Here is a 144,179-nt window from a genome sequence, read left to right as displayed (position 1 = left end):
ACAGAATAAGATAGAATCTTGGTGTAGGGACATGGATGAACCTGGAAACCATCATTCTCAGCAAACTGACACAAGAGCAGAAAATCAAACACCGCATGTTCTCACTCATAGGCGGGTGTTGAACAATGAGAACACATGGACACAGGGAGGGGAGCACTACACACTGGGGTCTGTTGAGGGGAGAGAGGGGAGGGACAATGGGGGTGGGGAGTTGGGGAGGGATAGCATGGGGAGAAATGCCAGATATAGGTGAAGGGGAGGGAGGCAGCAAATCACACTGCCATGTGTGTACCTGTGCAACAATCTTGCATGTTCTTCACATGTACCCCAAAACCTAAAGTGCAATTTAAAAAAATTTTTTTAAAAAAAGAATCTTGGTGTATGACTTTTAACTTCTGAGGCTAGATTTTAAAATGTGACATAACTTTTACTTGGTTCTCTGTCTTGAGATGCTTGCTCTTGGAATCTAGCCATGTTGAAAAGAATCTCAGGCTATGCCAGGCACGGTGGCTCAAGCCTGTAATCCCAGCACTTTGGGAGGTCGAGACGGGTGGATCATGAGGTCAAGAGATCGAGACTATCCTGGTCAACATGGTGAAACCCCATCTCTACTAAAAAAAATACAAAAAATTAGCTGGGCATGGTGGTGTGTGCCTGTAATCCCAGCTACTCAGGAGGCTGAGGCAGGAGAATTGTCTGAACCCAGGAGGTGGAGGTTGCGGTGAGCCGAGATCGTGCCATTGCACTCCAGCCTGGGTAACAAGAGTGAAACTCTGCCGGGCACGGTGGCTCAAGCCTGTAATCCCAGCACTTTGGGAGGCCGAGGCGGGTGGATCACGAGGTCAAGAGATCGAGACCATCCTGGTCAACATGGTGAAACCCCGTCTCTACTAAAAAATACAAAAAATTAGCTAGGCATGGTGGCGTGTGCCTGTAATCCCAGCTACTCAGGAGGCTGAGGCAGGAGAATTGCCTGAACCCAGGAGGCGGAGGTTGCGGTGAGCCGAGATCGTGCCATTGCACTCCAGCCTGGGTAACAAGAGCGGAACTCTGTCTCAAAAAAAAAAGAGTGAAACTCCGTCTCAAAAAAAAAAAAAAAAAAATCTCAGGCTATATTCAGAGGCCATGTGCAAGTGTTCAGCGAATAACCCCAGTTATCATCCTAGCTAACAGCTAGCATCAACTACCAGACAAGTGAGTGAATGAGATTTCAGATTAATTCCAGCCCAGCATTCAAGTGGCCTCAGCTAATGCCTAATGGAGCAGAGTTGAGCTGTCCCTCCTAAGGCCATACCAGTTTGCAAGTATGTTGGTAAAATATATGTTGTCATTGTTTTTAAGCCACTATATTTGGAGGTGGGTTGTCACACACAAGATAATTGGAACAAAATGGTAGTTTTAATTTTTACTTTCCTGATTAATGATATTTAATGTCTTTTCATATGACAATTGGCCACTTATATATCTTATTTTACATATCTTCATTTGTTCAAATTTTTGCTCATTTTAAAATTAAGCCATTTATTTTATTATTGGTTATGAGAGTTGTCTTTTATTCTATATACAAGTCTTTTTTGAAGAAATATATATTTGAAGACATGTATTCTCCCAGTCTGTGGCTTGCCTTCGCATTTTCTAATGTTGACTTTAGAAGAGAAGATGTTTTAAATTTTTATAAATTCATCATCTTTTGAGTACCTACAATGTTTTACAGACTTTCTATATATTACCTTTAATCTTCACAACAACTTTCTTAAAACAGGATTATCACTGCCATTTTGCATATGTTGAAACTGAAGGTCAGAGAGAATAACTTGAGAAAAAGAAATGAAGTAACACAGTAAGAAACAGTACCAGGCATCAAACCTAGGTATGCATGATACCAAAGCATTGATGTTTTCCTCCTACCACGCAATAAACTTCAGTAAAACTTACATTTGAAGTATCCCTCTTTGGCTTACTAATTATGACCCTGGAGAAGTCACTAAACTTCTAGGAAGAGGCCTCAGTTTCTTTTTCTGTAAGATTAAGTGAATGATAACCATGTTATAGAAGCCCTATGAGGATGGTTGTGTATGAAAAAGCATCGTAAACTGTCTAGTCCCTATAAATGTCTACTTCTGGATCAAAACTATACTAAAGAATTGGTTTATCCCGATAGTACTTTCCCATAATTTTGGGAGAATTTGATATTTTCTCTTTCCCTTTTTACCCCATAAAAATTCTATAAAGATGTTATTTTGCCTCCCCCTTTATACATCAGATTACTCTTTTTTTTTTTTGAGACGGAGTTTCGCTCTTGTTACCCAGGCTGGAGTGCAATGGCGCGATCTCGGCTCACCGCAACCTCCGCCTCCTGGGTTCAGGCAATTCTCCTGCCTCAGCCTCCTGAGTAGCTGGGATTACAGGCACGCGCCACCATGCCCAGCTAATTTTTTGTATTTTTAGTAGAGACGGGGTTTCACCATGTTGACCAGGATGGTCTCGATCTCTTGACCTCGTGATCCACCCGCCTCGGTCTCCCAATGTGCTGGGATTACAGGCTTGAGCCACCACGCCCGGCCCGTCAGATTACTCTTAAATTTAATATAGGAAAAATGCTATATTTGGCTGGGCGCAGTGGCTCACGCCTGTAATCCCAGCACTTTGGGAGGCCAAGGGGGGTGGATCACCTGAGGTCGGGAATTGGAGACCAGCCTGATCAACGTGGAGAAACCCTGTCTCTGCTGAAACTACAAAATTAGCAGGTGTGGTGGCACATGCCTGTAATCCCAGCTACTTAGGAGGCTGAGGCAGGAGAATCACTTGAACCTGGGAGACAGAGTTGGGATGAGCTGAGATTGTGCCATTGCACTTCAGCCTGGGCAACAAGAGTGAAACTCCGTCTCAAAAAAAAAAAAAAAAAAAAAAAAAGAAAAAGTTGTATTTTTATTCAATATTCTTTCCAAAAGTCTAGCCTACTTTTCCCCTATGTTTACAACTAGAAAATACTCTAAAGAGCTGTTAGTAAACAGACAGCTGGTCTCAAATGACCAAGAAACCACATGTGAGCACTGACAGGTCTAACATGCCAATGGACCCTCCTCAGACAGAGTTCACATCCCACCTGTGCCTGGATGGGCCAGAGCAAGGCTGTCACAGCCAGGTCCAACAACACCTGCTTGCTCACAGAAACCCATTACCTCTCCTGCTGTAGGGTGGCGGTGGACTGCGGGTGCTATCGCAGGTCAAAGTTATACTGTGGGCGAGACTCCACAGCTTGAGGAGGTTCTGTATCACGAGTGCAGGAAGACACTGATCCTCACCAGCATGTGCCCCTTTTCTACAGTTATCTTCCTCTAGATTCTGAAAAATGGAAAATACTGCTTGGTGTTAAATTCCTTTGAGGTGAATAAAAAATGCCTGCTTAACTAGACTTGCTTTCTCTCTAAACCTGCTGTTTCCTCAAATCATCCCTATGCATAGAGAATACTTTGGACCAAAAATCCATAAATATTTAGGATTAATGAGTTGACTCTATCATTAAAAAATAGTTTATTTTGGATTACTGTTTTTCTAGCGTTCTATGTTTAGTAAGCCAAGGGATAATTTTAGAGTGCTTTTTACATGTCTTATACATTTACCTTGTTCCCAATAGTTTCTAGTTTAAATTGAACAATTTTCCATGAACATTTTTTAGGTCAAAGATGGTTGAATATCAGCAACTTCATATAGTTTCACCTAATGACATTGTGAATAGAAAGTGACGTTCTCTCCTTAGATAAATGGATATTGGTATTTGGTTCTGTATTTATACTTACCCTTTGATGCTTTTTCTTTGGTCTTCCCCAACATAATATTTAATTTTTATTAAGATTTCTGCACCCCTTTCCCTGCCTCACCCCATCATAGCTTAACAATTATTTCAGTCTCTCCTAGAAATAGCTTATGAACACATTGGTTTTTAATAGTTTAGAAATGTCACCAAATCACACCACCTTTCAAGCCTAAAAAAGCTGTATCCAGGCTGGGTGTGGTGGCTCATGCCTGCAATCCCAGCACTGTGGGAAGCCGAGGCAGGCAGATTGCCTGACATCAGGAGTTTGAGACCAGCCTGGCCAATATAGTGAAACATCGTCTCTACTAAAAAATAGAAAAATTAGCTGGTCATAGTGGTGCATGCCTGTAGTCTCAGCTACTCGGGAGGCTGAGGCAGGAGAATTGCTGGAACATGGGAGGCAGGGGTTGCAGTGAGCCAAGATCATGCCACTGCACTCCAGCCTGGTGACAGAGCAAGACTCCGTTAAAAAAAAAAAAAAAAAGCTGTATCCACCATTAGAATACAGTTTTTCTTTCATTTCCTCCTTGATCATTGAGCTGAGATGTTTTAGAAGGTATCCTTTATAAACTAAGATGACTTAGAACCAGCATCCACCTTTTAGAGGATATAAATGCTCTTCGGTTCCACACATGGTGCCATCTGGTCGTTCTATACACAAACCATGCCTCTTGGTCTGGCTTCCATTTGTAAAACTTGGCATATGAGAAATACAGAACTGTGCTTCCAGGTCTGGCTCTCCTAGTGTTTAGAAAACACATCTCTATACCTCCACACCCTGGCAGAAGCCAGGCCTTACCACGCATTCAGAATTTGAGGGAAAGGGTTTGCCTTGGAAAACCTCTAGTGAGACAGTCTTTTTTGGGATGTGATCTGACTCTTTCATAGAGCTCCTTACTTCCTAACAGCATTCACTAAAGCACTGCAAGGAATAAATATCTCAGAGGAACACTTACGTTGTCACTACATCACTTCATGTCAAGGAGAGCCACTGCTTCATTGTGTGTCAAATTCAAAATTCATTGGTAACACTGTACTTTGTGAATCAGGAAGATCCATCATCAGTCTCCATTACCAAAGCAGTAAGATTCCCTTAGTAACTCCTTTCATCCATATACAGAGCATACAACTCTAGTTATCAAAAGTATCTTAGCAATTTTTTAGTACCACAGGGTGGATTGAGCTGGGGACTGCAGAAATGAGTCATGAATGATGTTATTCTGAAGTCCTCCTATGTGGCTTCACAATAATATCATTCATGACTCATTCTCCACCATTTTTCTTTTTATATCAGAGGAGAATAAAAATGTGATGCTAAGACGAATGATCAGGAGGCCCTCTGTATGTTATTATTTCTTACTTGGGTAGCTGCAAAGATTGAGATCTTAGTGCTGATTTAACTAAGATCTTTCCTCCTCCTCCTTCCTGCCTTCTTCTACACTGTCATCGTACCAGTGGCTCATGTCAACCAAGTCAGAACCTGCCAATGAATCTAGTTCATTAGCCCACACTGTGTTAGCTCACAGCAATGCAAAATAGCACTGTTAACCCAAAGCAATTAAGAAGATTGGGTCACACTGTCATTAACTGCGTCAGGGAAAAATTCAGTGAAGAAATAAATTTTGAGTATCATCTTGGATGTGCAGTGATATAGTTTGGATATTTGTCCCTGACCAAATCTCATGTTGAAATGTAGTCCCCAACACTGGAGGTGGGGCCTGGTGGGAGGTGTCTGGGTCATGAGGGTGAATTGTGACCCAGCAGGCACCAAGTGACACAGCTGCTCTTGCTTTGCCTTCCATCATGGGAAAAGCTCCCTGAGGCCTCCCCAGAAGTCAGGCAGATGCCGACACCAAGCTTGTACAGCCCACAGAATACAGAACCTATTAAACCTTTATTCCTTATAAATAACCCAGTCTCAGGTATTTCTTTATAGCAGTGCAAGAACATACAGAATGTACATGAAAGTGGTAAAAACTCTGACTTAGAGATGTGTTCATCAACTGTAACTGAGCAGATTATTTGATTATTTACATTAAATAAGTAGCTAAAAAAGAAATCCCATCCAACCAGATAACAGCCTAATAACAAAACTACTAGGACAATGGTGATGTTTTATTCATCCTGGCAGATTCCATTATGCCTCACCACAGATAGCACCTATTACCTACTTATTGAATAAATACAGTACTAATCATTGGTAGAGAAGCTGAGACTGAACAATGTGACCAGTGTTATTCAGCACTGTGTAGTGAGAAGGAAATACATATGTAGTAGTCAGAAGACGAATACTCAAATTCATCATGTGTTTCTAGACATTGGACAGGTGATTTTAACTCTCCTGAGCCTCACTTTCCAGATTTGTAAAATGACTTCTCTGAGGACTGTTGTGAAGATCAGCGAGCAAACATGGCAAGTTCACTGTGAATGGAGATGAAAGCATATTATGAGCACCATTATTAGTTTTGTATGAATACTGGCCATCTTATGATGGGTGTGACTATGTCCTAAGAATCTATTGCTTTCTCTGCTATGGCTTAGGGGAGGTTCCTGCAGTTCCCAAATGGTTTTGTCTTTTAAATACAAAAAACAAATTCGTAAGTAAATGTGAAGGCAGCTAGAGGTTCCAGTTCTTACACAGTATCTGATTTCTAGACAGAAACAACAGCCATTTGGGCATTCTGGCACTGGAGAAATTAATGCCTTTTGTTTCTTTTACATCAAGACTGAAGATAAGAGAGGTAAGTTTCCTGGAGTCACAAAGATACTTGGAGGTCCAAGAATGAAGACAGGAGGTGGGCCATACACTGACATGTTAATTGAACAGTTCTGCTCTTTCAAAAAATTAGCAAGTAAATAATATCCTGGAATTGCTGGGAAATGCTTCTAATTGAGCTTTCATCGAAGTGGTACATAGTATTTCTCAAATGTGTTTTTAAACACCAAAATATTAAAACCCAAACTAGAACTTCCAAATTATTTTATTTTGAAGGTTGGGCTTACTGATCCTAAGAATCAGTTCTTCTGCTGACTAGTCAACTTGTTTTCTGTTTATAGCAACCAGAACATTTAAGGGCCTGGGTGATATACTACAAAGAGCAGTATTATGGGGGAATCTTTTTGCTAAATATTAGTCTCTATGATTTAAAAAACATAGCTCTGAGAAGTCTTGTGTTTGGTTCACTTTTACAGAGTCTGTGACAACATGGGAGAAGTTCTACTTGGTAATGACAACGGTGGCCATCACTGAATGACAGCCAAAGTGATGATTCTGAACTTTGATATTCTACGTATACCTGACATAGGACCACTGATGTGCTGAAGCAATGAGAGGTGAGTGTGTACATTTCTTTCTAACTCTGCTTTTGGTGACATCATTTTGGTAGCTTGCAGTCAGCCACAGAGAGAGCATTTACATCACAGAAACTGGCAAATGCTACACATTAGGTACCTGTGCACATGACCACCCCCAACTCTTGCCTGAAAAACCAGATGTTAAACATTGACTGACACACCACTGCATCAGAATAAATTTTTTTAAATTTTGAGACAGAGTCTGACTCTGTCACCCAGGCTGCAGTGGCACAATCTCAACTCTCTGCCTCCGGATTCAAGAGGTTCTCCTGCCTCAGCCTCCTGAGTAGCTGGGGACTATAGGTGCATGCCACCGTGCCTGGCTAATTTTTGTATTTTTTTTTAGTAGAGACAGGGTTTTGCCATGTTGGTCAGGCTGGTCTCAAACTCCTGGCCTCAAGTGATCTACCCACCTCAACCTTCTAAGTGCTGGGATTACAGGTGTGAGCTTCTGTGCCTGGCCCAGACTAAACTCGACTGCTATTCTTACTGATATTGAATCCATGATTCTTAAAATACAAGAGGGTACAGTTGTTAACATGTTGTTTGAAGTCTTAAAATTTTAATCTAAAATACCACTAATATCTTCCTGCATCTGTATCAGCAGCAGTACTTCAGTCTTAGTCAGGAATCCTAGATCCCTGGAATCCCAGCCTTCAGTGTAATGTATCTGGTGCCGGTCTAATGCCCTAAGGTTCTCAGTCTCTACGACAGCTTGACTTCTGGAAATCAAAGGCTATTCTATAAAAAACAGACAATTCGATTAAAAAACATTCTACTGATGCCAAATGTTTGTTTGAAAATTCTCTCCAGGAGAAGGCTCTTCCAGAAACTGTATACAGATCAGAGATGCCAGTGAGAATTAGACTCATTTCAAAATTGTGTCAACTGACAAAGCTGAAAATGAAGCACTGAGAAAATTTCCAGTTGACTTAGCTAAATGCTGTCATTAGGTTGATACATACACGTTGCTTTCATTTTTGTCATTATGAATTTTTGTGCTTCTATCTTGTTATTTGATGTTTGTATTGATTATTCTCCAGGTTGGGGATTCTTTCTCGTGTTAACTAATCACATTTCTTACTACAGGGCTACCCATGTCAGAGACAGGCAATACATGCTAATGAGTTTTTAGAAGACTTCCACAAGGTAAGATTCATTCAGTAACCCACTTCAATTTACAATATTCCTCATTCCTTGCCCAAATCCCTCACACTGAAGCTTATATCCACCTATTGTTTGGAACTCAGGGGAGACAGAGAACAGCTGATCACCATCTTCCACATAATGGCCCTTCATGTTTGTATCCGGATGGAGCTTACATTCAAGACTGAAGCTTAGGGCCTGTATGAGACTGGCTGAATAGGCTTTGTTCTTTAAAAATGTTAAAACTGCCATTACCAGGCCTACTGCTCTATTAAATAAGTTTTCTTTTTTCCTACACCAATTTCAGTGGCTTTCCAGGGTAGGAAGTCCAAGTGACTAGACATTTGAAAATACAAGCATTCGTATGTTTTATAGTCTTCATTCACCTCACAACCCTTAAATATCATTTGGTTCGACAATTCAGGTCAATTCTTGAAACACAGTATGAGACATGTTATTAATGCCTGGAGCCCTGAAGAAGTCCGGCTTCAGGAGGCTTTCCCAGGAATCTTGTATTGCTTCTTACCTTACCAGTCATATGCTCCATTTCCACTCTGCTGTTTAATCAACAGTTTACATGAAATAAATTGGCAATACAATTTATTAATTTTTTTCTCATATCATTTTGAACTTTTTGCTTTTCATTTATCAGACTATTTTCTTTCCTTTTTGAGTCTGCTGTCTAGGAGGGGTACAGTGGCTCATGCCTGTAATCCCAACACGTTGGGAGGCTGAGGCAGAAGGATTGCTTGAGGCCAGGAGTTTGAGACCAGCCTGGACAACACAGCAAGACCTCCATGTCTACAAAAAATAAATTAAAAGAAAAAAGAAAAGAGTTTGCTATCTAAAGAATATTGCTTAGGCCGGGCACGGTGACTCAAGCCTGTAATCCCAGCACTTTGGGAGGCCAAGGCGGGTGGATCACAAGGTCGAGAGATCGAGACCATCCTGGTCAACATGGTGAAACCCCGTCTCTAACAAAAATACAAAAAATTAGCTGGGCATGGTGGTGCGTGCCTGTAATCCCAGCTACTCAGGAGGCTGAGGCAGGAGAATTGCCTGAACCCAGGAGGCGGAGGTTGCGGTGAGCCGAGATTGCGCCATTGCACTCCAGCCTGGGTAACAAGAGCGAAACTCCGTCTCAAAAAAAAAAAAAAAAAAAAAGAATGTTGCTTATATATTCTCTGTACTAATTGCAGCTCAGTTCTTCAGCAAGGTTTTCTCATTTTATTTCAATAAAGGGTCATAGTTTTATAGAACTTAGTGAAGAAAATGATTATTTTAAATTTCATTCGAATTTCCAAATCATGCTCATTCTTTAGCACCTGTTTTTGTCAGAAAGAGGACCACAGACCACCAAAATTTGTTCTTAGTATTTACAGGGATCAGTACATTTGGGGTGCGTTTGAAATGAGGTATCATCTCCTTCTTGCCCAAGAGCCAACAAAATATTTAACAGTCTGAGGAATGCCAAAGAAGTACTAAAGAAAGAGTATTTTCCATTTAGGCAAATCATACTATTGCTCCTGAAGTGTAAAATGTTTCCAAAATAACACAGGATATAAGAAGCCCAGTAGGTTCTACCTAAGAGAAAGGATGTGATTGCCTTTATTTTGAAACATGCCTGAAATCTCATTTTAAGGTATAAACTAAAAGGTTAAAACCTTAGAAATTTCTCCTGAGTAGTGCCCATTTGACACACTCTTCCCAGAAAGTTCTGACAGAGGACAGACACTCTAGTTTTTGGAACTCTCTGCTCAAACTCCTGTGTTTGGAAGGTCAGATTACCTAGTAAGAAATAGCACTTTAGTTTTACTTAAGTAGAAACAAGGTTATTACTTCTCTATTTTACCACATAAAGGATACATTTTGAAAGATATCTGGCTTCTTAAACTGAAATTTGCAGTATTTTTTTAAATTTAAGTTCTGGCTTCAATAAAGGAAAAAATATCAATGTTTACAGGACTACCCAGAAGACAGTTATTTTAATAATTTCCACAACACAGTTTACAGAATATAAAATTAGGGTCATATTCAGCTTTTGTTATGAGAAGATGATGTGCTCATGGTTAAGCAAATTTGGTGCATCCCACTGGGTTATGTGTCATTCAGTGAGATGCGCTCTTAGTCAGGGACCAGATGGTGGATGCAGAAGTCTTTTGCTAGAATACATCTCTATAGAGGATGATGTCGCATTGGACTTGGTGACCAGGCAGACACTGAATGCAACTCAGTCACGGTATTTAAATCACATTAAGACTCTCTTTTATTTATGGCTCTCCCTGTGATTTTGTCTGGCTTTGTGTCTAATTTGCTAGCCTCCATGTGGCGATACGATGTGCTACCAGTCCTGCTTTTCATCTTGACCAGAATGAACTCTGCATCCCTTTCAGAGGCATGGTTTCCAGAAAACATTCACTGTTGCATAAACCTATCAAAATAAACTTAATTAAAACACCACTTTAGCTTTATATGCTATTTTTCATCATCTTCATACTTTTCAAGCCAACTTTATTAGTGTTAGTGTGGACACTTTTCTGTTGTAATTATATAATTTTAGAGGTGGTAAAACAAGATCAGGTGGTCTTAGTGATAAGGAACTAAATCAACTGTGAATTTAGGGTCTTGTATTGGCTAAAGCAGGGCAAACCCCAGGCCTAGACATCAAGTTTTGATACCTGGATTAGCACTCTTTCCACTACTAATCCCCAGCTTCACTCTGCTAACAATCACTAGACTTCAACGTGGCCTTCATCATCATCATTGTTGTCATCATCTGACCACAGTAGGCATACCATTTGTTTCTTTTTTAAAACATGAAAAAATGTCTTCTACTTGCATAATTTTATTCTTCCTATGGTCAGGGGGAAGTTATATTTATTCAGTAACGGGAAAAACGAACTATGGTTTTATGATTTGGGTGTTTCTCAATGTTGTAATACCAGAGACAGTAGCTGTGTGAAAATCTGTGAAAATGCACATAGAGCTGTTCTCAAAACTGACGCCCCCTTTCTGCCTTCAGCAGTTTTAATGAATGTTTTCTGGAGCACCCCCTTCTCCCTCAGCCCTGGTCCATAGGAAGCAAAATTTGTTTTCCTTTCCCTGGCTGGCACTTCCAGCATGTGCACTGTGTTGAGTCTGAAATTGCTTTCACAGAAGGCTCCTTTCTAACACCCCCCAGTGCTAGTTCTAGAATCTCTGATGTTCTTTTAGATATTAGATTCTCTTTGACCTGTGCAGCTTATCAAATCTCTCATGTTCTCTACAGCTCCTACTCAATATATAATCCCTTTGGTGTTTTTCTTGTTCAACTTATCTTTTGTTCTTATCCACACTATTGGCATGAACCTGAAGGACCTGTTGTAAGATTAACATTTACCTTTTACAGACATAAAAAGCCCTTTCCTGTATCCAACACAGGTACAACTGGATTTATCACAGTAAGACCTTGGGTCACAGATTCTTAAATTACAATCTTGGTCTTCATAATCCTTAATAATACTGATTTTCTTTAAGTCATTAATATGAAAATGCTTTATTTACTAAAATTAATTAGGCCAAAGCACTAGGACAGATTTCTAGTAAAAGGGATCAACTCACTTCAAAGCATATAGGACTTGCAATTCTTAAGTCAAATCTCTCCCGACAAAGTTATACATTTTCTTTAGAACCAAACAGACACATGTTTCAGATAGTTCTCCTAAAGGACCACTGGAGTTTGTTCATTAAGTTTAGGCCAGTTTGATAAAATCACTCAGCTTTATCTTTTTTTAAGAAATAAAACCTCCACAGTAGAAAGGGATCACTTGGGAAACAGTTGGATTTTCATTCCAATATGGCAATTTTATAGGCCAATTCTTTTTTAAAATTATCATTTTAGTAATTTCATATTAGTATCAGTTCCTTTTGTAGAGATTGGACGTTTCATCGTAAACTAGTAACATTTCAACATTTTTCTTACTGGAGTGTATTAAGACCAGTAAGGGTTCAGAAAGGTAGAACTGTAATGGTAAGGGGGATAACAATATGACTGAAAAAAACTTGCCTGCTCTTTATAATGGGAATTTTAAACTATCTCTGACAAGAGGTTAACTTTTAAGAATGGAAAAAAAAATTAATCAAACAAAAACCAATAAACAACAAATACTAACAACTCCTAAGTATGGTGATAAACCCTACAATTTGTTTGACCCAGGAAAGGGTTAAGACAATCATAGTAATCCCTTGTCAGTGACTGTTCAGGAAGGAGCATGTCTGCCAATGACAATGTGGGAGAGGTCAGCCAAAGTTATTTTGATTTTTCCTTGCTCTTAAAACTTAAAAAACCATTTTGAGGATTTATTGTTTAAAATTTTCTAAATCAATAGTTACAAAATATCCAAACTAAATGTTTAACTGAATTTCTTCCTCTCCCAAAGGATAACTATAACAAAGAATATAAGATAAACACAATAAAGGAGTGACAAATAAATAATGGATTACAGGCAATTATTTAAGAACGAAGTTCCCTAGGGATATATCAGATTAGGGTCTATAGAAAACAGCTCCAATTGAAAGGTTTTAAAATTATGTCATTAGTAGGGGGTAACCCTTTGATAGACAGCACAAGTGCCTGATTAAAAAAAAAAAAATCTACCACCTACTGCCACCACAGATTCCAAAGTAGTAGCTGCAGAAAGAGCAATTCAGACAAGGAAGTCTTGTTGCTTACCAATCTGATTTAGCTCCAGGATTCTTTCTTTCTGGACTAGAGATCAATCAGGGAGACCCCACTCTGGTTCTTGCTTGGCCTACTATGTGGTAAGGATAGAATAAGGTAGAGTTTATGCTTTTATCAGAGAGAGGCAGTGTTGAGCTGAACTTACTTAAGAGGTAAGAGAGAAATGCAAAGCACAAAGAAACCAGAAAGTGCTAAGGTTACGAGACAGAAAGAAGGCTCAGCCTAGAAGCAATCACTTTTAACCTTCTGAGCAACCACTTTTAACCTTCTGATAACATGACAAACTCCATCTTATAACAAACGCAATGCCCCACAGCCAAAACCTATTAGCACTACTCCTCATGAGGAATGAGGACTGGGGTAGGGTATACTCACTCTTGGGAACTGGAGTGTACTGCTGGCATGCCTGCAAGAGAACTCACATTTAAAACACATTTTGCTTGAGATCCTGATAGTAAAGGGCATAGGCTCTGATGCCAGACCAACTGTATTTTTTTATTTCAGCTTACTATTGACCAGTTACTGAGAAAGTCAGTCTTTATGCCTGATTTTTCTCATTATAAAATGGTATTTTCTACTTCACTCGACTGCTGTGAGAATAAAGATTAATATATGTAAAACATTTGAAACAATGCCCGACACATAGCAACTTCTTAAGAAAGAAGTTCTCAAGTGATAATATCAGATTAGGGTCTACAGAAAACAACTCCAGTTATTTTCTATAGTATCAGATTAACTTTGGCTGACCTCTCCCACATTGTCACTGGCAGACATGGCAGACATGCCCCTTCCTAAACAGTCACTGGAAAAGGATTACAGTGATTGTCTTAACCCTTTCCTGGGTCAAACAAACTGTAGGGTTTATCACCATACCTAGAGAGGAGTTGTTAGTATTTGTTTATTGGTTTTTGATTGATGTTTTTAGTTGTTCATTCTTAAAAGTTAACCCCGTGTCAGAGAGAGTTTAAAATTCCCATTATATTATAATGATATCTGGCTATAGCAAGAAGTTTTGGTTTAAAAGGAAAAGCAGAAATGACTGATAGTTGGAGAAAGGCAGGGGTAAAAAAAAAGTTTTTTCTTTTAAGATGGAGGAAAATATCTAAGTGTGGAGAATGGTTTAACTGGGGTTGGGATTTTGCCAAGAGAGCACAGAAAGTGAGAGTGACAAGGAAGAGTGATTATAAGAGAGTGATCCCGATGACAGACTGATGACCATAATTTGGGTAAGACAGTAAGGGAAAACACAGAGGTGGTGGATGGCAGCTTAGAGTCAGTGAAAAGGTGCTAAGATCAACAGACTGTTAGGCTCTGGTGAGGCTGAAGAACTACTGGGGTCAGGGTGTAAGAGTAAAATCAGAAGGATAGTTCAGAGAGGAAGAATACTGCAACAGAGAAAAGGCTGCAGTGATGAAAACAGACAAGATTTAGAGCATGATCATGAGAGTATGAGGCCAAGGGTGAAGGCTAAGCTTGTTAGAGACATCTTTCGATCGTACATTTCTCCCAACGACGCAAGGCCCTGTGTGACCAGCTTCACATTACTTCTCTATCTCCCACTTTTCACTTGCTTCTCTCTAGTCACAGTGGCTTTCTTGCTGTCCCTTCCGATCACCAACCATGCTCCTTTGCACTTAACCTTCCTAGAGCCCAATATTTTCCCCCAAGATAATTACACTGCTAACTACCTCACCTTCTTTGGTAACTTGCTTTAATGTCACTTTCTCTTGGATGGTAACATCTCAAGATTTACTCTCTACGGTAGTGCCGTAGAGAGTAATCGGGAGCTAAAAATGTTCCAGGCTTTGGTATACTGGGGAATTGTTAGATAACTGTAAGAAGGAGTAGTGAGTGGTATAGTCTAAAGGCATGAGCTTCAAAGCTGAGGATTTTTAAAGAAGAGGAAGAAGAGTTTAGAAATAAAAATGAAGAATAAATACTACCAGAACTTTCTTCCCTCTCATACAAATTAAATTTGCTGTTGTGTCAGCAATACCAAAATCAAATCACCTTTGATTTTCACAGTAACTATGTAGGAAAGTGATTTCCTTTTTAACACCACACAGCAGACTGTATGCTAGAGATCCCCATCACCAACTCAAATAGCCATGTTAGCTTTAGTCTTAGAGAGACAGGGGCTGGGGCAGTGGCTCATGCCTATAATCCCAGCACTCTGGGAGGCTGAGGAAGGAGGACTGTTTGATGCCAGGAGTTTGAGATCAGCCTGGGCAACACAGTGAGACTCTGTCTCTAAAAAAATTTTTTTTTTTTTTTTTTTTTTTTTGAGACGGAGTTTCACTCTTGTTACCCAGGCTGGAGTGCAATGGCACGATCTCGGCTCACCGCAACCTCCGCCTCCTGGGTTCAGGCAATTCTCCTGCCTCAGCCTCCTGAGTAGCTGGGATTACAGGCACACGCCACCATGCCCAGCTAATGTTTTGTATTTTTAGTAGAGACGGGTTTCACCATGTTGACCAGGATGGTCTCGATCTTTTGACCTCGTGATCCACCCACCTTGGCCTCCCAAACTGCTGGGATTACAGGCGTGAGCCACTGCGCCCGGCCTCTAAAAAATTTTTAAATCAGGCAGGAGTGGTGGCACATGGCTGTAGTCCCAGCTACTCAGGAGGCTGAGGTAGGAGGATCACTTGAGCTCAGGAGTTTGATGCTGCAGTTAGCTATGACCAAGCTGCACACAGCACTCCAACTTGGGTGACAGAGTGAGACTTTGTCAAAAAAAAAAAAAAAAAAAAGAAAGAGGGAAAGGGAAGGAAGGAGGGGAGAGAATGGGGAGGGAAAAGAAAATAGAGAAGGGCAAGAGCATTTGCCTGCTCTGTCAGAAAATATGACACTAACAGATGTTTAACAGAGATAATAGACCTTTAACACTATACATGAGCAAATGTAAGTTCCATCCTCCTAGTGAATGGCCTTAAGTCTTCATTGAGAAGAGGGCTCATGAAGCTATGATCTATGAACTTTAACATATTATATAAAATATTACCAGGGTCTGCAAAAACCACATTTACACAGTATCATTCACCTTTGGTAAGTAATGTTTTAGTTCTGAAATGGTAACGTAACAAGTATTCCAAATTAGCAGCCTGGTTACCACCTTAAGCAAAGAGAAATAGCAATAAATGTCACCTTCTAAAAACAAACAAAAAAAGCAAAATGCAGAATATACAACTTAAATAACGGGGCAAAAAATGTGTTCATTTAAATCACTCTATGTTTTAGGTTAACATCTTACCAAAATACTTTTCTTCCTTATCTTTTTCTATATATCTCATAAAAATACATAATCCAGTGGGTATAGAAAGTAAAAAGACACCATTGTTGTGATACTCTGAAAGGACTTGTAAGTGCAGAAAAAAAAAAAGAGGATTTGAGGCAGCTAAAAAAGAACACTTTTGAAGCATAACTACCATGTCTTATGACGTGACTTTATAGGGGTATAGGGAAATAATGTATCACTTGTATTTACATGAACAGTTCTATCAAAAAAAAAAAAAAAAAAGACTGTTCTGCAGAATCCTCTAATCCTTAAAAACTGACATAAAAAATTTAAATATCTATCAGGGTTGGGGGAAAAATAGCATATTTTGGTTAATCAAAAATTAGCATAACTGAAAAAACAGAAGACAAAGGAAATCTAAAATAGGAAGTTAATCCAAACCATGCATGGGAAGATTGCTACAATAGGTGGTAAGGGCTCAGGAGGCTGGGGCTCTTTTAGTTCAGACATGGCAAGGGCATGAGATTGCTCTACAACACCCCCCACCCCCCGTCAAAAAAAGAAAACAGTCTCCATTTCTAGAAGACTCAATATTTGTGTGTTGTACTCTTTCCCTACAAATCACCAGAAACAGGCTGAATTAACATAACATTTGCAGAAAGGCTAGCATGGAACCTAAAACATAAGATTTCATGCAAACAAGCAAGAATCACTAATATGTGAGGAAAACCTACATCATAAAATAAGGGCATCAAATTCAAAACAAAGAGCTAACCTCAAGAAAACTTAATAGTGCTAAGAGACTTAAGAACGTATATAACTAATTCTTGAGAACCAAGAGGAAATCATATCCATGAAACAAAATGGGTCCTTAAGAACAACTAAATACCTTAGACATAAAAGTGTTGAATACCAATAAACAAACAAATCAAAACATCAAACCCCAAAACAACTCATCAGACAGCTGATTAGTAGAATGCAGATAGCTTTAGAGTCAATGTGTGTTGGAAGACTGAGCTAAGGAATTCTCCCACAGGACAGTGGAATAAAAAACTAAGGGAGACATGGAGGATTGATTTAGAAGTCCTAATATACACCTGAAAGAAGTGCTACAAGGACAGAACAGAAAGAATTAAAGGAAGGAAATAAGCAAAAAATAAGTATCCCATTGGTCCTCAAATTGAGAATGCCTACAAACTATTGATCAGGATGAAGGAAAAATAAAGACAGATCTTGGTGAACTTTCAGAACATTAAGGATAAAAAGATAGGCCGGGCGCGGTGGCTCAAGCCTGTAATCCCAGCACTTTGGGAGGCCGAGGCGGGTGGATCACGAGGTCGAGAGGTCGAGACCATCCTGGTCAACATAGTGAAACCCCGTTCTCTACTAAAAACACAAAAAACTAGCTGGGCGTGGTGGCGCGTGCCTGTAATCCCAGCTACTTAGGAGGCTGAGGCAGGAGAATTGCCTGAACCCAGGAGGCAGAGGTTGCGGTGAGCTGAGATAGCGCCATTGCACTCCAGCCTGGGTAACGAGAGCGAAACTCCGTCTCAAAAAAAAAAAAAAAAAAAAGGATAAAAAGATAATCTTACAATTTTCATGAGTGAGGGTGAGAGACTGACAAAGAAATTAGATCAGATTAGCACCAGACTATGCACAATACTAGATATAAGACAATGGAACAGTCTTAAGAGACCTAGGGGTAAATCTATTCTACCCCCAGTCAAACTGGAAGTACATTTTCAGATATACAAAGATTCAGAGAGCTTACCACCCATAAGCTTACAGCCCTTTGTGAAAAAAGTTTCTTGAGGTCGTATTCTAACAAAAAGATACTCTAAGAGTAAAATGTGTAAAAAACCATGGCGGGTGAATTTAATAATTAAATTACAAGATTTGATTAAAAAATAATATGGAAGTACAATAGGTAAACCCATTGAGCCAAAATGTAGATTGGTGGCTGTCAGTGGTTTCGGGTGGGGGAAAATGGAGAGCAAGTGCTTCCTAGATACAGGGTTTCTTTTTGGGGTAATGGAAACATTTTGGAACTAGGTAGAGGTGGCTGTTGGACAACAGTGTGAATGCAGTAAATGTCACTAGATTTTTTACTTTAAAATGGTTAATTTTGTTACATCAGTTTCACCACAATCTGCAAAGATGTTCCATAAAGATAGTAACTAGTTCAGCTTGCAACTCAAACTGTTTATATTTTTCCTTTGAGGCAACCACTGTACTTCAGTATGCAGCAGACATGCTTTATGAATTTTTCCCCACTTCGTCATACAGAATACTAAGTAATGAAGGGTGAAGACTTAAAATTAATAAATTTAAAAAAATAATATGGAAGCCAAATTTGAGGTGATCAAAAGGGAAAAAAGGTTGCTGAACCCAAAAGAAGTAAAGCATACTAAGGCTCTTGTGTTGTTGGGGGGAAAAGATAAAAAGCATGGGTGATGTCAACACAGGTTCCTTTTCCTCTACTCTTTTTTCTTTCTTTCTTTCTTTCTTTTTTTGAGACGGAGTTTCGCTCGTTACCCAGGCTGGAGCGCAATGGTGCGATCTCAGCTCACCACAACCTCTGCCTCCTGGGTTCAGACAATTCTCCTGCCTCAGCCTCCTGAGTAGCTGGGATTACAGAAACGTGCAACCATTCCCAGCTAATTTTTTGTATTTTTAGTAGAGACGGGGTTTCACCATGTTGACCTCGTGATCCACCCGCCTCGGCCTCCCAAAGTGATGGGATTACAAGCTTGAGCCACCGCACCCGGCTTTTTTTTTTTTTTTTTTTTTTTTTTTTTTTTTTTAAAGATGGGGTTTCACCATGTTAGCCAGGATGGTCTTGATCTCTTGACCTCGTGATCTGCCCACCTCGGCCTCTCAAAGTGCTGGGATTATAGCCATGAGCCACTGCGCCCGGCCTATCCTCTACTCTTCTCTTAAGCTAGATGGCCACTGCGACTTGTAGTAGCTGGTGTAGATGTATATGAGGCTTGGGGCTTTGCTGAGGTCCAGCAAAGAAAAGAGAAAAGAGAACCAATATGCAACTTTCTTCATGTGTTGGAAGCTCAGTTTGGAGGACCAGAAGATGGACCTCGGGAGAGCTTGAATATCAGGAATATGTGGGCTACAGGAAAGGTCAATTCTGGCCCACAAGTAAGTGTACTGTATCTTTTTCCAAGAATAGGTGGACTGAGTCCCCCTTGAGACCCAGAGATTATCTCCCAGAGAGCTCAGGGAGATAAGGGACCAGACACATCCTTCAAATACTTCAGCAGGAAATGCCACTTTACTACTTACTGCTTGGAGGATTGCTAAAGTGTAGGACACACAACAAACAGACCAGAACTCAGTGAGCTGAGAAAGAAAAATAACCTATTTAAGGAGGTCCAGCAATGGGAGGAAAATAAGCAGAGTAATCAGAATACACGTTTAGGAAAATAGAAATGCTAGAGAAGAAAGACGAAAACATGAATAAAAATAAGAGCATTTAAGGTGATTCACGTGCAGCACATACACCATAACTTCCAAAAGTTTAATAACATTATTTTTAAAATAGATTTTTAAATGAATTATGCATGGTGGCTTGATCCCAGCTCCTCAGGAGGCAGAGGTAGAAGCATCACTTGGACCCAGGAGTTCAAGGCAGCAGTGAGCTATGATCCTGCCACTGCACTCCAGCCTGGGTGACAGAGCCATACCCTGTCTCTTAAAAAAAAAAAAAAAATTAAATGATAGTTTTAAAAGGAGGATGGTCTCTAAGCACAAGAAATATCTCAAAGTACAAAGCCAACACTCATAAATGGAAATCATGAGGGAAAAGACTTAAAGAATAGATCAAAGAAATCTAACATACAATGGGAGTTCTAGAAGGAGACAAAGGAATACATGGAAAAATAAAATTATTCAGCAGGTAATACAAAGTTTTACCTGAGTTAGAGAAAGACTAGAATCTGCTCAGTAAGTCCCAAGCTGGACATTTAGACATGCTTGGTAAAGTTCCTGAACCTATACACAGAAGATCATATAAACATCCAGGCAGAGAGAACAAGTTACTTATAAGGAAAAAAGTTAGACTACCCTGAGATAGACAGCATCTATCTATCATAAAGGACTGCCTCCAGCGATTCTTTACCTGGTCAATTAATTATTCATCTTTCAGGGCAAAAGAAAAGTAACTAGAAAAGAGACCTCAAGACGGAATTCAAGAAAAGGAAACACTGGTTACTCATGTAAGTTTAAATTTAACTGGGGAGGGAAAGATTTCTTAGAATTATGACAATAGGGACTCAAAATTTAGAAGAGAATGGTAATAAAATCATTCTGAGGATCCCACTGTGACAGCAGTGAAGGAGGTCAGTATATTCTAAAGGACAGGGAACTTGTTTTGCTATTATTAGAACGTAATAATCAAATAAATATGGTATTGATTTAGAAAAAGACAAAAAGAACAGTTGAACAGAATAGAGCTTTCAGATGCAGCTCCTAGGTTACACAAGAATTTGATATGTGACAAAGTTGTTCAATTCTGTCAGACAAAGAAAAACTATTTAGTAAGTGGTGTTGCTATCCATTTTGGAATAAGCAATTGACTCCTATATAATATTGTAAAAGCAAGTCAATTTCAAATGGATTAAAAACAAACTTTTAAAGGAAATCTAGAAAGCTACATGCTACATGTATTATCTAAGGAAAGAGTTATTTCTCTCTGTCCTACAATATCCTATACAAATATATGAATTTTAAAAGCCTACTAATCTGAACTTGGGTGAAATAGCAAGAAAATCTAGCTCTACATCTAAAATAAAATGACATTAGAAAAGAAGGAAAAAGATATCTCTCTTTTTTGTATTTGAAAAACTTAATCTATCAAGCAGATATAACAGCAAACCTCTGTGTACTTAAAACAATTGTTGAAAATAAACTGAGCTTTAGGAGAAATGGATACAATAACAATCACACTGAGGTCCTAAACTATCTTTCACAGAATCTGACAAAAGATGTAGAAAACATATGAGAAGGCCAGGCACGACGACTCACACTTGTAACCCTAGCACTTCGGGCGGCTAAGGAGGGCAGATCACCAGAGGTTAGGAGTTCAAGACCAGCTTTGCCAACATGGCAAAACTCCGTCTCTACTAAAAAATACCAAATTTAGCTGGGCATGGTGGTGAGCACCTGTAATCCCAGCTAATCAGGAGGGGGAGACAGCAGAATTGCTTGAAACCAGGAGGCAGAGGTTGCAGTGAGCCGAGATTGAACCACTGCACTTACTCCAGCCTGGGTGACAAGAGTGAGACTCTGTCTGAGAAAAAAGAAAAAGAAAATATATGAATAAAATATAGATAATTAAAACAGCATCATTTAAATCTAGATTATATATGTGATCTAAATTATATATTAAAATATATGGATATAAAGCATATATCATGTATATACAAAATTCTATACCAAAAAAACAGATAATATACATTATTTTCAAACACATTAAATATTACCAACAAGTAATTATATATCTGAGACCACAGAAAAAATTTCAACAAATTCCCAAAAGGCAGAAATTGGGTAAAAAGGAAATCAAAGTTGAAATATAGTGTAAAAAGTAAATAACAATAGCTCTACTATACCTACACCTGTGGGATATCAAATTGATATGCACAGAAAAACATGTAGCTTTACATGTAATTACTAAAAAACCAGAAAGGCGAAAAATAAAATTTAGGCTTTGGAGGGTAGAAAAGTTGGGTTAATAAATAAAATACCAAGAGTAAGTCCTTTTTTTTTTTTTTTTTTTTTTTTTTTTTTTGAGATGGAGTTTCTCTTTTGTTACCCAGGCTGGAGTGCAATGGTGCAATCTCGGCTCACCCCAACCTCCATCTCCCGGGTTCAGGCAATTCTCCTGCCTCAACCTCCTGAGTAGCTGGGATTACAGGCACGCACCACCATGCCCAGCTAATTTTTTGTATTTTTGGTAGAGACAGGGTTTCACCATGTTGACCAGGATGGTCTTGATCTCTTGACCTCGTGATCCACCCGCCTCGGCCTCCCAAAGTGCTGGGATTACAGGCTTGAGCCACCAGGCCCGGCCTAAGAGTAAGTTCTTACAAAGACTTAAAAACAAATGCCCCAGAAAAAGCCTTCTAGAAGTTTAGTAAAAGAAAAAGAGAAGAAAACATCAGTAAATAAGGAAATGACAGATACAGAGATTAAACAACTTTTAAGAGGATATTATCTAGAAGTTATTCCAAAATTTTGGAAAATCTAGAATAGATAGATACTCCTCTAGGAAAGTATAACCAAAATTGGCCCAAAAAGAAGAAAAAAAACCCTAACCACCTATGATTATAGAAGACACAATAAAAGCAGTCAAAAGATTGATCTCTCAAGAGGTAGCAGACTCAGATGAGTTTATGGATGAGTACCATCAAATCTTTAAGAAAGCAATATCGCCCATGATACGAAAACCCTTTTAAAGCATAGACAAATTTAAACTTCCTAACTCATTTTCTTAGGCTAGCCCAACTTAGATTCCAGAAAAGTAAAGCAGAAGAAAGGTAAAGGCCAATATTACTAATAAACATGTATGAAAAGAAATCCTCAATAAAATATGGATTGAGTATCCCTTATCTGAAATGCTTAAGAACAGAAGTGTTTCCAATTTTGGATGTCTTCAGGCTTTGAAATATTTGCACATATTAGATATAAGCAAAAATTGTGCAAATATTTCAAAACCTAAAAAAATCATTAGTTTATACACATAATCCTTACATCATTTACATAATATATTGGAGATGTGATCCAAGTGTAAACATAACATTTGTTTCATATACACCTTATACACAGCCTGAAGGTAATTTTATATAGTATTTTAAATAATTTTGTGACTGAAACAAAGTTTTGACTGCTTTAACTGTGACTTGTCAGATGAGGTCAGGTTTGGAATTTTTCATTTGAGGCATTACGTCAGCACTCAAGGACTGACTCAAGGATTTTGGAGCATTTTGGATTTTGAGATTAGGGATACTCAACTTGCAGAAACAAATCAATTGTATAGTATTAACCAACACATCATGACTGAAAAAGGCATTTAAGGATGACTCAACGTTTAAAAGCCTATTAATATATTTTATTAGTATCGGCAGATTAAAAAAAGAAAAAAAATCACATGGCAATTTCAACAGAAGTTAATACTAAAATCAATATTTTGTTTCTTATTTAAAACAAAAACATGCAAAAATTCTTATCCAACAACAAATAAAACTCTTTTCAACTCAATAAACTGTCTACAAGAAACTTTCAGCAAAATTACATTCAGTAATAACAGCAATATCCCTGTTATAATCTGAAGCAAAAGAGAAATGCCTGCTAATATATTGCTAATATTATACTGGGGATCCTTCACAATATAAGAATACAAGAAAAATAATAAGAATAAAATTGGAAAGCAAGAGATAAATGTCATAATTTTGAGATTGGCTACTTAGAAATTTCAAGAGAACTGACTGAAAAAATATTAGAATATGAATTCAGCATGATGACACTACGAATAAAATTGACATACACAGAATGAATTCCTATGTATCAATATTGAATCAGAAAGTTCAGATATAAAGCCCCACTATCACTAGCAACAAAAACTAAGATACATAAAAATAAATTTTAAAAGAAATGTGCAATTATCTATAAAGAAAATTATAGGACTCTCCCATAGGACATAAAAGACAAAGATAAATGGAAAAACATATCATGTTCCTAAAAGGGAAGACTTATATTTTCCCATTTTCCATAAATTATAGTGTAGTTCTAAGCCCAATCTCAGGATGTTCCAAATTTTGACAAATGAATTCTAAAATACAGGTGGAAGAGAAAAATGCAATGCTTTAAAATAGCTCATTCACAGGCCAGGTGCGGTGGCTCACATCTGTAATCCCAGCACTTTGGGAGGCCAAGGCAGGCGGATCACTTGAGGTCAGGAGTTCAAGACCAGCCTGGCCAACATGGTGAAACCGTGTATCCACTAAAAATGCAAAAATTAGCTGGCCATGGTGGTGGGTGCATGTAATCCCAGCTGCTTGGGAGGCTATGTCACAAGAATCAATTGAACCCAGGAGGTTGCAGTGAGCCGAAATCGTGCCACTGCTCTCCATCCTGGATGATAATAGAGCAAGACTCAGCCTCAAGAAAAAAAAAAAAGCTCAGTCATTTAAATCATTCGGAAATATTTTACTGAATGCATGCTATATACCAGTACTTGTCTAGGATAATGGAAGTGAACAAAATATACAAAATCCCCCATCTCAGAAAATTTATAATGATTTATTTAAATGTTAGATTAATAACAACAAAAATGTCATACATGCATCAAAAAACTAACATGACAGTGAAGGATTACTGAGTCAAAAATCCAAAAGATACTTCTCTGCAGAGTTCACAGAAAAAAAAAAAAAATCTTAAAGAAGACAAGAAACCCAATGAGGCCATCCAATAGAGATACCTTTTATTTCTGCCTACGGGAAATGTTCAATCTGAATAGATAGCTATGAAACTAAATTGCATTTTCAATGATCTCATGGGGCAAGAAGAACAAAACTATACCCATAGAGCAAAAGGAGAGCCAGTTGTAAAACCAGTCTTCCCATGAGCTAGCTGACTTTGGGTCATCTGAGTAGGTCAGGTAAATGCAAGACCTGAATATGAACCTCAACTAGTAGCACCCCAGACACCTGGCAGAAGTAAATGAAAATCCTATGGGAGAAGATACTGTCCTAGGCCAGGAAATAGTTCTATAATAGTTTTCAAATACAATGTCCACCATATAGTCAAACATATGGGTATATAAGAAAACAAGATACTACGAACAAGCAGAAAAAAGCAACTACTAACAGAATCTGACCCACAATTTATCTTAGATATCCAGAAGTATCAAATACAGAATATGAAAATAACTATGTGGGCCATATTCAATGAAATAAAAGCCAAACTACAGTACTGAAAACAATAAAAAGTATATCTGAAAAAGAGCCAATGGAAATTCTAGATCTTTATAACAATATAACCAAAGTAACAGTCACTGAGAAAATCAGGGGAAGAAACTAGAATGCAGCAGACAGAGACAAAGAGAAAGAAAACAGAGAAGATTAAAAAACCTAGAAAGCACAGTGCGAAGGATTTAACATATATTTAGAGTCCCAAAAGAACAAGAGAGAGATAATGGGACAGAAAAAACAGCTGAGCAATAATAGCAAAGAAATTTCCAGAATCCCAACAGAGATCTCAAACTTGACAACTACTAAAAATTCCCACATAGACTAATAATAAAGTAAAACTTTAAAAACTCGAGATAAAGATAAATATCTACAAATCCGCCAGAAAATACAGAACAGATTAAGATAAGCAACAACTGAACTTGTAACAAGGCAGAAAATAACGGAATAGGCTCAATATGTGAGGGAAAAATAACTATCAATACAGAATTCCAAACCCAGTAAAAATAGCATCCTAGAATTAAGTGAATATCCACACTAACTAAAAACATCAAATAAACCCTAAACAGTGAAAAAAAGAATTAGCTGAATAAAGGCATCATCAGACAAAAGCTAAGAACGTGGCATAAAATGACTAAGAAATTTCAAAGCGTTCACTAGAAGTCACCATAAAAGCAAGCGAAAAACACAGCCACAAAGAAGAGGGTATCTGCAACACATATAACCTAAAGATTAGTGGAATTCCTAAGAGTCAATATGGGAAAAAAGACAAGACACCTCAATAGAAAAATATGGGCAATTAGCAAAGGCATTTTTCAAAAGAGAAACACAGGTGGCCAATAAACATAAGAATAATCAACCTCATAGTAATCAGGGAAATGTAAATTAAGTTCATAATGAAATATCATTTATATGTGCTAATGAGTAAAAATTTGAAAGTCTGACTATATTAGTGAGGCTATAGAAGAACAAGAAGTATGACACACTCCTGGGAGTAAAAACCTGTACAATCATTTTTTGGAAAACAGTGGCTTATCTAAGACGCATAAACTCTATCATCTATAACTAAAAAATTCTACTCCTTGGCATGTACCTTAAGAGAAATCTGCAGATGTTTATCATGAGACATAATAAAAATGTTCATAGCTCAATAGCTTTTAAAAGCCATAAGCTGAAAATCCAAATATCAAGAACAAAAATGGATAATGAAACATGGCGTATCTATATAATAATATACAGCAATGAAAATGAATAAACTACAGCTACTAACAGAGATGAACTTCAAAGATGGTATTAAGCAAAAGCAACAGGTCACAAAAGAAGACATTTGGTATAATTCCATTTCTATGAAATACAAAAACAGGACAAAGCAGACTGTATACATTCATAAGAGGTCAAACTATTAAGAATGGTAAACAAATGATTATTAGGATCAGAATAATGGTAATGGAAGGAAGAGACTTTAATTGGGGGTGCTGGCAATGTTCTACATCTCATTTTTAGAGTAATTAAGGTTATTTCTTTAAATATTAGAGTAACACATTTATGTATTTTTCTCACAATAAAGCCAATTTGGTAAGGGGTAATTTGTTCATACTTTAAAATTTTTGAGTATTTATAATATTTAAGAATTATCTAGTCTATTAGTCTAACAGTTCAGCCTTCTAAATCCAATCTAAAAATGTACAAATGAGTAATAAACTTGGACTTGTACTAATGATTTTAAAGTAAAAACCTTACTGTTACCTGAGGCATTGAAATAACCAAGATAATCCAAGGTTCTACATATTAAGACTAATTTGTTATGTTTGTAAAAGATATTTATGTACTTGAAAAAGTTTTAAATCAGGGAACAGAGGTGCTTCCAATAGAAACTGAATATACTGAATTTAGATACGCAGTTTTAAATGTTTTTAAAATTCTACTAACGTTGTAAATGTGACTACACATTATCAAAAAACTCCTTACTTCTAAGTATTTGCTGAAATTTGCTAAACTCATCAAAAAAAAAAAAAAAAAAAATCCTGAGTTTGACCTTAAAAACTTAAGAAAGAACTCTTTGGGTTTATAGCCTTAAGAATCATCTTTTTAGAGCAAACTTCTAAGTAAATTTTTCTACCAACTTGTTCAGAAGACACAAAACAATTCACATTTAATGCTATCTCTTTTTCACATAATATAAAAGCAAAGAAACCTATGCCAGAAGAGGTTTTTTTTGTTTGTTTGTTTGTTTTTTTTAAATTCCCACACAACCCCAATTTATATGCCAGAAGATTTTGAGGGTTAATTTTAATTAAAATTTGTCTAGGATTATATTCAAAAACACAAACCACTTGGCAGTTGGTATGACGACACATGCTACTTTCAAAGTAGTTACTGTTTACTTTTTTAGGGGTAGGTGGGGGGTCACAGAGCAATTAAATGCTATGGAGCTCCCAGAAAAATGCATATAGACACACTACACAATACAATAGTCAAAGATCTCTTGAAAACAACTACAGGTTAAGGACACTTAAAACTCTCCATTATACTGGTGGCAAATTATGAAATCAGAGCTTATTTTAGACATATCATCCAGCAAAATATAATTTTATGTATATTATTATATAAATTCATTTAAAATCAGAAAGGTAATTTAAGAAGAAAAGTTCACATATTTTGTTTTCATTTATCACTTAAGAATGACCACAATACCACTCTTTACATACTAAATAAGCAAAGTTTTGTTTTGTTTAGAAGAATATACTGGCAAGGATGAGATGAACTATATACCAGTCTCATACATTGAAATTAGCAGAATACAGTTATATAACTTTTCTGAATAATAATTTGGAAATGTATACATAAAGCCTCAACTGTATGAGGAATATTCAACTCTTCATCTACTAACTCTACTAAGAAAATAATTTTATATGTGCACAATTTACTGCAAGAATGAGCATCAAAAGCATTGTTTTTTTTTTTTTTTTTTTTTTTTAGACTGAGTCTCACTCTGTTGCCCAGGCTGGAGTGCAACGGCATGATCTCAGCTCACTGCAACCTCCACCTTCAAGGTTCAAGAAATTCTGCTGACTCAGCCTCCTGAGTAGCTGGGGTCACAGGTGGCCACCACCATGCCGTTAATTTTTGTATTTTTAGTAGAGATGGGGTTTCATCATGTTGGTCAGGCTGGTCATGAACTCCTAACCTCAGGTGACCTACCCACCTCAGCCTCCCAAAGTGCTGGGATTACAGGCATGAGCCAGCACTGGCCAACAAAAGCATTCTTTATGATGTCCAATCCTGGAGCCAATATAAAATGAGCAACAATGGAGGAGTAAATATACAGGATGATAAAAAAAAAACTGTAAAAAATTTAAGTATATTTAAGATGAATAGTTAGTGGCATGAAAATGCTGATGGATCTACTGCTAAAAGAATAAAGGGACAATTTCTGCACAGCAAGTTTTTTTTTTTTTTTTTTTTTTTAAAGAAAAAAATCTACAAACAGAAAAACAAGACCAGAGGGGCGTATGATAAATTTTTAATGTGGAGAATTCTATGTATTTTTTTCTTTTTATCTAAAATTTTAACAGGAAATAAATCAATAATTTATTAGATTATATGAACTCTTTATTCATCTTGACTTTTGGCCTAATCTAAGAATCATTCAGTATGAGATATCAATTCTGTAAAATTTATTATTACAATTGTTGTTTAAACTATTAAAGGTATTATTCAACAATTTGTCATAAGAAAAGCCAAGGCTGGAGTACGGGTATGGGCTACTGATGAAGGATCTATAATCGAATATGGCTGGCCCTCAAAATCAGAAAAGAAGTTCCCATTGTTGAATATGATAGCTATCTTCTGCAGTGGGGATGAAAAATGATTCTAGTCTGTCATTTGAAATATCACAGACAGGGATTGGCTTTTGTCATATTCTAGGATTAACATAAATTATGTGGTATTTAAAGGTTAGACTACAACGCAGCACCCAAATTTAAAATTAATGATAAAACAAGATACGTTATAATATGTTCTGATTATAATTATATTGAAACAGTGAGACAGTTAAGAAAGAAATCAAGCTGTTTAAAAGTAGGTATCTTTGAATGATGCTATCACAGGTGATTTCCCCACATTTTATTTTTTGTTTTCTAATATTTTTTAAATGGGCATAGATTACATTTTTTTTTTTTTAAGAGACAGGGTCTCTCTCTGTTGCCCATTGTGGAGAGCAGGGGCATTGTTACAGCTCACTGTGTTCAACTTGAACTCCTGGGCTCAAGCAATCCTCCCACCTCAGCCTCCTGAGTAGCTGGGACTACTGGTGCACACCACCATGCCTTAAAATTGTTTTTTCTTTCATAGAGATGGGGTCTTGCTATGTTGCCCAAGCTGGTCTCAAACTCCTGGGCTCAAGTGAACCTTCTATATCAGCCTCCCAAAGTACTGGGATTACAGGCATGAGCTAATGTGCCTACCCTATTGCCCTAGTGAGGAAAAACCCCTCTGTGTTCTAATTGGACAGTCCTTGAGAAGTTGTGTACGTTCTTTAAAAAAGTCTAGTAAATTACTACTGAAAAGCTATTATCTCCCCAACATATAATTAAATACAAGTGAAATCTAAAATACAGATATAAGTAATGCCACAGTTCTAATATATTCTAAAGAAGTATAGTAGAAAATAATATATAGAAGTTAACTTTTTTTGTCTTAAAGCCATTAAATACATCAACACTTCTGACTGGATTTTTTTTTTTGGAGACGGAGTTTTGCTCATTACCCAGGCTGGAGTGCAATGGTGCAATCTCAGCTCATGGCAACCTCCTCCTCCTCCTGGGTTCAGGCAATTCTCCTGCCTCAGCCTCCCGAGTAGCTGGGATTACAGGTATGCACCACCATGCCCAGCTAATGTTTTGTATTTTTAGTAGAGACGGGGTTTCACCATGTTGACCAGGATGGTCTCGATCTCTTGACCTCGTGATCCACCCGCCTCGGCCTCCCAAAGTGCTGGGATTACAGGCTTGAGCCACCGCGCCTGGCCCGGATTTTTTTTTTTTAAGCCCTAATTTAGCATTAGAAGCTCTCATATCTCAGTCAATGGTAAAAGAATTAAAAGAAAATTAGTCAATACTGAATATTCATCAGGCCATATGCTGACATGAAAATCTTATCATGTAATTTGAGACAATATTTTATACTTTTCTTCTAGTGGGAACCAAATGAAAATATATTAACTTTCTAGTTGCCAAATAAAAGATGAATTTTGAACGGTTCCTAAAAAATTCTTTAAAATTTGTAATCTAAATATCTTTACTACCAAAAATGCTCTTTGCTTCATTTACATTTCAGGAGTCACTCTAGTCTACTGCTTCTGATGTGAAATATTCTATTCTGATGAGTAAATTCTTTATATATCTAGAAGGAGTAGTTGTTTAAATATAATTTAACATATTTAAAAATTAAATATAGTTTTGATTCCAAAACTGTAGTCAAATTAATTCTACTTGTATTCACACATGGTGATATTTGGCCTGACAAGACAAAATCATAAGACGTGTAAAAATTAAGGGGCCAGGTGTGGTGGCTCATGCCTGTAATCTCAGCACTTTGGGAGGCTAAGATGAGAGGATCTCTTGAGCCCAAGAGTTAGAGTGCAGCCTGGGCAACATGGCAAAAACAAGCCGAGAGTGATGACGTGTGCTTTTAATTCCTTGGGAGGAATTAAATTAAATTAAATTAAATTCCTTGGATGACGTGTGCTTTTAAATTTCTTTTAATTTACTTGGGAGGCTGAAGTGGGAGGATCACTTGAGTCCTGAGAGGTTAAGTTTGCAGTGAGCCATGATCACACCATTACACTCCAGCCTAGGTGACAGAGTGAAACTCTGCCTTAAAAAAAAAAAAAAAAAAAAAAAACAAAACAGTAATTAGAGTGAAAAGGGGCTCTAGTGATTACTAGCCTTCCCACCAAGACTCCTGTTAGAATTTTTTTTTTTTTCCTTCTGGACTTTACTTGCTATGCAGTATGCCTTCCAATTTAAAAGTATATATTCAAAGACATATAACTATCAATGAAACTTGCTCAATAAGAGATATAGACAAATACAAAGTTTTTATCACGCCTTTTGTAAAATTGAAAATAACTTATAAGTACTTTTCCCTTATCTATTAACCTAAAGGATCAGGAGACCCTTGGTTGGGAATGATCCATCTAGTCCAACCTTCTAATTTTGCATATAAGATGGATCTGAATTTAGAGGTTTGATTAATCATGAAAGGGGGAAAAATGATCCTTCTCACATACATTATATTGACAAGTCACCTGGTAAGTATCAACAATTTAAATCCAATGAAACACAACCTGAAGTGAACTATTTCTACTAATGATAAAAATAAGAAATGTTTCACATTTTAATTTTCTTTAAACCTTTTTTTTATTTAGAGATTTTTCTGGTAAGGAGATATACCATAGGAAAGCAATTTCACTGGCAGTGAGGTATGTATATACTCTACCAAAATACTCCTTATTTTAACTGTTTTTAGCTTTATTTACATACGAAGCAAAGAATCAATGCATATCCTTGGTTCAACTATAGTATTAGCCATACTACATGAAATAAAATGGTGCTTGCATACAAAAACTGTTGTTTGTAAAGAAATCTGATTTCAGATTAAAAGAACTAATTTGTTTTTGGAAAAAAAATTCTAAAAAGAATCACAATTTATCATGACCAAGACACCTGCACCGTATTTTCCATTCCTCACAGCACATTTATTTCAGTAATTCTGTTATGTCGGTTCTTAGCATGAGCATAGTGTTACACGATTTTCGTACATATAATCACATCCAAAACAAGTTCTAAAATTTTAATTGTAAACATTCTCATCATATGGAGAAATATTTTAATTGGTGTATTAAGTTTTGCTAACTGATCAAATTTGGTAAATAATATAAATGAGAACATCTATTCTAAACTGTGTAGTGAGCAGTGTTTATTAATTACATTTCTACAATGTTAAATAAAGTAAGAGGCAAACCTGTCCTGTAAGCATGTCAAATTTTAGGTAAAACATTAAAAAGAAACAAATCTGTTAACAAAAGAATGTCTTGCAATAAAGAACATTAGATTTTTTAAAATCTATTATGATACAAAAATGTAAAGGGTAAATAGCATCTTTGTTGACAAAGTAGGAGGTAGCATGGATGCACCACTTTATTGTCTGAGAAATGCAACTGGAGTAAAGAATATTTCCTTACCACAAATAATTTCCAGAACTATATACATATTTCTTTTAGAAATACTTGTTTAAACAAATCTCCCTCCACTTTTTAGTATAAAAAAACCGTTCCATGTGATTTAAAAAAAAACACTTACACATCTAGATAGAATAGTACTCTGCCCTATTTGAGTGAACAGTCTCAAACTATGAAGTACATGATATTTAATGCCCTAATTTGAGTAAATTTAGTCATCGGTTCTTGGTATTATACAAAACACTAAATACATACAAACAAAATATAATATCTTATTTTTCTATGCAAGTCTTGTGGGGAATAAACAGAGCCTTGATCTGGTAACACTGCAAAAAAACATAATTTTCCAATAAGTCTGTCTCTAAGTATCAATGTGCAACAGTTTATTAATGGCTGCTTACATGTACTGCTCTTTTCTTGAGTGAACACAGTTAACCAACAAAAATTCGTAAACCTTAAAAACACATCTTCCACCCTATATAAAATATAGACTACTTACTGTTTTAAGTATTGGATTTGCTCTGATGTCATTGTAATTCACTTTCCCCCATTTTTCTGCTTTAGTATTTATAAACAGATAATTTAATGTGGCTTTAAAAAAAAAGAATGTCAAATTTACATCCAATTCAAATTTGCTATTTAAAAGGTTTCCTGGTTCTATGAAGCTGCTTCAGCCATTAGTAGAGAAAATGAAGTTTCTGTAATGGAGGCAGGCTTTTTAAGTAGTGACGTGACTTCCACCATGCCAGCTCCAGTCCTTGGAAGATTAGCGTTTACAATATGTCGTTGTAAGTGCTTAATCCAGTCTTCCTGAACAGACAAGGGTCCTCGAAAGACTAGGCCACAAAACCTATAGAAATATAACAATTCTCTTAACATGACCAATTCTCTTTCTTTAAAACCAATTCACATAAAATCCATAAACATAAACTTTCATATTTTAAAGACAGCACGTGATAAAGTTTCTAAAGTCAAATGATTTAATAAAACATCAAAACTCCCAATTCATATATTTATTAACAGCTATAATAAACTCTAGTATAGAGTTTGTATAGGTAGGAACATTATTATTAGGGTAAAATTAACAGTCTTAACACCTACACATCTTAATTCACTTGAAACAGCAATTACTCTAAAATGTGCTGTTCTTTAGAAAAGACCCTTCCCCAATTTATCATTCTTTAAATTGCATTGTGTTTATGTTTGTTCATGTGTCTTGTGTGTGACTGTGAGTATGGAAGAAGGTATGAGCATGAGAGAAGAGAAAATGTGTTCCCAATAAGTGAGAACTCAAGAAAGCAAAAATTCAAACCAAATAAAATTAAACCATACAAACCAAGGAAATGAAATATGAGAAAAGCTACTTTTTCATTTTTATTTTTTTGAGACAGAGCATTGCTCTGTCACTCAGGCCGGAATGCAGTGGCACGATCTCGACTCACTGCAACCTCTGTCTCCCGGGCTCAATCGATTCTCTTGCCTCTGCCTCCTGAGCAGCTGGAATTTCAGGCATCTGCCACAACACCTGGCCTCAAGTGATCCATTCATCTTGGCCACCCAAAGTGCTGGGATTACAGGTATGAGCCACCATGCCTGGCCCAAAAGGTACTTTTATAAGTCACAGTATAATAGATTTACATCACTACTGGCTAATGTAAAAAACTTGACTTACTACTTGTTGAAGTACAGGATACTGTGAGCTGAATTAAGATTTTAACCTATCTCCAGAAGTTCATTTATAACTTGGTTGTTGAGAATGCACACTCTGCTACAAATTAAAAATCTCAAATGAAATAGCTAATATGTCTCAAGCAAAATATGAAGAAACTGATCAGATTTGGCAATATAGGCACATACCTGCATCGGAGAATGTAAACCTCGTCAGCACCATGAGGTAATGTTAGCATTTTCTTCTTGCTTCCAGATCTTGACCTTGATTTCTTTTGCTTACAATCTAAGGCTAAAAAAGGGGAGAGAAAAACTTAACATTCCATATATATTTCAAAATATACATACATACATATTTTTCTAGAAAGGTCTGACAGACCATGTAAATCAGTTAGAAAAAGTCTGCATTCATTTCCCTATTCCCTGAAGCATGCACTCAACTTGCTGATTCTGTAATAGCAGTAATATTATCTGCATCTATTCTTCCTGTACTGCCTTTTCAAATAATGTTTTACCACACCAAACTAGAACTGAGAAAATGTAACTAAGTAACTTGAAACTACTAAATTGGCCAATTATTAAATAATGGTAATCTTTACTCTCATAATCATACATAATTTTAACATCTGGTTAAATCTTATTTCCAGAAAAATAGAACCTTTTATTTGAGATCATTAAATTAAGTTTGCATTTCATTACTGCTCCATTAAGTAGGTCTCATATACTTGGAAAACTTAGAAGGGAACATGGACAATGTAACTAAGCACTCAATGAAAAAATCAATTTTCACAGTGATGCAAGACTTCTATAAATAGCTCTTAAAATTGTATGCTGGCCCTACATTTGAAAGGACAAAAAAAGCTCAACTTTCATTTTTGAACTTAACTTGTATTGCATACAATCATCAATTATGCAATCATATAAGTTTTATTTACTACAAAATAAATATAAATCCATATTATCTCACATAAGTTTACAAATGGATCTATGTTTAATGCTAACTATTCTTTACATATTTTTCATTTTAGATTTCTTCAATAGCTTATTTTAAAATGTGATTTGAAAAGGCAAAAAAAATTATATAAAAAGAGACCAAAATTTGATGTTAACTGTTCTTGAAATTTTTCCATTACTTGACTTTTCCTTTATTTATTCTAAAACAATCTGATTTAATAAAGGAAAAAAGATTTTTTTATAGGTAGAAATAGCACACAACATTTGATAGGTCTTTGAATACAGCTACACCATTTCTTTGGACAAAGGGATGATAGCAATCCAGGGTGCTGCTGGTCAATTAGCAGGAAGAGAAGGTAAGAATTTATCTGCAGGGATTCAAGGTGGGAGGGATACAAATGTAACAGAAGAGTTACCCAAACGGCTTTTCTTCCATTATCCTGCCATGTGAAACATTCCCTGGAATAATTCTAAGTAAGAGAGAAGGAACTGGCTATTCAATGACTCTGTGAAACGAATTGTTCAAAGTCCAGATTCCAAAAGAACAGATGCTACTATTACAAAACCAATAAACATAGTTCCTTACAGCAGTCAAATGGCAATGCTAACAGAAATGTCATATAGAAAATTCAAAACCACAAGAAACCTAAATCTCACTGAAGCCACTGGTTTTTAGCTTCCTGTCATCTGCCTATTCAAAAGTCAAATCTAAGACACAGTCTTTTTCCGTTTATCCTCAGAAGAAGAGTCTAATAAGTAAAGAACTACTAGAAGTCAAGTTAGGTATTAAAGAATGGGTAATTCAAAATTAAACAACCAAACTCTGGAATAGAAAAATCTTATAAGGATCTCATTAGTTATCTCAGTTAAGAGCCTGGCATATAGTAGGAACTCAACAAATACTTCCGGAAGAAAAATAAAGCAAAACCCAGTAATTTAACCATTGATATTTAGACAGCCTATGAATGAAAATGTTTTACTCCTATTTAATACAGGTAATGTTCCTGTACAACACTGTGCATCATTTGTTTAAATATGTTGCTGCAGTCACATGTACTTCCTTATCCTAGATATAAATCACTGACCAGTCCAGCTTATGTACAGAAACTAGGTTATTCACAACAGCTACAAGAGTGAAATATCATATACTTTGTAACCAGTAGGAAAAACCTTTTTCCTAGTCACTTTGGTGAGCAATCTGAATTTAAGTGGGTTATGAGTGATTCATATACTGGAAGTAGAGTTCAGGGAACTCAAAGAGTAAGTGCTAGTAAGTGCTACTAGATGTCAGCTATTCTTTCCATCTGTAAAGATGGATCCTTGTCTGTGTTAGGTAGAACAGAGCAAGCATTTGGTGTATCATAAGATTACAGGTAGAATCTTACTTTGATGAGCTTGCTGGTTGTCAAAATTGCCACACTGTATTCAAACTCCTTTTAAAATGCAAATAAATTATGGTAGGATACAAATAGAATACATTATAACAATCCTTAAAAAATTTGTTCACAGAATGTTAATGTTAGGGGTGTAAAGTAAATTAAGGAAGCAAGGCAGAAGACGGTAGGGAAATACGCAAAAGAACATTTTATCAGTTACAAAGCATTTAAAGTTAAATTTACATATTGTGGTATTTTTAAAACGGGACTGGGCATGTTTATTCTGAAATGCAGAAATATTTTTGGCATTTTTTTTTAATAGGGAAAAAAGAATTATTTTATGGCTTTTGATGCTTTGTGGACTGTGGAAACTCTTAAGTTTAGGCTGTTTTATGAATGAGCAGATCTAAATTTGAAATGAGAATGCCATCCTTTTTGTAGCAATGAGTATGTGAAGTATTACGACCTTGGAAAGCAGGACAACTCTGCTACATAGGACTGACTGGTCATCTCTAGAACCCAGGGCTCCAAGTTAAGGTTACAGAATCTCATGCCCTTCTGAGAATCCCTATAAACTTACCCATAAATTTAAAACATTAAAAATCTGTGATCATGAAATCTAAATGTCTCAGTGGTTTTATATCTTCATCATCAATTCTAAATTTCTTATCTCCTGAAATATTATCTTTTTGAAACATGAACATATTTTACAATAGTTTTTTGTAATGCCAACATCCAACTCCACTCGTGATATTGCCCATACCTTTGAGAAAATCTGTTTAAAACCGATTTAACATATTAATGCTACACAATAAGGAGACATCTATATAGCATCCTCTACATAAAAAGGTAATTTACACAGAAAATTTCAGTGAATGAAAAAGGATGAGGTACAAACACGTCTGTTATAGCAATATTCTCACTTAAGAGATTTTATTATATCTAGAGGGAAAAGCAGCTTTGTTCTGGACTGTACCAGGAGCTGCTAGAACATTAAATACAGATCACTAACACATTCAGTTTTAGTATAATGCAGCTCATCAATATCATTAACAGTCAAAGTTTTAACAAAGTTATTTATATGAATAATCTGCCAAATAAATAACTTTGTTACACAAAGCCGTTTTTTGTAACAGGATTTCATTTGCACTTGTTAGTAACCAAAAAACTCTCAAGAAGCTAATAACAAAAACCTCACACACCCTTTTCTCTTGCCAAAGTATTTTAAATCTAACATTGTTTATATACTTTAAACACATTTTTTAAAATTTTAAAAGTATTAACTTTTTCCCTAGTATAAGTTTCTTTAGAAAGAAACAAATTCAGTCATCCAAACAGTCCTAAGATTCCTATTCAGGGGGCAGAAACAGTTTAAGTGATTAATTTCAAACAAAAGACTGTCAGAAATCTTTCAAGTTACCTGATTTATAAAAGATCTAAATTGCTACTGAGAATATTTTACTTGCGAGGAGAATAAATTGAGCTGTAAGGTCAAATGAGAAAAAAATTAGAATATACCTTTCAGTAAGATATCTGTCTTGGTCAAATACAAATATGAAAGAGAAAACACAATAAACTTCAGTCTTCAAAAAGAACACCATACTGCTATGCTATCAATACGACGACCAACGATCATGACAACAACATGCCAAAACACAAAACCAGATTGGTGCAAAGCAAATAAATAATACAACACATAAAATTCAAGTCTGTTTTCTGAGCCATTAGTTTTATACAAAGAAGATTAAAAATTTACTTTGGACTTTGACATTATTAAATAAAGTCTTTTGCTCTTTCCACCTTTCTGCCCATATATACAGTAACTGCTTCAATGAGTTTCATTTTATTTTCTTTCACTACATAAATGACCCGAGAATGAGAATCTATTTCATAAAAACAGCTGGAACTTCTGTGATAAAGCACATCATGACTAAATTAACACTCGCCACCAAAATATTTTTATTTGTAGTAATTCTCCCCGTCCAATTACTTAAATGCCTTGTTTCATCTGTTTCTTTTCTAACTGGTTGCTGGTGTTCCACCACCTTCGAAAGCTGGTGCTGGAGGTCGTGGTGGCAGTGGTGAGGTGAGAAGAGGATGCACATGTGCCAAGGGGTACACAAGTGTAAGACAGAAAAATAAACTCAGTTCTTTTTTTTATATCTTTATTTTAGGTTCAAGGGTACATGCGCAGGTTTGTTATACAGGTAAATTGTATGTCACGGGGGTTAGGATACAGACTATTCCATCACCCAGGTAGTAAGCACAGTAGCTGATAGGTAGTTTTGCACCATCTCCCTCCTCCTACCCTCCACCCTCGAGGTAGCCCCAGTGTCTGCTGCTCCCTTCTTTGTTTCCATGTGTTCTCGTTGCTTCGTTCCTGCTTGTAAGTGAGAACATTCAGTATTGGTTTTCTGTTCCTGTGTTAGTAATAAACTCAATTCTAACTGTTGTCACTAATCCTTGAAGGTTCATATGTAAATACCATTTTCTTTCCTTCAGCCTCAACTGAAAAAGAATTAGGTTTGTGTGTGTGTGTGTGTGTGTGTGTGTGTGTGTGTGTGTGTGTGTGTTTTTAATAAAACACGTTAGCTTGTCTAAAACAGGAATGGAGTAGAGAAAGCCATTTGTTGAGAAGCCAAAGTTTCATTTCTTCAGCTTACATCTTTGTTTCTGTACAAAGTGCCTAGGAGACCAGCTTCATGGGTATCCAACCTGTGCAGTCACGTACGGAGAACCCCACACTCAGTTTAATGCTCTACTATGACAGCCTTGAAATTATTAATGTTTGGACAAGGGCTACCATACACTCATTTTGCATTGGACCCTGCATATAGCAGTCCTGGTACCTGACTACCTGCTATCATAAATGAGAAAGGCTGCATTCATTCAGTTCCACCCCTCAATTCCTTGGCCCATTAAAAAAAAAAAAACCTATTAAGAGAAAAATTGTTAAATCCCCAATCTTTACATAGTATTAAAATTGAAAACGACTCCCCTACTCCTACCAACATCAGTTCTTTGCTCCTAGCTATACCACCATATTCAAACCAATCATTATTCCCATGATGAGTAGTTTAAATTATAAAAAGCAATGTTGCCCTTACAATCAGCAATTAAGTATAAAGATACACATTTAGTAACCTCAAAAGTATTTAGTTTCATCATCATTTTCCCTTGATATTTTCACTTTAAAATTGGATAATTTTTTTAGTACCCTAAATAACTTTAGTTTTTAGAGTTTCCACTCCCAATGACTGAAAAAAGGGTAAGTAACTCAATCATACAGCAATCAGTGGCAAAGTTAACTAGATCCTGCATATTTTAATTATTTACTTGGAAGAGGATGAAATGCAAAATACCTGGAAAACGGATTTCCTTTGCTTTAAGAATTAGGTTTGTGATTTAACAATTATTAGTCCCCCAAGACTGGTTACTTGAGTTTGTCCTACAAAGTAGGAGGTTATATTAAGGATAGTCAACAGCCTTATAGTTCAGAGAGAGAGTTAAAGGAAGTGAAAGTCACCTTTTATTTAAACTTGAATGGATTCAGTTAAAGAAAAGGTACAATTTGTAGAAGCCCCCACTATTTCAAAGTAGAGGGGATAATTACTAAAGGATATATTGAGCAAGTATTCTCTAGATGTAAAGGGAAAAGACAGACATAAATATGATAACCTCATCACACATTTTAATAAACAGTAATTAGAGGTTTTACCAGCTTGCCCAAAGCTAAAAAAGCTAACAATATCACAGCTACAAGTGGCTTACTGGTCAGTTAAGAGCTGATAGGATAGCAAATGTATTACTTCTTTGTGGTTACAGGTAAGAAAAAATACATTTGAAATTTTCTTTTCAAGTAAGTTGGACTTGTATGCTTTTATTAAGCAAAATAGGCATTAGTTAACATCAACCACTTTTCTAAAACTTTTAAGAAACATCTGAAATTAGAATAAACATTAAAGTACGTAATGACAATCTGCTTTAAGTCACTTTGTTTAGAATTATAAACAAAATAATCAGCCTTGGCCCTTAAAATCTCCGTATTTCTGAAATATCATTTCAGATGTAGTAACAATAATTAAATTGTTCTTGATCATAAAATTATTTAAGAAAACCATCTAACTTTAATATTTCTTTTAAATTATCTTCAATATAATCATATAACTTAAACTAGATAGAATTCACAACAATATATTAGTAAATCTAATGTCACAAATCCATGGTCGCAATGGATCTAATTTGGCTTTCTATAGTTTTCAATTTGGGCACATTCTGCCCAAAATTCAAACTATAACCAAACATAGTATTGATCCGGCATTTTCTGTTTCAACCAACTTTTGGCTAAGCTACAGTTAAATATATACACCTTGAATAACAAGAATTAACCTTATTCTTCAAACCCTAGGCAAACCAAAAAAAAAAAAAAAAGAAAATTCTACTTTTCTACTTTTTTCTACTTCTGCAGTTAAGTGAGAAACTACCAATAAGCCATCCTTTTACCCTAACCTCCAAAAGAGAAAGTCTGGGTGTTATTTTATTATTTCCACAAAGTCAATTAAAACATTACCTGAAATTTAGCTCTGGCCAACCGCATGCCTTGTTATTGTTAAGGGCTAGTTCTATCTGAAAAATCCAGATTACAAACAGCATTCAAGAAATTCATAGGCCGGGCGCAGTGGCTCAAGCCTGTAATCCCAGCACTTTGGGAGGCCGAGGCAGGTGGATCACGAGGTCAAGAGATCGAGACCAACGTGGTCAACATGGTGAAACCCCGTTTCTACTAAAAATGCAAAAAATTAGCTGGGCATGGTGGTGCATGCCTGTAATCCCAGCTACTCAGGAGGCTGAGGCAGGAGAATTGCCTGAACCCAGGAGGCGGAGTTTTGCCTGAACCCAGGACGCGGAGGTTGCAGCGAGCCGAGATCGTGCCATTGCACTCCAGCCTGGGTAACAAGAGTGAAACTCCGTCTCAAAAAAAAAAAAAAGAAATTCATGTTAGAATTGAGAAAAGGAAAACAGTGCCGTGTAGTCAGCTATGCACAACATGCAAGATTTACCAGGCCCAGAAAGACTGGAGTAGGGGACTTTAGTCACTTAACTCCTATGCCCCCATGGGGTTGGGTGGGAGGGCACTCGCGGCGGGGGGGGGGGGGGGGGGGCAGCGCAATTGTTTAAAGGCATTATGTTCCTAACCTAATCCCTTACCCATTATTTCATGTTCCTGAAATTTGTGATACAAAGAACAATGTATAACCAATCGATAGCTTATGTTATTTTAATGTAAATTCTTGATAGGTAAATGTAGGAACAGCTTCTTTTTTCCTTAAAAACTCACTTGCAACTGCTGCTAATCAGAGTGTATATCGAGGGCCAACTTGAACCTATGTTTCCAGGTGGCCATCCTCAAGCTTTGGGCTTGAATAAATTCTATACCTAATGATATTTTCTGAATCTCATTATTTAAGGCCTACAGAATAAAACTCATAGCAAACACAAACATTATCAGAATTAGATACATTTAAAAAGCCCAAATAAATCTTTTTTTAAAAAAAAAAAAAGCAAAACCTAGAAAATTAGTAAATAACAAAACCAACAGCAATGCCAGGAAACTAGACAAGGCTTGCATGAAAATCAAGATGTCAGCCAAAACAGATCATCCTCCTTTTGGAACCAATGAGCAGCAAAAAAACAATCATCACAGAATTTCAGAATTTTATGCTACAATGGTGTCCTCTTAGGCTATATTCTCCTAAAAACAAACCTACTGATTCAACAAGTATGGTTATTTGCTTTGGAGAAATAAAAATAAAATTCTAAGTTCTGGAACACACTAAATGGACACCCTCTTTGCCAAGGGGACCCCAGAGAAACCTTAAAAATTGACTTCCAGCCACAATGGGACAGAAGGTGAAGCATGTCTCATTATATTCCCTCTCTCACTAACCACCATTAAACTTTCTTTCCTAAGAGTTAAAAAGAAACCAGCCTTTTCAAAAGACTCGTTCCACCACTGATTTCAACCAATTGCCTAACTCAGAAGCCAGACTCCCGTTTTTGTGGTTTTGACAAAACTGAACAGGCTTGCTTCCTGATAAGAGATCACAAAATGGTTCTGGCTGGTCCATGGAGTTTGTGCATAGGGTGCCTGTGAATCTGTTTCACCTTTTGGCATGTAAATTCTAATTTTACTATGTTTAAATGTTAGGGCTCCACCTTAACGTGAACATGGGATATATGTAACATGGAATTTACACACCGAGCCGGTGTGCACCACCTCATGAATATTCATAGCTCCTCCTATAACCTGTTGAATATGTATACTTAGCCAACCCATTCGACATAACTTCCTGTCTCACCCTTCCCCCTCTGAAGGACTTGCTTTTGGTCTCTGTCCAAGGATACACTTCCAAGCCTGCAGCCTTCCAGCTTTTTAAGAAATAAAGCTCTCTTTCCAAACTTGTAGATCTGCTTTTAAGATGAAACTCTGTTATAGTGGATAGCTGGATGATGAATTGCTGCTAGTAAATGACAGAGAAGTGATGAAGCCTGCCCTTTTACCAAACAGCATGGTAGCAGACTGGTTAACTGTACTTGTATAACCATCTACCTCCCATTCAGATTTAAAACCTTGAGCCATCTCTATCTCTTTTCTTTTATTCTGTACCTGTAACTAATCTACCATGTCCTGCTTATTTTATTTCCATAATATTACCCATACATCTATTACCCCTCCTTTACATTCTTAATGTCACTAACCTGGTACAGGACTCTTAAAATTATCTACCTTGCAATTTTTCCTCCTCCCAGCCAAATCCTTTATTTAAAAAGCAATTTCAACAGCATTATACAAATTCCTTAAAGTATTCCAATAGTTCCCCATTACAAAGTTAATTCCAACATCTTAGACTGGCATTCCATGTCATCTACTTGACTCTACCAAACTCAATTCTCTTACCTCATACTCCCTAGCATTTCCAATAAATTTCCCACCACCTTACTCCTTCAAGCACCTCCCTTCCCCACCTGACCCCCATTTCCATTTCACTTAGCTATACATCAGGGTCCATTCAAAAGGTAATTTCAAAAGCCTTGTGAAATCCCAGTCTAGATGAAAGTGTCTTCCTCTTTCTCTGAACTTCCACAGTATTTCACACATAAACTACAATGGCACTTACCAACTTGTCTTGTATTACAACAATTATGTATATATGTGCTTCTAATATTGTAAGATCCAATGTATCTCTGCATACTTAGCACACTTAGACGTGAAAAAAAAATGCTTGTCGAATTAGTGAAAAAAATCAGCAATCATCTTTTAGTATGGTGGGAAAGTAGCCTAATTCTTGCTGGCATAATAAAACAATTAGTAGAGTATCTGTAAAAGTTACCCAAAATACTCTATATCATATCCAAGCTACTCAAGGTAAAAATAAGAACAACATTTTAGAACATTAACCATCAAAATGGTTAGGAAAAAATGAAGTTATTAACAGTTAAAGGACCGGTCTTCAGTTAACTAGAAAATTTACTCAACTCAGATAATTCATTACCTTGCTAATCATTTATAAATGATATGTAACTATGCAGATAAATGTAAACACATATATGCCCTTAATGAAGAACAGTACTACAGAAATAAGTTATAGCTAAGACATATATAGACCCATCTTTTCACTGTCTCATAAATAGCTTTTTAATAGGTTTGACCATGCCATTCCCTTATTTTTCTTTTCTTTTCTTTTCTTTTTTTTTTTTTTTTTTGGAGATAGAGTCTTGCTCTGTCACCCAGGCTGGAGTGCAATGGCATGATCTTGGCTCACTGAAACCTCCACCTCCCAGGTTCAAGTGATTCTCCTGCCTCAGCCTCCTGAGTAGCTGGGATTACAGGCGCTTGCCACCATGCCTGGTTATTTTTTTGTATTTTTTAGTAGAGATGGAGTTTCACTATTTTGGCCAGGCTGGTTCTCAAACTCCTGACCTCGGGTGATCCACCCATCTTGGCTTCGCAAAGTGCTCAGATTACAGGAGTGAGCCACCGCACCTGGCCTATTTTTCTTCCATTGTTATTTATTTATTTATTTTTGAGATAGAGTCTCACTCTGTCTCCCAGGCTGGAGTGCAGTAGTGCAATCTTGGCTCATTGCAACCTCTGCCTCCCAGGCTCAAGTAATTCTCCTGCCGAAGCCTCCTGATTATTTTTGAGATAGAGTCTCACTCTGTCTTCCAGGCTGGAGTGCAATAGTGCAATCTTGGCTCATTGCAACCTCCGCCTCCCCGGCTGAAGTAATTCTCTTGCCGAAGCCTCCTGAGTAGCTGGGATTATAGGCATGCACCACTGCATCTGACTTGTATTTTGTTTTTGTTTGCTGAGGAGTTTCATTCTTGTTGCCCAGGCTGGAGTGCAATGGCACAATCTCGGCTCGCTGTAACCTCCAACTTCCGGGTTCAAGCAATCCTCCTGTCTCAACACCTCCCAAGTAGCTGGGATTACAGGTGCATACCACCATGCCAGGCTACTTTTTTGGATTTAGTAGAGATTGGGTTTCACCATGTTGGTCAGACTGGTCTCGAACTCCTGACCTCAGGTGATTCACCTGCTTCAGCCTCCCAAAGTGCTGGGATTACAGGCGTGAGTCATAATTTTTCTTTTTCTTTCTTTCTTTCTTTTTTTTTTTTTTTTGAGACGGAGTTTCACTCTTGTTACCCAGGCTGGAGTGCAATGGCGCGATCTCGGCTCACTGCAACCTCCGCCTCCTGGGTTCAAGCAATTCTCCTGCCTCAGCCTCCTGAGTAGCTGGGATTACAGGCACGTGTCACCATGCCCAGCTAATTTTTTGCATTTTTAGTAGAGATGGGGTTTCACCATGTTGACCAGGATGGTCTCGATCTCTCGGCCTCGTGATCCACCCGCCTCGGCCTCCCAAAGTGCTGGGATTACAGGCTTGAGCCACCGCGCCCGGCTTTTTTTTTTTTTTAGTAGAGACAAGGTTTCACCATGTTGGCAAGGCTGCTCTCAAACTTCTGACCTCAGGTGTCAAACTCCTGACCTCAGGCCATTTGCCTGCTCAGCCTTCCAAAGTGCTGGGATTACAAGTGTGAGCCACCACGGCCGGCCCCCTTATTTTTAAAAAATCCTTTAATGACTTCCTAATTTTTTTTTTTTTTTACCAAGTATTCTAAGCATTACCCCACCTTTCTGGCACTACAATTTCTCAAACATCTGTAACCAAATCTCCTGACACCTGAACTCCAAATTTCATCCCTTTGTGTCCACACTATGTTCTTCTCTGCCTGAAATGTTCTTTGACTTCATCTCCTCTTCCTAAAACTTTACTGGATCCTTCAAGTTCAGGGTCCGGCTGAAACCATATAAACCTTTCTGTAATAACATCCTTGTACTTTTCCCACTGGGTCATGATTATGTTTATGCAGCTGGAATGCAGTATCTTTATCGGCTCAGAGATGAGCACAGTCTTGATATAAGAACTCAAACTTTCGTTGAATGAATAAAAACTCTGTCTGACTGCTAGTTTTGTTCTCTTGCATTTAAAAAATCATGACAAGAAACATACCAGCCTGAACTATTTTTATTATTTCCTTTTCCTCTTTTTTACAGGTTCCAATGAGAAAAACAGTAGAGGCATCAGAAAAAAAAGAAATCCCACTTAATTCCCAGCTTCCCTCAAAAGAAGGTTTAGACTAAAATAACCTAAACCCATACAACACTTAAAGCCAATATGCCATTTAGTTGTATACTACCTTGCACGGTTTTCAAATTTTGATACTTTTATGTATGTTGTCAACAATTCTTCCTTATGTTTTCTGACAGCAGGGACATGTCTCATACTTTTCACATATCCCCCCACAGCCTAGTCTGGAAGAATTATCAAGGTGTTCACTTGAAGTAGAAGCAGGTTCGCTCTTTTGGAGTTTAATCTTAGTAAGATCAAAATTTTCTACTTACACTCTTTCAGGCTGAACAAACTACCATGAAACCATGCAATTTCTCAAACATGCAATACTATATTAGTCTTAAAAGACACTACAGAGACACATATGAATGAACAAGCAATTTAATGCACATTGGGAAGCTTTCACAATACTATTTTTTCTATCACGTCAGAAAGTGCTCCCATAGCACTTTCCACAACATAAGAATGACTTTTATAGTTGGCTTACAAACCCATTCAGCACCTGACACTGTGTTACGTGTTCATTAGTACTTGTTACAGTCCTCTGCAGCCAATTATATCATTAAAGCTGAAAACAGGAAAAAGACCGTACTACTATTTCACTTAAAAGTAGATGGTATAAAAAATAAAACACGAACTTGATTTTTTAATAAATGTTAACATATTGTACTAGTGGTATTGATTAGGATCCAATTTTTTAAACTATTTTCTTTCCTCATCAGAAAAGTCAAATAATTATGATGGATAATCATCTGTTGTAGAATAGCAACAATTGGGCTTTACCTCCAAATTGTATCAAGAAAATGTTCTGAAGATAATGAAGCCCCTCTCAAATATACGTGCATATATAAAAATATTTTTCTTGTGTTAATTTTAAATGAGTAACTAGAAATTTCCAATTACTGTTAAGTCCCAGAGGTCAGCATTTGATCTACAGAGAAAAATTTGGATAAAATGAGCACAATTCACCTGCTGCCACAGAAGAGTTATGACTTCTAAGATATTACTATCCTTGGCTCTAGTCAGTACCAACCCCTAAGAGAAAGAGGCACTTAGGGCAGTGTCTTCAATCTATAATAGTGACTTCTTAGTGGGTAGCAAATGAATTTACTGGCTCATGACCAGCATTAATTTTTCACAAAAAAAGAATACAAAAAAGAAAAAAAAAAAAAAATTAAAGTGCATTTAGGTGAGTGAACAAGGAATTCTGTTTGTATCAATGTAAGTTTGTATACGTGGTCAAGATATAAAATAAAATCCCAATTAAAATGTTGAATGCCACCATCATTCTTTCCTCTTTTCAAAAGATAACAACATACTATCTACCACAGAGAAGCATTGTGGCATTCATCGAAAAGATCTACTTCCTTTAACAACATTCTCTCTACTATGGCTGTATTTCCCTATCCCCACCTGTTGAAATTCACTTTTATTTTGAGCTCAAAATATATATTTTTCCTGAGTGCAGATTAGGTTGATAGAATATGCTTTACCTTAATTTTAAATGCTTTAGCAATTTTAATAATCAGGATGATTAATTTATCATTCAATCTAGGATATTTATGAGAGTAAAAGAGGCACTAGTACTTAGGTTGGACAACAGGCTAAACCAGTATATATAGTCACTTCATTAATAACTTAATAGACTATGTTCTTAATATGGCCAGTATAAAAAGACATTTAATTAAAACATTAGGCACAAAAAAAGCAAATTAGTAAAATAAAAAGTCCAAAAGTAATATAAGCTACATTATAAAATTTCAAAATTTAATGAAAACTATATAATGTTCTTATTACACTGCATAGAAAACCAGAAAAAATTTGTATGAGCACATAAAACATTAAAGATAACAAAATCTCAAAAAGAAACCTGCCATTACTGCAGTCTATAAATAACTTGAATAAACTCTTTTTTTCTTTTTTTGAGATGGAGTCTTGCTCTGTTGCCCAGGCTAGAATGCAGTGGCGTGATCTTGGCTCATTGCAACCTCTGCCTCCCGGGTTCAAGCAATTCTCCTGTGTCAGCCTCCCAAGTAGCTGGGATTACAGGTGCCTGCCACCACGCCCAGCTAATTTTTGTATTTTTAGTAGAGATAAGGGTTTCACCATCTTGGCCAGGCTGTTCTTGAACTCCTGACCTTGTGATCCACCCACCTCAACCTCCAAAAGTGCGGGATTACAGCTGCAAGCCACCACGCCCAGCTGGAACTAACTCTTAAATAAGAAGTCTGCCTTAAATTTACAATATAGGATATGAAATAAACCCTTTGATTCTAGTCTATTTAAAGATTGATCAGGGGAAGGGGGAATAAAACAGTTTCATAAATTATCTACAAGTGAAGACACATAAAAATTATTAAACAATTTATTTGAACCTACCCAACAGAAGATAAACTGGGACAGTTCTGAGCAAAACTTTAATTTGTGAAATTATTCTTTTATGACAATTTAACTGTCCCAAGTATGGTTACCTCTTCCAAATCTTCAATTCTAAACCGTTCCTATTTCTTCCCTTGGTTCCTTTTACAAATACCAGGGAAGATGTATTTTAATTTACATTTATGATCATAGAATTAGTTTTGTTACTATGCAATTCTTGCATTTTAAGCATCTTTTGCTCAAACAAAAACAAAACAAAACAAAAAAAAAACCAAAAACAACAACAAAAAAACCCTTCTTAGGGCTTCTGATTCTTACTTCTATTTCTACTTTCCTTTTATTTTGGCATCTCTCCTTTCTCAATTTGCCACCAGATGTATTGATGATAGCCTTCAGGAGATACGCAAAGCCTATACACAGAAAAATGTTTATCTGAGAATGAATAAGTGCATGTTTCTGGGATGGGGCCCACAACTTTCAAGAAATTCTCAAAGATGTTGGTGACCCCAAAAAAGATTCAGAGCCATCATATTAGAAGTATTTAAGTCATCAGTAAATAGGTATTTTGGGAAGAAGAGGTATATCCTTTTCAGTATATTCAGGACACCTGAAGAAATATAAGTTAGAATATTTTTCTTCCCTCGAAAGGTCACCAGTTCCAACAGAAGAGACCAGGAGCTGGTAGCTTCTAAGAAGGCTTGAAAGTTTATTCTATCACCGGTAACTAAAAGCAGGTCTTTACCATGTCTGGGGGTGTCTCAGCTTTGTATTCAAGAGTGTTCCCACAACTTAAAATCCACATGAATTAAGACTGCTGAAATACACATACTAGACATAGTTACGGAGACTTTATTCCTATTTTCCCTTTACATTGTTCCCATTTTGTGATATACTAAGGTAAAGATTTTATAAAAATGAATTTGCATTTTATTCACTAAAAGATCATCTATTCTTGAAAAATGATGGCTGTTACTCATATGAATTAATTAATCACTTATAATAATGAGATGGAACCTTCTAGGGCCATAGATTATTAGGACCACTGCTTTATAACAGTGATACTGATATGGTGGGTAATAGGTATGTGGAGTTTGGCTGGGCATGGTGGCTCAAGCCTGTAATCCCAGCATTTTGGGAGGCTGAGGCAGGCGGATCACAAGGTTAGGAGGTGGAGACCATCCTGGCCAACATGGTGCAACCCTGTCTCTACTAAAAATAAAAAAATTAGCCAGGCATGGTGGTACATCCTAGTAACCCCAGCTACTCAGGAGGCTGAGACAGGAGAATCACTTAAACCAGGGTGTCGGAGGTTGCAGTGAGCCAAGATCGCACCACTGCACTCCAGCCTGGCAACAGAGTGAGCCACCATCTCAAAAAAGAAAAGGTATATGGAGTTTATAATACAGAATTCTCCATTTGGAAAATAAAAAAAGTTAATAAAGACTTGATGAAAACTTCTTAGTTGGCATAAATAAGCAGCAAAGACATCTGTACAGCTCTACTGATTAAGATTTTTTTTTAATGAGTGAAAAATGTTTCAGAATTTCCAAAAAAAAAAAAAAAAAAAAAAGCAGCATAAGTTTTTAAAGTTTCTCCAAAGTAGCTACTGGGTGTGGAAAATATGACCCTAGACTTTCTTCAGCTTTTCATTTTCCTTTTCTTTGCCTAGGACTGCCAAACATACACTTTCTATTTCCTAGTACTTCTAATGTTTTGGTTAGTACTTAATTAAACATATTTTAAAAATAACATCCTCTTTTATTCTTCAGGACCTAAATATATTTCCATTCATCCTACATTACTTTTCTCTCGATGAAGATTTTTTAGACAATATTTCATAAGTGCATTCTTGGTAAATGGAGGTTTATTACTAGCTATTTATAAGTAATTAACCCTGTGTTTTGCAGAGTTTTCAGATGAAGTAAAAGGATTTTTTTAATGAACTAACAAAATGTGGACTGGAGATATCTTGCCTTGTTAGATATTTGCATGATCTACTTGAATAATCAGAAAGGAACATTAAGTCCTCTAAAGTCTAATCTAGGCCTAAGCACCTCTTGGATCTCTGCTCATACTAATTAGACTCTTATTTATTCAGTCTTCACCAGAATACTGCCCCTATTAAACCCACCTTCAGGCCAGGTGCGGTGGCTCACACTTGTAATCCCAGCACTTTGGGAGGCCAAGGTAGGCGGCTTGCCTGAGGTCAGGAGTTCGAGAAACCCCATCTCTACTAAAAATACAAAAACATTAGCCAGGCATGGTGGTGCGCACCTGTAATCCCAGCTATTTGGGAGGTTGAGGCAGGGAAACTGCTTGAACCAGGGAGGTGGAGGTTGCAGTGAGCCAAGATCATGCCACTGTACTCCAGCCTGGGCGACAGAACGAGACTCTGTCTCAAAAAAAGAAAAACAAATAAAAAATAAACTCACCCTCATTTTAGAATTTTCAATTGCTTATTTTTATTTCAATTTCTTATTTTAAAAATAAGAAATTCAAAAATAGGCCACTTGTATAAGGTAGAGAATAGTGATGAAAAACAAAGATTAGGTAAAATAGTCTTGATGTGAATTTCAACCTTGCTACTTACTAACTGTACAAGTTCAAGCAAATTAAGTTCTCTAAGTCCGAGTTTCCTATAAAATGGAAGAGAATTCCAGTACCTACAACTTGTACAGTTGCTGCAAAGATTAAATGTTACGCATATAAATTGCATAGCACAGTGCCTGACACCCAGTAAATGTTCAATAAAGGTTAGCAAGTATGGTAACAATAACGATTTCCCATTTGCACAGTCTTTTATTTTCATTTTCCCCCAACTCTAGTGCCTGCCATCACCTGCCAAGCCTGATAAAGGTGAGGGTATATAAAAATTATAATCTTAAAGCAGGAGAACCAATATAGTAGACCAAAACTCACCCCGCTCCTCTCCTTTTAATATGAACGGTCAACATTCATCCCTAGTCACTTGTATATCAAGTTAAGGAAGAATGCAAAGAAGCAGAAGAAAGACGCTCGTATAAATGTAAGTGGTTTTTTTTGGCAGCAAGAACATATTGGATGTAAGTTACAGGGCATGAGGAAGAACAAAAAAGCTGGGGAAACAGCTAGAAGAAAGCAGGAGGCGGTGATCTAAAAAAGAGCAAGAGAAATAAAAAGACTGGAAGGAGAATTTTAGGCAAAAGAATTTATGTAGATCTATGTCAAAAAGAGGGTATATTTTAAGATGTGAGGAAAATGAGATTTGCTGAAGCAGGGTAGCTTAAAAGACTACAAATGAAGTGCAAAGCATTTTGCTGGTTATAAGAAGCATATTACATATAAGTAAGCTAACAAAATTTTCACAGATGAGCAGCATTAAAAGGTATCTGCAAGGTTGGGCTAACCAACCAAAAATAACACAGAAATTTGCATGTTAACATTTATGTGCATAGCTAAATTTATTAATCCTTAATATATTTAAGAGGTATTAAAAATCTATTCACTTGTCAATATAAGCCATTATTAAGGCTTGCTCCTTCAAAGATCTAATCTATAGACCAATGAAAATTCATTAGTTTGCTTAGGTTTCTAATCAAGTCTACATTTTAGAATTTCCCTATTATTTCCTTTTCTAATAAAGGATTTCCCTAAGCTAGAACTACAATCTTTTTATGCTATGTTGCCCAGGCTAGGGTACAGTGGCTATTCACAGGCACAATCACAGCACATTACAGCCTCTAACTTTTGAGCTGAAGTGATCCTCCTGCTATCCTCATGAGTAGTTGGGACTATAAAGGCACACCACTGTGCCTGACTAGGACTATAAAGAGAGGTGTTTTTCTGGAATCTAAAATAAATTTAAAAATCAAAAATAGTTTTCTAAAAAAGAAATGGGATTAAGGTAGACTCAAAATTTCACACCTCTTGGGATAATTTTTTTTTCCCCAAATTAAGTTAACAAGAGCCAAAGGAAAAAGATTATCGTGCTTAGAATTATATCTAACAGTTTACAAGTTGCTGAAATTTATTCAGAAATGTATTCAGACTCAACTGCACCTTACCAAAGAAAGTTATAAATATGATCTGAATTAACACCAGTTTGGTGGGGAAAAAAAAGTGTATTGTAGCAAACAGACTTGCTGTGATATCTGTTCAAACATACCTGTACCAGTCAAAAGTCCAGCACTCTTCTTTCGTGCATAAGCGCGTAAGTGGTTGGACAGGCTAACAGCACTTGTAAACGTCGTATTGCAATGCACACATGTTCTAAGCTTCACAGGCATACCTATCATTCAAAAGAAAACTATAATCCAGTTCTCACTTCAAGAAGTGAAATTTTCTTAGCTTAAAGAGTGTAGAAAAGCACCACAATAAAGATGGTTTTAAAAACGTTCAATGAAATAGGTTAACTTAAAATAAGGTGGGGAAATTAACTGTTATTAGTTTGTAGTTAGTATTTAGAGCCATCTCATGCTCTTTGGAAAGGTGGAAGAGGAGTGACTTAAACCTCTGAGCTCCTCTGGATATAACACCTATTATCACTTTCTTGCAGATTTCTGTGTTACGCAGATTATTTCTTAAACCTACTAAAATGCAATCCTGCGATTTGAACACCACGGTTCAGTTGAGAAGTTTCAAAGCTTACAACATTACCAATAAAAAGAATTTAAAAGTCTAGTTGACAAAGTGGTAATTAAAGTGTTTTACCCACAAAACCGTAAAAGTCTCAATACTAAATTAGGCTTTCTGATGAAGGCTGGGAGAAAAGGTGGTAAAACACACCACTGAACAGCTGTTTGACACAACATTTTATTCAGGGTATTTTATGTTCATTACTCTGAATGCGCAATCAATAATGAAAGTTAATGATCTGAAGTTTTTTGCTAAAATCTTTGTGCTAAATAAATGATCAACAAGCTAACATCTTAGTCATCACAGGAAAGACAACATGTTCAAACAATAAGAAACTCATAACTTCTCAGACAATCCTCACTCCCCCAACACGTTTCAATTGATTCCTTCAGCATTACTGTGACAGCCACAAATACGCTTTCCATCTCTGAAGTATACTACGCCTTGGTCAACACAGCTAACACATCATCCCTGCGTTTTATCCTCCTGAAAGAACACTGAAAGCTAATGACTTTCAGAGACTCTTTACTCGAAAGAAATAAACAGAACCTCATATAAGATAAATTGTTTTCCAGACCACTTACAATACAAAGTAATCTTTCCTTAAGTCAAAATTGCATTGCAACTATTTGGGATATGACAGTGTCTGCCCCAAAGCAAATAAACAACATTACAGTCATTTTATTTGTTATTAATCCATTTACTATTACCTCAGACACATTCAACTTACATCTCTAATGAGACCATTTACATAAACCTTCAACATTCTTAATCTTCAAAAAGGAATCTAGAAAAGACACTTAAAATTTTTCTAGTCTAAAAGTATAAACCAGACTTGGCAATAATGAATAAAGTTTGGCTATTTTACCTGCCACATTATTTGCCAATACATACAAAATATTCCTTCCCAAAGGAAAAACTATTGGTGTACAAGCACTAAGCTAAATTATCTGTTCTGTTCCATTAGAGCACTATTTTAAAACCTAAAACCCCAAACAAATATGTTTTATGTTCATAACTGTTCTCCAAAACCAAACTATCCCACAATACAATAAGGAATTGGAGAAGGAGATGCTTCTTTAGGTTAATCACAACAGACACCAATCCATTCAGCTTTAAGAGTCTGTTTTGTTTCAACTAAGCAGTGGAAAAACCAACAGCTAAATCTTGAAAACATGATCACCTTGGAGCACTGGCAAAAATATACGACAGAAGTATGCCTTTTCAGTAACACTGTGCTTTCGAACACCAACCTCCCATTCACAATCATCCTCCAGCCACAGCAAATTTTATTTTTACAGATCAGCTTTTTGTTTGTTGTTTTTGTGTGTGTGTATGTGTGTGGTTTTCTTTTGCTTTTGTTCTCACCTTACATTCAGACCAAGAAAAGAGGCACAGAGAACTCAGTGCTAAGGAACCTCAACTGATGAGTTATACAGAAATGACAGAATAACCAATCTGTGCTCTGTAAAAAAAAAAGCAGCTTAAGCGAGAAGATTCTGAGAAAGAATTTTCCACATATATTCCATTAAAGAAGGCATAATTGAATGCATTTAAACTGTGTATAGTATAGTCATAAACATCTTCTTACCTGAGTGCATAGTCAAATCCATTTTTTGTGGCTGATACATCAACGGACTATCTTCATTTAATGGAAGAACGCATTTCTGAACGAATCTCTTTCTTGCTGTCTGATTATGGATCTTTTGAGGAGAAATGGCAGAATTCCTTTCTTCTCCCATCCTTTTATTTTTAAGAAGTTCTATGAGTGTAAGAGACTGATTCTTTTTTCCACTGGGCAGTTCTGGTTTTGTTTCATCATACTCATTTAAGAAATTCAGCCCTTCTTCTTCTGATGCAGACACTGACAGGGCTTCAGTCTTTAGGCCATTTCGGTATGCTTCAAGAGGTAAAACATTTTGAGATATAAAGTCATCACTTGATGCAAGTTTTTGAGCTACAAATGGTCTGGGAATAATACGACGACTGTTCAATGCCTTTAAGATTTTTTCATATTTTTCTTCATTTTGCATCATCTCATTCAGAACACAGATTGGAGATTTGTGAGCATCCCATTTGGTCTTTCCAAGTCTTTTCAAGTGGCCTCTAACATGATTTGATAATCCAATTTTAGTATCAAACCAACCACCACAGAGCTGACAAGTGTGTTCAGAAGTGGTCTCAGACTTCTCCATAGCTAAAAAAAAAATTTTTAAGAGTAACATCAGAATATCTTAAATAAACTCACCACCCTAAAATGAGTTAATTCTGAAACATAAAATTATATGGTTCTAATAAAGTCCAAATTCAAACAAAACTTTGAAATCCTCTGAATTACAACACAGATCTATTAGCCCAAATCATTCCCATGGAGAACTTACCTTTTCTAACTCGCTTAACAGGTGTTCCTGTGCCAGTTCTCTTGAAATGCTGCATTTTATCACTTGTGGCTATTTGTTCTGGTGATACAACATGACGGGCTTCATAGCTTAATCCTGCTCTGTGAAGATGCCCCCGGACATGATTTGATAACCCAACACCTGTTTCAAATGTTGCTGGACAGTAAGGACATGATTTCTTCTCAAGAGACAAATCAGCCCAATGAAAAACAGAACTATGCTTTGACAATGAAGTTTCTGCATTTTCTAAATGCTGAGGATCATGTATCTCATGCAAAAAGTTGTTACTTCCAGCATCTTCATAATATTCAAAATAAAAGCCATCATTTTGGTCATAACTAAGAGAAGCATTTTCTCCAGGCTCCTGACCTTCCACTTTGCTCTTAAATAGAGGGAATAAATTTACATGTTCTTGATTAATATCACTGTAGGTTTCATCTTCTATGGCCTGTGTAGTGTAGTCTCCTAACTCAACATTATCCCAGGAACTTTCATCTTCTGTTTCATAACTATCCTTCTTTTCAGCAGAATTAAGTTTTTGCAAAACAACAACAGTCATTTTATGCAAAAAATCTGGATAGCTATCCAAGTCTTCCCCTCCAACGGAACTTTCTTTCTTAGATTCCTTAACTACTCTCTTTACAGCTACACGTCTGTGATCTTTGAAGCTTTCAGGCCTTTTGGTGTCAGGCTTATGAGGATCTGAAATAAAATTGTTGTGAGAATTACTTGATGATGAAAACAGGTGTAAAGAATTTAATGAACTAGCTTCTTCTTTTTTGAAATGCACAGGGTATGATTCACCTGATTTTTTGATCATCCTGTAATTTTCATATTTGTGTCTATACAAATAGTTGCTATTTGCCTTGGCATTAGATTTTTCTTTTGCTGCTTGATGGAAATACTTGGGTTTTTGGTCAATGCTGCTTTTAACTGTAACAGTCTTATGGGGAGAGTTGTTTTGATTGCACATGTTTACACCTGACTGGGCAATGCTTTTCCGAGCTTTCTGTATTCTGTGTGGCCGCTTATGGATTTTTGAAAAACTACTTGATTGTGAGGTTGATCCAAATGTTCGCTTCACGTCTTGTTTTAAAGCAGAGTTCTTTGGAAATGTAGTTGACTGTTGTTTACTTAACGGTTTAGTGCTATCACTATCTACAGGTTCTTCAAGGATGTCATTTTTTCTTTTATCAAGTCCAAGAGGACTACCAAATGAATCAACGCATGATGATGAATGCAAGTACTCCATGTGCTTTTTTAAAACACTTCTGGCTGAAGTAGTAAAAGGACACATCTTACATACATAGGTAGCCGATTTTTTGGACGATCCTACTACGGAGTCTTTCATGAAAGTCTTTTTTTGTGTTTTTCTCTGGGCTATATCAGAAGTGACCATAGGGCATTTTACCACTGCCCCATGTGCAACGCCTCGATGGCATTCTAATTCATTTTCTGTCACTGCCATGAAGTTACACTCTTCACAGCAGTAGTACCTTTTATCTTTTTCATGGGTTTTAGCATGTTGCACAAATGTTTTAGGGCAATTGGTACCAAACACACACTGAGGACACTGTAATCGTGCACTTCTTCCTTCATCCTGAAGTTCTTTCAATTCACGAATTTCCTCCATCAACTTCTGTCTTCTCTCTTGGTGAATAATCATATGTTTTAGAAGTGAATTGCGATCTCGAAATGTCCGTCCACATTCTCTACAAGCATATGGCCTTGGGACATTAAGATGGCGAAAATGACTATTCCCATCTAAATGATACATCATATGCCTGTGGAGGTGCTTCTTCTCCCTAAAATTCACATTGCACTTTGTACAGGGGTAGAATGATGGCTCTTCAGTACTGAAAGTAGCAGGTGACTCAGAATCACTCTCTTCACATTTCTTTTTTAAGGTATTCGAAAGAAAAGTGCTAGTATGAACAGGTGAACTCTCTTCTCCACATTTATCTGGAGTATAAATTAGATGTTGAAAAGCATCCACAGATTCTAAGTCTTCATCAGTCGATTCAGGCTTCACTTTTGATAATGCATATTTCTGTGAGTCCACAGCTTGCAGCTCTTCATTCTGTTCTAGAAAGTCTACTTCTTGCATTTTTGATTTATTAGGTACACAATTAGAATCACTAAAGCAATCCTCGGTATAACGAGTTATCTTACTTACATCCATTTTTCGCTTTCTTTTTTTTTCTAGACCTACTTTAGAATGAGGTGGAGCTTTATCTACTGTTTCCTCATTAGTCATAAGAAACTGAATGAACTCTTTTTGGGGATCCCAGTTTGTATCATTTTCTGACCTAAATCCATCTGTACCTGAGGAAATTCCTGTTAATGTATTGACACAATCATCTTTTACCAATACATCTTCACTATCCTCACCCACCTCTACTTGATTTATTAAAGTGCTATCTGACTTTATATTACTCCCTACTGAATTCTGAATGTCACAACCAACCGAAGCAGAGGTAGGTAGTTTTTTATTGGAATGGGTGGGATTCTTAGCATGTGCTACATCTGATAACAAAAATAAAACTTGGTGTTGGCTTGCTTTCTGTGTAGACAGCTGAAGATCAGCTGCTACCTTCAAAGTTGAACAAGATTCCGTTGTTGGCTGATCCACAGGCTGTCCAGTGGTTAATGAAACACTGCCTTTATTCATATTGGAAGTCTTAGTTAAGGAGGAGTGTGAAACTGGTCCATTAACAGCAGCTCCTTTAGGCAAGATAAAGTTTTCACTAGAAACAGTAGGAGAACCAGCATGTATAAACAGACTAGACTGGCCTCCACTTAAGGCGTTTTCAGATTTGTCCTTTGACAGTTCTTCAGGCAGAATCAATGTATTATTTTTCTGAAATGATGTTTGACAATCTTTTGGTTTATGAACTCCGCTCTCTTTGTCTGAGATAAAATTGTTGTCATCTAGGAGTTCTTCTTTAGCACCAGTAATATCGGTGTTTATCTTCAAATCATCCATATTGTTGGCAAGCCCATTTAACACATTTAGTCTAGAAAATGGAAAAAAGAAATTTAGATTTGCATGAAAGAAAAAATACTATTTGAATGTATGGAGAGTTGAAAGTACATATTTTTATTAGTTTAATTTTCTATTCTTTATATTGAGATCCTAATAATTTTCCAAGACTGAAAGAACACAAACAATGAAATATTTAAGAAGCATCTCAAAGGCTAATTCATTCTTCATGCTAGGCAATGACAACAATCCAATACGTCATATGCACAAAATGTCTAGAGAAAAGCAGCATACACACACACACTAGGGAAAAGCAACATACACAGGCACGCGCGCGCGTGCACACACACACACACACACACACAAACACAATGTAAATATGCTACAGACTGAACAAATTTTAAACCTCGTAGAGATGGCTAATACAAAGAAAATTCTTTGACTTAAAAAGCAGTCACTCTACTCTAGAGAATAATTTAAACTATCAATATTGCAGAGAAGTAAAAGATTTGTCACTTAAAAGTTCATTTCTGAAGGAAGGTAACAAAACACTATTTGGTAAACAACTTTATTTGAACGAACATATCTGCTATCACCATCAGTGTTTTATGTATGAAACAGTACTTTTTAAAACACTGCTTTGCTCTCAAGATGCTTAATACTCTCCTAACATTCTATCAATTGTAAATATGCTTTATTCATAGATTGGTTCGCTCCTTATTCAAGTTAACCTTAACCATAATTTTAACTTTAGTAAAGTTAACTAAATTTTAGTAAATTTTAACTTTACTAAAGTTAAAATTAATGAAGTTTCATGTCAAACTTTCATATGTGAGGCTCCAAATTATAGGCATTCTCTAAAAGCAGTTATCACATTTACAACCTGGTAGTCAAATGTAATGGCCTAACACATTTTACAATAAAATAGTGTAAACATATGTTTTAAATTTATTTCACATAAAATGTAGATAAAACTTTTCTAGGCATTTTTGGTAAGGTATTTAATAATTATGAGAAAACAGTACAATATTTTAAAGGAAAGAGTATTTCTGAATGTTTGGGATCCATTCATACCATGACTGTAATGACTGCCCCTACTATGAAAAGTTCCCTTGCACTCTGTTGATCTTTTCCTGTTCTTAGAAATGGCCACAGTGGAAGTGTCTAACTTCTTCAAAGAATGTCAGCTCCTTGAGGGCTAGGAATACAACCTAGTCACTATCATATCTCTAGAACCTAGTACATCACTTGGCATATGTGCTCAGGCAATATTTGTTAAGTAAAAGAAATGAAAAAGTATTGGAATAATAAAAACACAATTTCAAAATCAAAGTAAAAGTTCCTAAAGTGTAAGAAGAGTTTTGATCCTATGAAATTTGGATACCCTGTTCAAATACAAGTTCCATCAGGTTCTGATTTATTAACTCAGTAATTATAATAAAGTCCTCAAAATATCCAGTAACACTCATGTACAACTGAATGAACCTGCTATCTGGTAACCCCAGGTATTAACTAATTGAAGAATTGGCATAAGCTTCCATATTTCTTTTCCTTTTTTGTACTTTATTCATTCTCCAAATATTTACTAAGTACTTAGTTGTGGCATACACTGATCCTGTATTATGGATATAATGGTAAACAAGACAGGTTAGGTTCCTTCTCTCAGATAAAGAATGAAGCCTTTACATTTTTCTTTTATAGTATTTTTAATTTGCATAACAAGTAATACTATTTTAGGGCAATAGGACCTTACAATCTAAAACATTTAGAAATCAAAACCTCTTCAATGAAGTTCAGTATTTCTACCATCCTTTAAGGGTACCAATTTCATGCTTTGTAAAACAGTATATCTAATTCAAGATAATAAAACTGTTCTTACCTTTTCCTTATTTTATAACTTAAAACAAGCACTTATAATCTGATCTTATTCTTTCCACAAAATGTGTTCTTTAATAAAACAAATATCTATTACTGTATCTTTGACATTGTTATTTATACCAACAATCATTTTTCCATCCCTCATAGGTTTTAGAATTCTGTTTTGAGATTGGCAAACTTCTGTGGTAATAAAAATAGACTTCCAATAAGATCACGTTCAATGGTATCACTCCAAAATGGTGCTAATGCATCACCCAGCAGGAGTCTCTACATCACATACACAGAAGTTAAAAATGGGCAGCACATAAACATGTGTTAGGAAATGGTGTGCAAATGTCAAGGGAAAGAAAAGCAAGCCTTAATGCTACACTATTATTCATTCCTGATATTTCTCATTAAATTAGGTAGAAAATGTAAAATGCTTCAATAGCAACAATCTCATAAATCTGAAATGAACGACAAAAAAAACTAGCCTGAAAGACAGTTACTTTCCTTTCCATTTCCACTTATTATAATCACAGAGGTAGACAAATATATGCTCAGTCAATTTGAAAGCCTATATTAGTTTTTCTCAACAGGAAGCAATGTTGCTAACGAAGTGGTAAATTCAGTGTTAATGAGTGGCTTCACTGTTACCACCTCAGAGGTAAAACCTTCCATGTTCTATGTTCCACCCATCTGTCCTGGTGTTAGAGGTTTAGAGATGGAACAGACGCTTCCCATTTAAAGCAACTTCATTGGTACCCCCTGAACAGCAGGGTGACAAACTATGAGAACATCATATCAGCTTGCAGACTGCATCCTCATTACCAGAACAGCTTTATAGAGCTTTTTGTAAGTTTGCATTCTGAAGATATCAAACTGTTCTGCTCAAAAACATAAAAAAAATACATGTGCATAACAGTTATTTTATCTACAAAACACATCTAACAAAAAAAAATCAGATTAAATATTATTAAAATATAAAATGAAGTCTTCAACAATGAAAGTTTTCCTTCACATCCACATAATAGAACACGGCTCACTTACCCCCAAATTAATAATTTTCTCTACCCAAAAATAAAAGACATTATCTTCTGCATCTATAAAAGTTGACTCAGCAAGGAAGCTTTCTAGGTCACTCAGTAATTCAGATTAGATACAATCTTCCTGTCATCAAATCTATACTGTCCACTTTCTGTTCATGAATAATGCTTTACTGGAGAAAATTAGCTTAATTTTGTTCCTTTATGTATATTATTAACTGTATTTACTAAAAGTAGGTTAATGTTGTGTGGGTACCTACTTTAGGAACAATTAAAACATTCAGAATATATTCTAATTACACAATGCCTCAAATATACTTTTTCTTAGTAAAGTACTCAAGACTCATAGCTGTTGTATTGAGATACAAGGCAGAACGATGGATCATCAAAATCTGTTGCATTGAGTAATGGATACAGAATTTTAACATCATCAAAAATTATTGTACTACATTCATGTTGGGTTATGTGGCATCTAGGCAAGAAAGCATTTGACCTGAGTTAATGTACACCATCTCAAATAGTTTTTCAACTACCTTTGTATAGTCAAATGTATATATAAGAGACATCAATACCAGTTTAGGTTACTATAACAAAGCAGGAACATATTTGAAGGTAGGCACTATTCATTAAGCTTTAAAAACAGAAGCTAAAAAATAAATTCAAATAAATAAATGGATGCTTGGACTCCCTAAATTTTAATTCAATGATTCAACGAATTAGCTGTATCAATTAAGATTTTTAAACAATGTTTAGACACCATTACTAAATCTTCCCAATATAATCATAGAATTTTTCTTTTAAGTGAATTTAAAAATGTTCTTCAAAAAAATTCACACACCTTTTTAAAAAGCTGCAAACAGAACTTTAAATCTACATAAAATATATTTCAATTTCTAGAAAATCATAATGAGTTCTACAGCTATAACTGCCTCTAGTTATATACTGTGAGCATTAAAAAACTACACAAAGGTCAGATCTGTCTTCAAGATGACAGATCATCACTTATATGCCTCAAGCTAGACTTATTGTCTCAAAAATCTCAAACATCAGTATTTTTGCAAACTATCAGCACTTGCTATAACACCCTCACTACACTACATCTTGAGGTTATTACAGAAAAAATTAGGTGATAATTGCATATTAACATAATTATTCTGTAATCCCTCTGAGCAAGCTTCCTAGGTCACTCAGTAATTCAGATTAGATAAAACCTTCCTGTCATCAAATCTATGCTGTCCACTTTCTGTTCACGAACAATTCTTTTCTGATAGAAAATTAGCTTAATTTCATCTTTTATGTATATTATTAATTGTATTTACTGCAAGTAGGTTAACATTTTGTGGGTACTTATTACATAATGTCAACCTTTGTTATATAGGATAATTTCATGCAAAAATATAGTACAATTTGTCCTTATTGTGTATTAGTTCATTAATCGCTATGTTACACAGCTATAAATAAATTATAATGCTGCCCACTAGCTGAGTTATAGTTAGGATCTGTCAGGTTTTCAAAAACCCTATGTTCATTTAAATTATCCTTGAGAACACATGACAACTTCAGTTAGTAATGTATGAGATTAGGTCAAGAAGAGAAAACCATTCACAACTGTCAGTCTAACTGCAAAACAAATCTTAATTAACTGAAATAATATTTCTAAAATTACGGCAGCATTTAAACCTATATATACCATACACAATGTACAAACATATATACCTAACTCTCACCCAGTGCACAATTCAAGAGAACACAGAGTATATCATCCAGGTAGTATCTTATTCTGGATGTCACACTGAGAAGAAACACTAAAAAAAAATACAGAACGGTTATAAGGGTATCCAGCATGAGACTGACTCTAAAACTAAGCTAAATAATAAAATGATTCAGAAGGTTAGACTACTTAGTTGTGAAGAACATTACTGAAGGGAATATGGAGTTGGGGATTGAATAAGATGATTTCTAAGGTTCCTTCTAATATGTGCTATAAATGTTTAGTATTTGTTTACATAATTAACATTTAACATTATTTGAAATAATGAGCTAAAAACCAGAGAATTATACTACTGAACCTTAAAAATATTCTCTAAGTTCACAATTAGCTGAAATAATCCTTTAGTTAACTTATGATCTGTCAATAAATTGATTTTTGAACAATGAAAATACGGCATTAAATGACCAACATACAGCCACAGAGCTATCTGTATCATAAAAACTCAGTGTTACAGTCAGAGATTTTATTTTCTTTTTGGCAATACCAAAACAAAACACAACAACAACAAAACAACAACAACAAAAGGCACTGAGTTTGATATACAGACGGCAATAAAAAAATAAAGCAAACAAGTTACATTGAACCTGTTGAAGAGCTTTGTTCCTAATGCCATGTACCATCCTCATTTTTTTTCTTGTTTTCTTTTTTTGAAATGGAGTCTTGCTCTGTTGCCAGGCTGGAACGCAGTGGCGCAAATCTTGGCTCACTGCAACCTCCACCTCCTGGGTTCAAGTGATTCCCCTGACTCAGCCTCCTGAGTAGCTGGGACTACAGCCATGTGCCACCATGCCCAGCTGTTATTTTGTATTTTAGTAGAGTAGGGGTTTACCATGTTGGCCAGGATATTCTTGATCTCCTGACATCGTGATCCACCCACCTCCCAAAGTGCTGGGATTACAGACATGAGCCACCACACCAGGCCCATCCTCACTTTTTAATGGAAAGATGTGACAAAGTCAGGTACCAGACCATACACACCTAGTAACTCACATCATTCTTACTGCAAAGTATACTGAGTACTAAATGTGATCTGACACATCTAAAGAAGCTCCCATATGGGAAACGGAAGCAAGTAACTATGCGGATGAAGGCGAGGGGGGCAGTGAGGCCCGACAAAGACGTAACTTTTAAGACATGGCAAAATTATGTAACTATGAGAATCAACAGTAGTAGAAAATCAAATGGATATTCACTAATCAAACATTAATTTCCTAATGAAGAATTTTGCAACTGGAAGAAGCAAGGCAATACATTACAGCTGCAACCAAAGGTGGGTGGTAAGTCATAGCACCTAATGACTGCTGTGTTGTTTTGTTGTTTATACTGTCATGTAGTTAGAATAAATGGTGGCCTCAGCTTACATGGTAAATGACATGTGTACATGGCTCCAGCAAGACAAATTCAAGCATTTAATCATTTAAAATGAGTGATAACACACACACACACACACACACACACACACACACACATATATATATATATGACCAGTTTGACCACATTTGTGTAATTAACATGGGTCAGTTCACTATAAAACATATCTGTTCAAATCATTAACTTTGAAACTTTCAAAGAAACCAATGTAGCTAAAGTGTGTCAAACCCATACTCCAGAGGCAGTGTATCAACTTTGCCCTCCACAGAGAGTGTTATGCCATAAATTGTCATTTTACTTTGAGCCTTTTGGTATTCTTTAATCTATGATGGGTCTGCTGTTTGTGTTCAGTTTTGAAATGTTACATAAATACTAAACCATCATGTCTAATAAATGCAAGAATAGCAAGAGTGTTAAAAGTCCTAGGAATACAAAACATCCAAATGTTCTTCTACTTATAATGGGATTATGTACCAATAAACCCATCATAAATTGACAACATCATGTTGAAAATGCATTTAATACATCTCATCTAAACTATTCAACATTGTAGCTTAGCCTACTTAAATGAACTTACTTAGATTAACTGACAATTGGGCAAAATCATCTGACACAGTCTATAAAAACTTTATAAAAAATAAAAGATTAAATATAATCTCAACTGAATGCACACTGCTTTTGCACCATCGCAAAACTGAACCACTGTCATTCTAAGTTAGGAACTATATACATGAAAATAGACAATTATACTCAAAGTAGTGAGGTAAATATGCATATATTCCACATATGCATATATGGAATAAACTGCTTCAGAATATAAATAAATTTAAAGGGTAAAGACAATTTCACCATTCAAAAAATTACTATACCTATACATTTCACAACAATTATCAAGACAATTGATAATTATAAATAAATAACAAAAGAATAGTTTTAGAGTATAGAATCAGCATCAAGTCAGATATCTATTTGCTTAATGTTTATTCAGGAAACGCTAGGAATCTGTTGAAGAACTTAAAAGCTAAGAATGTTCAAAGTGTTGTTAATGAAACTTTTGCCCCAACCATGTATATTCCACAGGATCAAGGCAAATTATAGTACGCACATCAAAGTTAGTGGCATGACTGCAAATGAAAACACGGTGGCTTTGAAGGGATTCCTTACAACAGCTGAAAAGATGACTGGTGCCTTAACAGATTGTTAATGCAGATGAAACTACTGTCATCCCTCAGTATCCATGGTGGATTGATTCTAAAACCCTGGTGGTTTCCAAAATCTAAGCATACTTAAGTCCCCCGCACTTGGCACCATCTATGGATAAAATAAGCAGGCCCTCCTTATATGTGGGTTTCACATGCCATTAAGACTGTATTTTTGATATGCATTTGGTTTGGGTGCGGATGCAGAACCCACTGACACAGAAAGTCAACTATATTTATCAAAAAAAATCCACATTTAAGTGGACCTGCACAGTTCAAGCTCATGTTGTTCAAGAGTCAACTGTATTTCCTTTCTGGGAAAAGATGACCGACAGAACACTTACCAGCATGTCTAACCTGATGCTTGGAACGTAACGAATGTATGCTACTTTCCTTCTAATGGCCCAGCAATTTAGTTAAGCTTTTCAAATTCAAAGTTTCACAGATTTTATTTAACAGTATTTAGGTTTCTTAAACTTCTGTAGATTTTAATAATCTGTTATTATAAAAGTTCTATAAATTAATTTGCTTAGTCACATATTTAGAAAATATAAAATTAATTAAAGTCTAATCAAAGTTGACCTTGAATATGACATCCAAGATTGAATTATTTCACTGATTTACAATTTAATTTATTGAAAGGAGGAATTTAAATTGTAAAAAAATTTCTGCGACTCTAATAATCTATAACGAGTATTTAACCTCTCACCTGCATTACATTCAAACTCTACTATGTAAATTCAAATTTATATATTGAATGTATATATTTGAATTTAAACATTTATATATTTGAATACAGTTATTCCAAATATTCACATGGAAAAGTATGACATGGAAAAGTATGACATCTTTGAGGACTAAGAACAAAACTGAAAGTTTTACTTCAAAAAATACTTTATATTAAATGTGAACTCTTGTTAATGTTATTATCCTTGCTCAATTTATTTTTCTGAAATGAAAAAAATCCAATTATAATCTAAGAAAAGTATTTCAAGATAATCACTATTCTACAATTATCTTAATTTAGGATGGTAATCATTCAAATACAAGAAATTTGCTTTTCTTGAAACAAAATGTATTAGCGCGCTTTTCTCTCACATTATTGTCTTAAAATATAGTTGGCCCTCTCTGTGGGTTCTGCATCCTCAGATTCAACCAAACTCAGATCAAAATAAATAAAAAATAAAATTACAAGAATAAAAAATACAAACAAGAAACCAATACAGTATAACAACTATTTGGCATTTACACTGTATTAGGTATTACAAGATATATACTGATGGTTTAACGTACACAGGAGAATGTGCACAGCTTATATGCAAATACAACACCATTTTATATAAAGGTATGGAGCATCACTGGAATTTGGTATTCTTGTGGGGTCATGAAGCCAATCCCACAAGGATTTCCAGGGTTGAATGCATGTTACTGATTTTTAATTAGCAGCTGAATTTGCGTGTTTTCAGCAACAGGATTCCCAGTACGTGGCTAGGGAATATGTTTGCTTATACCACCAAACACAGGTTCCTGAATTCTTGTTCATTTTTTGATTCAAAAAAGTAGAGCTAACAGTCTTTGTTGTTGTCATTGTTAGTAATTTTTAATTTCAAAGTGTTTTGTCAGCCTCCTCCCAAAAGCAGATTGTGCTTCTTTATTTAAAACATACTAGTTTACAGAATCTGAAGATATTAAGTACTAGGCCTGGTAATGATGAACATTATGAATCAGTAAAGCATAATATGTAATCCACCATAAAGAGATATTCATGAATGTCTTGGCACACAACAAAATGGCTATAGAATATAAAAATAATAAACTTTTACAAGTACAAAGAAAAACTGACAAATCAACAGCCACATAGGTTGGCTTTAAACGCTTCTCCCAAAGGTTAACAAATCAAGCAGACTTAAAAAGTAAAGAAAAATATAGAAGATTTTAATAACATAATTACTAAGGTTGATCTGAACAGTGGTGTTCAAACTGGGCTATGTATGCTCCTAAAAGTACAGACATTTTTCTCAAGGAGTATATGCAGGTAAAGTATTAATTTCCAGTTCCTCAACTTCCATATGTACTCTTTCCTTAAAATTGATCTGAATGTTGTATTTGCAATACTCTAGTTCTTCTTACCCATTTCTGTTTTAAAGATCACCCTTCTCTCACTGTACAAAAGAAAGGTTCCCAAACACATATCTAACAGCCTTCCTCATCTTTATCAGTTTTTCAGGCCAATAAACTTGGAGCAACCTTCACTGTTCTTGTTTACTCACACCTTATATCTAAACCATTAGGAACTCCTACCGCCATTATCTTTAAAGTACATCCAGAATCCAGTAACTTCTCACCACTGTTATACCCAGATCCACTATTATCTCTCCCCTGTATGACTTCATCAGCTGACTAATCTGGTCTCAGTACAAGGACAGATCCTTACCCACTTACCATCTATTCTCAACACAGCAATCAGAGTGATCTGTACAGATAATGTTCCTCAAAACCCTAAAATGGCTTCCTGTTTTTCTCAGATAAAAAAAGAAAAGTGCTTACAATGACCTGTAAGGATCTGCAGAGAGATATCCCGTAGTAACTCTTTGACTTCATTTCCTACTCTTCTACCCAACTCATTCACTCTGCTGTAGTCACAACGTCACAACTATTCTTTTTTTTTTTCAGACGGAGTTTCACTCTTGTTACCCAGGCTGGAGTGCAATGGCGCGATCTCGGCTCACCGCAACCTCCGCCTCCTGGGTTCAGGCAATTCTCCTGCCTCAGCCTCCTGAGTAGCTCGGATTACAGGCATGTGCCACCATGCCCAGCTACTTTTTTGTATTTTTAGTAGAGACGGGGTTTCACCATATTGACCAGGATGGTCTCGATCTCTTGACCTCATGATCCACCCGCCTCGGCCTCCCAAAGTGCTGGGATTACAACAACTATTCTTGAATATGTTCTCTACTACCATAAGGCCTTAGCATTGACTATTCCTCAGATGGAATGCTCTTTCTCCCAGACATTCTCATGGCAAACTATCTCATCTTGGTTCAAGCCTTTGCCCAACCATTATCTTTTGAATGATGCCAAACTGAACCACTCTAGTTAAAGTAACACCCCAAACTCCCTTACTTTCTCCACACTTCTGACATTCTCAAATCTACTTATACTAGTTTATCCCTCCCTCCTCATAACACTTAACACCTTCTAACACACTATGCAATATATTTATTTACTCTGGTTGTAGTTTGTGCATCCCTTCTCTAAAACTAAGTTTCAAAGGCACAGATTTCTGTCTGTCTTGCTAACTGAATACCTAGAGGGTCAAGAAGAGAGCTGCTCAAAATCTTAGCATTGTGGAAGTGCTCCAGTGTGTAAAAACCTTTGGGGAACCAAATAAAAGGTTTGAGAATACAGAGCTCCTTAGGCAGAAGGCCAATGCAGCAAAACAGAAAATAGGAAAATTTGGAGGCTACATAGTCTTAGTAAATCAAAAAACAACTCAAGGGAAGATTTCCAGTAGTTGCCTCTCTCTCTTCATACTTCCTCTTTTTCTCTCTCCACTCCTCTCCCTGACTCCGTCTTAGAATTAAAATTCAGAAACGAAAAGGTCATCAACAGTGATGCAGACAAACACATTTATTTGAATTTTAAAAATGAAGCCAGGTTTTTACTGACAAAGGGTCACCTTAATTTAGCTGTGAAGACTGGCTTTGTTAAATGTTACATGGCAGACATTTTCTGTAACCTTAATGAATTAAATCTACAGTGCAAAGATTCTGAAGAAATGAGATATAAATTATGCATACAATATACTGAATAAACATGTAATTCTCACTTGTGACAAAAATGTCAGATGCCAACTTAAAAATGCCATAGTTTTCCAAAATTATTTTAAGATGTGCGTGAGGAGAACCACTGATCAAATACATAGAGAAAGCTCTATGCAACAACTAGACATTCTTTTTTTCAAAACACAAAACATTTATAAAATCTGAGAAACTTCTAGCAGAAACAGAAATCACTGTAGACCATATGCTCTGGCCACTATGTAGCAAAGCAGAAATTTGATACAATTAAAGAGATAATTAGTGAACTCCAAAAAGGTTAAAACAAAGTATATAGAATGAAGCCAGGGGAGACAACAGGATGGAAAACAGAGAAAAGAGGAAGAGCTGAAACTGATTTTAAAAGATCACACATACATTCCAGCATTTAGTCGGAATCCCAAAAGGAAAGAAGAGAGAATACAGGACAGAAGCAATACTTCTGAAATAATGGCTGAGAATTTTTGTGAAACTGACAAAACACATCAACCCAAAGTTTCTGGGAGCACCTAGAACCCTGAGTTGAATATTTAAAAACTATACTTAGATACGTCACAGGAAAACTAATGAAATAAATACAATGAGAAAAATCTTAAAGTAGCCACAGACAAAAAGAATACCTATAAAGAGACAACAATTAAACTGATGGGAAAAAAAAAAAAAAAGGAGCAGCTCCTGATGTTCAACAACTAATCCCATGCAGACTATCTCATGTTCGGTCACAACGTTGCCTTAAGAAAAAATAGTATCTCATAAAACATCCATGCCACACAGGTCATTGTGCAACACGAACTATCAAACATCCCTGCCTCAATAAAATGAGTGACTTGTCACCTTCTTTACCAATTAAAGGAATACCGGACATACTGTGGGTTCAGTTCCAGACCACTGCAATAAAGTGAATATCGAAATAAAATGAGCCACATTTTTTTTTTCTTTCCAAGTACGTACATATAAAAGTTACATCTAATAGACACAGGGAGGGGAATACACTGGGACCTGTGGGTAGGGGTGAAGGGAGAGCATCAGAAACAATAGCTAATGCATGCTGAGCTTAATATGTAGGTGATGGGTTGGTAGCAGCAAACCCCCATGGAACACATTTACCTACATAACAAACCTGCACATCCCACACACATACCCAGGAACTTAAAAAAAAAAAGGATGGGGTGGGGTTATGTTTATACTATACTGTTATTGCCTATTAAGTATGCAAAAGCATTATGTCTAAAAATAATGTTTATATCTTAATTTAAAGTACTTTATTGCTCACGCCTATAATCCTAGCACTTTGGGAGGCTGAGGCAGGTGGATCACCTGAGGTCAAGAGTGGGACCTGCCTGGCCAAAATGGGGAAACCCTGTCTCTACTAAAAATACAAAAAATTAGCTAGGTGTGATGGTGAGAGTATGTAAGCCCAGTTACTTGGGAGCTGGGGCAGGAATTGCTTGAACTCAGGAGGCAGAGGTTGCAGTGAGCCAATATGGCACCACTGCACTCCAGCGTGGGTAACAGAACAAGGCTCTGTCTCAAAATAAAATAATTAATATTTTATTGCTTAAAAAAAAGTAACAGTCATCTGAATATTCAGTGAGTTCTTGCTGAGACTTCTGCCTTATATTAACAATCAGGGTGGTGGATGCTGAAGGTTGGGGTGACTTTGGCAACCTTTTAAAATAAGACAGCAATGAATTTTGACACACTGACTCTTCCTTTCATGAAAGATTTATCTAAACATGCAATGCTGTTTGGATAGCATCTTACCCACAGTAAAACTTCTTTTGATGTTGGAGTCAATCTTCTCAAACTCTGCTACTGCTTTATCAACTAAGTTGACGTAATATTCTAAATCCTATGTTGTCATTTCAACAACATTCACACTACTTTCACCTAGAGTAGATTCCCTCTCAAGAAACCAGTTTCTTTGCTCGAGAAGCAACTTCTCATCTGGTCTGGTTTTACCACGAGATTGTGTCAATTCAGTTACATCTTCAGGTTCCACTTTATTTTTTTTAGACAGCGTCTCATTCTGTTGCCCAGGCTGGAGTACAGTGGTGCCATCTCAGCTCACTGCAATTCAAGCAATTGGCTCAGCTTCCCAAGTAGCTGGGATTGCAGGCTTGCACAAGCATGCACAGCTAATTTTTTACTGGGATTACAGGCTTGCACAACCACACCTGGCTAATTTTTGTACTTTTAGTAGAGAAGGGGTTTCACCATGTTGGCCAGGATGGTCTTGAACTTCTGACCTCAAGTGATCCACATGCCTTGGCCTCCCAAAGTGCTAGGATTATAGGTATGAGCCATGGCACTCGGCCTTCAGGTTCCACTTCTAATTCTAGCTGTCTTGCTATTTCTATATCTACAGTAACTTGCTCCACTGAAGTCTTGCATTCCTCAAAGTTATACATGAGGGTTGAAATCAACTTCTTCCAAACTCCTATTAATGCTGATATTCTGACTTTCTCCCATGAATCACAATTTTTTAAAATGCATCTATAATAGCTAATCCTTTCCAGAAAGTTTTCAATTTACTTTGCTCAGATCCATCAGAGGAATCACTCTAGCTATGGCAGCTGTAGCCTTATGAAATGTACTTAAATAATACAACTTCAAGGTCAAAATTACTCCTTGTTCCATGAGCTACACAGTGGATGCAGTGTTGGCAGGCATGAAAACAACATTCATCTTGCAAATCACCATCAGAGATCTTGGATGACCAGGTGCACTGTCCATGAGCATATTTCGAAAGGAATCTTTTTTTGTAGGTCTCAACTGTAGGCTTAAAATAGTCCATAAACCATGCCATAACAGAGGCACTGTCATCCAGGCTTTGTTGATTCATTTATAGAGCACAGGTAGAGTAGACTTAGCATAATTTTTACAGGTCCTAATGTTTATGGAATTGTCAGTGAGCACTGGGCTTCAACTTAAAAGTTACCAGCTACATTAGCCACTAACAAGAGAGTTCGCCTGTTCTCAGGTTTCAGCTTTGAAGCCAGGCATTTACTTTTCTGTAGCTATGAAAGTGCTAGATGGCATCTCTTTCTAGTAGAACGCTGTTTCATCTACACTGAAAATCTGTTGGTTAGTGTAGCCATTTTCATGAATTGTCATAGCTAGATCTGGGTAATTTGCTGCAGCTTCTGTATCAGCACTTGCTGCATCACTTCACATTTTTATGTTATAACATGGCTTCTTTCCTTAAACCTCATGAATCAACCTCTGTTAGCTTCAAACTTTCCTTCGGAAACTTCCTCACCTCTCTTGGCCTTCACAGAATTGCAGAGAGTTAGTGTTTTGATCTGGATTAAACTTTTGCTTAAGGAAATGTTGTGGTTGATCTGATCTTCTATTTAGACCATTCAAACTTCCTCCACTATTTGTGTTGGAACTAAAAGTTCTATGGAGTAGCACTTTTAATTTCTTTCAAGAGCTTTTCTTTTGCATTCACAAACTTGGCTAAATGTTTGCTGCAAGAGGCCCATCTTTTGGCCTACCTCATCTTGTGACATGACTTCCTCACTAAGCTTAATCATTTCTAGGTTTTGATTTAAGGGGAGAGACATGTGACTCATCCTTTCACTCAAACACTAATAGAGGCCATTGTAGGGATATAAATTGGCCTAATTTCAATACTGTTGTGTCTCAGGAATAGGGAGGCCCAAGGAGAGGGAGAGAGACAGGCAAGGAAAGGCCAGTTGGTGAAGCCATCACAACATACACAGTATCGATCAATTAAGTTCACCATCTTGATTGGGCAGTTTGTGGCACCCTAAAACAATTACAATAGAAACATCGAAGATCACTGATCAAAGATCACAACAAAACAAAAAGTTTGAAACATTGTGAGGATTACCTAAATGTGACACAGAGACATGAATGACCATATGCTGCTGAGAAAATGTGCCTTTGGACTTGCTTGATGCAGGGTTGCTGCAGAATTTCAATTTGTATAAAACACAATGTATGAAAAGCATAATAAATCAACACATAGTAAAACAGGGTATGCCAGTGTAAGTTTATCCCAGCTTCAGCCTGCCATTTCCTACAGATAGAATTTAGTGCGCCATCCAATCTTGAGACAAATGAAAACACAACATACCAATACTTACAGGATACAGTAAAAGTAGCATGAAGAGGAAAATTTACAGCTGTAAATATCTACGTTAAAAAAGATGTCAAATTAGCAACTCACTTTATACCTTAGGGAATTATTACCTGTGGAAAAAGAAGAGCAAACTAAACCCAAAGCTAGCAGAAGGAAGGAAATCATAAATCTTTAGAATAGAGATAAGAGAATATTGGTTCTTTTAGTCACAAATACTCAGGAGGCTAAGGCAGGAGGATCACTTGAGTCCAGGAGTTCAAGTCCAGCCTGGGCAACACAGGGAGGCTCTGTCTCAAAAACAAAAACAAAAAACTCCCACCTGAGCCTCCCTCTAATTAAAGAAAGTAAGTTCGTTCCTTAAAAAGATCAACAGGCTGGGTACAGTAGTTCAAGCCTGTAGTTCCAACACTTTGGGAGGCCAGGGCAGGTGGATCACTTGAGGTCAGGAGTTCAAGACCAACCTGGCCAACATGGTGAAACCCCGTCTCTACTAAAAATACAAAAAAAAAAAATTACCTGGGCATGGTGGTGGGCACCTGTAATCCCAGCTACTCGGGAGGCTGAGGCAGGAGAATCATTTGAACCTGGAGGTGGAGGTTGCAGTGAACTGAGATCGAGCCATTGCCCTCCAGCCTGGGCGACAAAAGCAAAACTCCATCTCAAAAAAAAAAAAAAAAAAAAATCAACAAGATTAACAAAGGAATTGAAAGGAATTGGAATTGACCATTTAAAAAAGAAAGAGAAAAGAATACAAGTGACAAATTAGGAATAAAAGTGAGAACACTGCTAACAACCTTAAAAATTAAAAGAATCATAAGAGAATACTATGAATAACTAAATATCAAAAAACTAATCTAGATGAAATAGAAAAATTCCTAGAAACACAGAAATTACCAAAATGTCAAGAAGAAATAGAAGATCTGAACAGACCTATAACAAGAGATTGAATTAAGAATTAAAAAGTTCACCAAACAGAAAAATCCGGGACTATGTGGTTTCACTGGTAAATTCTATGAAACAAAATTAACACTAATTATTCTCAAACTCTTTCAGAAATGGAAGATGAGACAACACTTCCTAACACATTCTAAGCAGCCAGCATCATCCTAATATCAAAGCCAAAGATACTGAAAGAAAACTACCAACAAATATCCATTATGAAAACAGACACAAAAATCCTCAACAACATACTAGCAAACTGAAACCGACAGCATATTAAAAGTATCATATAACATAACCAAGTGGGCTTTATCCCAGGAATGCCAGGATAGTTCAACATAGGAAATGCAATCAATGTAACACATCACATTAACAGAACAAAAAAAAAAACTACATGATCATCTCAATGGATGCAGAATAAGCATTTGACAAAATTCGACACCATTTCATGATTAAAAACAAAAACAAAAACAAAAACAAACCTCAGCAAATGAGCAATAGAAGGAAAGGTCCTCTACATGATAAAGAACATCTATGAAAAACCCATAGCAAACACCATACTCGATGGTGAGACAAGTTTTCCCGCAATATCAATAAAGAGACAAGGCTACCACTTTTACCACTGCTATTCAACATTGTACTAAAAGTCCGAGTCAGAGCAATTATGTAAGAAGAATAAATAAACGGCATCCAAATTGGAAAGGATTAAGTCAGACTACCTCTATTTGTGGATGACATAATTCTATTCACAGAAAATCCCTTAGTATCCACGAAAAGGAAAAAAAAAAAAAACCTACTAGAGCTAATGAACTAATTAAGCAAATTTGCAAGCCCAACATCAGCATGCAAAAATTGGTTGTGCTTCTATATACCAGCAATGAATGATCCAAAAAGAAAATTAAGAAAATAATCCATGTGCAATAGCATCCAAAAGAATAATTTAAAAAAATAAAATAAAAAAAAAATAATAAGCGTAACCTCATGACTAGCCTGGCCAACATTGTGAAACCCTGCCTCTACTAAAAACACAAAAATTAGCTGGGCATGGTGGTGGCTGCCTGTAATCCCAGCTACTCAAGAAGCTAAGGCAGGAGAATCACTTGAACCCAGGAGGCAGAGGTTGCAGTGAGCTAGGATCGCAGCACTGCACAACCTGGGCGAGAAGAGCAAAACTCCTCCTCCTCCTCAAAAAAAAAAAAAAAGAAGAAGAAGAAGAGAAAGTAAAAGACTTGTGCACTAAAAACTACAAAACATTTTTAGAAAAACTTAAAGGCCTAATTAAATGGAAATACTTCCATGTTCATGGATTTCAATACTTGAGATGGTAAAATTCCCCCAAAGTGATCACAGATTCAACTCAATCCCTATCAAAGTTCTAAAGGCCTTTTTGCTGGATTGTAAAAGCTTATCCTCAGATTCATATGGAACTGAAAGGGTCCCTGAACAACAAAAATGATACTGAGGAAGAAAAAGAAGGAGAACTCACACTCGCTGATTTCAGAACAGTGATTACAGAACTATAGTAACTGTGTGGTAGAAGCAGAAGGGCAGACATATAGACCAATGGAATAGATTTAAGAGTCCAGAAATAAGCCCAATTATCTATGGCTATTTCCAACTAAGTGCCAAGACCATTCAATGGGAAAAAGAACAGTCTTTTCAACAAATGGTACTGAGACAACTGGATAACCACGTGCAAAAGAATGAAGTTGGAAGCCTGTCTCACACCAGTTACAGAAATTAAATCAAACTGGATAAACAGTCTGAATATAAAAGCTAAATTTGTAAAGCTTTCAGAAGGCATGGGTTGGATCTTCATGACTCTGGATTTAGCAATGGATTCTTACCTTTGACATCAAAAGCACAAACAGTAAAAAAATAAATACAGAAATTGAACTTTAACAAAATAAAAATCCTTTGCACATCAACAAATATTACTGAAACACATTTGGTAAATGTTTAATATCCAGAACATATTAAAAAACTCAACAACAAAAAGACAAGTAACTCAATTTTTTAAATGAGCAAAGGACTTGAACAGACTTTCTTGAAAGAAGAAATATAAATGACCAAGTCCATAAAAAGTTGTTTAACATCATGGTCATTAAAGAATTGCAAATCAATACTACAATAATACCACTTCATACCCATCAGAATAACTTTAATAAACAAACAAAAAAATGAAAACTTATTAATAAGTTCTGATACTGATGTAGAGAAACAAAGACCCTCATACACTGCTGGTGGGAACGGTGAATCTACTATGGATAATAAGGTTAGCAGTTCCTAAGTTAAGACAGAATTACCGTATAATCCAGCTATTCAATGCCTAGATACACATCCAGGAGAAATGCAAACTCATGTCCACAGAAAAACTTGTACACATATGTTTATAGCACTGTGTTCATAAATGCCAAATAGTAAAAACAACTCAAATATTCATTAAGGAATAATATGTAAATTATGGCATAGCTATACAGTGAAATATTATTTAGCCATATAAAGAAATGAAGCTCATGCTACAACTTGTATGAACCTTGAAAACATGATGCCAAGTAAAAGAAACTATTTTCATAAACAATACTAACACCTTATCTGCCTTTTGCTGCCGTTCTCTCACAAGTGTACAATGAAATTTTCCAGAAGCTATATAACATACAATATCTGAACAGAAGCAGATATGAAAATCCAAATGCCTTCTATCAAATGAGACATTAAAGAGATTTTTCACACATGTAAAACAATGGTACTCTTCACACTAAATTTTGTTCTGGAATGTATATTTTTCTCAAAATGCTGTTATGTTAACATGTAATGGAATACTATTTTAAAATAAAATAAACATTTAAAATTTAATTTCAAAAGCAGTAAATATTGTTCTCAACTGGAATCAATATACTTGGGAATGTCTAGGACTTGGCTGTCACACTGGGTGAGGACTTCAGGCATCTATTGAGTAGAGGCTAGGCAAAAATCCTCTGACACATAAAGAGTCTCCATGTACACACAGTCTACAGAAAAGAAAATTATCTGGCCCAAAATGTCAACTGTGCCAAGGCTGAGAAGCAACCTTGATATAAGCAATAAATATCCTGATATAATCATATAAATAAAAGCTATCTTAAAAAGTTCAAAGGGATCCTGAGAACAAAGAATTTCAATCTCACTGAGCCAAATAAACAGATAATTTGCCATTCATAAACTATAAGACCTAATATCACAAAGATGTTAACTCTATCTCAATGAATAGATTCAAGTTTTATAAAACTGATATGACTAAAAATTTATGGAAAGCAATGAGACAAAGTAGGAGGACCTGCCTTGGTAGCTATAAAGACTTATCATAATGCCATGTAATTAAAACACCATAGTGTTGGTGCTTTGGATAAACCAAAGTAGACCAATGGCGGAAAAATTTAAAAAAACACAACAACAAAAAACAGAGTCCATAAACAGACCCACAGATATACTATGGTCACTTTTACGTCAAAGGCGATACCGTAGAGCAGTAGGGAAGTGATCTTTTTAATAAACATCATATAAAACGTATATTCACATGTAAGAAAAGGTGATCTCTATGCTTCACATATTATACAAAAATCAGTTCTAGACAAAAGATAGATGTAAATATATAATAAACAACATACAAAACAATAATCAGTTCTAGGTAGATGGTAGAAGGCAAAATAATAAAGATTCTAGAATGATGTTTCTCAATCACTAGTGACACCCTGGCTAGATGTTTGTTTTGTGCATTGTAGTATCCTTAACATTCTGTACAAATTGCAGGACATTTGCCAGTACCACTAGCCCAACTCGCTAGATGACCAGAGTACTCCACTCACTCAGTTATAAAAACTAAACATGTAGTCACACTGCCAAATGTCCCACTGAGATGGTGGGAGATGAGGGAACTGCCTCTGGTTGAGAAGCATAGTTTCAGAGGATAAGAGAGTTTCTTCATGTCCTTGGAGCAAGAAAAGACTTCTTAAATGGGACACAAACAACATTAACAATAAGAGCAAACAATGATAAACTGGACTATACTAAAATTAAGACCTTCCTTTCATCAACAGACAACATTAGGAAGGTGAAAGTCAAGCCAAAGTGGATTATATATATATTTTTTAAATATAATAAAGAGTCCGTATTTAGAGCATATAAAAACTCCTAAAAACAAAAGAAGTACAGAAACCCCAATAGGAAAAAAAGGGCTTGTATGCATAAACCATATAATTCCTATTAACCAGTAAGATAGAAAGAGAAAGCTCAATAGCAATTTTTTTAAGGTGGTAGGGAGAGAAGAAGAGACTTTGCAAAAGAGGATACCCAAACAACCAGTATATTTATGAAAGGGTATTCAGTTTCATTTGGATCCGGGAAATGCATCTTTCAGAAGAATAAAATTAAAGAGGATATTAATATCAAGTGTTGGTGAGGATACAGAGCAACAGGAATCCTCATGCACTTGACGGAATTGATACAATCATTCTGAAAACAATTCTTGCATCATCTTCTAAATTTGAACATACATACACTGGTCATACCAATGACCCAGATTCTATTCTTGGTATACACCTAATATAAATGCTGCACATACACACTAAGAAACATGTACAAGAATGTTCACAGCAGCATTACTGAGCCCAAATGTCTTGTAGTAACACGACAAATTGTGATAAAATTATACAAGTGAACCACAGCTATATCTGACAAAATTCCCAACTCTCAAACATGTTGAACAAAATAAGCTAGAAAAAATAATACTTCTGTATAATTCTATGTTTGTAAAAGTTCAAAAACAAGCCAAAAAAAGGTTATTTTCTTTGAAGTTAGGCAAGTGGTTAATCTGGGAAAGAAAAAAAAGGGAGTGACTGAGAAAAGAAACATTGGGGTTTCTGGGTTGCTGGCAGTAATCTATTTCTAGATCTGTGATGGTCATGGAGTGTTTAATTTTGTGGTGATTCACTGAGCTGTACCCTACACTTCATGCATTTTCCTTTAAGTATTATATTTAAATTTTTAAAATGACACAGAACACTGTATTTTATATGCTTTGTATGTGACCTAGAAAACAATACATTATACAAATACCTTAACAATTATGGTATTAGATGTCAATTGCTTGGGAGTAAAAATTACGTCTGGAACAAAATAACTTTCTTCTTACACTTCAAGATCCTTTGTCTAATTAAATAAAACAATTACAATATCTTTAAAAGGACTGCTTGATTTTTCAATATATTACAAGAAGACATCATTCAATATATCTAATTTTTCTGTTTACCTTTAAGTTTTAATCTTTTGAAAAAATTTCAATTTCTAACTTTATATGAGAGAAAATAAAATATATACCTTGGAAAACATTAATTACTATTAAAGGAAAGTTGAAGATGTTTGTTTCTAATATTAAAAATCTATTTTCTCACATTTAGACAAAGAAGAGGATTAAGACAGAATGATGACACCTGACCGAAAGGAGATTTCTATCAAAAATTTATATACTTCCTTACCCACCAAACTAAGCCTTGGTTTATATATTTACATTCCATGACATTCTAATAAAACTCTGCAATACCAACTATTTTATTTGCAAAAGAATAAAAAATTTACTGTATTAAGTTGCTCAGTATCAAACAGTTGCCCTCTGAATTTAATCATTTACACAAAACAGTACACTTAACTGCGTACAATCTGATTCATTTTTAAGCCACATAGTGCCACCAAGTGGTAACAAATTCTTTTTCCAAAACAGCACACTGAAGCAACAGAAAAAGCTGTACTGGAATATTATACTGGAATGGAAAAATCAATCTTTGAACAAATGTAAATAAGACTGTGAAATATCTTAGTATGAAACTTAAAGAGGTCAATTTTTTTGAAAAAGTGTTATATATATTATCTTGTGATAGGGTTTAGTTTTAAAGTTAAAAATTTTATTGGAAGGCAAGGAACTATGACTATAATCCTGTAGCATTTACTTTTTGTTGCTTGTTTTTAAATTCCCCACATTTCATTAGAAGACATAAATCGCTTTACTAATTAATGAAACATACACACATACACACTAACACAATAAAAGACCTGGAAGGTTTCCTAAGAATCTGTTACCTTTGTTAAGTATGGGGAAGGAGTGAGGAGAGTAAGTTTTGCTCTTTAGTTAATATTTGTATTAATTTGCTATAATAACAGAAAACACTATACTGGATCTGTATAGCTAGAACTGCCTCTTAACAAAGTCCTACAACTGGTGGCTTAAACAAAAATTTACTGGCTCAAAAATCTGGGAACTGGAAGTGCAAGACAGAAGTGTCAGTAGGGTTAGTTCCTTCTGAGGGCTGTGAGGAAAGATCTGTTTCAGATTCCTGCTTGGCTTCTACAGAGCCATCTTTTTCCTTGTTCTCTTCACATCGTATTCCTTTGATTAGTGTCTCAGTATCCAAATTACCCTTTTTTATAAGGATATCAGTCATAACTGGATAAGAGCCCTCCCTAATGACTTCATTCAACTTGATTACCTCTGTAAAAATCCAATCTCCAGGTTAGGCGAGATGGCTCATGAGATCAAGAGATCAAGACCATCCTGGCAAACATGGTGACACCTTGTATCTACTAAAATACAAAAATTAGCTGGGTGTAGTGGCATGCGCCTTTAGTCCCAGCTACTTGGGAGGCTGAGGCAAGAGAACTGCTTGAACCCAGAAGGTGGAGGTTGCAGTGAGCCAAGATCACGCCACTGCACTCCAGCCTGGTGACAGAGCAAGACTCTGTCTCCAAAAAAAAAAAAAAAGATCGTATCTCCAAGTAAGGTTATACTCCGAGGTAGAGGGGGATATAATTCAATCCTTAACACTATTCTTCTTTTCTGAAATTTTTGAATATTTTTCTTATTTAAAAAGAGGACAAAAAATAGTTCCTGAAAGTTGTAAAATAACAGAATGCTATTTTAATTTCATAAAATGTTATCAGCAAAACGGATTACATTTGGATGTAAGTAATAAGAGACGTACAGTTCATATCCAATGCACTTTATCCTAAATCCTATCTCCCACCAACTCTCTTTCTCAATGTACTCATATTGGCCTTGCTATTTCTTGACTACTCTCTGGGTATTTAGCACCTAATATTCTCTGCCTGAAGTTCTTCCTCCAAATACACATATGGATCAGTTCTTTCATATTCGTGTCTGTCTCCTTCTTAGTTCATCATAGGCCATTCAAAACAAAGTTACTAGGAGAGCACTCTCAGTAACTGTCTATGCCACTCTCTGCTGATACTTTTCTTTATAGTACCAACACCTGATACATTATTATTTGATCAGTTGGTTTTTTCTCTCTGCTACAAAGTAAGCTTCTTGAGGACAGAGACATATTTTGTTCACTGAAGTACCCTTGACATCCAAAATAGTGCCTAGAGTGTTAAACACAATTTGTGACTACTTTTTTGTTCATTATCATAAAGTTTCTTAAAGTTAATCCACCTCTGACTTCTAAGTAGAATCTACTGTTCCCTTAACTAATCATTTTCTGTACACAGAGTCATCTTTCCACTTCTCTGTAAAATACATTTTCTCTTCTCCCAAGGCATTATCCCAAATCTTTTTTACAGTTGAAATGGCTTTGCCGTGCCCTGCCTATCTCTTCACTGTAGTCTCAGACTCTTATCCCATCAGTTCCCAGTGATCCAAAGTACTGGCCTTCTCTCAAATTCCCCAAATGTTCCTCTTCAACATAGAGCTTCTGTCCATGCAGTTCCTTGGTCTGGAATCCTCTGCCCTCCATCACACAAATCTAGTTAACTTTAACTCACAATTTCCTTCAGATCACAGCTCTCAAGTTCACTTACTCTGTGAAGCTCTCTTCAATCCACTCTGTGTCAAGTTCCTTTGACATATGCTCTTACAGAACTGTTCCTTTCAGAGCTCTTTCAAATATTCAGTTGATGATTACTGATTAGTATCTCTCTCCTAATGGACCTAAGTTCCCTTTGATTCCAACAGAATGGGAATCAATTCTTCTATTGCATATGCTGTTTTGAGCAACTAAAAGGTAGCAGTCAACCTAATGAAGGAACACAGACAAAACAGGCCAACTATAAGTGAATTAAGACCCTGAAATCAGTCAACTATCAGAATTAAACACAACAAATTTTCCTTTTATTAACTTCAACTTAACTTTCATCAGACACATTGCATATTTCTGGGTAGCCTCCTCCCCCTAGCCACCAGCGAGTACAAAAAAAGATCCAAGCTTATTTTAATATTCAAACATGCAATCAATTTAAAAGTGTATAACAAGTAATAGAAATTGTCATTATATACTTTACCTCAATTAGTGATATACAAGCCATAGCTTTACTCATATCCCTAATCATCAGTCATTTTGGAGTGTTTTATAAATACTTAACATACAAAATATCCTATGTCTGTAAATGTACTGATATGTACTGAAAACTTTAAAGGCTGTGTATGAGATATAATTTACAACAGGGTAATATCAAAATATAGTACTGCATAGGCAACTTTTTGTCCCAAAATTAAAAATTTATCAACTAGCGAATTTCCTTTCAAACTGTATATAAACATTCTAATATATTTCAGTTTTGGGTGAGAGCCTCTCATTTTAATGTGATGTGTGAAAAACAGACTTTTTATAATGGTTCTAATACTAATCACTACTATTTCTCTGAAATAAGAAAATATGGATAACTTAAATCTCTGCCACATTTATTGTTGTATCATTAATTTTCTGGTGCCTAAACAATGACTATCCCCAGATTAAACTGTGTAATTTTAACAGATTGTACAAATTTTCACTGCTTCCTTAAATATCAAGTGGCATTTAAAGTGGACTGAATAAAATATTTAAATAACTTTGAATAATAAATGATATAAATATGTTGTAACTTGCTTTCAGATTTATGATTCTTTTCCTAAATACTTTAAGTATACCTTTCAAGATATACTGATAAATAAATACATTTAATATAAATAAATATATTTATATATTTATATGCATTCAATATATTTATAATTTATTTATATATATTTATATAATATATTCAATATATTTATATTATATTGAATGCATATATGCATACCTAGATGCATTTATCCTATTTACTTGCCATAGCAAACCAAGTCACACATCTGAGTCAGTGCACCACATCTTTTTATTACATTCTAAAAGTATGGTTATAAATTCATTATAAAAATCAAAGTCGTCATTGTTGGCAAATTTTCTTCAGTAAGCAGCATCTGATAATTCCAAATAATTTAATTCCACTCATTAATTCATTAGCTATAAAGGCAACATTTTGAATGCAATGTTACAGATTGAACTGTGTTCCCCCCAAAATTCGTATGTTAAAATTCATAAGTTAAAATGAAGCCACTAGGGTAGGCCCTAATCCAATCTAACTAGTGTCCTTATAAGATTAGGACATACAGAGAGACATCAGGGATGGACATGCACTGAGAAAATGCCGTGTAAGGACACAGCAAGAAAGTAGCCGTAGTGACTTGGTTAGCCACCTGCAAACCATCTTGGCCTCAGGAGAAGCCAAGGCTGCCAATATCTTGATATTGGACTTCTAGCCCCCAGAAATATGAGAAAATAAATTTCTATAGTTTAGGGCTACCCAGTCTGTAGTACAAAATAGTTACCCCTTACCTGCAGTTTCACTTTGAGGTTTCAATTACCCAGTCAATTATGGTCTGAAAATATTAAATAGAAAATTCTAAAAATAAACAATTAAAACCTTTCAAATTGCACACATTTCTGTGTAGTGTGATGGGCAATCTCACAATGTCCTCCCTGATTATGAATGAACCATCCCTTTGTCCTGTGTATCCATGCTGTAGATGCTCCCTATCTATTAGCCGTCCTAGTTATCAGATCGTCTAGTATCATAGTGCTTATGCTAAGTAAACCTTACTTTACTTGTTCTATTATTATTGTTTTAAATCTCTCATTCTGTCTAATTTATACATTAAACTTTATCATAGATATGGATAGATAGGAAAAAAAAACAGTGCACATAGAGTTCTGTACTGAGGTTTTAGCATTCACTGGAGGTACTGGAATGAATATATCTCCCATGGATTAAGTAAGTCTGTAGTTTCTTACGGCAGCCCTAGGAGACTAATATACTCAACCTGGCAAAACAAATAAGATGTTTTAAATCACACTGCATTTAAGTTCTACTGTGATATACATGAATATTTCTATCTTCTGAAAACACAAAACTAACGTCACCTCCAACATGCTTTATGCTAAATGCTGAGATGTGAGAATACCAGTTTAAACATATGAACAACTTTGCCTAAGAAACTACTTGGTTCTACCTATTCATATTATTGCAACCCTACACAGAATGAGATTAGTAACTGGAAAAGTACCTATGTTAACTTCCTTAAGTAAACAACTTAGCTCCTATATAATTGACATATAAAACATGTGGATCTCCATTCAGCCCATACAATAGAAAACTTGTATTCAGGGCCCTTGCAAATGACCTTAATCAAAATAATTTGATAAGCATCCTTTCTTGTGGCTGAGAAAATTCTAGAACTAGTATTAAGAACCTAGCTGTGCTTCAGATAAACTCAGGAAACTTAAAAAAAAATAACAGACTAGGCCAGGCATGGTGGCTCACGCCTGTAATCCCAGCACTTTGGGATACCAAGGTGGGTGGATCACCTGAGGTCGGGAGTTGGGAGACCAGCCTGACCAACATGAAGAAACCCCATCTCTACTAAAATTACCAAATTAGCCAGGCATGATGGCACATGCCTGTAATCCCAGTTACCTGGGAGGCTAAGGCAGGAGACTGGCTTGGACTGGAAGGTGGAGGTTGTGGTGAACTAAGAACACACTACTGTACTCCAGCCTGGGCAACAAGAGTGAAACTACATCTCAAAAAAAATTTAGAAAAAGAGAGACTGTACAACTCCTCCCCTGGAATTTGATTCCACTTCACTAAGGCCTACAGACTTTTTAAAGCACCCCATGCAACTTGGATGTGTAGCCAAAATAATCTAGAGAATTTTTAAGTATTTCTGTACTTGAGGACTTTTTTTTAAAACTACTAATTTTCAGTACCCTTCTGAAAAATTCCAATCTAAGTGACACTGGCAACGGGGAGTGAGTGTGTGTGTGTGCGCGCGCGCATGTGCACATGCACTATCTCCTTTGGCATTGTAATATGCAGCCATAAGTGACTCTGGCAATAGGGTGTGTGTGTGTGTGTGTGTGTGTGTAATACCTCCTTTGTAATTGCAGCCATAATTGAAAACAATGGTCTAAAGTTCAGATATCATATGACTATCATGTGCTGTAATTAGTGTGAGGCATATACAACCAAATACTGGAGTATAGAAGTGATTATCATTAAAAAATATAATATCGCTTACATTACATTGAACTGTAAGTATACACTGTAGTATGGATTCATTATGAAACTTATTTGCATACCTTCATTTATACAGGTAGTAAAGAGAGTAAGAACCTCAAACAAAATAATAGCAAAAATTCAACAGCACATGACAAGGATTATACGCCGTAACCAAGTGAGATTTATTTCTGGAATGCAAGGATAGTTCAACATTAAAAAAAAAAAAATCAATGCACAGCACATTAACAAAAGAATGGACAAAACCCATGACCATCTCAATTGATGCAAAAATAAAGACAAAACTCAATATTCTTTTGTTAATAAACACATTCAACAAACTAGGAATCGAAGGAAACAACTTCAATATAATAAAAGCAATATCTGAATAGCCCATTTTTTTGGTGGTGAATAGAGTCTTGCTATGTCACCCAGGCTTGAGTGCAATGGCACGATCTCAGCTCACTGCAACCTCTGCCTCCCAGGTTCAATTGATTCTCCTGCCTCAGGCTCCTGAGTAGCTGGAATCACAGATGCATGCCACCACACCCAGCTAATTTTTGTATTTTTAGTAGAGATGGGGTTTAACCATGTTGGCCAGGCTGGTCTTGAACTCCCGATCTCATGACCCACCCACCTCAGCCTACAAACTGCTGGGATTACAGGCATGAGTCACCATGCCCAGCCAAGAAAAGCCCATTTCTACATAACGCTGTACTAGAATTCCTAGCCAGAGTACTTAGGAAAGGGATGAGGAGAAGAGGTGGGAGGGAAGTAGGGAGGAAAGTGGGTAAGGAGGGTGGGAGGGAGGGAAAGAGGGTGAGAGGGAAGGAGGGAGGCAGGCATACAATTTAGAAAGGAAGAAGTAAAATTATCTGTTCATAGAAGACAGGATCTTGTATGTAGGAAACCCTAACAACTTCATAACAAAAAAAATATTGGAATAAAATAACTCAGCAAAGTTATAACATACACAATAAAAACACAAAAATCAGCTATGTTTTTATACACTAACAATCACAAAACTGAAAAGGAAATTAAGAAAACAATTAAAATATCACCAAAAAAAAAAAAAAAATCAAATACTTAGTAATACACTTACCCAAGAAATACACTTAACCAAAAGGCTGGTATACTGAAAAACTACAAAACGTTGCTGAAAGAAGTAAAAGACAAAACTAAATGGAAGCAAATCCCCTGTTCACAGACTGTTAAGACTTACCATCAAGATGTCAATACTATACAAAGGAATACACAGATTGAATGCAATCTGACCAGAATCTCAATTCTTTTTCAGAAATGGAAAAACGTAACCTAAAATTCATATGGAATCTTAAGGAACCCCAAATAGCCAAAACAATCTTGAAAAAGAACAAAGTTGCAAGTGTCACACTTCCTCATTTCAAAACTTCAAAGCTACAGCAATCTAAACAATGTGATACCAACACGAAAACAGACATACAGACCAACAGAACAGAATAGAGGGCCTGGAAATACACCTGTGTATGTGGTCAAATCATTTTCAACATCCTGTCAAGACCATTCATGGGGAACAGACAGTTTTTTCAGCAAACTGAAGAAAACTGGATAAATACATGTAAAAGAATAAAGCTGGATTCTTAACTTGCACCATATATAAAAACTCAAATGGGCTAGGTGCAGTAGCTCGTATCTGTAATTGCAACACTTTGTGAGGCCAAAGAGGGTGGAATTGCTTGAGACCAGGAGTTTGAGACCAGCCTGGGCAACAAGGCAAAACCCATCTCCACAAAAAAATACAAAAATTAGCTGGGTGTAGTGGCACACACCTGTAGTCCCAGTTACTAGGGAGGCTGAAGTGGGCATGAGCCCAGGAAGTCAAGGCTGCAGTAAGCTGTGATTGTGCCACTGAGCTCTGGCTTGAGCGACAGGGTCTCACTTTGTCTCAAAAACAAATAACACAGAAGAAAAACATTATGACATTACATTTGGCAATCATTTATTGGATCTGACAACAAAGGCAGAGACAAAAAAAGTAAACAGATAAATCATACTATATCAAACTTAAAAACTATGTCTCAAAGAAAATAAGAAAATAAAAAGGCAACCTTCATAATGGGAGAAAATATTTGCAAATCATCTATTCTGGTAAGACGTTAAAAATCCAGAATACATAAAGAAACCCTACAATTAAACAACAAAAAAACCGAACAAGATTTTTAACATGGGCAAAGGACTTGCATAGTCATTTCTGCAAAAATGAGACACAGATGGCCAAAAAGCATATGAAAAGATGTTCAACATCACTAATTATTAGGAAAATGCAAATCAAAACCACAATGAGATATCACTTCACACCTATTAGGAATAGAGGAAAACTACCTCAACATCATAAAAGCCATATATATATATATATATTTTTTTTTTTTAATTACTTTTTTAAATTCTGGTGTACATGTGCAGGATGTGCAGGTTTGCTGCATAGGTAGTATGTGTCATGGTGGTTTGCTGCACCTATCCAGGTATTAAGCCCAGCATGCATTAGCTCTTCTCCCTAATGCTCTCCTCCACCTCGCCCTCCCCGAACAGGTCTCAGTGTGTGTTCTTCTCCTCTGCATGTCCGTGTGTTCTCATTGTTCAGCTCTCACTTATAAGTGAGAACATATGGTATTTGGTTTTCTGTTCCTGTGTTAAGTTTGCTGAGGATAATGGGTTCCAGCTTCATCCATATCCCTGCAAAGAACATGATCTTGCTCAAAAGCCCCACAGCAAACATCATAATGATGAAAGGCTGAAAGCTTTTCCTCTAAGGTCAGGAATAACACAGGTATCACCAGTTTTGTCACTTCTACTAGACATAGTACTGAAGTTCTAACCACAAAAATTAGGCAAGAAAAAGAAATCAAAGAAATCCAAACTGGAAAGGAGTTAAAACCATCTCTGTTCACAGATGATATGATCTCATATGGAGAAAACCCTAAAGAGTCCACAAAAAACGTACTGCTAACAAATGAATTTGGCAAAGTGGCAGGACACAGTTAACACATAAAAATCTGCTGCATTTCTATACACTAAAAATGACTGATCCAAAAGGAAATTAAGAAAATTCCATTGATAATAAACCAAAAAGAATAAAATACTTAGAAATTAACCAGCCAAGTCAAGACTTACATGATGAAAACTACAAAGCATTACTGAAAGCAATTATAGAATACATGAATAAATGAAAACATTCCATATTCATGGATTGGAAGACAATACCGTTAAGATGCCAATACTACCCACGGCAATCTACAGAGTCAATGCAACCCCTGTTAAAATCTCACTGGTAGTTTTTTTTCCAGAAATAGGAAAACCTATCCTTAAATTCACATGCAATCTCAACGGACCCCAAAGAGCCAAAACAAACTTTAAAAAGAACAACGAAGTTGGAGGCCTTACACTTCCTCATTTCAAAACATACTAAAAATCAACAGTAATCAAGACAATGGTGGTACTGGCATAGAGAGAGACATATAAACCAATGGAACAAAATGGCCAAGAAATAAATCTGTGTATTTATGGTCAAATGATTTTTGACAAAGGTACCAAGACTGCAAAACAGAGAAATGAGTCTTTCCAACATATGGTACAGGGAAAACTGTATATCCACATGCAAAAGGAAAAAGCTACACCCTTATCTAATACAATACATATGAATTAACTCAAAATGGATAAAGACCAAAACATAAGACATAAAACTATAAAACTCCTAGGAGAAAACATATGCCAAAAACTTTGTTACTCTGGATTTGGCAATAATTTCTTAGCAATGGCTCCAAAAGCACAAGTAACAAAAGAAAAAATAGAACCAAGTGTGGTGATTCACACCTGTAATTCCAGCATTTTGGGAGGCCAAGGCAAGTGGATCACTTGAGGTCAGGAGTTCAAGACCAGCTTGGCCAACATGGTGAAACCCCGTCTCTAGTAAATAAACAAAAATTAGCCAAGAGTGGCCTGCACCTGTAGTCCCAGCTACCTGAGAAGCTGAGGAATAACAATTGCTTGAATCCAGAGGCAGAGGTTGCAGTGAGTCAAGATTACACCACTGCCCTCCAACATGGGCAATCCAGAATGAGACTCTAAGAAAACAAACAAAAAAGACTAATTGAACTTTGTGAAGTACAAAAATTTTTGTGGAACAAAAGATATACAAAGTAAAGACAACCAATGGAATGGGAGTCTGCAAATAATACACCTATTAAGGGATTAATATCTAGAACATATACAGAACTCCTACAACAGAAAAAAAAAAAAAACCATGATTAAAAAATGGGCAAAAGACTTGAATAGACATTTCTCCAAGGACATACATATGGCCAACAAGCATATGATAAGATGCTCAACATCACTAATTATTAGACAAATGCAAATCAAAACCATAATGACACATCACTTCATAGCCACTATCAGAAAACAAAAACAAAATATCAAGTGTTGGCAAGGATGTAGAGAAACAGGAACATTTGTGCACTGTTGGTGGGAATGTCAAAAGGTGCAGCCACTACAGAAAACTATGGTGGCTTCTCAAAAAACTAAAAATAGAATTACCATATGATCCAGCAATTCCACTTCTAGGTATATATGCCTGAAAATTGAAAGCGAGGTCTTGAAGAGATATTTGTACACCCATGTTCACTGCAGCATTATTCACAATAGGTGAATGGTGGAAGCAACAAAGGTGTCCATCAATGGACATCTAAACATGTGTCACATACATAGAATGGAATATTACCCAGACTTAAAATAGGAGGAAATTCTGCAAAATACTGTAACATGGATGAACCTTGAAAACATCACACTTGTGAAATAAGCCAGTCACAAAAAGACAAACACTATATGATTCTGCTTATATGAGACACTTAATCAAATTCAGAGACAGAAAAATGGTAATTACCAGGGCCTCAGGAGTGGGAGAAATTGGGGAATTGTTGTTTAATAGGTATAGTTTCAGTTTCTCAAGACAAAAAGTTATGAAGATGGATGGTGGTGATGAGGGCACATTATAAATGTACATAGTAACACTGAACTGTATTTATAAATGGTTAAAATGGCAAATTTCATGTTACATATATTTTATCATAATAAAAAACAGTTCGAAAAGAATTACCAATGGGGATGAGGTGAAGATGAATAAATAACAACCATGTCTGGATTTGCTCCAGAATAACCTGAAGGGGAAGAAAAAATGGGTGAAAGTATAAATAGAGTATACATATATATTTTCCTGTATATTTATTTCACTGAATTATTTTAATATTTACTAAATTATTTTATCACTCTGATGAGAGCAATATAACATAAGCTTTAAAAGCATAGAGGCTCAAGCTAGACTACCCCCTTCAAATCCTAGCTCTTCTATTGTTAAACTCATATCTTAGTTTTGTTACCTGTAAAATGAGAATCCAGTTAATGTTTTAAAAAGTACTTGTAACACTGCCTGGCATATAGTAGCACTATATTCATGTTAAATAAGTCTGTATTTATCATGGTTTTGATTTTTAATCAGACAAAAAAAGTCTGTGTTAAGTATAGAAAAAGTTCATATAAACTTTTGTTAAAAAAATAAATATAAGGTAACCATGGTTTTTGTTTTTAATCAGTTAAAAAAACAGAAGAGCCAGTCAACTACAGAGGGTGCTGCAGAAGATGTCAATATTTAGTACCTCAGTATCTTGTCATAATTTTATGTCATTTAACTAACAGGTGGTTCAGTTTACAATCATAAATATCAAGAGAAAGTGAATTCCTAGTAATGCGCTGCAAGAAATGCTACCCCCAAAATATGGCATCTTGGCATTTAAGAAAACAGCAGAAGCAGGTAGGTGTCTCTGACTTTCTCCTTCTTTTCTCGCCTGAAGCAGGGCATAAAATCTAGGAAAGTCATTCTTTGATTTTCTCTCCCTTTTCTTCTAAAACCTTCCTGGGATAGGTGTCTTGCCTTACATAAAGAGAAGAGGTGTCACATAGAGATGCCAAGAAGAATCTGAACAAACAGGCTTTGCTAAATTTGCTAAGTTCACCCCAGTTTATCAACATTGTATCATACCCTTTTGGCCTCTAATCATACTCCTGCATGACTGTCCATAGTAATACAGCTTTCTGTTGTTTTGCCAAGTCTTCAATATCTGAAATCTCCCATGCCATGCCAAACTTTTATTAAGTAAATTTGTATACACTTCTCTTGTTAATCTGTCTTTGTTAGAGAGATTTCCACCATGAATCTAGGGGTGGGTGAGGAAATATACCAGAATGACATCCCAAATACCCGGGACTATATCATCTGCTGAAGGCAGAGGCAGGATTTAAGCCAAGCTTTCTTGGATGAGTTAGATTTCAAGGATAGAAATAAACTGAGGATAAGACTGGTGAAGAAGGTATGGGTAAGGATGAAAGTGTGAGGATTTTTTCAAATCACAATGAAAATCAATAAGGCTGCAGCAAAATGCTTACTAAAAAATAGGAGACGAAACTGTTTATTAGAACATAAATCTGGACTCTCCTAGGTATAACACCTAAGAATTAAAATTTATCCTTAAGGAGTAATTAATGTTTTTGAACAAGTAATATAATTAAGGTTGTAACTTCCTAAAAAGTTGAATCAAATGGTCTTACCCAAATGAAATGAACACAGACAGATCATTCAAAATGAATGTAACAGACATGCAAACAAAAATAACAAAGAGAATGCAAAGAAAAAGATAAATACATGCTATATTACCAAAGTAAAAGCAAAGACTTAGTAACTGACCAAATTTGTATGACAGAAGGTAAGCAATGTAAATATTCAGAGAGATTTTAAGCTCAATGATGAAAGAATGGTACTCATGTTAGCAAGAATAGGTTTTTGAAAGCAAAGGTGATGAATCACCATTAGACATGGTGATGTCAGAATACACAAGTGAAAATGTCCAAACTATTTTTACTAGAAGACATGTTTCATGTATGTCAGTAAAAATGTTCTGATTAGAAAAAGAAATATGTCTGTTTGTTGGAAGCATATACAAGGAAGCGAGCATAAATATGAACAGTTACAAGGTAATCTAAGGGGAAAAATATTGCCCAAATAAAAATATTCATTCCTTAAGTTGGGGATAAGACTCTTTTTAAGAATTAAACTTAAAAACTCAGTCTACCATTGCTGTAACCTGAAGAAATGCAAAAAGAAAATCTGATATTAAAGCACTGGATGTCAATATTGATTGATTACTCAAAAAATATTTATTGAGGACCTCTGTGCCAAGAACTGCTCTCAACAGTGAGAATACAATGGTTAACAAGGTAGTCAAGATTGTGTTGTTCTGTATACCTTTTATCCTAATAATCTGTTGAATTATGATTAAGCCAACGACTGCAGTATCACTTTAACCTAACCACCGCTATTCAGGGTGGAAAATATTTTCATTATCAAATATTAGGATTCATATTCAGCTACTTAGACACTACTAATATAAATATAAGATTTAAAACATTTGATATACCCTTCACCATTCAATATTTTTGGTAACACTTTTGCCATCAGTAGTATAATTATTCACTAATGGTATTAAATGTTGTTTAACAATAAGCAGAGGCCAGAATCTCTAATAAAAACAGCAGCTGATAAGTCTACATGAAGAAATCTTTAGGTCAATATAACATTTAATGTATTAACATGCTTTGTAATATCTTGCAGAAAGATACTGGAATAAAAAATGAGCTAGGCGCAGTGACTCATGCCTGTAATCGCCGCATTTTGGGAGGCCGAAGTGGGTGGATCACCTGAGGTCAGCAGAATGAGACCAGCCTGGTCAACATGGCAAAACCCCATCTCTACTAAAAATATAAAAATTAGCAGGTGCCTGTAATCCCAGCTACTCAGGAAGCTGAAGCATAAGAATCGTTTGAACCTGGGAGGCAGAGGTTGCAGTGAGCAGAGATTGCACCACTGCACTCCAGCCTGGGGGATACAGCAAGACTCTTGTTTCAAAAAAAAAAAAAAAACAAAAAAAAGAAAGAAAAAATTGAGAGACATTAAGATATAATATTGATGATTCTCACATCTCAAGTTATATATCTAACTGCCACCTGACATTTCTACTCAGAAGTCCTGGGGTACCTAAAGCTTAATATATCTAAAATGTAGCTCTTGTTCTCTTCAAATGTTCTTCACAGTTCCTATCTGTGAATACAGCACTACTGCCCAGCTAGAAACATGAGTCATCCTTAACTCCCTCCTTATTCTCCTACTCCCACTTCTATTACAATTAATCACCAAAGTGGTCTCTTTTGTTGTCTAAATCTCTCTCAAATCCAACCACATCTTTCTATCCCCACTTCTGCCACTCTCAAATCAGGCCAGCATGCTCCCCATACTAACTAGCCATACTGAATCCAATCTAGCTTTCCCTGTGATCTGTTCTCCACATTTTAATTAGGTTCATTTGCTAAAACACAGAATCACATCATTTCCTCACATTTAAACTCCTTCAATAGTTTTAAAAAGCCTCAGTAAAATGACCCAGCCTTCCTCTTCAGTCGTGTCTCTTGACACTAGCCACCCCCCACATCCACACCCTACAGTGAGCTACATTCAAAACTTACACTTCTTTCAGTTTGAGCAATCTTCGCTTTCTTATCTCTCATCCTTTACACTTGCTATTTCTTTTGCTAACAGTCCTTCCCCAATTTTTTATCTACAATAATCACCAACAGTTTCTCCAAGTCTCAGTTTAGGTGTCACTTCTAGGAGGACTTGCCATGTTTCCATCCAGTCATTAAATATTTATTAAATGCCTACTATGAGTAAAGTATTAGCTATATTAAAGTACTAAATATATATATATTAATAAATAAAACAAACATGGCCCCTGCCTTCCGGTAACAAAGACTATCACAATACAAATGATACTTGATTGTAATTACACATTTAGTCATCTTTTCTCCTTAGACTAGTATCAATAGTATCAAATGTGACCTAAAACCAACTTAATTACAATCACCAATTTGTAAAACATCAAATAAATCAATAAAATATTAAACAAAAATGTACTGAGTCCACAGGCTTGAGCCTAGTTAGAAGACCCTAAAAGTTTTAATTATCTACTTTAATGGTCATCTCAAAAGAAAAGTGAGTAAGAGGTCAGAAGACTTAGGTTCCAATTCTGTCTCTGCACTTATCTCTCTGATCTCAAGCCGTTTATTATTTCTGAATCTCTCGCCCTTAAGTGTAATATTTTAATAATCAAAATAATGATCAGTATGAAGGCTTTTACAGTATCATTTATTTCTTAGTGGCTTCAAAAATCAAACTTGTTTAAACAGTTTGAAAAGAAACAGCCCAAGAAAACAGTTTAAATAATGAATTCCTAAGCTGCTAAAATAAGAGCTTTAGTTCATAGCCAATCTGCCCATATTTTCCCAAGGTTAAAATTCTATTTTTTTTTTTCAACTCTAATAAATGACATTTTCCTCTATGAAGCCTTTCCTGACTTATTCCTTAAAAACATCCTCCTCAGGCCTACTACTACACTATACTACTCAGACTTGGCAGTATTGTTTTCATCACTTGTAATATAATGAATTGCATGGTAATCAGAATTCTAATGACTAATGCATCCTTAACATATAGCACAAGGCCAAGAATACTGGATTTCAATAAAGGTGAATGCCTTGTCTTATTTACAGTTTAGACCAATCATAGAAGGCTATAGTATAGCAATGGCAAAATTCTTTGGTCTGAAAGAGTAGTTTTATAGTTTCCTGTTCATATACTGGAATGGTATTTGCCACTGAGCCTTTGCTAGATTTAAAAACATTTCGGATTTGGATAGAAACTTTTATACTAAACACAAGTGTGTCTGAAACTTTTTTTGGAAAAAGTATTGACAGCTCAGCTTCCAAAGAGTACAATATAGCCTCCCTTTAAACAAATTTACCAGCACAGTAAAACCAAGGATGAGTTTTAAGAGACGTAGCTCAAGAGAGACAGATACACAGTTGGCCTTTCATAACTGAAGGGGATTGGTTCCAGGACCCCCAACCCAGATACCGAAATCCAAAAATGCTCAAATCCTTATATAATATGGCACAGTACTACAAACATATCTAGGAATAAAGGCATCACACTAGAAAATACTATTTAAAAAATACCAAAATATGCCAATTCGTAAAAATAACCTGGAGAACACCATTACAATATCATAAAGGATTTTCTCAGCCCTTTTTTTCTGGTTGTAAACTTAAGTTTTCTAGAATTATATAATTCAAAAAAAGGATTTCACACACATTAAAGCTGGAATTAAGACTAATAACTGTAGCTTATCACGCATAATAAGGACAGTAAAACATAACCACAAAGAAGCAAAGTATTCTAATGCTTGAGTTGCAAAAGACAACAGATTTTGAGCAGTCTGCTATTAAGCTAGACTTAATGAACCTAATATTTAGTAATGGCTTTTACTTTCTTTTTACTTACAGGCTATACTGATGTTAGTTTGTGGCAAACTATAAAGAAATTCACTGTAAGGAAACATTTAGCCTAAAAAAACAGTATAAAGGGAAAAAAGAAGGCAAATAATCTGATTATTCAATATTAAATAACTTTGATTGTAATAACCTAAAACACAGAGGTATTTTAACTGATGGGACTGATGGACTTAACAGTAAAAAATAAAAATTTTCATATATGTTCTCCAATGAAATTTAAGTTGTAATGAAGGTGATATTTCAAACCTTTGAGCACTCTCACAACTTAAAAAATGCATAGTAAAATAAATACCACTTTTCATCAATTAGACTAGCAAGGATAAAACAATTATTTAGCAAAATATGGGAAAACATATTCTCATAAACATTAAGAATATTAAGTGGTACAATCTCATTGCAGTTTTATTTTATCAGAAGTTCAAGTGCACATATCCTTGTCCCAGCAATCTACTGCTACAAATTATCCTGACATTCTCACACATTCCCACTGGTATCATCAAATATACTCACTGCAGCAGTACTTATATACAGGCAAAAAAAAAAAAATCCTGAGATTTACCTAAATATTAATAGGGCAAGAGTTATATTAAATGTGGTACATACATGGAAAAATATCCAAAATGTATTGATAAACAGAAAGAGAAAGATGTGGAATACATACCAGCTATTTTTGGTAAAATATACTATGGGGAGTACAGTGCTGGGCGGGAGGGAAGAGTTTTACTTTTTATTTTAACATCGCTGTACTATTTGCTCATACATAGTCACCTGTGACTTTTATTAAAAAATTAATTTTGAAAACACTAAATGTGGCTAGGTGCAGTGGCTCACACATACAATCCCAGCACTTTGGGAGGCTGAGGCAGGTAGATCGCCTGAGGTCTGGAGTTTGAGATCAGCTTGGCCAACATGGTGAAACCCTGTCTTTACTAAAAATATAAAAATCAGCCTGGCATGGTGGCTGAAGTCCCAGCTACTTAGCTACCTACCATGTCCCTGTAGTCCCAGCTACTAGGGAGGCTGAGACAGGCGAATCGTGTAAACCTAAGAGGTTGCAGTGAACGGAAATTGCACTGTTGCACCACTCCAGCATGGGTGACAAAAGCAAAACTTTGTCTGAAATAAAAGGTGAAATACTAAATACTATATGTTACTTGGCAATACTCTGGAAAGAGTCAATCTACATTGTACAATCTCATCTAGAATGAAGAACAAATAATTTTATTTATTAAAAAATTTCTTTTTCATGCTACAATAAAGGACAGCACATCTACAGTGCTACTAAAGAAACAAGCACAGAGAGCTTAAGTTAGAAATTAGAGAAATTAATCTAAGATGAATATCCATAAAGTACTTGAAATCCTTGGATTCAGGGATTTTGCAGTATAAAAAAGCTTAGCAGCAGCTGCCTATGTGAAATACTGAAGCACAAAATAAAGAGGAAGACTCTGCAACTGAGGTACAGCTAGCAGCCTCTGAGAAGAAAAATTAGTCTAAAATCTTTTTGGAGACATGTACATTAGGCAATCTCAAAGTTAAATTTCTCTGGCTCCTCGACTCTAACCAACAATAAGACTAAGCACATCCAGTATTTTAAAAAAAAAAAAAAAAAAAGAACCAAGGTTCTACATCTGGTAAGAGTCTATGTCTAAGAAAATCCTTATGGGAAGACAGAAGGAACAGTATGAGAAAAGGTCAATGTCCAACTCTGTGTTCAAACATTATGGCAGGAGCTGCAGAAAGGAAAAGCAACAAATTGATCCCAGTGGGGAAGAACCTCTTTTTGCTTTGGACTTGCTAGAGGGCAATCAAGTTACAGACATAAAAATCTCCAGATGATAACTATAGCCAACCCAACTAGCCAAATTTCAAACACAGGGGGAAAAAAAAACCCACAGTAGTCAAAATGTTTTAAATTTTAATAAGTGTTTTATTTCTTAAGAAAGTATACTGTTTCAGCCAGGTGCACTGGCTCACACCTGTAATCCCAGCACTTTGGGAAGCCAAAGAGGGTGGATCACCTGAGGTCAAGAGTTCAAGATCAGCCTCATTAACATGGTGAAACCCAGTCTCTAGTTTAAAAAAAAAAAAAAAAAAAAAAATTAGCCAGGTGTGGTGGTGCATGCCTGTAATCCCAGCTACTAGGGAGGCTTAGGCAGAAGAATTGCTTGAACCCAGGAGGCAGAGATTGCAGTGAGCCAAAATCGCGCCACTGCATTCCCGTCTGGGCAATAAGAGTGAGACCTTATCTCAAAATAAAAAAAAAAGTTTAAGGTGTTAATGTTATATTATATATGTACAATAATAAAAAAATTTTTAAATAACTTTCAACAAATAGCAAGCTTCCTAAGCTGTGGGAATAAAAAATGTTATCATAGTTCCAGGTTATGATTCTAGAATTTCTTCCTCCATCCTAACAGTTTTTTAATTTCAGAGAAATGAGGAAAAGTTTTCCTCACTTCTTATACACGTGACCTGTGTTCCCAAACTTCTGCTTGTATTAATATAACTAACCTTTCAAAGTCTTTAAAGAAATAACTAGTACAAATCCACAAAGAAAATACTCTTCATAACAAATACTTCAAAATTCTGCAAAATGGATTAATACCTCCACTTGGAAATACTAATCAAAATCAACAATGACAGTCTTACTTTAGGTGTGAACTAAGAACATTACTAGCCATTTAATTTCAACTGGATTGAAAGAACACTTGGGAAATACTTTATTTCTCTTTCTAAAATGTCTATAATGCTGTCTCTGGATTGTCCTCAGTGGATCCTTCCTATGGTCTAACAGCAACTGAAGTGGCAATGCCCCCAACCCAATCCAGCTAGCATTCTGAATCTCTATTTGCCTGAGAGAAAATAACCTTTTTCATTGATCTATGTTTAACAAACATTTACTGAATGCACACAGTATCCCCTACACTGTGCTAAGATAAACGAGACATGGATGGTATCTACCTTCAAACTCATAGTCTAATAAAGAAGACAAACTATGGTCAGGCCTGGTTTAAACTATGGTCAGGCCTGGTCAGATGCTGCTTCAGATAGGCTATTTCAGAAGATAAGCTGATGACTAGCAGAGAGGGCACTGGCAATTGGGGAGGCATGGGGTTGCGGGAAAATGACAACACGTACCTGGGACTGGACCTAGTAATATGAAACATCACACTTAGTTTATTCATATAATTCTCAGCATTCTGGCATAGCTACAGTGAGATAACTGCATGCCATATTATAGAATTTACTACATTTTATTCCAAAGGTGATGGGGGACAACAACAGAGGTAGGTAGAAGAATGAAAGGAGTATAGAAAAGTTAGCAAGTAGGAACAGAGATGTGAAGAAGCCAATAAACCAAATCACAGAGAAAACATAAATGTTTTGTGGTGTGTTCATACAAGGGAATATTATTAAAAATAAAACAGCAACAAAAAATAATGAATTGCTAATATACTCACAACACAGATGAAACTCAAGAAGATTATGCTGAATGAAAGAAGCCAGATACAAGAGTACATACTACATATAAAATCCAAGAACAGGCAAAACTAAAGTATGCTGACAGAATTCAGAAAGATGATTACTTCACGGGGAAAGCCTACTGGATTGGAAGTGGGGAAAGCACAAGAAACTTTCTGAAATAATGAAATGTTTTATATCTTAATCTAGATGGTGGTTGCATGTATGAATGTGCATGTAAAAAGCCATTCAGCTCTATACCTCAAATTTTATGTTACCACATATATAAATACCATAATAAAAAAGATAAATACATATATAACTGTGGTGGAAAATAAGGTCTGAATAAATTAAACCACTGTCATCCCACAAGCAATAGCAAACATAGAAAATCAGAACAAAAGTTCTAACAGACACTGTATATCCAACTAAAAAACAAATCTCTAATAAGACCTTAAAGTATAAAAGTCTGGCTTCTTCTTCACTTTAAGAAGATATATAGGCAAATGTTATTTCTAATAAATGATACAAAAGTAAATTATTCTTCCTAAAGAAAAACAGCCTACTATAAAGCAAAAACTAAAATTTTTCTATAAAACAAACAGGAGGTACTGTAACGATCAATAAGGTATGACAAGCACTTAATAGAATTTAAAGCACAGTAAGTGCTCTTCAAACTACCACTATATTACATAATAGCAGTAAAAGGAAAATTTTGCTTCAAAGCATGCCCAAACCACTGACTGAGATTTCCTTAAGTGTGTATTACTGAACTACAGCACTTTTCATCCTAGACTTCTTTTTTTCTCTTTAACAAACATTGAGATGAGCAAATTTTTGACAGGTGAAACATCTGGTTAGAGGGAAAACCAAGTTAACTCCAATTTTTTCAGTATTCTTTTTCCCATGTTTCTGTTTTGAAGCCATATTCACTTACCAATAAACAGTAAATATGCCTTTTTTAAACCTGTCAATGGCTTACATTGCTAAAAAGCATTATTTCACATATCAGACAGGAAGTACATAATGCCAATTCAATTTTTTGAAAGCGAACAGCCTTAGAAAGCTAATCAGAATGCTAAATTGGAAAGGTCATTCAGTGGAGACACACACTAGAAAAACATTAAAACAATAATTTACAATTTTGAATACTATGTTAACAGAAAGAAATCACAATTTGGCAAACTCAACCCATTTGGGAAAGTGCTTCCTTAACCATAATAAGAAAGCAAAATTCACAAAAGCAATGACTATTCACATACTTTATCAACAAAGGAAAGAACAGTGAAGTGACACAATAATGTCTTACTGAACTGGTGAGAGTTCAGTTAAGAGTGGATGAACCAAACATCAACTTGATTTTCTAACATGTTATAACAGTCATTGGAAACTTAAATACTTTAGTTAACTTGAACATAAAAGAAGGAAACTAATTTATTTCCACAATTTGATAGCTGTAATTTTACTCCCATCAAATCAATTGGACCAAGTGTGTTTGAAAGTCAGTTATTTGCATCTCAAAATTTTATTTAAAAACTCTTTGGTTCTGGACTCAACAGCATATTTTTAAGACATAAATTTTTTATATTATTCCTACCTTGATAGGTACATTTAACAAAGCAGTCTTCTACTTACCTAGATTTTGTCTTATTAACATCTTGCTGCAAGAACAATCTCATCCAAAATTAAATCAAACCTGAAAGAATACAAAGACCAATGTTTAATTTTTTGTTTCAGGCATGAATAACTACAGAAACAATAATCTATTCAAATGAGAAATCAAAACTTTCTAATTTTTTTAAAAAAATTCTACAATAATTTGTTTTCATTAATTTTAACAGCATGGCAATGGCAGTAATTAAAATATTTATTAACAAAACACATACCTTTCTAAATCAATATTTATCTAATATTACGTACGTATCAAGACATACACCAAAAAGCTGAAGACAAAAATGTTATAGTATTGGAACACATAAAACTATATACTAACAGTAATTATCATAATAGCCAATACTGATCATGTACTTACTAAATGCCAAGCATCATTATTCTAGAGAATACAATAACAGTACTCTCCGGCTTCAATTTAATCCTCAATCTAGTACAAAGTGACTTCGCCAATGATCCACTGAAAATGTATCTGCCAAAAATATACCTACCATTACTAATTTTATATTACAGAAGTTCTGCAAACTGAGTATGCCCCAAATTCTACACATCTCCTCTTCCCCTACCTGAAACTAGCTTGTGATCCTTCTAAATTCTTTATTCTTTAAAAAACAGCACCACCGTACCTACCTCCATTCTCAAGCTAAAATATTTCAACTGTTTTATTTCCAGACTCACTATCATCTCTGATTTGTCTTCCTGGAACCACAGACCTAGAATTATCTGCATAGTATCTAGAAAAGATGAGATGCCATCAACTCCCACCAACCCAGAACTGGACATAAGGGCCTGTTAAAAACTAAACTATAAAATCAAAGCAAGAACATTAAAAGTCTACTATAAACTACTGAGCAGAATAAGCTGAAAAATGGTCCCACAAAAGATATCCACGCCCTAATCCCTGAAATCTGAGAATGTTCCTTTATATGGCCAAAAAAAGTCTTTGAAGATACGATTAAATTAAAAATCTTGAGAGAGGGAAGATTATTCTGAATTACCTGGGTGGGCCATAAAGCAATCACATGTATCCTTATAAGAACGAGACACACACTGAAGGCAGTGAGAAATAGCAGAGAGGCCGGGCAGGGTGGCTCACGCCTGTAATCCCAGCACTTTGGGAGGCCAAGGTGGGCAGATCACCTGAGGTCAGGCGTTTTGAGACCAGCCTAGCCAACATGGTGAAACCCTATCTTTACTAAAAAATTAGCCGAGTGTGGTGGCATGCGCCTATAATCCCAGCTACTCCGGAGGCTGAGGCAGGAGAATCGCCTTAACTCAGGAGGCAGAGGTTGCAGTGAGCCAAGTTTGTACCACTGCACTCCAGCCTGGGCAACAGAGCAACTCTGTCTCCAAAAAAGAAGAAGGCATAGCAGAGAAAGTTTAAAATGCTGGCTTTGAAGACTGGAGGGACATGGGCCACAGCCAGGAAAGCTAGCACCCCAGCACCCACCAGAATCAGGGAAAAGCAAGGAATGGATTCTCCTCTAAAACCTCCCTCAAGAAAAAGCACAGCCCTGCTATCATCTTTATTTTGGCCCAATACTACTCATTTTGAACTTCTGGCCTCCAAAACTGTGAGAGAATAAATTTCTATTGTTTTAAACCACCCAGTTTGTGGTAATTTGTTAGAGCAACCACAGAAAATTAACATACTGAAGATGGCAGCTTCTCAAGGAGATAAACTGGAAGCACCCTTACATAAAAGATGTTATAAACTGAACTGGATCACCTCGAAATTTCTTATATTGAACCCTGATTCCAAATATGACATTACAGCTAGGGTATTTCAGCAATCTAGTTAAATAAGGTAATTTATGAGGCCTTCACTCAATAAGACTGGTGTCAATTTTTTGTTTTTTGTTTTTTGTTTTGTTTTTTGAGATGGAGTCACCCAGGATGGAGTGCAATGGCACAATCTCAGCTCAATGCACTCTCTGCCTCCCGGGTTCAAGTGATTCTTGTGCCTCAGCCTCCCAAGTAGCTAGGACTACAGGTGCACGTCACCATGCCTGGCTAATTTTTGTATTTTTTTTTAAAAGTAGAGATAGGATTTCACCGTATTGACCGGGCTGGTCTCAAACTCCTGACTTCAAGTGACCCACCCACCTTGGCCTCCCAAAGTTCTGGGATTACAGGCGTGAGCCACCGCACCCAGCCCGACTGGTGTCATTCTAAGAAGAGACACCAGGTATGCACACACAGAGGGCAGGCCATCTGCAAAAGGGAGATTCAGGAGAAACAAAATCTGCCAACAACCTAATCTTGAATTTCCAGTCTTTAGAACTGTGAAAAAATAAATTTCTGTTGTGTAAGCCACCCAGTCTGTAGTATTTTATGACAATCCTAGTGGACCAATGCATATTTTAAAACTATACATGGTTACATAACAATATAAACATATTTAAATGCCACAGAACTGTACACTTTAAAATGGTAAATTTTGTTATGCGTATTTTACCAAAATAAAAAATAAAGGCATATACAAACACCATATACATACAAACTTCGACTTAAGCTATTTAATATTATCTTGCTTTGCTCGTAGTTACCATCCAAAATCTGAAAAAAACCTTTTAACTGCATTTGTTCCTCACAAACCAAACCAGCACATTTTAGACACTTTATTGTATTTTATTAATTTTTGACAAATAATTGTATATATTATCTATTCATGGCATACAACGTGATGTTTTGACATATGTTTACATTGTGAAATGATTAATTCATGCTAATCAACAAATCCATCACCTCACATACTTTTTTTTTGTGGTGAAACACTTAAAATCTACATTTAGCAATTTTGAAATATATATACATTATTACTATATTTCTTCATTCTGTGTAATAGATCACTAAAGCTTATTCCTCCTAACTAAAACTTTGTACCATTTGATCAACATCTCTTTCCCCATCCACTCCCCAACCCAGCCTCAGGTAAATACCATCTCACGCTTTACTTCTATGAGTTCAACTTTTTTAGATTCTACATGTAAGTTAGATTCGGTGGTTATTTGTCTTTCTGTGCCTCATTTATTTCACTTAGCATAATGTCCTCCAGGTCCAAGTTCATCCATGTTGTTGTAAATAACAGAATTTTTTCTATCTTAAGGCTGAATAGTATTCTGTTGTGCATATATATCACATTTATCCATTCATCCAATGATGGACACCTAGGTTACTTCCATATTTTAGCGATTGTGAATAATGCTGCAATGAACATGGACTTGCAGATAACTCTTTAGCATACTCATTTCAATTCCTTTAGATATGTGCCCAGAAGTAAGACTGCTGTATCATATGATAATTCTATTTTTAATTTTCTCCGGACCCACCATACTGTTCTTCCATAATGGCTTTTTATTTTACATTCCTAACAAGGTGCACAAGGGTTTCCTTTCTCCACATCCTTGCCAACATTTGTCATCTTTTGTCTTTTTGATAATAGCAAGTAAACATATTTTTTAAAAAGGATTTTACAAAGAATTATGATAGAAAGTACTTTAAAATCTACACCTAAAAAACATAATTGGAATACTACATAAGTAGGAGATGGGTACAAAAAAAAGAGGCTAAAACTTAAAAGTAGTTGGCACCACTTGAAGCAATCCTTTGCTTCAAGCAGGATTCTATGAAAACACCTGAATACTAAAAAGTCAAGTACAACACATCCTTCCAAAAACCCATAACCACCGTCTGATCAAGAGAAAAACATCAGACAAATTGCAACAGAGGATCATACAGTATGTCTGACCAATATTCCTCAAAACTGTTAAGGTATTAAAAAAAAAAAAAAGAAAAAACCAAAAACCTTATAAGGTCATCAAAAACAAAGTCTTAAGAAACTTAGGCAGAAATAACAACTAGACATAATGTATCTTCGAATACCTTGGAACAGGAAAAGAACACTGGGTAAAAACTAAGGAAATATGAATACATCATGATCTTTAGTTAATAATGATGTGTCAATATTGGTTCATTAACTGCAACAAATGTACTGTACTAATGTAAGATATTAATAATAGGGAAAACCGGCCGTTGGAGGGGGTGGTTAGAATATGGAAACACTATCTATCCTGCTCAAATTTTTTACAAATCTAAAACTTCTAAAAGAGAATGTCTATTAATTTTCAAAAGTATTTTAAATATGCTGAAGAGACATGAACATATTTTAGAAAATTAAACACTAAGAATTCAGAAAAGTCTTCAAAATTAAATTATGAAAGTTCAGATACACATTAAAATTATATAAAAGGTAGATTTGTCTGAACAAATTTAAGACTGAAATCATACCAACTATCTTATCACTGTGAAATGAAACTAAAAGCCAGTAACAGAAGAAAAACAGGAAAATCCACACATGTGGAAATTAAACAACTCACTCCCAACCAACCAATGGGTCAAGGAAGAAATTACAAAGAAATTTTTTAAATATGCAGAGACAAAACCAAAAACACAACAAACCATTAATTTATGAGACACAGCAAAAGCAGTACTAAGAGGGAGGCTTATAACAGCAAAAGCTTACATGTTAGTATCCGATTCACAGCACACACACACACACACACACACACACACAAACGAAAAAGAAAAACAAAAAAAAATCACAGCCAGGCACAGTGGCTCACACCTGTAATCCCAGCACTTTGCAAGACTAAGGCTGGCGGATCATGAGGTCAAGAGATCGAGACCATCCTGGCCAACATGGTGAAACCCCATCTCTATACTAAAAAGTACAAAAATTAGCTGGGCGTGATAGCAGGCTCCTGTAATCCCAGCTACTCGGGAGGCTGAGGCAGGAGAATCACTTGAACCCAGGAGGCAGAGGCTGCAGTGAGCCCAGATCATGCCACTGCACTGCAGCTAGTAACAGAGCAAGACTCCACCTCCAAAAAAAAAAAAAACAAAACACACAAATCAACAGCCTAACTTTATATCTGAAGGAACTAGAAAAAGAGGAACAAACTAAACCAACTAGTAGCAGAGAGGAGAAAAATAATACATACATATTAGGGCAGAGATCAACTAAACACCAAACTGAAAACAAGGCAAGAAAAAAACAGAAAACCTAGAGTTAGTTTAAAAAAATAAATAAGATCAACAAAATCAATAAACCCCTTAGCTAGACTAAGAAAAAGGCTTGAAAAATGAAAATCAAAACTGAAAGAGGGGACATTACAACTGATGCCAGAAGGATTATAACAGAGTATTATGAACAATTACATATCAACAATTGAATAACCTAGAACAAGCTGATATATTCTTAAAAATGTACGCCTAGCAAAATGAGGACATGAAAAATAAAAACTCTGAATGACTTATTACTAGTAAACAGAGATTAGATGCAGTTATCAAAAACTTCCCAACTAAGAAAAGTCCAGGACCAGATGGCTTCGCTAAAAAATTCTACCAGTCATTTAAACAAGAATGATCACCAATCTTCCTCAAACTCATAAAGAATTGAAAAGTAGAGAATACTTCAAATTCATTCTATAATGTCAACATTACCCTGACACTAAAACCAGACAAAGACACAACAAGCAAGAAAAAAATTATAGACATAAATCCCTGATTAATACTTATACAAAAATCCACAACAAATAGGAGCAAAACAAATTTAAAAGCACATTAAAAGGATTACACATCATGACCAAGTGGGCTTTACTCCTGGAATGCAAGGATGATTCAACACATGAAAACAAACTAGGAATAAAAGGAAACTTTAACATAATAAAAGCTATACATGAAAAGCCTACAACATCATAATCAACAGTAAAAGACTGAAAGTGTTAAGATCAAGAACTAAGCAAAATGCCCACTGTCACCATTTCTATTCAACACAGTAGTGGAAGTCCTAGCCAGAGCAATTAGAAAAGAAAAAGGAATAAAATGCAATTAAATTGGAAAGGAAAAAGTAAAATTACCCTGGTTCTCAGATGTGACCTTATATGTAGCAAATACTTAAGTTTAAAAAAAAAAGAAGTTAAAAGTAATCATTTCAACAAAGTTGCAGAATACGAAAAATAGAAGCACACAAACAAACATCAGTTATATTTCAACAAGCAATTTGAAAAAGAAATTAACACAACAATTCCATGTACAATAGTATCAAAAAGAAGAAAATATTTAGGAATTAACCAAGGATCCAACAGACTTGTACACTGAAAGTTATAAAACACTGCTGAAAGAAATCACAAAATATACAAATAAATGGAAAGACGCTGTATTCATACACTGAAAGACTGTTAAGATGGCCACACTACCCACAGCAATCTACAGATTCAATGCAACCCCTGTCAAAGTCCCAATTGCATTTTTTGCAGAAATAGGAAAAGGTATCCTTAAATTCATATGGACTCTTGAAGGACCCCATAGAGCCGAAACAAACTTGAAAAAGAACAACAAAGTTGGAGGTCTTACATGTCCTAATTTCAAAACATACTAAATACAAATAGTAATCAAGACAGCAGTGGTATCTGCATAAAACAGATATATAAACCAATGAAACAAAATAGACAGCTCAGAAATAAACCCATGTATTTATAGTCAAATGGTGTTTGACAAGGGTGTCAAGACTATACAGTGAGGAAAGAACAGTCTTTTCAGCAAATGGTACTGGGAAAATCTAACATTCACATGAAAAAGAATCAAGTTGGACCCTTACTTTACACCACATACAAAAATTAATTCGAAGTGGATAAAGACCAAAACATAATACCTAAAACTATAAACTCGTAAAAGGAAACATAGGGGAAAGCTTTGGGACGTTGGCTTTAGCTATGATTTCTTACCATGACACCAAAAGCCCAGGGAACAAAAAATGGAACTACATTAAACTTAAAAACTTCTGTATATCAAAGGAAGTAATCAACAGAGTGAAAAGACAACCTATAAGTGTCTGATAAGAGGTTAGTTTCCAAAATATGTAATATAAGAAACTCAACAACAAAGGAAATGACTGAATTTAAAAATGGGCCAAGTATTTGAATGGACAATTCTCCAGAGACAGCATATAAAACAAGCACATTTTAAAAAGATGCTGCTCGGCCCAGTGTGGTGGCTTATGCCTGTAATCCCAGAACTCTTTGAGAGGCTGAGGTGAGAGGATCACTTGAGCTCAAGAGTTTGAGAACAGCCTGGACAACATAGCAAGACTTTGTCTCTACCAAAAATTTTTAAGAAGTGAAAATAAATAGGTGTGATAGCATGCGCCTGTACCAGCTACTTGAGAGGCTGAGGTGGGAGATGCACTTGAGCCTGGAAGGTCAAGATTGCAGTGAGCCATAATTGTGCCAAAGCATTCCAGCCTGGGCAATATAACAAGACCATCTCAAAAAAAAAGAAAAAAGAAAAGAAAGAAAGAAAAAAGATATTCAATATCATCAATCATCAGAGAATGCAAATCAAAACTACAAGACATCACCTTACACCCACTAGAGGCTGTTATATTTTAAAACCCAGGAAATAACAAGTGTTGGCAAGAACACGGAGAAACTGGAACCCTTGGTGCACTGTTGGGGGGAAAATAAAATGGTGCAGCCATTATGAAAAGCATGACAGTTCCTCAAAAAATTCAAAGTTAAATTACCATATGATCCAGCAATCCCACTTCTGGGCATATACGCAAAGAATTCAAAGCAGTATCTCAAAAAGATATTTATATGTCCATGTTCATAACAGCATTTTTCACAAGATCCAAGAGAAGGAAGAAACCCACTGTCCACCAACATATAAATAAAAGGAATATGTATATACACAATGGAATATTATGCAGCTTTAAAACAGAAAGAAATTGTGTCACAACCTACAACATGGATGAACCGCAAGGGCATTTTGATAACTGAAATAATCCAATCACAAAAGGATAAATATTATATGATTCCATCTATGAGGTATCTAACATAGTCAAAATCACAGAAAGTGGAGTGGTTGTCAAATCTAGGGGAGAGAGGAGGCTAAATTAGTGTTTAACAAATACAGAGTTTGTTTTCCAAAGTCAAAAAGTTCTGGAGACCTGTTACACAATGTGAATACACTTAATACTACTAGACTGTACACTTAAAAACAGTTAAGATGGCAAATTTACTAGTGTGTGTGTGTGTCTGTGTGTGTGTGTTTTAACCAAAATAAAAGACAAATATGAAGAGTAGAAAGTACATACAAGGCCAAAATGGAGTAACAGGAATTGGGTTTTCTTTCCTCCCTGAAAACTCAATAAATCAGAAAATATATGAAACAACAGTTTTCAGGTATTAGACATTAGGCAACCACTGATGGTGAACCCTGAAAGGGAATTAAGGTGAGCGAACTACTGCCTGGAGAAAGCACAGATCCCTGCCCAAGGAAAGAGTTATCTGGTGGTCTCCTTAAGTTGAGGAGACTAAGCTAAAAGTCCAAAGAAGCCATCAGCTAGAAAGCATACATAGGGCAGAGTACTGAAGAGAAGACAACTGCACAAAGAACACCCTCAAGTATCTAACTACATAATGATTAGAGCAACTCTGTGTGGAAACTATCCAAGCAAGGAAAGAGTCACCCAAAAGGATGAAAGGGAATTAATTAACTGCCCTAGTCTCACACAGCACCAGAAATAGTGTTCTCTTCAGAGTGGAAAATCTCATAATTCACATGACACCTGATAAAAAGGAGTCTTGCCTCAGTGGAAAAGGAAAGTAATCCTAAACTTATGCTGTTTAAAAGACATATTCCAAAAAAGGAACGTGGAGGAAAAGGAAGAATTACAAAGTGGCACCAGGAAAACTTTTGGGGGTGAATATATTTGTCATCTTGTTTGTGGCCTCCTGAGTGTACACACAGGTCAAAACTTTTCTAACTGTATATTTTATATGTGTACTTTATTACATGTCAATTATGCCTCAATAAATCTGCTTTTAACACTGTCAATAATAAAACAACCCAATTACAAAATAGGCAGAAGATTTGAAGCAGTGCTTTGGCAACAATATATGAATGACAAGCGTATCAAAAGATGCCCAGTACCATTTGTTACTGTGAAAGTGCAAATTAAAGGCACAATGAGGTATCACACAGCTATAAGAATGGCTAAAATTAGGAAGACCAACCATACCAAGTGTTGGTGAACAAGTGGAGGAACTAAAACTTTCAGACATTCATATGAGACCATAAAATCGTACAACCACTTTGTAAAAGTTTTACCATTTCTTACAATGTCAAACATACACCTACCACAGGATCCAGTCATGGAGTGGAAACTCCAAGGTATTTAACCAAACAAATGAAAGCATATGTCCATACAATGATGTATTAGTCCATTCTCACACTGCTATAAAGAACTACCTGGGACTGGGTAATTTATGCAGAAAAGAGATTTATTGACTCACAGTTCCATCGGCTATACAGGAAGCAAGGCTGGGAGAGGCCTCAGTAAACTTGCAATCATGACAGAAGGTGATGGGAAGCAAGCAAGTCTTTCCATGGTGGAGCAGGAGAGAGAGTAAAGGGGGAAAGTGCTACACACTTTTAAACAAGCAGATCTCGTGAAGACTCACTACCACAAGAACAGTAACGGGTAATCTGTCCTTATGATCCAATCACCTCTCCCCAGGTCCTTTCTCCAACATTGGGAATTACAATTCAACATGAGATTTGGTGAGGACACGGAGCCAAAACATATCAAACAATTTGTATACCACTGTCCATACCATCTTTACTTGTAATATTCAAAACTCTGGAGAAAAATGTCCATCAACATGTGAATCCTTATATTATATCCCTGCAACAGAATACATAGGACTGAACTACTGATATATGCAACATGAATGAATCTCAAAAAAATTATGCTGAATAAAAAAAAAATCCAAACAAAAAGAGTACATACTGCATGGTTTATGTAAAATTCCAGAATATGCAAACTACCTTATAAATGACCTAAAGCAGATCAGTCATTGCCTGGGCAAACGAGACGAGTACCAACAGACACAAAAAAACATTTTGAAACTACAGGGTATGTTCCTTATCTTGAATGTGATGATTTCATAGGTGTATACAGACATCAAATCTGTTCAAATTGTTCACTTTTATTTATTTATTTTCCAAGGTGGAGTCTTACTCTGTCGCCCAGACTGGAGTACACTGGTGTGATCTCAGCTCACTGCAACCTCTGCCTCCCAGGTTCAAGCGATTCTCCTGCCTCAGCCTCCCAAGTAGCTGGGATTACAGGCACATGCCTCCATGCCCAGTTAATTTTTGTATTCTTAGTAGAGATGGGGTTTCACTGCGTTGGCCAGGCTGGTCTCCAACTGGTCTCCCAAAGTGCTGAAATTACAGGCATGAGCCACTGTGCGTGGCCCCAAATTGTTCACTTTAAATGTGATTTTTTAATATGTCAATTATACTTCAATAAGTCTGTTAAAAATTCATACTATGCAAAGAATAGAAAAAAGTCATATCTCAAAGAACTAATAAATGAACACGCACAAAAATTCATTTATAACCGAAAGAAGATATAAATGAATCACCTTTAAACAACTGCTAATTTACCAACATCTACTTAACAACTGGCAATTCAATGTATAAACAATGCTTCCAAAATCTTATCAAACCTGACTTATCAAACAAATATAGAAGAGTAATTTGGACTACTAGACAGACTGATATACAAAACTTGTATCTGCCCTAATTTCTGTATGTAAACAATTCTTACTGAATTACAATGCATTCAGAACTAAATACTGAAAATTAATCTAATTTTACCAATTGAATCACAAAGGCTGATGGTGAAAATAGCCCAATTCTGTATCACCTTACTAGCCATGTATTTGGCAATGAAGTTTTGTAGCTTCTCTCATCAAGAGGTGGTCAGCCAGGTGCAATGGCTCACGCTTGTAATCCCAGCACTCTGGGAGGCCAAGGCAGGAGGATTGCTTGAAGCCCAAAGTTCAAGACCAGCCTGAGTAACATAGGGAAACCCTGCCTCTACAAAAAATATAAAAATTAGCCAGGTGTGGTGGTGCATGTCTGTGGTCCTAGCTACTTAGGAGGCCAAGGCAGAAGGACTGCTTGAGCCCAGGAGTTGGAGGTTACAATGAGCTATGACTGTGACACTGTATTGCAGCCTGGGCAACAGAGCAAGATGCTATCTCTTAAAAAATAAAAATAAAAAAGAGGTAGTGTTCCTTCCCTGAGCTGTCAACTCTGGGATTGACCTTATAAGAAACACCAGTGGAATCCAGCAGATGTCACAGTTTGCCAGTTTAGAGCTTAAGCCTCAAGAGACATTGCACACTTCTGCTCCCTGTCTCTTTCAAAACCTTGCCACCACCATGATAACAAGCCAACTCTCATCTGCTTCAGGATGGGAGGGTATCCCAGATGTCACAGCACATGCTAGACCAAACTATAGCCAGCTCACTACATGCTAGATCAGCCTATGGGCAGTCAATGCCCAAATATATGAGAACCCAGTGAAGAGAAGCAGAGCCACCTTCCTGACCTGCTGCTAAATGCAGACTCATAAATGAGCCCAGTCAAGACCAGAAACACTGCCTGGCTGACTCACAGACTTGATCTAACAATACTGTCGATTTAAACCACTAAGTTTCAAAGTAATTTGTTACACAATAATAGCTCATTGATAGAGCAACTCACAATACCATAATGCATTTTTCTTAGCCCTAGGAGTTATTTTAGATTAACATTTGATTTAGGTCTCTTTACCTTTAGAAGACAACGAGGGGAAAAAGGACTAAATCTATTTTATTCTTTTATCAATAGTAACTCTACAAAACATTCTGTCACAAAATTTTTCAAATTCAGATACATAAACTGAGCAAAATCATTTTTGTAAGTAATGTCACCAATTATAATTTTTTGTGAAATATTGTTCCTAGACAGCCTTACTGAATCCAATCATACAGTGAAATTTTTCAGGACACTCCGAAATCTGTAAAAATTGTTATAGAGCAATCTTCTATCTTTAACATTGCCTCTATTTTTACTAATAGTATCCTGGTTTTCCTTTAGGGACACATTCTTACTCAACTATTACAGTGGCCCCAATCCTAGGCACCTGAATCCTAGGATGATCAGAATACCCTGTTCTAGCACAGTAATTTCTTCATGGATGGGACTATATCCAGGCGTGGGAGACGTAGAATGCTTTTTAATACATTTGCAATAACTATTGGGAAGTGTCAGTTGAATCTTCAGCAGAAACAGCTACAAGAATGATGCAGGTTAAAGCAGCCAGTGGCTACCTTTGCCACACTTCATGGAGAGAACATGTTTAGGAATGAAACTACTACAGAAGAAATATAAGCCAAAAAAAGATACATCATCCTATTGATATCATATGCACCCATCAATCCTTCAGTCCCTAAAATTTAATTAATCACAGAATGCTAGAGACCTCACAGTACAAAAATGACCTCTGGAGAAAGACAGTATCTCCTAAGGCTCAGCATTCAGGCCTGAGAAAATAGCTGGAAATTGAAATGGGAAAAGCATGGCAGTCAGAGAACCAGAGGGGTGAAACAAAAATTCTAAGCATAAACTTTGCCCTACTGATAAACCAGTAGGCACAAAGAAGACCTGAAGTGGCTGAGGAAAAAGCAGGCAGAAACTAGAAAGAATGATGCTACCCTTGAAAACAGCACTGTATTATGAGTTTGTTGTCTTTCAATAGAGTGCATTCCCCAACTATGCAGTGTAGGCAGCAGGAAGCTGCAGGTCTACTAGGTTGAAATGTTAAAGGACAGAAGCAAACCTCAGCAGAACAGCTGGAAATTAATAAAATTCTGAGAAGCAAGAAAACCACAGGGAAAAATCAGGCTATAATCTCCACAAATCTCTGGGTAACAACCAACTTACTGAGACACTAGGAGATCTCCAAGAAGCCATGCCAACAAAGCAGCAATGCAAAGCTAGAAGAGAGCAGAGATGGCTGCTGGGCCCAGGAAGTTAACCTTAAAAAAAAAAAAAAAAAAAAAAAAGACCTGCAATTCTAAGAACATTAACTGAATCCATTCATTAAAACATATCCATCATGTGCAGTTTCAAGCAAAAAAGGCATGAAATGTGAAGAGGAAAATGTGACTCAGACTTAGGAAAAAAGAAATCAACAGATAAGGATTCTGAGTATATCTAAATTAATTCAAAGTAGTTATTCTAAGAATGTTACCAAAAAAAACACGTTCAAACAATTGACAGAAACTTAAAAAAAAAGGGGGGGGGACAAAATAAAAAATTCATCAGATGACTCAACAGAAGATTAGGGATAGCAGAAGAAAGAACTGGTGAGTCTGAAGACAAGGAAATAAAACTGTCTAATCCAAAGAACAGAAAGTAAAATGACTAAAGAAAAATAAACAGAGCCTAAGAGACCAGTAGGACACTATCAAGCAGTCCAACATGTATGTAACTCAAGTCTCAAAAAGAAAGGAATAAAAAGAGCATAAAAAATTTTTTGTTGAAGAAAAATGATCAAAACATCTCAAATTCAGTGGAAAATAATGACTTAACAAATCCAAGAATCTCAACAAACCCAAGTGGAATAAACAAAGAGTCACATATGCATATATATCACATAGTCAAGCTGCTGAAAGCCAAAGAGAAAACCTTGACAGCAACCAAAAAAAAAACCAAAAAACAAAAAACAAAAAACAAAAAAACTGGTTACATATCAAAACAACAATACAATTAATGGCTGACCTATCAGAAAAAAAATGGAGACACTGGAACATCTTCCATATCCAATGATATTCTTCAAAAATGACATGAAATAAACTTATTTTCAGAAAATAAAAATTGGGTTTGTGGTCAGGCAGATAAAACCAACAAGAGTTTTAAAGGCGGGAGGAGAAGGAAAGTAGTAACAATGCTAAATCAAAAAGATCACATGAGAGGTTCAGAGCTCTCATCAGAACCCAATGAAGCACTGTGATCCCAGACTTCCAATCTCCACAACTGTGAGAAATAAATTTCTGTTGTTTGTAAGCCACCCACTCTACAGTATTTGTAACAGAAGCCCAAACTAAGACACAGACACATAAATGCTGCACCCAAAAAAACTGCAGAATACACATTCTTTTCAAAGACACACATATATAAAACTTAGCAATAAATATATTAAAAGGTACTCAGTCACATCTGGAATCAGGGAAATGAAAAATAAAAATCATTGAGATAACCCTACATACCCTCTAGAATAAACATTTGCAAACTATACACTTAACAAAAGGCTCATATCTAAAATATTTTGAAACTCCCAAAACTCAACAGCATGGTATTAGCAAAAATTTCAGAAGAAGGACCATTGAAAACCATCTCCTCTATAAAATCAGCAAATTCACTGGGAAAAACTGTTAAAATCAACATTCTGTGAACTCTGGAAATTAACCAAAGGCTTGTAGCAATCTAGGAAGAGTGATAGATGGCTGAATCTTATTTGGTAAGACCAGCACACTTTAAGGTATTTTATCTTGCCCTATTTCCATCCTCCGCCATAGCTGGGTAGTAGCTTTGAAAACTAGCAGCCTGGGGCACAGTGGCTTATGCCTATAATCCCAACTACTTGAGAGGCTGAGGTGGGAGAACTGCTTGAGCCCAAGTCCTTGAGACCGGTCTGAGCAACATGGCAGTACCCCATCTCTAAATAATGTTTAAAATTTTTAATTCACAGAGTCATCCATTCAGATCTAGATTCTAGAAGACTGCATATGTTATATGGAGAAATCATGAAATTATAAACTTAGCATGTGCATGTCTTTAAGACCAGAGAATCCAGAGATGATTCCACAGTCATTTGTATTTATAGAAAAAAGATAAATAACAATTGCCAAGAACCATCATTTTTCTCCTTCCAAAAATTAAACATCTGCATTATAAATTTTAGTATATTAAACACAATAAAGTAAACTTACAGGGAAATCTATCTGAGTCTTATCCGTTATCAGGTACAAGTGGAGGATATATCTAGAGAGCAATGTTTTTTGTTTTTTGGTTTTTTTTTTTGAGATGGAGTTTCGCTCTTGTTACCCAGGCTGGAGTGCAATGGCATGATCTCGGCTCACGATTCAGGCAACCTCCTGCCTGAACCTCCGCCTCCTGGGTTCAGGCAATTCTCCTGCCTCAGCCTCCTGAGCAGCTGGGATTACAGGCACGCACCACCATGCCCAGCTAATTTTTTGTATTTTGAGTAGAGACGGGGTTTCACGATGTTGACCAGGATGGTCTCGATCTCTTGACCTAGTGATCCACCCGCCTCAGCCTCCCAAAGTGCTGGGATTACAGGCTTCAGCCACCGTACCCGACGAGAGCAATGTTTTGAGCTAGTGTGAGCCACAGAGTCTATGAGATCATCTTTCACTTTTAATATATTGCTAAAATATCAGAATAATCTATTTGTTTTCTCTTGATCATGAAAACCGATGAAGAGTTTGGCATGCATCTGTAGTCCCAGCTAATCAGGAGGCTGAAGCCAGAGGATCAGTTGAGTCCAAGACTTTGAGAATGCAGTGAGCTATGACCATGCCACTGCACTCCAGCCTGGGCACAGAGCCAGACCCCACTGCATTATAACTAAAAACAAAAATCCAACAGGCTGGCAGCCACTAGAGAAGACAATAAGTTTGGAGCTCCTTTAGTACCTCATTCCCAGAGAACTGTCATTATTTAACATGTCTGATGGTTTCCCAGAAGGCTCTACTCACAAAGCTATTTAATCTGACCTGACTCAGCACTTATCTAGTATAAAAGCTTCCCCTAATACCCTAGGACATCCAAAGGACATTTGTCAAAAACAATCAGAGGCAATTGTTTCATATTGCAGTTGGATGAGGGACCGAAGAACAGCTGAGGCAAACAATAGACTTAAAAGCCTTAAAAAACAAACAAACAAAAACAAACAAACAAACAAACAAACAAAAAACCTTGGGACTTTGTAAAACTCCAACATACTCCTAAGACTCTAGAGGGCCACATTCATGGAAAGGGCTGTGCACATGTCCAAGAAACACCTAAGTGCTCAACCTCTGGCTAAACTTGAGGCTCTGCACAAGCAGGAAGTAAAGAGTAAGGCATAGTTGTAAAGTACCTGGTTAAGTGTTGAAGGAGTGTCCCAATACACATATAACTTCAACAGAAAGATTTATTGGTCCCAGGCATTTAAGGAAATCTCTGCCCAATTATGAGCTGACCACTAAGTCAACTGAGCAGAGATTTCAGTGCCCATATGTGACAAAGAATACAGATTTTATACAATTAGTTCCGAAAAATCACTAAAATAACACTGGGGCAGAGGGGAGAGGGAGTTTGATTGATTATCAGAGTTGTGATATTATTTTAAACGTGCAGTATTCAACAAAAAATTACAAGGTACAAAAAAAAAAAAAAAAAGAACAAAGTATGGCTCATACATACGGAGAGAAAAGCAGTCCACAAAACTATCCTTGAGGAAAGCCAGATATGGGACTTACTAAACTAGATAAAACTTTAAAATCAGTTATTTTAAGCTTATTCAAAGAACTAAAAGAAACGCATGTCTAAAGAACTAAAAGTATGAGAATATCAATAAAAAATAAAAATTATGAAGAAAGAACCAAATTCTGGAATTAAAAAGCACAACTAAAATGAGCAATTCACTAGAAAAGTCAGTGAACCTGAAAATAGATCAAATGACATTATCCAGTCTAAGGAACAGAAAGAAAAATCAATTTTAGAAATGCATAAGGCCTATGAGACCTATAAGACAAGATTAAACATACCGTCATATACATAATAGGAATTCCAGAAGAGAGGGGATATAAGGATGAGGCAGAAAAAGCATTTGAAGAAATGTGACTAAAAATTCCCCCAGTTTGATGAAAAACATTAACCTAAACACCGGAAAAAGCTCAAGGAACAACACAGAGGATAAACCCAAAGAGATCTACACCTTAGACACATCATAAAACTATTGAAAAAGGAAGCGAGAATCCTAAAAGAAGCAAGAAAGCAGCGACTTGTCACAGACAAACATCTTTAGTAACATTAACAATTAATTTTTCACGAGAAACCATGGAGGCCGGATGGCAAAGGTGTCAAAGTACTGAAAGAAAGACTCCCAACCATGAATTCTACAACTATTTTTCATAACGGAAGAAGAAATTAAGACATTTACAGATTTAAACAAATACTAAAGAGTGTCCCTCAGGCTGAAATGAAAGGACACTAGATAGCAACATGAATCTGTCTGAAGAAATAAAGAGCATGGTGAAGGTAACTACATAGGTAAATATAAACGACAGTATAACTGTTTTTTCTTTGTGACTTTTTTTTCTCCTGTCTGATTTAAAAGGTATAAAAGGATGTATGTATGACAATAATAGCACAACGGAGGGAGAGGGAATAGAGCTATATAGGAGCAAAATTTTTGTATATTATTAAAATTAACTTAGTATTAATTTGAACTAGACTAAAATTAAGTTGTTAATTATAATTCCCAGGGCATCCACTACAAAAATGAATTAAAAGTATACAGTACAAAACAAGTGATTTAAGTGATACACTAGAAAATATATATTTAACATAAAAGGCAGCACTAGAGGACTAGAGGAATAAACACCCCAAAAAACAATGAGACAAATAGAAAATAAAGAGCAGAATAGCAGATGTAAATTCCACTTTATTGGTAATTATATTAAATGCAAATTAATCAGGCACTTCAATCAAAAAGCATATATTGGCAGAATGGGTAAAAAACACAATCCAACTATATACTAGCTATAAGAGACACAACTGAGATTAAATAGATAAAAACAAATTGAAAGTAAAAGATCAAAAAAGTTATACTATGCAAAAAGTAACCAAAGAAAATGTTTTATAATAATAAAAAGGTCAATTCATCAAAATTACATGCCACTTATAAAAATGTGCACACCTAATAAGAGAACCCCAAAACACATGAAGTTGAAACTGACAAAATTGAAAGGAAGAAGATAATTCAAAAATAATACTTAGAAACTTTAATACTTCACAATCAATAATGGATAGTATAGATAGAAGATCAAGGCAATAGAGGACTTGAACACTATAAATTCTACAGAACATTCCACCTAACAACAGAAAAAGGAACGTTTTCCAGTATGTACCATGTCTTAGGCCATCAGACAAGTTTCAATAAATTCTAAAGAAATGAAAATCATAGTATGTTCTCTGACCACAATGGAATAAAACTAGCAATCAATACCAGAAGGAAATTGGTAAATATGTGGAAATTAAACAATGAACATCTAAGTAACCAGTAAGCCAAAGAAGAAATTGCACTGCAAATCAGAAAATATGTTGAGATAAATGAAAGCAAAAACACAACACATTAAAACTTACGGGATGAAGTAAATGCAATGCTTACAGGGAAATTTATAGCTATATATGCCCGCATTTAAAAAAAAAAAAAAAAAGATCTTAAATCCATAACCTAACTTTCTATCTTTATAAAAACACAAACTAAACTCAAGGCAGACAAAAGGAAAAAATAAAAATAAAAAACAAAGCAGAAATAAATGAAGAACAGAAAATCAGTAGAGGGAAAAAAAATTAGTGAACCCAAAAGATAGTTCCTTGAAAAAAAGAAAATTGACAAATTTTTAGCTAAACTAAGAAAGATTTAAATCACTACAGTGGGAAATGAAAAAGGAGTCAATACTACCAACCTTATATTCATAAAAAGGATTATAAAAGAACACTATGCAACTGTGTGCCAACAGATTACATAATGTAGATGAAATGAACAAATTCCTAGAAAAATCCAAACTGTTGAAACTGACTAAAGATGACACAGGAATCTGAATAGACCTATAACAAGCAGAGAGAACTTCCCACAAAGAAAAGGCCAGGACCCAGCCGACCACAGTGGGGAGCACCTACTTGATAGGCTGAAGCAAGAGGATAGATCATTTGAGCCTAGGAGTTCTAGGCTGCAGTGAGCCACGATTGTGCCATTACACTCCAGCCTGGGCAATAGAGCAAGACTCTGTCTCATAAAAACAAACAAACAAAAATCCACGACCAGATTGTTTCCCTGGAATCTGGGGAACATTTCAAGAATTAACACTAATCCTCAAACTCTTCCAAAATTCTTCTCAAACTTTTACCCATTCTGCCAAAAAAAACAGGAGGAAACACTTCCTAACTCACTCCTATGAGGCCAATATTACCCTCATACCAAAATCAGACAGTTACCACAAGAAAACTACCGACAAAAATCCCTTAAAAATTAAATCAGAAAAGTCATTTTTTTCTGTAAAGACATGCCATCTAGACCCCTTCATCCTCCTGTTGCAAGCTGAACTGGTTACTCTTCAGACCTGCTGTACAGTCCTATCCTTGAATCTCCCTTCATAATCATCCTAGAAATTCTCTCCACTCTTCTCCCGTACTGCATCCTATTTCCTGGATGCCTCCTCTTTTCAGTTACCCCATCACTTTGATGGAGCCTGTGCCTTCTAGTAACTTCCTGATACAGTTCTTTTGAAGTAAATATTCTAACAATCTCATGTTTCATATTTTTAGCCTCTCCCACACTTGATAGCTGGGTAGGGTATAGAATGGTTTGGAAATAACTCTCCTTCAGGATTTTCAAGGTATTATTCCATTACTGATTACTTTCAAATGCTACCTATTTCTACTCCCTTCTTTGTGCTTTATTCCTGAAAGCTTTTTGATCTTCCCTTTATTTCTGCTGTCTGAAATTTCACCATGATGTATCTTGATGTGTTTTTTTTTTTCAGTCACCATGTTGAGCATTTACGAGCCCTTTCACTGTGGACATTCATATTTCTTGCTCAGTTATTCTTAAAATAATTTCTTCCATTTTGTAATTCTTTTTTTTTTTTTTTTTTTTTTTTGAGACAGATACTCACTGTCACCCAGGCTGGAGCATAGTGATGCAAACTTGGCTCACTGCAACCTCCGCCTCCTGGGTTCAAGCGATTTGCTGGGATTATAGGCGCACATCAACAGGCCCCGCTAATTTTTGTATTTTTAGTAGAGATGGGGTTTCACCATGTTGGCCAGGCTGGTCTTAAACTCCTGACCTCAGGTGATCCGCCCACCTCAACTTCCCAAAGTGCCGGGATTACAGGCGTGAGGCCACTGCACCCAGCCAATTCTTACTTTTCATATGTTGAATGTGCATGCAAGTGTGATCCTCTAGTTTTCTTATTTTCTCCTACTTTACAACTCTTTTGTCCTGCTCTGAGGGAGTTTTCTCAACTTTATCTTCCACCCTTCTAATAAGAATTTAATATCCTGAATTTCCATCTCTTCTATGAAATGTTTCATATTCTAAACTTCTAGGAGCTCTTGTTTTCTGGACACTGCTTTTTCACAGCATCTTTTCTGGTTTCAAAGATGCAGTATCTTTACTTCCCGAGGAATCAGTAACTTTTTATAAAAACTTGACTTCTGGAAGTATTTCTATTTCCCTCTTCTCTTTCATATTTGGGTTATCCTCAAATGTTTGGTGATCCTTAAACTCCTATTTAAGAGTAAGGGACTTAAAAGCTGCCTAGAAATTCTGTCTTAATGAGTAGACATACTGTAGGATTATCAATCAGGGCCCGTCTGTTATTAGCTGTACATTTTCCTTGATCTCATCAGTTTGCTGTCACAGAATGAAGCTTTCCATCTCACATCTAGGGGCAAGAACTTGTCAGCCAGTATTCTCAGAACTGGGAGGGAAAATGAGACTGGGAATAACTTTCAAATCTACATGTAGATTTTTATTTAATTCTCCTTGTTTTTCAGTATGATTGCCCTTAACCTCAACTGTGGCCAATATTCTCAAATACAGATCCTCAGGTTGAGAGTCGAAGAAGAAACTTGGATGAGGTAAAAGACCCTTTCCGGGCACCATAAGTGTTGCTTACTTATTACAGACTTTTAGACGGCACCTTTGGAGGTCCCTGCAGCCACCAATTCCTGAAGCATTCCAGGGCCCTGTAGCACCAGTTCTAGACTAATTCTGGGCCTTCTCCACTGACAGCAGAAGGGTCAGCTTTCTCTTATCTACAAACCAACGGATGTGGGTCTATTCCCAAGAACTCTGGAGCCATACACAGGTATAAAAAAAGTGACTACTTAAGCAATTCAGAGCTGGGTTTTCAGAAAAGCTTCCTGCACCACTAGTTCATCAGGATAATCAAAAACATTCATAGTTCAGAAAAGTTCATAGTTTTGCTGTCATTCCTCCTGACCCATACTACCTATACAGAAACCCCATTTTTCAGAGATGTAGATGAAACCTCTAGGTACCAGTGATAGTAGGGAACAACCCACTGTATTTTGCTTTAGCTGATTTGCCTCATCAGATAACTTGGACAGAGTTATTTTACCTGGACAGAGTTATCATACCTCCCTATTTTACCACATTCCCCAAAACCTCACTATTAACGTCTTTACTTGTTGCAGTTAAATGCTAAGTAATAACTGCACAGATGAAGGTGATACATGAATAATCAAGTTTGAAAAGCACAGGAGTAGGAAAACAAAAAACTGACAGCAGGAATAATGGAAGGCTGTGTACCCAAAGCCTGAAAGGACTCAATCAGTACTGCCCATCAGAATAAAAAGAAAGGCCAGTCTCGGTGGCTCATGCCTGTAATCACAGCACTTTGGGAGGCCACGGCAGGAGGACTGCTTGAGCCCAAGAGTTCGAGACCAGCTTACAAAGTGTGACCCTCCCCCAACATCTCTACAAAATAATAATAATAATAATAATAGAAAGAAAAAAATGGCTATGAGAGCCTGGGCAATACCTGTTGGAGTGAAGGGGAAAGACTTAGCTCCAGCAGAGAACTACTACATAATAAATCCTAAAAGCAGCCAGGCGCTGTGGCTCACACCTGTAATCCCAGCTCTTAGGGAGGCAGAGGCGGGAGGACAGCTTGAGCCCAGGAGTTTGAGACCTGTCTGGGCAATATAGCAAGACCCAGTTCTCCACAAAAAGGAAAAAACAAAAAGACAAAAAATAAATAAATAAATCCTAAAAGCTTAATATGTCCAAGTTAAGCCTATATTAACTGTGAGAATGGTTAAAATGTACATGTTATACTGAAACATGGTATCTTAAAATTCTAAAACTACTAGCTCCCAAGCTTCTGTTCTATTTCCTAACTCAAAAAAAAAAAAAAAAAAAAATTTAAAAAAAACTGTATTACATATATAATTTTTCCTGTTTTTCTAATTCTTCTATTTTAGAAACATCCTTTACCAATATAAAACACAATATGCATTCAATTTAGGAATTCTTAAAAACTCTACATTTTATAGGAAAATAATATTTTCCTATACAAGCAGAGTATTCTCAAATGTTCCTAAATTTTAAGACAAGTATCTATTTAAAAACAAATATAAACATGTAGTCCACACAGTTAATTTTTATTATTTCCTGTTTTCCCACCAGCTCTAATATAAATTATAATGTCTCTTAAGCCATGGCTAAAATGCAGAATTTCAACTCAAAATTCAGCACACAACTACAAGCTCTTACCAGTTATCTTAACTAATTTTTACTTCTAAATACTAATAATTAGGAAAACACCATTATAACATAACTTTCTTGGTTTTCGAACTAAACTTAACAGAAAAAAAATCCAAACCATTTTTTTTTTTTTTTTTGGATAAAGGCATACGTCAATCAGTGTTAAGTAATTAACTCTTTCTTCAAGTACATTTATTTTGAATACCGGAAGATAATAAAATTGTTTCATTCTTATTTTAGCTCTGCACTACAAACTGAGGAGCCACAGTATTTGATCTGACTTACTTTAAAACTACCCATCTTTACTCTTAACATACCCTCACCACTTACCAAGACAGTATCACTAACTGGCCTTCCTCAGTTCAGTCTCCTCTCCAATCACGCTGTATCTGGCTGCTAATCATATTTCTTCATGTAATTCTGTTCAACGATCTTCAGCAGAATGCCTTACTTCCAATTTCTAATCCAAATTTCTTCAGATTCTTCCAACTTATGCCACAATCTTATTATTTATTATATTTGTTTAAAATAGACTCTACTTTAACCAAGGAAAACGTTTGCATTCCACAATTCTCATGTCTGTGCTTTTTTTCCTGAGCCGGAGTTTCACTCTGTTACCCACGCTGAGTGCAGTGGCACGAACTCAGCTTACTGCAACCTCTACCTCCCAGGTTCAAGTGATTCTCCTACCTTAGCCTCCTGAGTAGCTAGGATTGCAGGCACCCACCACCACACCAGGCTAACTTTTTAAAATATATTTTTAGTAGAAACGGGGTTTCACCATGTTGGCCAAGCTGGTCTCGAGCTCCCGACCTCAGGTGATCCACTTGCCTCAGCATCCCAAAATATCTGTGCTTTTTTAACATGCTCTTCCCACTAGCTGTTATTTCATTATTCCCTTTCCACCAACCTATACATGCCATTTCTTCAAAATCTAGGTAAAAGATTATTTGTCAAGAGGCATTATTAATCTTATTGCAGATCATTTTATTTTTGTCAGCTCAGTAATTTAAATGTGTCATGGTTAAGTACGCTTCAAGTTACATCTTAGATCATGAGCTCTCTGGAGTAAGCGACATATCATATGCTCTGTGTATATGCAACCCTACCCCTGGTGAAGCATTAGGTGAATTCTGTATGACAACTAACCCAGTTAAATAAAACATGTGAAAACTGGGGGAAAAACAACCAAACAAGATTTTTCTGAATACAAAAAAATCAAATCTCCCAAAACTAAATTCAAATATGACATTCACTTTTGTCAAAAAAAAAAAAGTTAACATAGAACACAGCCTTGAGTGTATTTTTTCTATATATATTAGTCTGTTCTAAAAACTATAATTAAGAATATTCTAATTGTTTTATGTTAGTGATTTTCTAAATCTAGCCCCCAAAAGCTGATATGTGTAAAGTCTCAATATTTTGGAGATAATAATCACATACTTTTTGCAATGCCTAATTTAACCAATTTGTTTTAGCCTTTTATACTTCACAATAAAAAAAGTTGGCAGGTGAGATTTTATTATTTCAAGAAAAATACTAAAATCCTTGGAGCAAGAATATATTAAACGAACTTATTACAAACTCCAAAAGATAAATATTTTCTTTTTCTTTTCTTTTATTTTATATTTTTAGAGACAGAGTTTCTCCATTTTGACTAAGCTGGTTTCAAAGCCCTGACTTCAGGTAATCTGCCCATCTTGGCCTCCAAAAGTGCTGGGATTACAGGCATGAGCCATCACACCCAGCCTAAAGTAAATATTTTCATTTATAAACTCAAAAGCATTCACAATCCAAATGTTAATGAGAAAGTCTTTTCATGTCCATTTCTGCACAATTTACATATTTATTCTTCACAACTAGGTATACTAGAATGTGAAGATATATTTTTTATTATGTACTTTTAACAACTTTATTATAATACACATTTCAGAAAAAATTCTTTATCCCCAAAGCACCAATTTAATATTGCTATACTACAATAAGGTTTCTACTGCTCAGTATTTATGAAAAATAATGCTACAACTATTAATTCCATTTGGAAAAAAAAACTTAAGCACTAAAAGTAAAAATCATAATCAACAATTTCATTTCAGTTTTCCATTTATAAAGTCTCTTACACGGGTTTTAACCATTTACACTTGTAAGCAACTGTTCATAAAGTAACATTCTAGTTATATTCTATTTTTTCGTTGAACAGGTAGATACCTACCTATAAAGAGAAGTACACCTATTTATTCCTACCTCTGAAATCACAATCAGAAATACCCAAATAATTTAATAAGCAACCTGAAATGCCTAATAGCTAACTGACATAATGCCTGGAAGCTATCATCAAGGAGGCTCCAAAAACCATCTATATAAGGAGGCAATCCACAACCTCCTCCACCTACTTCCTGGCTATATGCCTAGAGAATACTGTAATGACAGCAAGCCAGACAACTATGTTATCAGTGGAGACAATTCAAATCTCTGCATTCTAAACCAAATATCAAGTCATAAAACTAACTTCAAAGGATTACTATTAATGAACACTAAGAAGCACCTCTCTGATTTTATCACTGGGGGCAAAAAAAAAGAAGGGCCATAGTGCCAAATATCATTTGATTTACCTCCCAATTCATATAACAATGCCAAACAAGGACAGGAAAAAAGGCAGATTCAAGCATCAATTCTCACTACCCTTGGGAAGGAGGACAAACATGCCATAAGAAGTTCAAAAACAAAATCTCCTGTCTCTACAAAAAATAAAAATATTAAAAATACAAAAATCAGCCAGCCATGATGGTACACACCTGTAGTTCCAGGTACTCAAGAAGCTGAGGTGGGAGGATTGCTTGAGCCTGGGAAATGAAGATTGCAGCGAGACGAGATTGCACCACTGTACTCCAGCTAGGGTGACAGAGTGAGACCCTGTCTCAAAAAATAAAAAGGAAAAGAAAAAAAAAACAAGCAAAAGCTAATTTATGGTGATACAGGTTAGAACAGTGGTTACTTCTATAGGAAGAAATTAATAGGAGGGAGCACAGGCACCTTCGTCAGTGAAGAAAGAGATTCTACATCTGAATCTGGGTATTTCATTTAAAATAGACTCTAACCAGGGAAAATGCTTGCATTCCACAGTTCTCATGTCTCTACTTTTTTACATGTTCTTCTCCCTAGGTGTAATCCAGTATCTCCTAGTACCTAGGGAGAAGAGCATGTAAAAAACTGTAAGGTACCTGGATATATTTACATGTATAAATTCACTGAGTTGTACTTAAGACTTGTGCACTTCACTGTATGTAAGTTACACACCTAAATAAAATTATTAAAAACAAGTCACCAATAATGGCTAAATCTAAAAACCTTTTCTCCATTCTCATCCTTCTTTATCAATCTCCATCACACTGCTAATCACAGAACATCAATATTCTCTAAATGAAACCCTTTCCCTTTTGAAGATCCACAAGGCTTTGTTAGGATGTTTCTTCCAGCCTTTTCTGTAGTGTCATAAATTCTCCTAAATATTAATTCAATATTTGGAGATGGTGTCTTGCTCTGTCATCAATTTTTGTTTCTTTTTTTTTTGGAGATGGTGTCTTGCTCTGTCACCAAGGCCGGTGTGCAGTGGCATGATCTAGGCTCACTGCAATGTCCGACTCCCAGATTCAAGTGATTCTCCTACCTCAGCCTCCCGAATAGCTGGGATTACAGGTGTGTACCACCATGCCCAGCTAATTTTTGTATTTGTATTTTTAGTAAGTAGAGACGGGCTTTCTCTGTGTTGGCCAGGCTGATCTCGAACTCCTGACCTCAGGTGATCTGCCCACCTCGGCCTCCCATAGTGCTGGAATTACAGGCGTGAGCCACCACACCTAAGTAATTCAATATTTATCAAGTGCTCATGTATGAGACATGATTTAGGCACTCCAGTACAAATTCCCAATCAGTATCTCTCTCTCTCTCTCTCTCTCTCTCTCTCACACACACACACACATACACACACAAACACACACACACACCTCAAACCACATTCCCTAAACTGGATTCAAGCCACTATATTACCTGGTTTCAAATTACATGTGCTGTTTTAATTCCGATCACTTCTTTAAAGGAATATTCTTCTCAAGCATTTTGTTCTCAACCATCTTTTATGGTTCAGTTCAATTTTTATACTATTCTTTCTGTATATCCCATAGGACTATCTATAACTGCACTGTCCAATACAGTAACTAACTATATGTGGCTACTGAATACCTGAAGTCTGACTAGTCTGAACTGAGATGTGATTTAAGTATGTAATACCAACATATTTTGAAGACCTCACACAGTTAAAAAAAGAAAAAAATGTAAAATAGTTCAATCATGTGTATATACGTTGAAATAATATTTTAGATATGCTGGGTTAAATAAAATACATTAATAAAATTTCACCTAGTTATTTTATTTTTGATGTGGCTATAGCAAATCTAAAATTGCATTTGTGGCTCAACATATTTCTGTTGAGCAGTGCTGACCTACACAATCTACTTATAAATGCCCACAAATTATCTTTTTCTTCTTCTTCTTAAACTGATAAATACAAATTGTCTATATTTATGGTGTGTAACATGATATTCTGAAATTCATATAAATTATGCAATGGTTAAACTTAGCTAATTAACATATGCATTACCTTACAGTTATATTTTGTGATGCAAACACTTAAAATATACTCTCCTAGCAATTTTCACATATATAATATTAACTATAGTCACTACGTCCCACAAATTATCTCTTAACATATGTCATCTTCCCAATGAGTGCCAGAATTCAACATTAAGCTTTTTTCTTTTATGAATTAAATATTATATTAAGAATTACTAACAGTAACTAAGTTTTAAGTGCTCATCAAATTTTAATATCCCTTTAAGATTTTTAACAAGCTTAAGGCATTTCAAACTGTAAAAATATTTTAAAAGTTTTCAGATAGCTATCAATTGAATATGTTATATGTCATCTGTATTTTACTTATATCCAATTCTAAGTCAAATGCCCAACCAGCATGGAAAGATAGCATGACTAAACCTGTAGCAATTCAAATCCCATAAAGTATCAGTTCTGACTGAGTCTGATTTTCTTCATCTTTATCACTCAGTAAAGAAAAGGGCAGCATCCATTTTGGTCGGTATCACTGTACCAATGTCCAGCAGCCAAAACAAAGAGCCTTTATATAGTAGTCCAAATAGATAATGTGAGCAATATGACACCACTTGAAACAAGGGTAGGGAGAAAAGTGTTTTTATAATGCTAAGCTTTAAAACTAGGAGATGAAACAAATTGTGTAACAAGGCAAAAGGATATATATGTAAGAAGGATAAGAAGGTAAAACAGAAAGGTCTCCTCTCTAGACCTTTCTCAAGATATACCTAGGTTATAACTTGGCTGTTCCACTATTAAGTGGATGTGTTTCGTCACATGTAAAGTGGGAATATAGACATCACAGAATTATTAATAGAATATAGTAGATGCTTAATTAATGACAATGTCATTTGTCAAATACTAACAATTATATAATGGTAATAAGATTATGGGTGACTTCCCCTCCTTCATTTTCCAAATTGCTATAAATATTTTTTAAGCATACATGAAAAACTTACAATATTTCATGCTAGCAACCCTCCTCAAGTGAACTTAAAATTACTTTTATTAGTCGTCTTTGACAAATTTGCTTATAAGCTTCAAATCTGTGTTTGTGCTAGGAGGTAAGTGGTATAAAGAAAATTAAAGAGGGGAAACTGGTAACTTTAACACCATACCAGCACAGACATATACAAAGCAAAGCAAAGTGTGGAGAGGAAAACAGCAAAAGGAAAGCTGTTCGGGAAATTTCCAACTCAAGACTATCCAATGAAAAGACCAAATTCCACCCTCCTCAATCTAGCTACCCACTAGCCCCTCCTCATTCTCACCTTGGGTTTATGTGCACATTACTAACACGCATAGCCACTCACCTTCTTCTCCCTACTAATGGTCACCACCACATGGCCTCATGGTCAAAAACTGAAAGACGAGTCAAAAAATTCAGGATGTTGTAACAAAGACAAACCAACACACTGGTTGGGAAATAACTTCATTAAAATGTACTCATTCCCAAGTGCATCTACTCATCTGCTGACAGTGTTGGAAATGCATTCCTGAAATATTTAACCTGGTTATAAGATTCTGCTGCTAAAATCAGAGAAGGCACACTTTGATGCCTACCTCTCACTTGTCTTTATAGATAGGGCGTAAAAATGGACATTAGCAAAAGTATATAACTCCAAATCACTCACAGGTGAAAATTTCAAGTTAATGTGGAAAGAGTAATTAAACAATGGTAATAACTATTATTACTCTAACAGCTAACACTTATTTTACTTAGCATTGTGTGCCAGAAGGCTAAGGACTTTACATGAATTATGTAATATAAACCCTAAACTTCTATGAAGATGTAATTATTAATTCCACTTGCCTAGTGCTCACAGTTAAATTTGAACCCTGCCAATTTTACTTCAAGACTTAGACTTTTAAACCTTATTACATCCTGCCTCTTTATATATGCATAATTACAATTGCAATTGTGATTCTATGTGTCTGTGTGTGTAAAGTATTTAGTGAGTCAGTAGCAAACAAAAGGCAATTAATTCCAACTCAGTGAAGGCTTTTACCCACCTTCACAAACCAACAATAAATTGGGCATCACCCTCTCTTCCCCAATAAATAGTGCTCTGAAAATACCAGTTATACAGTCATACATCATTTAAGGATGGATGTATATTCTGAGACATGCATTCTTTGGCAATTTGGTCATTGTGTAAACATCACAAAGCGTACTCAAACAAACCTAGGTGGTAGAGACTACTTACACACCTAGGCTATATGGTATAGCCTATTGTTCCTAGGCTACAACATGCTCCTGTAAAGCATGTTATTATACTGAATACCATACACAATTGTAACATAACTGTTAAGCATTTGTGTATCTAAATATAGAACATAAAATACAGGGCCGAGTGCAGTGGCTCAAGCCTGTAATCCCAGCACTTTGGGAGGCCGAGGCGGGTGGATCACGGGGTCAAGAGATCGAGACCATCCTGGTCAACATGGTGAAACCCCGTCTCTACTAAAAATACAAAAAAATCAGCTGGGCATGGTGGTGCGTGCCTGTAATCCCAGCTACTCAGGAGGCTGAGGCAGGAGAATTGCCTGAACCCAGGAGGCAGAGATTGCGGTGAGCCGAGATCGCGCCATTGCACTCCAGCCTGGGTAACAAGAGCGAAACCCCGTCTCAAAAAAAAAAAAAAAAAAAACCCATAAAATACAGAAAAGTACAGTATTATAATCTTATGGGACCACCATCATAAATGCAGTCCACTGTTGACCAAAAAATAGCATTATGCTGAGCATGACTGTCCTTAACATCTTTCTCAAGAAACTGATGAAAAAGATACTTGTAAGTAAAATATTAATCTTTTCAAAAAATTAAATAATTGATAGACTACAGGTAAATATGCTTTGTAAACTGTAAAGAATTTTAATCTTAACACTTTATTAGATATTTTTTATTTTCAATTGTCTATTTGGCTCATGACACATTTATGTTTCTAGAGTTTGTACAAAGTGTTTTTTGTTTGTTTGTTTGTTTTTTGAGACAGGTTCTCACTCTGTCACCCAGGCTAGAGTGCAGTGGCACAGTATCTCGGCTCACTGAAGCCTTTGCCTCCCAGGTTCAAGCAATTTTCCTGCCTCAGCCTCCCAAGTAGCTGGGACTACTAGTGTGCACCACCACACCTGGCTAATTTTTGTATTTTTGGTAGAGATGGGGTTTCACCATGTTGGCCAGGCTGGTTTCAAACTCCTAACCTCAAGTGATCCACCCATCTCGGCCTCCCAAAGTGCTCGGATTACAGATGTGAGCCAACACGCCCTTCCTGTACAAAGTCTTTTAAAAGCTGTATTTTCAACTTAAAATAAGATACACATACCAAAAGGCCAACACATAAAATCTGCATTTATCACTCTAACCCAACTTCAATTCTACCAAAATCTAGGCTACCAGAATTAGGTTCCAAGGAACAAATCACTTATCTTTATTTTTACTTACAAGAACCCAGTTCCAAAGACTCCAAACAAAATGGGAAGGCTACAGCTAGCAGATAGGAGGGGTAGGGCCAAGATTAGTAGGAGAGTGGAAAGAAAATCTCTCAGAAATGCAAACCATAATCCAGTCTCACTTTCCCCCAACCAAGAGATATGTGTACTGCTGCTGCTTCTGCCCAGGCAGGCTCCTCCGCCTATTCCTCTTGAAATCCTGTTTTTCCCCTCCTGGAAAGTTATTTTCACAGGACTTTCTGTTTTTCTTCCTAACATCTCTCAACTGTCAAAGAATTTCTTACCTTGAAATTAAAAGAATAAAAATATACTAACTCTCCATAATCACATGAGACTTCTCAGGAAGTTTAAAAAGGACAGCAACTCCTGACTGGCATGGTGCCTCACTCCTGCAATCCCATCACTTTGGGAAGCTGAGGCAGGCAGGTCACCTGAGGTCAGGAGTTCAGGACCAGCCTGGTCAACATGGTGAAATCCCATAATACAAAAATTAGCCAGGTGTGGTGGTGGGCACCTGCAATCCCAGCTACTTGGGAGGCTGAAGCAGGAGAATCGCTTGATCCTGGGAGGTGGAGGCTACAGTGAGCTGAGACTGTGCCACTGCACCCCAGTCTAGGTGACAGAGCGAGACTCTGTTGTCCTCCTGGCCCCCACCAAAAAAAAAAAAGAAAGAAAAAAAAAAGGATAGTAACTCCATGGTTCAACTTGGCAGATCTGCAAAAAAATAAAAATTAGAATGCAGAAACTAAGGCCTTAGAGATAAGAAAATACCTTTTTCATGGAAACTTCCTCTCCCTGAAGAAATAACGTAATTTAGTGTTCTACTACCTCTGGGTCTCCTGTGATCTTCAAGTTTGTTTTTTAAGGGGAAGAGGAGAAATCTTTCAGCCAACCAGCAGGGTGAGCTAGTGCTAGCATCAGTTCCATGATTCTCAAATCTCCCAAAACTCAATGGTTTAAATGGCTTGCACTATTAACAGCAGCTGTATATTTCCCTCTAATAAACCTTAATCAAAAACACCACTTCTAGAACTACTTCAGTCAATGTTATACCTTACAACTTTAACATTTACAGATTTTCCATTTACAAAACAGACATTCTCTCTACCAGAAAGATTAATAACAAATAAATGTAAATACGAAGTTCATCTGAATACGTATCCATAGTATTACAGTTTCCACTCTTCATTCTCTTGTTTTATTTTACAAGGCTGCTAATGTAAAACATTTAGAACATGCTTTTAAAAAACAGCAAAAACCAGTGCTCTATAAAATCAGGGCTAGATAACTCAACATGCCAATTTCTACATTTGCTGCAAGCTACAATCATCTTAAGACCTGACTGAAAAGCCTTTCCACAAGAATAGGATTCACTTTTCCTTCCAGAATCACATCCTAAGAAAATGGCCTAAATAACCCTAAAGAACAGTATTTAGGATGACAGAATAAATGGACCTGACCCTTCTCTAGATTGGAGATATACCACCACTTCTATTTTCCTTGAAACTTCCTTTTCCCCTCCTGCTACTCATTAACAGTCTAAATTCAACCAAGACACTCACTCTTATAACTTGAATGACAAATTAAAACTGGAAAATGTTTAAGGTTGGCAGGTGACAGACTACTTTATAACTACATATAACCTGAAAGTGACTGTAATTATCACCAAATGAAAATATGTCTACTCACACGCTGAAAATTATAAAATAGCTTATCAATTTACAAAAATCAACTTAAAAGCACCTTAAATGACCAATAAAAACTTTTAAAACCTTAAAACAATTTAACTTTTTGCTAAGTTTGACATTCAAAGAAGTTAAAGATCACTATAGGGTCCCATCATAAATGACTGTCACTACTTGTTGAATTTCCTGAAAGACCTTACAGATACCACTCAGTAGAAGTAGTGGTCTTAAAAAGTTGTTTTAAACAAAAGAACATTCTGAGTGGCACATCCATTTATCCAACCAAAACACTAATACAAAATGAAAGGCACCATTATTTTCAGCATTGATCTCATTTCCTTTTTAATGTAATAACTGGCAATAACAGCAGTTATTTCAAACTTTCCAAAAAAATTATCAAGTACCTGGTGGTTGTTCTTTAATTTTTCAATTTCTGGTTCAAGATTGCTTTTGGAAAACCTTAAAATTCAAAAGCAACAATGCTCTCAAACTATCTGATATTTCTGTACTTTGTACCTGATTTTGTTTCAGTGGAAGTAACTTTAAAAACTAAGTTACCATATAATATGAAAATTGTTTGAGACAGAGCCTTGCTCTGTCGCCAGGCCGGAGTGCAGTGGCACAATCTCAGCTCACTGCAACCTCCGTCTACCAGGTTCAAGCAATTCTCCTGCCTCAGCCTCCCAAGGAGCTGGGACTACAGGGGCACGCCACCACACCCAGCTAACTTTTAATTTTTTTTTTGTTGGGGGGGTGTTCCACCATGTTGGCCAGGATGGCCTCAATCTCATGACCTCATGATCCGCCTGCCTTGGCCTCCCAAAGTGCTGGGATTACAGGCTGGAGCCACCGCACACAGCCAATATGAAAGTTTTTAACTTACTGCCACAGTTCTCAGGAATCTAATAATATTTAATTAATAAGTATGCTCAATAACATTCCCTTGTTTTTTTAACCATTATTAGTTGTAGATATTCATCTCGTCCCAGCAATATGACAAAAATAGCAATGGATAGAAGCTGAAAGGCAATTTTCCACTATGCCACTAACTTAATCCTCTGGTCCTCAATGTATGGTAAAAGAGGAGGCTAAGAGCAGTTGTTCTTTGATACTCCTTCCACTGTAAAACTGTATCATCCAGGAATACATTTTGCTAATGTTAATGCATCTCCTAATCATTAATACAAGACTGTTCTGTATTAGAAGAAAAGCTAAAAAAGAGAGAGTATATATCTGAAAAGAAACAAGAAAATGAAAGTTTTAAGTAATGTTGAAAAACCCAAATTTCAATTTTACACAGAGATCTAAACAGTCATCTAACGTGTTTAAATATCCCTTCAATCAAGGAATTCTGTTAATGGCCAACACAAAACTTTAGATGTTTCAAAAATATGTACTTCATTAGTTAATACCCACCACAAAATATAATTGCAGTATAACTTTAATTTGTTCAAAATTCTAAGACTTTTACAAGCAATACATACCACCGCATTAATACTAATCAAGCTTTATGTTTAACCAATTAAAATGTCTAAGCTAGATTATAACCTTGTTATAAAAACCTTGTGATAACCACTAATTTTTTCTTAGCAAACCTACCAAAATGCAGTATTACTGTCATCAAGTTCCCCAGATACTTACACATGTCACTGAAGGCAGAGAGCCAGGTTTCCTTTATTTGAGGAACTTTAGCTGTCTATTTTTTGAAATGTTTTCCTTCTTATGGCACCAAAAAATGTTTATAACTAAAGCAAACTACTGCAGGGAGGGAATACACAATTAAAGCAAATCTACCATCCAGATGCAACAAGCGTGGAATTAGTCAGGACTGAACAGGATAGATGGTGGTGTTTTGACATTTCTGTTGAAATTATTAACAAGACAGGACCATCATTCGCCCCCAATTATGTTTATCCACTCGTTGAGTCTGGTGATCACACAGAATCTGAAGTCTAAATAGAAGTTTTATAACAACTATATTCAGGTCAATATCACTTATACAGTTCAAGAAAACTTTTCCACTAATGTTGCTACACCATAGATGGATCCCAACAAGAGTCGTCTGTAGAAGTCTTGTAACAAGAAACCTTTAGCTCCACCACCTAAGTTTCCAATCACTGAGAAGAGTCTGGGACAACTCATCTTCAGGTTCACGGGAGAAGCGGAGCACACCTGCTTTCCTCTGGCAGAGTAAGCTCCCCGGGCCACGAAGGCCAGGGAATCAGACCTGGAGAGGCAAGAAGCTTTAGCTGGACACCCAACAGGCCACCCTGGCCACCCAAACACTTCGAGCGATTTACCTCTTGCTGTGACTCCCCAGGCACCTAGCCGCATCCGATCTTGCAGGACTGGGCTGGGAAGGGCTATGCGGTCCTGTCCCAAGTAAGGGGAGGGGTGTGTACAGTTCATGCCAGAGCTGGCGCTTCTGGCCACAGCGAGCAGCCTCCACGAGAGGGGCTGGGGACTGCTCTCGGCCCGCCCCGTTACTCGGTGCATTGCAATGGCGACCGCCAGGCTCCCCAAGCCGCCTGATCTCGGCCCCTTCCCCCTCCTGCTCACTGGCTGCTCGGCTTCATGTGACTAAACAAAACCCCCAAGTCTAGCGCCCAGCTCGGCCCCTTTGTGTCCGCTACCGGATCCTCCGACGCCGCAGCGGAAAGCACCCCCCCATCTCCGCGCCGGGTCCCGCCCCGCGGCGGCGGCCGCCGCTCACCTCAAGCTCCGCGGCCCCCCGCGGCCGCCGCGGCCGCCGCCTCCCCGAACCCGGGGCCCGGGCTCCTTGTGTGGCACCAACTCCGCCTCCTCGGCCGCCGCCGCCATCTTAGCCTGTGCGGCAAAACGCGTCCTTTCGGATGGCTGGGACCCAGCCTCGGGCGTCGCTCCCCGGGCCCGAGCGCCGGAGGCCGGGTCCCCCAAGTTCTTCCGCCACCCTCAGTCCCGCCGCGGCCACAGCCCAGAGGCCCGAAACCCACTCGGGTCCCAGCGAATCTGACCAAATAACCCCTGAAACTCACAGTTTGGTGCCGTGTGCGTCAAACCGGGGCGACGTTGGGCGCGCGCGGCGTCCCCGCGTCACACGCCGCTCTGCACGCGCCTCGGCTCCCGCGCCCCCTCCGCTCCCCGCTCCGCGCCGCCAGCCCCGGTTCCCACGGCGCAGGCGCGCTGCTTTCCCGCCTCTGCCGGGCTGCGGGCCGCGGGGGCGGCCGACGAGGAGCTCCCGGGAAGCTTCGCGCTGCTGGAGCGTCCGGGCCAGTTAGACAAATGGGGCAGCGGAAACGGTGCACCGCTGTGCTCGGGTGCCAGCAACCCAGCAAGGTCACCTCCCCCAGCACTGACCTGATCACCCCAGGGAGGCTCCCGCCCCGAAGTAGGCACGCTCCAAATATGGTGGTGCCCAAATGCTGCGAGACCCAAGCACTAGGCAGGCCTGGGCCCTTTAAGGTGGAACAGGCCCAGGTTTGAGCTCCGCCGTCACGAGCATGCAAAAATCTGTTATTTTTCTCCTGTTGAGGAAAACAGCCCAAGAATGCAACGTTTGCCAATCACAACTGGAGTGATGGCAGAGGGAAGGTTTTGGGACCTTCAGGGGGCAGATCGTTGGGAGTTGCTTGTTGGCCACGCAAAGCATCAAGTGTGACATCTCAGTGACCCGGACAGCCTACCCTAGAAGGTGGCCGAGGTCTGCTCCAGCTGGACTGTCTGAGGACACTCTCCCTGGGCTACTGAGAGTGTCATGGGTCTCCGGATTAAGGTTATGTAAGAAGCACCTGAGATGCCGGTTAACCTTTCAGAGAATCGGTAGGTCCGGAGAGGGTTCTGGAAATTTCCACTTGTAACAAGTGGATCACAACACAGGATCTTGAGGGCAGAGAAACACTGATTGGGACTGTTCTTTCGCTTTTCGCCTGAGCCAACAAGAAACTGCTAACATGTTTAAGATGAGCCAAAAGTTCTCGAGGAATCTACTGGTCCCGCCTTAATAGATTATTTGGCTTCTCTGAACCTCTGTTTACTCATTTAAAAATAAAAACGTTTTCCACAGTAATACAGCTGTCATTACTGTGCCCCTCCAAACCCTCAAGATGTTATTGGCAGTCAGAATATACCAAAACTGCATTTATTTGACAAGAATAAGAATCATTCTCTTGCCTATAGAATGGTGCCTTCAGCAACAACAAACATGGATTCCAAACAACAAATATTTGACTAAATACATTAATTGCTTCATTTCTTAATAATAATAGCTAACACTTTTGAGTGCTTACTGTGTACCAGGCATTATTATAACTTGTTCGATTTCGTTATAACCCAATGAAACAAAAAAGTTAGGTGATTTTCTCAAAGTCACACAGTTCTTTGGGCTCCTTTAAAATACAAATCTTCCATCTTCATTTACACAAATGTATAAACAATAAAATATAATTATATATTTGCAGTCAATGGGGGAGGGGTGCCCTTTGCATCATTTCATTTGCAGAATCCATTAAAACTGGACATTCTCAGTTTGCTATTGGACTTATAACAAAAATATTTTGCACTATGGATATTCTCACATTATATCACTGTAAAAGCAGTTACTAACAAAATAACTCTGTCATAAATGGACACCACTGACTAACGTGCAGACAAATCACACACGCAAATAGAACCACTCAGATCTCAGCCATGATTAGGAACTTGTCTAACCAATGAAGCTGTTTTTTATATTAGAACTCAACAACTGAAGTGTAATACTATAGAAATCATAACAGCAGTAGAAGTAATCATACAAATTATAATAGTAGAAATAGTAATAGCTGATGAAATGCTGTATAAACAAAATGGATCTCAAAATCTGTCTATGAATGGGAGAAAATATAATGACAGAAAGCTTGAATGAGGTAATGCAAGAAATAAAAATAAAATACAGGCAACTGGAAAAATCCAAAGACCAGTTTTTTGTGGCTCAATGCCAAAATATTTAAGGAAATCGCGATTGAGAATGAAAGTCACGATGTGGAAAACAGTTTGGCTCCGGGAGAAAATTCATAACACACTGTGAATAAAATGATGCTCTGATGTATACACCTGGTGAATCTTTTAAAGAAAGAAAAAGCAAGATGCAGCTACTGGTTTTCGTTGTGGTGGTTTTTAAACTTTTGTTTCAGGTTCAGGAGTACATATGCAGGTTTGTTGTATAGGTAAACTCATGTCACAGCAGTTTTGTACAGATAATCTCATGACCCAGGTACTTAACCTAGTACCCAGTAGCTCCTTTTTTCTGATCCTCTTCCTCCTCCCACCTCCCACCCTCAGGTGGGCCCTACTGTGTGTTGTTTCCCACTTGTTTCCCTGTGTTCTCATCATTTAGCTCCCACTTATAAGTGAGAACATGCAGTATTTGGTTTTCTATCCTTGCATTACTTTGTTGAGGATAATGGCCACCAGCTCCATCCATGTTCCTGCAAAAGATGTGATCTCATTCTTTTTATGGCTGCATAGTATTCCATGGTGTATATTACCATATTTTCTTTGTCCAGTCTACCAATGATGGGCATTTAGGTTCATTCCAAGTCTTGGCTCTTGTGAGGGGGTGTTTCAAGGAGCATATACATACATGTGTCTTTATGATAGAATGATTTATATTCCTTTGGGTATATACTCAGTAAAAGGATTGCTGGGTTGAATGGTAGTTCTGTTTTCAGCTCTTTGAGGAATTGCCACACTGCTTTCCACAACAGTTGAACCAATTTACACTCCCACCAACAGTGTATTAGTGTTCTCTTTCTCTGCAACCTCACCATCTGTTATTTTTTGACTTTTTAATAATGTGGCTACTGTTAATATGTTAAAATCTGACCATATTAACACAGTATATTAATCCATTAGTTACTGCCAGTGAATGGAATTACCTGATGAAAAACAAAAAGAAAGTTGTGGTCTCAAATGACTGGCTCAAAAAGAAAATGCAATTCAATGTTGGATAAAAACAAACAATTTTCCTCATCCAATGCTTCTTAATTCCAAGCAAAAAGAAAAAACTGAAACTATAGTCTACTAGCAATAAAGTCAAATCAAGTTTGGATTTGGCTCAGTATCCCACTAGTTCTGGATCAAGCTCTTAATACCAAAACCGTAAAGCAAGTCACTCTTGTGGAACTGCAGATAGTTCAGTATGTCTGTTCATTGGAGTCAGGGTAGGGAGGATGTGTGGAGTAGAAACAGAGACGATGTAAACAGAAACCAAGTGTTGTGTTTATTTTTGTCCCACACTGACCTGAGCACAGAGCCTTACACATCGCAGGTATGCAATAAATAATTTCATTCAGTTCAACCAACATTCATTCATTGATTGTTTACTCTATGCAAGGCACTGTATTAGGCACTGTCAGAAAAAAAATGAGTAACACAGTTCCTTGAAGCTATTCAATAAATACTGTTGAATGAATGTAGTGCTTTTATAGTTCAAGGAAAGAGCTAGACAAAAAGGTACAATCAATTCTCGATTCACCAGGGAATGGAGGAGATAAGGAAATAGATAAATCTCCAAATCTCAGTTAAATCTCAGTTAAAGCAAAGGCTTGTAAAATTACTACAAAATAGATTTAGCATACACATATTTAATAAAAATTACATCTAATATTCAGGAACATATTTGCTATTCTATTCATCAGCATATCATTATGCACGCCCCTTGGAGGATGTGAAGGTAAATAGAACACACTCAACTCTCAAGTATTTTATGGTAGAACAGATCAAAAGTCATGTGTTCACTTTCATGTGCAACTTGCATGTTAAAGTTGACAAAGAGAGAGATGAGCTTATTGTTCAACTGGTGCCCTACCTAGTGATGATAATGCTGTGGTATCATTTTCCTCCAGAGTTTGGATCTTAGCTTTGCAGGTTGAGAATCGGTTGAACCAGAGTTGGTTAGGCTCAGATAGATGAAATGTGTAAGAAACTAATGAGTAAATCAAATGCTGATATATTAATTTACAGTAAAATTTTTGACTGCCAAGCATAATGGAATATTCAAGCAGACTGGTCAGCACATTCCTTCTCTGCAGAGAAGGGTGCTAGGAACACCAATTTACTTGCTTGATGAGCATAGAATTAGATGAATATGATCACAGAAGATGGTATCATGAAACTTTGATAGCAAACTGCACTCTGCCATGATGATGTATCTGTCAAGGTAACTTGGACTGTTTAGTCTACTTTCACCAGGATAATAACTCTTATTTTCTTTAAGATTTATAACATACAAACCACAAAAAGATAAAGTATATATAATCCATATTGCATCAGTTCTATGACACTTTTTTTTTAAATGTAACGTTTCAATCAAATTGTGTCTCCCAATCATAATTTGCTATTAGCAGTTTTTTCGTTCATAGGGGTTCAAAAAATAATGGCACACCTTTTAGTGGTATCTTAGAACCTAATGGAAGACGATAATTGCATGACATTTTTTAAAACTCCCTTTCCTCTGTTTTGGTAAATTGACTTTCCTAAACATAGTAGTTGCCCCACTACATCATTATTTAGACAGTCTAAGTTCAAAAACTATGTCAAGCTTTATTTTCCTCAATTTATATTCTGATCAGGCTGTCGTAATTGAGCTAAGTTCCCAAGGGATAGAGGACACTGGAGGATAGTTCATCCACAAGTGTATTCTTAGCTTCTAAAGTAACCCAGACTTGGTTGGGTGCAGTGGTTCACACCTATAATCCCAGCACCTTGGGAAGCTGAGGCAGGCGGATCATCTGAGGTCAAGAGTTTGAAACCAGCCTGGCCAACATACTGAAACCCTGTTTCTATGAAAAAATATAAAAATTAGCCAGGCCTGGTGATGGGCGCCTGTAATCCCAGCTACTCAGGAGACTGAGGTAAGAGACTCGCTTGAACCTGGAAGGCAGAGGTTGCAGTGAGCTGAGATTGTGCCACTGTACCCCAGCCTGGGCAAGAGTGAGACTCCTCAAAATAATGATGATAATAATAATAATAATAATAATAATAATAAGGTAACCCAGATTTCACTGGGTTTTATCATCACTTTTTACTGCAGGACCCTTAAAATGCCTGCAAAATCTCTTAAGGGGGCATTTGTACTTAGGAACAGGTGCTATTAGCTACCTCATTCCCTCTCTGATTTGGCCAGCCATCTGCAGTGGCTACAGATGAGCCTTCTGCTGGAAACAACTGTGTTACACATGGCAGCACCATTTTATTGCCAGACACCAATATGGCCATAGTTAACAATCTAGAAAACATATGGTACTAAGTAAGCCTTTTTTGGAGCCCCTAGTCTAAGCTTTTACTTTCATGGACTGTTTTCTAAATATTTACTTAATATGCATCGGGCTCTATAATAGTCACTTGAGAGACTGCAGAGAAAGATCCATATTTTTTTTGTTCATTATGTACAGTTGTGGAGTTCATGCACAGTTCAAAGAGGCCAAGTAGGTGAATGGAGACTGAAGCTCAACCTGTTCCTTACTCACCGGCCCATGCCCCCTAGTGAAGGGCTGAATCCATCTGCAAGAAAGAGTACCATTTTCTTCCATCAAAGATACTTCTTTTATGAAGCATTCCTTGATCCCATAAGTCTGTATCAGCCTGTTCCTAATTCTTCTCCATAGACAGTTACCTTTCCCAGTCTCTCTGCCCAGTCTTTCTCTAATCCCACTTCTCTACTTCACACACAGGCTATTGCACCCTAATCACTTAGTCCCTATACTCAGTATAGTCTACTGGAGGGAGATGAAGAAAAAAAACCATTGTGACACATGTCATAAGTGTGGACTAGAAGTAAACATCCAGTAGGACCTTAGGAACACCAACATGGAGTCCTAACCCAGTTTAGGGGAACAGGGAAGGCTTCCAGAAGAGACCTTCTCTCCCTAGAACCATCTTCCCACTCCTTCTTATTCTTCAAATTTCAGTTAAATATTCCTTTGATTAATCTCCTTAGTTTTGGAGATTAATCAAAGGGATATTTAACTAATATAAACAATCCTTTGACCAATTTTATAGGTTACCCAAATGTAGGTCAGTTTGTGATTATATATTTATGTCTACATATATACGTTTATGTAAATAATTGATATGTTTATATAAATAAATGTTTATATGTAGATATATGTTTATATAAATAATTTATATATAAATGCATATATTTTTATATATAATATAATCTACATGGGTATATATAAATATATAATCACAATATATGCATATATAAATCCATATATTTATGTATACATATATGACATGTGTGTATAAAATAGACATAAGTATGTCTACCTATGTTTACATACATACTTTCCTTTTTGGCATATGCCTGCCTGCACATTCATTTTTTAATTTTTAATTTTTTGACTTTAAAAAAATTCTTTTCTTTGTATTTTTTAAGATGGTATCTTGCTCTGTCACCCAGGCTGGAGTGCAATGGTGGGATCTCGGCTCACTGCAACCTCCACCTCCTGAGTTCAAGCAATTCTCCTGCCTCAGCCTCCTGAGTAGCTGGGATTACAGGTGGGCGCCACCATGCCCAGCTGATTTTTGTGTTTTTAGTAGAGATGGGGTTTCACATGTTGGCTAGGCTGCTCTTGAACTCCTGACCTCAAGTGACTCACCTGCCTTGGCCTCCCAAAGTGCTGGGATTACAGGCGTGAGCCACTGTGCCTGGCCCCGCCTACACATTTAAAATCCACCATTGTGGGCCTGCCTTGATCCTTCAGCAGTCCCAATTAATGTAACTGGCTGATTGGATTCACCCGGGCTTCTCTCAGAGCCACTTTCCCTCACCCTCTTACCTCATACTGACAAAGCACTCACTGCTTCCTCCTCTGTTATACTTATCTCATGTATACATAAACCCCACTATAACTGAACAAATGGAATCTAAAAATTCAGTTTCACAGATTACTAGGTCATATTATTATGAGATTAATGAAGTGACTGGAACGATCCTGCATGTTTGCTGGAGAGCACCAAGTGTCTGACTGTGTAACCAAAATCCATCCTGATCTCAGCTAGAGTTGGAGAAGTCTGCTGGTAGTTGACTTCTGCAGCTTACAGAAATATACAGGGGATAATTCTAGGCTCTATGACTAGCAGGAATTCCAGAATCATAGCACTCATTCCAGGAATCCCTGGGCTTCTTGACAGCCATTTGATCTGCCTAATACAGGCAGATTAGGTTGGGAGAA

At 36.4% G+C, this 144,179-nt stretch overlaps 1 protein-coding gene across 17 annotated transcripts; it reads right to left on the bottom strand.

The window, feature by feature from the left end:
- Positions 1 to 27,228: 27,228 nt before the first annotated feature.
- ZNF644 (zinc finger protein 644) lies at positions 27,229 to 137,087 on the bottom strand. Of its 17 annotated transcripts, XM_074381449.1 has the most exons (9): positions 137,001 to 137,017; positions 101,656 to 101,716; positions 91,199 to 91,259; positions 82,525 to 82,739; positions 55,567 to 58,601; positions 54,777 to 55,382; positions 52,716 to 52,838; positions 34,357 to 34,459; positions 27,229 to 33,349 (listed from the first exon to the last, which is right to left on the bottom strand). In XM_074381449.1, exons 4-9 carry the CDS (start codon positions 82,569 to 82,571, stop codon positions 33,157 to 33,159), a joined length of 4,107 nt encoding a protein of 1,368 aa, XP_074237550.1. In that variant the 5' UTR covers positions 82,572 to 82,739; positions 91,199 to 91,259; positions 101,656 to 101,716; positions 137,001 to 137,017; the 3' UTR covers positions 27,229 to 33,156. The 17 variants fall into 17 exon arrangements, with proteins under 17 accessions (XP_074237550.1, XP_074237552.1, XP_074237555.1 ...); XM_074381451.1 differs by lacking the exons at positions 82,525 to 82,739; positions 91,199 to 91,259 and having other exon boundaries at positions 137,001 to 137,087; XM_074381454.1 differs by lacking the exons at positions 82,525 to 82,739; positions 91,199 to 91,259 and having other exon boundaries at positions 136,700 to 137,046.
- Positions 137,088 to 144,179: the final 7,092 nt, after the last annotated feature.

The sequence above is a fragment of the Saimiri boliviensis genome, chromosome 11 (assembly GCF_048565385.1).
Source record: "Saimiri boliviensis isolate mSaiBol1 chromosome 11, mSaiBol1.pri, whole genome shotgun sequence".
Classification (NCBI taxonomy): Eukaryota; Metazoa; Chordata; class Mammalia; order Primates; family Cebidae; genus Saimiri; species Saimiri boliviensis.
The sequence above is the reverse complement of the archived record's forward strand: the minus strand, read 5'-3'. Positions and strand labels throughout refer to the sequence as shown.

Coding starts and splice junctions, on each gene's coding strand:
- ZNF644 (XM_074381449.1), bottom strand. CDS start 82,571: ATGTCAAAGGAACTTGACACAGAGTGGATTGAAGAGAGCTTCACAGA. Junction 58,602..82,524: donor ATTGAAGAGAGCTTCACAGA/GTAAGTGAACTT, acceptor TCCATTTTCTAG/ACTAAATGTGTTAAATGGGC. Junction 33,350..34,356: donor GTTTACATTCTCCGATGCAG/GTATGTGCCTAT, acceptor ATATTTCTATAG/GTTTTGTGGCCTAGTCTTTC.